The following is a 121,896-nucleotide window of genomic DNA, read 5'->3' as shown; positions in this document are numbered from 1 at the left end:
GTTTTTTCCCGTAAAAGGCATATTTCAAATGGTGAGAGACAGTCATAACTCCAGTTTTTGTAGTCCAGTTTCCCCCAGCAGGAAGTAGGAGCAGGAAGACTGGTGCATTAGAACACCTGAGAATTTTCTCCAGCAGATGCTAGAAGAGAAGCAGCTACTTTTGGTTGAGAAAAAAAAAAAAAAGGGTTCTCCAAGGGGGTACAAGGGGGTAGAGTGGGCCTGAATGAGTCCTGAGAAGTGCTAGAGAAAAACAGGGAATGCTGGAAGCAGAAGCAGCCCCACCAGGAGATGCTGGCACAGGGATGAGGGTTCCAGCAAAAGCTGTGCTAAACACAGAAGAGGCATTCCTGAAACTCCACAATCATATTAACCTGTTAATTTATACAGCATCTCTGTACAAAAATAGAAGGGTTCTAATAAGATTAACAATATTAAATAAATATTTAATAGAAAAAGTCTTTGGCCTAGTTCATAGCTCATCCTTTGGGTTGATGTTCATTTCACTGGGTCCTAGATGCTCCTGGTCCAACATTGCAATCACTTCATCTGCCTGGATTCGTTCCTGCAAGAGGGGAAGGGAAGAAATGGTAACAGCAGAGCTTCAGTGCCTGCTCCAGCTAATTCAGTGAGGCTCAGGCTGCTGGGAGGACACACAGCAAGGATTTTACCCCAGAACCAGCAGTGTAGTTGAGAGGATGGGGGAGAGCCTAGGGATTTGCTGGGCAAAATTAATCAAATCCCTTTCCACCTCAGTGCCTGATTCCCTCCTCCCTGCAGGGCTGCAGGGGTTGGGGCAGAGCTGATGTTCTGTAGCAGCGGGACTGTGAGAGCACTCTGAGCTGTGGATGGCTCTGCAGGAGTTCCCCATCCATCAGGCTGCTGCCACTAGGTGTCAGAAATGGCCAGGCCAGCCCTGCACGGAGCCCTTCCACGCCCCACTCAGCACCGCAGCCCAGCACTGCACCCCACGGGCCAAGGGCAATGCGTGCCCAGGACCAGGCAAGGCAGGAAAAAACCTGCCCTGGGGCCAGCTCCTAACATGGGAGTGCTGCGGTGGGGGCTTAATGGGAGAAAAACAGATCGACTGGGAATAGAGAAAATACGATGGTCCTGGCTCCTGTGGGATGCTGGGTATGCCCCAACTCCCCTCACACACGATGGAGGGACTCACCAGCTCTCTGTAGAGAGGGTCCAAGGTGAACCAGAGAGCCACAGCGCAGCGCTGGCCCTTGGTGACCGCCTTCACCCCGTGGGGGTTCTCACCGCCCGACGAGAAGCTGATCATCCTCCCACACTTGGGCTTGATGGAGGCCTGCAGGGAAACAGCACAACAGGCTGGCAAGGGGCTGCACACGCTGGCCTGGCTGGGCTCACCACGCTCCAGGGCTTGGGAACTCACTGGGCATCCCTCTGCATCACCCCAGGACCTGGTGAGCTGCTCAGGGGGACATGTAGAGCTCTGGGCATGGCTGGCAAAATGTGTGGGGTAAATAGGGGGGTGTGAAGCTTGCTCCTGCTGTGCAGACATTGTGCAGAAAGGACATGATGGCATGGAGTCTCTGCAAAGCCTACAGGTGACCACCTAGAGCACAATGGGGCCATGGCATAACTCCAGGGAGGTCCAGGATAAGCCTGGCATGGCTGTCAAATACCTTTCTTTCTTTCTTCTCTTGGCAGAGTCCCCAAGAGTCCTGCAGGACCTCGGGAGCAGAATTGCCAACCAAACCAACCCTCAGGCACTTAAGTAGACACAATCTACCCTCCAGCTTCTCCAGAGACCCCAGCATGGTGTCCAGACCTCTGTCCAACCACAGAGTGGGTGCCCAGATTCCTTAATGGCCCCAAACAGAGGTGAGGGCTCATGCCTGAGCCACATCCCTCCCAGGGTCTGATGTCCAGCACCGTGACCCACTCTGGAACAAGAGACCTGGATCAGGCACTGCATCTGTGTGGAAACACCAGCTCATGTTTGACCACGAGATGGGGTGGCAGCTCAGCAGTCCTCCAGGCCAGGGACAACTACCAGCCATCCCTCTGCCTGCACTGGGGGTGGGGAGAATCCCTAATCCACAGGTTTACTGCTTGGCACGGCCTCTAGGGAGGGAGCAGATGGTCTGTGCACCTTTGCAGCAGGATTTTGTATTGGCTCTTTGCAAGGTAGGAGCCACAGGATGCCCGGGGAAGCCCAGAGCCCTGAGCATGGAGTGCTGAGGAACAGCTTTTGGCCCACAGCACCAACTCACTGTCACAGTTTTGGCGTCCATCTCGGTGAAAATGAACTCGCCACCTTCAAAATCTGCGTTCATGTACAGAAGGGCACTGGGGAAGCAAGTGGGAAATCCCAGTTAGGGGAGCACTGGGGAGGTCAAGGCTGACCCCCCACCTCCTGGACAGATCCCACATTGCTCCATGAAGACATGGGTGGGGGACTGCCAGAGGGAGAGAGGTCCCTGGGGAGATTCCTTCCCTTCCTTCCTACCTGTAATCCCGAAAGGTGTAGGCAGGAGGTTCCTTCCAGCACTCGTTGGCTTCGGGGTCCAAGAGGCAATTGTCAGCATGGATGGGATGGCTCAGATCATTCCTGCGCTCCTGCTGGCCTAGGCAGGGCCATGTGGAGGAAGGGGGAAGGAGAAGGGATGGATGAGATGTGAATGCCATGCTCTATGGGGTCCCATCATGGGGTGGGAGCCTACCCTGGCCCCACTGCAGGTGGTGTTCACAGGTGAGAGGAGGAAAGGAATGGCTGGGGAGAAAAGGCAACATCTGAGAACTCAGATCTGCACAGCTCTGCCTGTTCCTGGCTGCAGGGAAGTGAAATGGAGAGCTGGGGCTGGGATGGAAAGGAGAAGGGACAGACAAGAGGAGGCAAGAGAAGAGGGAGGAGAAAATAGGAAGAGTTGCAGATATGAAAACCAAGAGAAATCCCAGAAATTACTTTTTTGGGGAACAGCAGTCCCACTTTTTACTGCTGTGGGATGCTGACTTTGCCCAGCCCTTGGCCACCAATTTAAGCATTAAGCACAACAGAGCTGCTCTGAGCTCATAAAGCCCCCCTGGAGGGCTGAAGCCCTCCCAAGCTCCCTGCTCCTCACCGGAGAGGGCGGTGCGGCACACCAGGTGCGTGTAGGAGAAGTAGAGCGTGGAGTTGAGCTGGAAGTAGGACTGGACAATCCTGCGAGCCTTCTCACTGATGTCATAGAACAGCCGGGCACTCTTCAGGGGGACACGGCCCTCGTAGCCATACTGGGCAAGGAGAGGGGCAAAGGGAGGTCAGTGTCATGTGCACACTGGGAGGGAGGGCACAGGAGAGGAGGAGAAGGAGGAGGGAGCTGTACCTTGAGGGCTTTGAGGACAGTGGCTCCTTCAAATCTCTCATTCGGAGTGTGGGGGGAGGTTTTGCCCCTGTAACCATCTCCAGCCAACATGATCCCCTGGAGAACAGGAATACAGATGAGGGGTGAACTGGTGTGTCAGGAGAGAGGGATCTGCAATGGAAGTACATGGCACCCTCTTCCCCAAATCCCCCAGGGCTGCATTCGCTGGGCCAGGTCAGTTGGGGTGGAAAGGGGCTGCAGCTCTCTGTGAGCACAGATGCAGGATATCAACCACCCACCTCCTAACTGGGGATGTTCAGCCACCCTCAGTGCCTTGCCAAGCTCAGTTAATGGTGAATGAGAAGGCTCACCCAGACTTGTGGATGAGCATCCTTTGGATTGTTATAACATGGGGAAAGAGCTCTTTCTGCACAGGCTCTGTCCTGCAGCCCAGGATGGAGCAGCAGCTCCCGTGCTGCAGTTATGGGTGTGCACTGGGGACAAGCATCCACCTGCTCTCCACAGGCATCCTGCCCTCAGCTGCAACACTCAGCAAGGCATGAGCCCATGGTCTCCAGGGGCTGATCACCCATCCAGGTGTCACACTCAGCCCAGGAACATTGCCCACTCACACTGGCCACCCTGTGCAGCTCCCGGCACTGCTCCTCTGAGATGACATTATCCAGCAGCACTCGCTGGGTGCCATTCAGCTGCTGAGAGTTGTAGACAAACTTCACATCGCTGTAGAGAAGAGGGCCCCCTGAGGAGAGACACAAAACCATCCTGCTGAACGTGCCCTGGCCTTGTTGACACCTTGTACAGAGGCTGGAGGCCAGCTGAAGCCACCCAGGTGTGCTGACAGGCAAAGAGCTCCACAGCAGAATGTGGCCTCCCTTCAGTCACAAAAGAAACAGAAGCAATGGGAACACAAGGAGATGAGATCAATTTGCTGCAGGAACATCAGCACTTTTCTACCTTCTCAACAGCTGCCTTGCAAATGCAGGGACCACAGCCTAGGAACACCAAACCCCAGTGGGACATAGGGAAAAATAGGGACAGTGGCTAACTTGGCTCTCCAGCCCAGCTGTCAACACCAGTGTAGGTTCCATTGCATTTGTGCTGTGTGGATGCTGCTGGCTTGGCATGCAAAGCCACCCCCTGCAACTGTCATCAGTGTTTTTTGTCTGCCATACACAGAGAAAGCCTCACATGGTGCTGAGCTTGCAGCAAGCACTGCTTTCCTCTAAGGAGGAGGGCAGGGAGTGGGTGAGCCAGAGAACTCTCGGGATAATCCTCCTCCACTGAGGCAAAGGAGCTTCCATGGCTGTCCCTGCCATCCCTCACATCCTGCCTCTGAACTGCCTCCCTCTGCCTGCAAGCTTTTTATGAGAGGTTTCAATCCATCCCCATCAAATCTGACTGATCCAAAAACCAGAGCAAGGCCCCTAAACCACCATCTTTTGAAGCCTCTTCCACGCATCTCCTCAAAGAAAGAACAGGAAAGAAATGGTAACAATAAAAGCCTAAACCAGATGTCTCTCCAGGAAAAAACTGAAATACATCTGAACTGTAAAGAAAATTATTTGTTGTCACAGACAAGCAATAAAATAGAGGAAACAGAGCTGCAGAGTTCCCCCCACCATGTGGCACAAGGAAACTTCTCTGTGACAATGCTTTTCTAACTTCTACTTTTCCTGTCTACTGAGTCAAAACTGTGTTCTTGGCAGGTCTCCTTGGCCTATGGAGGACACGTAAACCCCACAAGCCCCATCATTAGCTCACAGCTTTATTTCTGAAGAGTTAGGTTTCTTGGAAATGGAAAATATGGGATGTTTCTGGTGTTCACTGTGCTGATTTTGTTGCTTGATAACCACACTTATTGCAAATGCAGCTGGATCAGAATGAGAATTCTCAAATCCAAACTCCTGGCATGCTCCAATACAGGGCTGAGTTCTCCAGCTCAGCTGCTCTTCCCCAGCCATAAGCACATGAGGGATGAACACAGAAGGCATTGCTCAACACTTCCAACATTTCTCCTGGTTCCTCCCAGGGAACAAGTGGGGCAGCTCTGTGCCATGGACACTGAACCCTTGTCCCACACTGACAGTGTGCTCCCACCTTGCCTCTGCCTGCTCTGAGTACCAGCACAGACAGACCTGTTTCCTGTGTCTGTGCTCTGTGAAAAACACCCCAGAGAAACTGAGGAATTCTTTGGACTTTTGGGAGAGAAGGAATTGGCAGAAAGGAGGAAGGGGGGAAGGGTAGAAGTACAGGAGAGTACAAAATTAAAATTCCTTTTCTCTTTCGGCCTTTTCTTTTTCCAAGTAAAAAGAGAGAAAGAAAAAAAAAAGACAACAGAAAAAGGCAGAAGCTGGATGGACAAAAATCCCAGTTCCTTTTTGATGGATTCAGTTTTCTTTGTAAACAAGAACATTCTGCAAGAAAACCAGAATAAGAGCATAAAAAGAAATAAAAACAGAAAGAAGGACTCTGAAATTACTGGGTTATAAACAGCAAACAGGCCAACAAATATAATTCAACCAGCTCTTGGCTTAAGCAAGATCTTTGGTATCTTCCTGTGGTATTTGTCTATTTTATGTACAGCTAGAGAAGGGATAACAACACTCTGACAGAACACTGAGCAGCTGGACACAACTTGGGCTGGGGAAAGCTGTGAAATTCCCCAAAAAGCGCTACCACCCATTGCATTACAGGGAGGTTTAATTGCCTGCTGCTGTGGAGCTGGCTCACTAGAGACACAAGACACCTCCTGGCTTGAGACCCCGTTGTTTTGCAGCAAGGATTCTGCTTTGGTGCTTGGCTACAATATTGTTTTTCAAAATTGTTAAGGGGAAAAATCCTATCTTTAGTAGATGTTATGGTATTTTCTGTGGCTGCCGAAAATGTGCTGAAATCAGATGAAATGTCTGCTGACAGGCTTATAAACAAAGTGATTTCATGTGAGCTAAGACATGAAATCATAAGCTTAGTCTGCAAAGAGAAGTGGTTGCTAATATGGTGAGATCCAGCACATTTAGCAAAGCATCAGGACAGGCTGCTTCCAGCACCCATCCTTCTGCAGCCTGGACAACAGGGAACACACTGATCTTAAACCACCTGGACAGAAAACTACTGTTTGCAGGTTTGCTTTCCCCATGGTAAGGAAGACCCAGCTCCACATCTCAGGGCTCTGTACTGAGTAGCCCAGCAGGTGGAAAAACAAGTCCAAGAGCACAGCAGTGCCCTGGGATCCACAGAACCAGAAATTCTGTGGCAGCACTGAAGACTTGTCTGTCTCTTAAACAAAACTTGAACTCCCTTAAATAGGAGTGGCCCTCACTGCCCAGTGGCCAGCCTTTGCAGACTGTAATCTCTAGCAAAAGGAAAAAAGATCCCAGTTTTGTTGAGACATATTCATCAGCCTTACCCTCCTTCAGCTCTCGATCTGGCTTTGGCATGGGTTTCTTTGTCAGGGACAGCCGGGGCCCATCCTCGGGTTCACTGCTGATGCTTGATGGGATGCTGAGGAGCAAAAGAGAAGAGGAACATCATGACTTTGGCCACAAGTTCTTCAGCTTGCACTTTTGCTCCCTTTGGAAACTAACACACAAAAACCCCAAGCAAATCAGTACTTTGTACAATGTAACAGCCATACAAGCTGAAGCCTTCACCCCGTCCTGTAGCAAACATTGCTTTTCTGGTAATGAGAGCAACAGCTTCCACCAACAAATCTGACCAGCACCACTTGCCTCTGCTATCAAGATCCCTCTAGACCACTGCTGGTTTTGAGGCACTCAACTAAAATAAGGTTCTTGTGGGAATGTTTGCAATGGCAAGGGCAAAGGGCACTAATTCAACCAGGATGGTGTGCTAGGTGGGTGGACAGTACACCTGAGTGACAGGCTGGTAACCCACCATGATCCCACCATGGGGAATGGTGAAGCTGCAGCTCAGCTGTGGCTCACCTGTGCTCGTCCTGGCGGGCGCCGTACCTGTTCCAATAATTCTGTGGGAAAAGAGAGGACAAACTTCTTAATTTAATGCTCCAGCCAAAGCCAGGGCATTACCTGCTCTGCCTGACTCCCAGGGACATCAGCCAGCCTCTCTGGCTCCATCCCACCTAACTTTGGGGAATGGCCTGAGTTCACCACATTGAAAATGTCGATGGGGCTGTATGCGCCTCCCCTTCACCCCAGGAATGCCTCCTTTGCTTTGCCATCCCTGTTTTCCTACAGGGAACAAACCAGGCCAAGACCCAGCTCCCGAGTCAGCTACAGAGGGCTGGATTTACAGGAGAGGGGCAGGGGGAGCTGGTCCCAGAGCTGTGAGCTGCTGGCCCAGCACAGCAGGCGTTACCGGCTCCGTGTAGGCGAATCCCAGGCCGGCCGCAGCCACCCGCAGGAGGTGGGACTCCAGCTTGTGCCGCCGCAGCAGCGCTCTGGCTTCCTGCAAAGAGAAGGAGAACACCAGCAGTTGCACATGGCCAGCTTCTGCAAGACAGTGGCCATGCACCTCTGCTTCAGAGGCGCTTCATGCAATGCTGCTGGTTTCTTTAGGTTGAGGGATGCTTGGAGCAGCCCCAGGCACAAGGCTGAGACACTCAATACACAACAGAAGGTGTTCAGCAACTCATTTAGGAAGCCTGAATCCCCAAAACACGTGTCCAAAGCTGGCAGAAATTCCTGAACACCTTGATGAGCCTCGAAATATCTGGGCAAAAGCTGGCCAGAGAAACCCCAGCTGCAGAATGAGGGCAAGTTCAGGCTGGTGGGGCAGGGACCCTGGCTGGGCTGTGCCTCAGTTCCCCCCATGGAGCCCATGGCCTGGCCCTGGGATGCACTTAGAGTGCTTGGATGGGGGCCACAAAGCATAGCCAGCTGGAAATTGTCCATCGGGCGGCTTTATTTTGAATGAAAAATCTGCAAACACTGGTATTTCTCCTAGAAAACTATTGTGCAGAGTAAAGATAAATTCATTTTTTAACAGAAAACGTCAAAACACTGTAAACAATTAAATGTTTTTGTCAACTTCAGGTTTCTTTTCCTAAATTCATTGTGTGAGGGAAAACAACTGTTTTTCTTGTTTTCCTTTTTATAATTTTGCTTTTATTTTTTAGTACTTTACCAAGTTCACCTTGATTTGCCTGGAAGTCAAGGAATTCCCAAAGGAATGGAAAAACCAGTTCCTGCCAACACTTTATTTATGGTGCGAGGGGAATGACTGGGATGGGATGGGATGGGATGGGATGGGATGGGATGGGATGGGATGGGATGGGATGAACTTCTGTATGGTGAGGAAGGCAGCCCCAGGGCCAGAGATAAGGGCTGCCCAGACTGGAGAGAAAGCCAGTCCTGCTGGGTGATGGAACACACACAGTTTGACCCCAGCCTAACCCTGTCATAGCAGAGCTACTGCCTGCAGAACAGGCTGAGCTCTGAACTCCAAGCTAAGAGATTTGAGAGTAATGCTGAGATCTCAGCCTCCCCTGGGAAATATTTCTCAGCCCTGTCTGAAGAGATGCTGCCCTTTGCTTGGTGTTTCATTGCATTCTTCTTGCCGGAGCACTGGGCAAGAGGAGGCTTTACACTGTTGCTCACTGCCCTCCCTGTTCTTGCTCAGGCTTTACCAGGCTGAAGTCCCCATTAAAGCAAATTCTGTCCACCAGTGTCTCCCCCACACCAGTGACTCTGAACTTGCACCCTGAAAATCACCAGCTCAGCATCACCAGCGAGCCCAGCACTTCTGCTTCTTTTTTTAAAGTGGTCCCACTGGGGGAAAGCTGCCAGGCTGCTTTTATTTCCACCAGGTTTTTTTGTTAAAATGTGTCCCATCAAGAGCTCTGAGGTGTCACTCAGTCTCACCTTTCTGGGTTTGATGGTGGCTGGATCCACTGTGCCTTCCAAGAGACCCTCATAATAACCTGCATTCTCCAGGACATCTTCATCGTCCGGGTGGAACAGCAGGTAGGACTTGGCACACTCCAGGGCTTTCACATAGTCACCAACTGAGGGGACACAACAGTGGTCAGGGGGGCACAGGAGGGCACAGGGGGCTCACACAGAGCCCAGGAGGGGACTCTGCAGGGAGGGAAGCACAGCCTGAGCTCCCCATCAGCTGAAGCAGCAGCCCAAAACTTCACGGGGCTCTCTTGATGCCTCTTTGTCTTAACCACTCCACTTGCCCAGCAAGGAAACTGAGGCACAGAAACAAGACTTGTCTGCCATCATGCACAGATCAGATGGTATCCAAATTGCATCCAGATGGATGGGCAGGACTGCAAGACAGTGGATACTGTCTGGCATCAAACTGCTTCCCATCCATCTGTGCAGCATCTCTCACGGCCCAGGGGTTTTCACCCACCACAGCAAACCTCTAACTGGGCAGAGGAATAAAGAAGCCTGTACACCACACATGAACTGTCTCCTCCTGCTTTCTTCCCATTGTGATGATGAATCTTTATGTTTTAGTAGAAATTTTGACCCTTGCAGTCTGCCCTTTTCAGTAAAAAGTTATTAGCAAGCCTGAGAGAGCAGATGTCTATTTTCTTTTATGTAACAAAACATAATAAAATAGCACACAGAACCACACAACTGGCATGATTTTTTAGCACTGCCAGCCCCTGACATTTTGCCACACTGCCAACTCCTGCAACTTTGCTGCGAATCCTAAACTATTTGGTTAATTGTCAAAAATTGGCATCTTGGGATAAGCTTGACCCAAGTCATATGTCTGTTATTTATTAATTTAGAAGATGTATCAGTTCATTTCAGAAAATGTGAAACACAAGAATCCCAAGGATTTTACTATTAAAAGGCAAATGAAAGGACCCTAAAAAAGCATGATTTATTTAAAGAAAAGTAATCTTTAAGCTAAAGGTTGGGCTTTTAAAACCTGACTGATCATCTAAAACACCTTCATAAAACTACTTCATTGTATTTCAGTCAACCTGACTTTTGAAGACACCATTTCCAATGTCCTTTGCTTCTCTTTCAGACCGTGCCTCTGCATCACAGTAGTGTGGGCACTGGGGGAAATAGCCTCATTCCCATATGGAAGAACTTGCACAAAATGCATAGAACTCAGCAGTGCTGTGTGGACCAGGACTTTACCTCTGTAATAGGCAAACTGCAGGTAGTCATAGTGGAGGGGAAGGAAGTTCTCGATGGGCGAGATGCGGCCCGAGCGCGTGGCCAGCTCCCGGACACAGTCGTGCTTGCAGGCCAGGACCTGCATGTAGTGATCTGCCAGGAAAAGAGGGAGAGCTGCTCTGAGCTGAGGGGATGGCAATGGTGCCCAGACAAGGACAGACAGAGGTTCAAACTCCTCAGCTGAAAGATGTGCAACTCACACTGCTTTGGCCTGGCAGGTGAGTGTGCACCGAGGGAAAGAGCTCATATTGGAACTCAAAGGCAACTCCAACCTTGGTGAGGGAGAAAGAATGATGCATCTGACTCCATGGATATCAGAAGGCTAATTAATTACTTTATTATACTATATTATATACATTTCATCTAAATTGAATCTGCCAAGCACTCACTCTGCACACCACTGCTCACACTGCACAGAATCTCCTGACTGTCAGCCGACAGTCCCAACACACACACACACACACAGCTGGCCCTGATAGGCCAAGGACACAAAACATCCTCACTTTGGATAAACAATCTCCATATTGCATTCTACTTTAGCACAACACAGGCACAGAAAGTGATAAGAATTGTGTTTTCCCTTTCTCTGAGGTTCAGAGAATATGAATCTCAGAAATCCTTGGGAAGAATTGTGCCTTGCTCTTCTCTGTGAAGAGAAATGTGGCGGCAGCTCAGGCTCCTCCCCAGAGCCAATTTGACAGAGTTGTAGTTACATTTTTGCCCCCTTTAGGAAACGCCTTCCTCCTTCTCTCAACTGTAGAGGGAGCTTGAGCATCTCTTTGGTGTGTCAGGAGCTGCTGCGGCGTGCAGGGACTGCAGGTGGCAGGTAGCACTTCAGCCCCAAGAGACAAACCCACAAAGCAAGCAGAGGGGTGAAGACAAGGTGGCCACACGTGCTGCCACATGAAATCCAGCTCCAGACTCCCTTCCTTCAGCTCATTTTAATCCTCTCCTTCCCTGCAGCAAGAAAGCTCCGGAGGGCACGGGGAGGTTTAGCTAAGAGGGGCTGGTGCAGGTTCTCAGCACAGCCAAGCAAGGCCAGTCTGAAAGGTCTGAGGTGCAAATCTGGGCAGCATAAATCCCTGTTTTCTGCTTCTCAAAGATGAGGCACCCCCCAGAGAATCACAAGCACATGGTAAATATTTGCCATTTACAAAGTTTCTTAATTAGTGGGACTCCATAGTATAGGTGCTGTACCAGCTGTACAGTTTCAAAGCCAACACTGACATCTGATTCCATTTTGGAGCTTTTGCTGCAATGTACTTACGAATCTAATTTGCTTGCTCTGTCTCTGCACACCATTAAAAACCTTAAGAAACAAACACAGGCTTGAAAAATAATCATGTGCTCAGCTACCAAAGCATTTCTTAGAGCTGCCATAAAAACCACCTGAGGAATTTGCAATGAAACCAAGTGGAAACTCAGAACAGTGCCTATGTGCTCTTGGCTCTTGACAGGTAGTCTGAGTAGTTGTCTGACTTACCATGCATATCCAGGGTATTACTTTAGGAAAAGCAAGAAAGGAAAGGACATAAATCATATTGTTGTAATTTAAACCTGTTTTAAGCATCCTAGATCTGAAATAATCAATCCATCAATGAGAAGTACTGCTTTTTCTTGGTACTGTAATCAATTCACTGAAATGTATCTGTCCTTGGGGGGAAAAGGTGAGAGTGTTTCAACCCCAAGCAGCAGCAGAGCAAATCAGTTTGGGTTAAAAAGAAATGAGTTTGAAGAAACCTAAACTCTCTCTTCTTGGTATATTACATATTCCCACTCCCTACTGAAATGTCTGGGCCTTGAGTGCCTTGGACCAGGGGTGAACTTTGGATTATGCTGTCCTGGAAGGAGCCACCTAGTTTCCTACAGAAGAGCAGCTGCACCAAGGATCTTATTTCCCTCCCTCAGCTCCAGGTTCCTTTGGGTGCCTGGCTGGTCCTGGGGTTGGGGTAGTTATGGCCAGGCACACATGGCCAAGCCTCTGCACTTGCAGGGACCCTCTGGCTGTTGTCCCCCCCCAGGAGATGTCCTGCTCTGAGCAACACCATGAGCCTGCCTGTGCTCAGGAAGGGCCAGCACAGAAACACCTCCTCTGGGGCTGCACTGGACTTGCACAGCACAGGAACAGTTTGTCCTGTTTGAAGAGCAGCAGCTTCCAGTGAGAAGGATGCTGGGCTTGCTTTGCCACTGAAGGCTGCTCTCTTGATGGGTGTCCTGCTCAAGGCTCTAAAAGCAGGCCTGATCAGCTGACAGCCACACTGGTACCAAGTCAGCCTTTCCAACACTTCTATTTTTTGCATGGTAAACAAGCCCCACCAGGGCAGCTTCCCATCCGGTATGCTGGTGGTTTCTCCTCTTGGTTGTTTCAATTAGATTTCCTGTCTTGACACAAACAGAATTATGCAAACCCAAAAAACATTCTGCATCTGAGTGAAGTATTTTCCACATAAGAAGCAAGATTTCAGGGCTTGATGCAACTCCAAGACCATAAGCAGATAAATAAGATTTCTGTCACTAAACAAACCTTAATTTATTGCTCTTCCTTCCCTTACAACTAATTAAATGTAATCTCATTTCCACTGAGAATGAACTGTTTTAATCCTCTCTGGCTCAGAGCCACACATGCAAATCTGAAGATTACACAGCAGCGTTCCATTCTCTCCAGAGATTTCAGTCAAGATCATAATTAGGTGGACCTCCACTAATGACAAATCCATCCTTTTGGATGGGGAGAAAATCCATGTTACGAGCCTTTTTGGCAACTTTCCTGGCCACCTGGAGCACGGCCAAGAGAACTCTGCTGCTCTCTTCATATGCTCTCAGAAACAGAAAACATAAACAAAGGCCAGCAATGTCTGGATTCCAGCGAGGTGTGTGAGACTGTGTACAGGGGAAATGGAAGCAGTTCAGATAAAGCACCTCAACTTCCAGCTCTAACAGAAAGCTGCAAATGCTCCACACATCTGGAAATGCAATTCTTCTAGCCCAGCTTCTGTTCAGGACCAAAATGAGATGTTCTGGGCTTCCAGGTGCCTCCTGCAGCATTATCACCAGCAGCGGAGATGGGAGGGAAGACACTTCCACAAATCCAGCCAAAGGCCCAAACTCAGTAACTAAAAACACTTCAGGGCCAAGGGTGAGAACTCTAAAAATGCAAAAAGATCTCACCTGCAATAGCTTCATAGAGACCAGCCTTGTAATCCAGGTGCTCGTGCTCCTCAAACCTCTGCGGTCCCTCGCACATGAGCTGGCAATCCTCATCCTCAGAGTAGTATCCTTGCAGGGCTCGCTCCAGGAGCTCAATGGCCAGCTCATACTCCTCCCTGTCATAGTGCCTCACCCCAGCACTGTAGTCCTCCTGCAAAGCAGGCAGCCAGAACACAAACCATGAGCAGGCCACGCTGCCTGGAGCACAGCATCCTGCAGTGCTTCTCAAAGGAAGGGACAAGGGGACTGGGACAGGGACAGGGCAATCTCCCCAGACACCTATCAGATATAACCACTTGTACCAAACCATGTTTAAGCCACTGATGGACTTTGGACCAGTGGAACCTAATAAACCTGCCTAAATGCTCTTCTGAATCCTCCATACTTAGGGAATACTCAGTGCCACTCTTACATTATGCATTATATTTAAAAAAAAAATCTTTTTTGTTGTTTGTTTTTACCCTCCCACCAAACAACAAGACTGAATGCCAGGAGAAGAGATTGCTCATTTTTTAGAATGGCCCCTAATAAGCACCTCCATTAATTACATCCAACAGCCACTCCTGCTCCCCTGAGTCTTGTGAAATTGAAACTGGGAAGTTGGGGCTGGCCCTGGCATTGACTTGGGCTTTTGCTTTGTGGAGCTGGAAGCAGCTGACACTCTCCTGCCTGCCACTCTGCATCCTCACCACCACAGCCACCCATGTGCATGTACCCTGCCCAGGTGGGAGAACTCAGGTCAAAGGAAACACACAGGAGCTGAGATGTCATGGAGGCTTCCATCAAAGCTGTCTGCTGGTGTGTGTTCACAGCCATGTGAACCCCAGAGCTCTCTGAACAGAAGGATCAGGCTGGGGGTGTAGCAACCAAACAAAGAGCAGAGTGCCTGGAGAAGGCAGGAGCAGGCTTGCCTTAAGGGAAAATGCAGAAAGGGAGAGTTTGTTTTGCTGTATTGGTAAGAATTTCCCCATTCATAGATTAATTTCTTTTGGCCTCCTAGTCTCTCCTCTCCAGACTTCCTGATACTTAAGCTGGGCACCTCTTCAGCCTCAGACTCACCATGTGCTGCCTGGCCTCCTGGTCAATCAAGGTGGCCTTCCCTGACGTGCTCTTGTAGTTCTCCAGGTCCTGCTGTATCTCCATGTGCTCAGGGTTTGCCATGAAGAAGGTGTGAGCTGCATTTGCTGCCTCCTCCAGCTTGTTCAGCTGTAACAAGGTGAGAAACACCAAGTGAGACTGGTGATGTAGAAGGTGAACACAGCAGTTTATGCTGCATCCTCTGACATCCTTTTGACACCACTGGATTGGGAAATGATGGGATAACCAAGGAAAACCTGAATGCAGAGGCTAAAGAAAAAAGCTGAATTGAGAGGAAAGCCCCATATCCGTGAAATGGAAAGAGCTGGAGCTCCTGAGAGCCAGACAAGTCACTGCAACAGGGTCTGCTGATGATGGGATCCAGCCTGTGTTCCAGCAGCACATCCTCTCAACTCAGCTACTCCAACCCCCTGCACAGTCCCAGGTGGAAAGATGCTCTCATGAGATATGAGATGGAGAGAGGAGGGGAGCAGCTGCAAAGACTCCTCTCTCTACAAGCCTTGGAGGCTGAGCTTTGCCCAGGCTGAGGGATTCTGCTTGGAGACAGGGACTGAGGACCATTTATGAAGCTCAGCTGGGTATAGCTGCAAAAGACCAGACTCTGCTGATGGTGGCAGAGGTATAAAGAGAGGTTTATTTTGATATTCCAAATTATTTTGGCTTTAGAGATTCAGAACTGAGGACCAGACATCAGTTTCACCCTGGAGAAAGCCTCATAAACAAACAGAACTGCTAGTGCTAAACACATCCATGGCAGCTGCTGGGAGTATCAGGAGCAGAACAGATGTTCAGGTGAAACCTCTGCATGACCTAGCATGAGACAAGTGTCTAAAACACTTGCTTCTGAAAGAAAGCCAACACCGCTGGGTACCAGCAAGCTGCAGTCAGGTCCCTGGGATACATCAGCAGTTCAACCCAAACCTGTCAGCCAGGGCCAGGCTAATGCTAGCCCAGGCTAGGCTGAGTCCAAGTGTTCTCCTTGGCAGCAAAACCCACAGCAAGCCCTGGCACATCCATGGGACATGGAACAGCAGCTCACCTGCACAGGCAGCCAGCAGACAAACCCCACCAGCAGGGTGGGAACAGAGCCCTGCAGGGGAGCATGAGCTTCACATCTCTGCAGCAGGGCAGAGTGGCTCCAGGGCAGAGCCAGCCCAGGAAGCACACAGGAATGTCCCCAGAAGGAAGGTGAGAGCCACAGCATCTCAGCCCACCCCCCTGCACACCACAGCACAGCTGTGCTGCAGTGCCCACAGAAACGCAAAAAATTTGCCTTGTGTAAACTTCAGAAGTTTTTAAGGATTATCTCTGTACTGACAACATGTGCAGGGGAGCCAGATTTTACTGCAAAAACAACATCTATTCCAGTCTTTCATTTGGAGTTTTCCAAAGGACACCACTCTCCATAATAATCCCTTGGCTTTCCAGCAGGCATGAAAAATGACTATAAGAAATTTTTAACCGGGACAGCACATACAAAACGAAAACCCCTCCAGAATAGAAGTTTGGGTTGTTTTGGTTTTTTTTTTAAAGAGACATTCTTATTCAGAAACATAGGTTCCATTTTGAAATAGATTATTTCAACATAATCCCACTCTGGAAAAGGTCATTGCAGCTGGACACCATCGGATGTGGGATAAAGGACTCACCAGAGCATCTCACAAAGGGAATTCTCAGGTCCTGCTGAGTGTCTGTGGGAATGCCACTGCAGTTGGTAATTAGAGACAGTCAAGATGGAACAAAAGGTTTGTTGGAGTTGTGAGCTGCTGACCTGATCCAGAGGACTGCTAAGAAGCCACTATTTGAGCTGCCCGGGGGAATTTTATTCTTCCACACCACAGATTTCTATTCACAAACAGCACCCTGCCTGTGCAGATTTAAAAGGGACTAAAGACCTCTCAGAAGGGGAAGTGGTCCCTCGAGACACAACCTGCAATACTCTCCTGTGGGATGTTCTTTTTCCCCTTAGCTCTAGATCCTTTTCAGCAAACTGTCAAAAACTGTCAGAGATCCCAGGATGGGATTAGTTCTGGATAACATCCATCCCTGTGAAATAGGACGAGTCTGATTTCTAGACAACAGAAAATCCCTTTCAAACAAGACTCACTCTATGTCTAGTCCTGCTGGCTCTACACAGCAGAGATGACCTTTGGAGTTTGCTAAGTGGACTCGGAGCAGAACATTTTAACTCAATGCTTTTCAATTTATCACGTTCCATATTTGCCTTAGAAACATTCAAGTAACATGAAGAAGCCAACAGCTGCTAAGGTTAGGGAGAGTTTTTAAGTCAGTGAGTGTGTATAAAAGCAAAATTCCTAACTGGTAAGACACGTTCAGTGTCTAGCTCTGACATTAGTTATGAAACACTCTGGGGAAACTTTTGCCAAAACACTTTGAATTCAGAAGGAGCAGGATATTTTGGTGCTTAAAGGTCTGGTCTGGGACTCAGGACACCTGGACTCAGTTCCTGGCCCTGTCACAATCTCACTGTGCAGTCATTGGAAAAAAATAATTTTGTTTTCTTTGTGCCTGATTTTCCATGGTTTTTAACTAATAACAATAAAAAATAATAGCATTTCTCCCACAGAGTAGTAATTTTGTTTATTTGGATGGCAAGCAACTTGGGGGCCAGAAGCATGTGCAAGCACGTAACACAAGGAAATTTTGATGTTTGCACAACAACTGCTGAATGAAAACGAGCAAGGAAAAAATGACAAATGTGGACTCACAACCTCAGTATGTGCTCTAAGCCCTGCTTGCTCACCCCACTGGAATGAGATCGCTGGACTCTTGCTGCAGCTTTGCACCAAACCCTGTGTATTTCAGCCAGAGAACACACAAGAAATCAGAGCATCAGCACTGAGAGAGCCCTGGGAACACCCTGTCCTGTCCATTTGATCTTAACATACCAACACCTGGAGCTGAGAAGGGGAAAACACAACACGTAAGTGCTGCTGGGTTGTGATGCTGGAAGATGTTTATTTTCCTCAATGAGATTTAGGAGTGGTTCATAAAAAAAATATTTTAAGCAGCAGAACCTCAGATGAAAGAATTTCAGCAAACTGCAATGTGCAGTTTCACTCCCAGCTGGGACAGTGCTGGCCTGGGCTTCAGTGGGATTGTGGCTTCCAGCCTGCAGAGGTGGCTTGGACTAGGAAGGCTGCTGAAACTGGAGCATTGTGCAGGAACAAACACAGGCTGGAGAAAGGACCTGGAGTGAGCATCTTCATCATCACTAGACAACTGAACCCAATTCTCACTGATAACCATTGAGAAAATCCTTTATGGAGCCTCCATGGGCTGCATGGTGACACACAGCACAATTCTAACTGACCCTTACCATTCATTGCCATTCTGGTACCTGTCAAGGTATGTTTAAGACAGCAAACTCCATGCTGAGCAGCCTGATTTGTACCTGTGATGCCACAGTCACCAACCTGCTCGGCTTAAGAAACGAGCTGTCTCACTGGAACATGTCTAACTTGCTGCTTGATTTTACCCCCACTTCAGCTGCTGGGTGCCTAAAGAGAAACCCAGAGGATTCACCTCATCACTGAGAGCTGCCCCAAACACCTCAGACTGGCTCAGCTCCACGTGCAGGCACATGTTCTGAATTCACACTTGCCTTCACCCCTTGCAGACAAATGAATTCTGAGCAAAGCCCCTCTCGTGCCAGATGCTCAGCACGCTGGCACAAACTCCTGTCCCCTTCCTCAGGGAAAAAGCCTCACAGCAGCACCATGGCCTCAGCCACAGTGACCCAAAACTCACAGTCCTTTAGGTTTGCTCTCTGGAGCTTGGCAGTGGGGATAAGGAAGCGGAACAGGCAGGGTGCCAGGCCTGTGAGACAGGCACTGCACAGCTTTACAGTCAGCTCATGCAGCCAGGGCTGCTCTCCCACCACCACCTGCTTGTGCTGAACACTGACACTCTGCAGCTGCAACCACAGCAACTACAGGTATTCAGCTGCTCCCAGCTCATCCTGAGCTTTTCAGGGCAAAAAGCAAGGATGAAAGAGGGGCGGAAGTCAGAGGATTTTAGAGAGAAGGTAGCCAAAGCAATACAGATCCTGACTGCCTGAGAAAAGAGCTCACAGGTATGATATAACCAAGACCTCAGACTATTTTTCATAGAGTTCCCATTGCATTGAACTTAATATCAGATATTGGCAGCTGTCATGCATTCTGTGTCCAAGTGCCCTAACCCAATCTGCTTCTGTATCAATGTTTCTTCATCACGTAAAATATAGTTTCAATTAAAACTTTTTTTTAGGGGAACAGAAGTAAGGTTTATTTATTGGAAAACATGGCAGATCCCTCAGCATTTCTCACCACGCCAGGACTGGACCTACCTGCACATAACCTCAGTTAATTGCAGAGTGTATGAACCTGGCATGGAGCCTGTGATGAAAAATTTCAAACCATTCAGCTGACCTAGAAACCAAAGTTTCCAACCTTGTAGACAATCCCTGGTTTGCTGAACAGATAATGTTTTTCTAAACTCTTCCACAGCTCCACTGCTGCTGTGTTGTATTGAAGGCTTAGTGCACTGGGCTCTGCAGAGGAAGGAGGCTCTGGAGCCTGCAAGCACAACAAGGGAAATAAAAGGTTCAGTGCCATGAAGGATTAATCCTGCTGTGTCTGTGCAGAGCTTACTGCCCAGGAGAGAAGGAGCAGTGAGATGGTTATAAATAGCATCTGACCTTATCTCAACTATTTTATTATTGCAAATAAGAAGGATGAAATTCTTCAGAGAAATTAATCAGGAAATTTTCCTTCTGCTGATGGGTCACACATTTGCTGAAGTGTTTGCAGCCCACTATGGCACCAACTGGTCCCACAGAACCACCAAAATCAGAGAGCAAGGCAAGCACACAGCAGGAAAGGGCCTTAATCAAGTGCAGGAAGAGGTACCCGGAGCCAAAGGTGTGAGGCCATCTCTAAGTTCAGTACCACACCATCCCCTGCTCTCCACACCCTCTACCAGTTTCTTGTCTTCCAACTCAAGACAAACAGGGCTGCCTCCTACCCCTGCTACTGCTGTGATGGAGGCTCCCCATGTACATTTTGAGAGTTTTTTTCATTTTCAAAATGAAGACAACCTCCAGCCTGCTTTGGACACTTAGATCACCCCAGCCTGTGTGCTGCTGCCTACCAATCACTCTGGTAGCTCCAAATCCAAAACAGAACAAATTTGCAGAACTGGCACAGGGAAAATCTCTCATGAGAAAGGAAATTTAGAAATGGCTTGGGGGTTTTTTGGTATTCCAGAAAGCAATTTTCAGGACATGGATATATGTAGATTGGTAGCTGCATGGTCAAATGAGCTAACTAGGTGATGAATTCAGTCTTCAGAAAGTGGGAGATACTTGGAAATCTAAAAGCAAACACCACTTCATTATTCTTTATGGAAAAAAATTCTTTAAATTAATGAAGAGGGAAATTATATTTCTTAATGAATCTCTCCCTTGAACCACGCTGGCATTATTTTATATGTGCACGAGTCCATGCTGAGCAGAATGACTGGATAACCTTGTCTGAAAGGGCCATTTGGCATTAAAAAAAACCAAATTAGATTGACCCTCACATTCTCCCTTCCTTCCCTCTCTGACATGCTCTTCTTGAACTGTTCCCAGGCATGTAAGAATGAAGATTTCCACACGTTTCTGGCTGTGCATTATATGCTCCAGTGCACACTTGTGTAACAAATCCTGCACAAGGAGCAGGGCATTTACTCACAGCAAAACCACTTCCCAGTGGGAAGGACCCTTCCCATATAAATCTCCAACACACTGAAGCATTGCAGATTCATCTGCAGAGCAAGCAGTGGGAAATGTGTTTGTGTTTACTGAACCTTCGATCTGACTGACTGTGAAATACACTCTGAGCCACATTTTGTCCTGTGTTGACACTCAGCACTGCCCAACAAACCCTGAGAGCAGCTCCGTTGTGTGTGAAACAGTATTTTCCATGAGGAAAAGGTGGGGTGTATTCAGCCCTCAGGAATCTGTGCAGATGGTTACCCATGAAGTTCCTGCACCCCAGAGTTTCCCTTGGCCAGATAATTAACCAGTTCTTTAGAGATGAGTAGCATGGGAGAAGCAATACACTCACACACTAATGGCAACAAGCAGTGCTTGGTACTAAAAGGTGGACAGCATAAAACCAGCCAGGCTTTCCACAGCAGAATTTCTTCTTGCATGCCCTTCCTCCTGTTGTTATAACATCCCTGTGGCAGCCTGAGCTGTTGCTTACCTGGAAAAGTATCAAAGATTAACCCAGGCATTTTAATCTAATGAAATCAAGCAGCTGGGACAAGCAGGATGTGACTATCCCCTCCCAGCACTCCTGTAGGCCACTCCCTGATAGACAAATAATGAGCTTTCATCTGATATTATGAATGATAACTGAGAGGCAGGTGGTCCCCAGAGTCATGGAAATACCTGGAAGAAGGAAGGTGAATCTTACTGAACACATTGGGGAGGAGTGAGGGAAGCCTTTGCTATCAGAGGAGGGCCTCATGCTTTTAGGGGAAAATCAGAACAAAACAAACTTGGCAGGCAGTTAAAAGCAGCTTTGCAGTTTAGATGTGAATTTTCTCCAGCAGCCACACTGCAGCTAATCAGGCTGCACTGACTGATAACTGGGTCACACTCCTAACCCAGCTGTCTCCACACTGGTATCTCTATGGCAGTAATTACTAAAACACTTAAGAAAAACACAACAGAAAAATCTGACACAAGCAGAAAAATTCCTACAGCAGAAACTTTCCTCCCTTTCTACAGTTTAGCAATGGCTCAGCACCTCTTAGGAGAGTCAGACATGATGAGCTGTTGAATGCCCTTTGGGAGCCAAAGTTTCCTGTGCAGATGTATATGCTTGTCTGCTGCTACCTAACAACATCCAAACAGCTCCTGTGTCCCCAGAACACGCCCTTCTCAGAACACACACGGCTTTCCACCTCCATCCCAGAGCCAGGAAGCCACAGCGACCTGGTGATAAATGATACTTGTGTTTTGCAGCCCTTTCATGCTGTAAATGGAATTTTGTCAACAGGCTTAAGGCCTGTGCCAGCCTGAGGACTGCCTCCCTACCTTTCCCTTGAGCCACAGAAAGGTCTTCTCCTGGAGAAGGAGCTGACTGACTCATGGTCAGTTTATGGTATTAGCACCAGAGCTTTCATTGGAAAAGCAGAGTGCAGAGCCCTGAGGGTGGGCTGCAAACAGGACTGTGCTATCTGAGGAAGAGCTTATCTCTCCCTGCCCTGATCTGTGATGGGGCAGCAAAGAGAAAAGCAAACAAACAATAGATTTCAACAAGAATGCAGACTCACAGCATATCTGTGCATTGTTTCCTCACCCAAAACCCTTGAAAGTCTTCAAGGAAATGGTTTTAATTCGTATTTCTCCAGACACAATATTTCTTGGATACCTTTTCCAGGGCTCAAGTCTTAAATGAGCAAATAATGACTGACAGCTGCTGAATTCATGGAAGCCATCATGATGGTGATGGACATTAGGGCACTGCAGATCTGATTAAATAAACCCATCAAATTCCAATTTAACCATTTTGCAAAGCCTGTGAAAGATCTACAGACTGGGGGTGGTCTGTGCTCACCATGAGGGGAACTGACTGACACCAAGGGAAAGCAAACTCAGCTTATGCCTTAGGTGGGTTTGAAGAAAAGTGCCATATTTGAAAAGAGATTTCTGTGCTGATTCTCCACTACTGGGCCAGCACAAAGGCACTACACTGGAAACAAAGTCTGCAGACAAAGGGGATGAGAAAATATATCCATAGTTCTGCAATGTAATCTTGGTTGGTCTGAAAAGCAAAGGAGAGGTCCTGCCAGGAGCACTGCCTGCATGGGCTGCCAAGTTCAGTCCAAAGGTTTGATTATCCCAGGAATCTTCCCCCAGCAGTGGCCAGGGGTGGACACTTGTGGGTAAGCCATAAATACATGGTGGGTACACAGTGGCCCTCACACACAGGGCATTGTCAGCAATGTCCAGCAGCTTACAGGCTTCCTGAACCAGGATTTGCCTCTGGAGCACTGTGCTTAAAAGCCACTGATGGCCCTGTCCTCCTGGGAATTGTGTAATCCCTTCTGGAACTCATTTATACAGGCTGCAATAAATAAGGGATTTGGGAGATTTTAAGACATCAGTGTATTATTTTCACCAGAGTACACGTGGGGGAGAGAAAGACCTACCACTAGGCTATGGTAGAGTTTTCAGAAAACGTGGAGCTGCAAAGTACAGCTCTGTACTCATCTGCAAGGCAAGAGGAAATGCAGCAGTGCTGCAAAACTCCTCAGTTCCTCCAATGCTCAATGTTCATAAAACTCAAACCCATCTGAATACAACAGGGATAGGGCTTCCCACCAAAAGGCATCTTCTGAAATGAAGAAACACGAAACAGGGCAGGGGAAGGGGTCTACAAGGCACCTTCTCACCCAGAACACTGAGAGCACATCAGGTCTCAAGGGTTGTTGATAGAATAGGATGCTGGCATGTGATGGATTGTGTTGACTTCAAGCAGAGCAACCTCCAGACATGGTCCCTGCAAAATCTGACCCTGAAATTTCAGGGGAGAGGTTCCCTTTCATAAGGGCTGACGCACAGCGCGCTGAAGAACCCACATTTATGCATTGCCACATTCAGTTTACCCAGCACCACTGAAGAAATGTGTATTTCATTTGGAGAGGATGTAACTCTACCCTTGCAAACCTGCTTCTTACCCTCCTCCAGCTCCCCCAGCTTTGATGAGCACTGTTACTAATTTGAGAGAGGAATTGCTGGCTTTGAGAGCAGAGTGACACCAGTCTGGGTGAATGGCACCTCTGGCAGCCCAGGGACACTGTTTGGAGATGTGTGCTCTGCTGCTCAGGCTCTTGGTGTAGCTCCAGAGGGTCCTGTGGACTTACACCAGGACAGATTTGGCTCGTGCTCCAGCGAGTGAGGCCACATACCACTGGGACAATTGTCTCCATACATGACACACCACAATCTCAGCTGGATTTGCTGCTTCTGAAATGAGAACACTTTGCTTGCTTTCCCCAGCCTTGGCTTGGTAATCATTACTAAACACTTATCAGCTAGACAGCCTTCATTTCCTGAGAGCCTGGACCTAATTACACCAGGAAACGTGCTGCTTTTCCTTCAGACACTGAAAAATGCTGCTTTCTGAGCCCTTCTACTACAAAGTTTAACTTTGTTCTGATTAGTAGAGGGTAGGGGAGGGCAGAAACACAGCCAGATCTCAAGAGGCAAATGCAGTGATCCTTCACAGAAATGCCGTGGCTTCACTCTACATCATTAATAGTAACAACAAAATGCCACAGATATTTCATCTCCCCTCCCTCCCCTATTAATCTTAGCTGAACCCTGCGAGGCCCCTGCACAGAGGTATCATTTTCCCTCAATTGCAGGTAAGGAGTCTGATGTCTCACAGCAAATCAGAACCAGACCTCGGGGCTGCCTCCTAATGCTGTTCCTCGAAGGAGTGAAACAAGCCCTGCAGCTCCATCCCCTTATCAGGACATTCCATCCTGGTGGGATGAAGGAGCCTTTGCCAAAAGCAGCGCTTTCAAACCCCTCTTTTGTGCCGTGGGGCCCCACTGGGACCTTGAGTTACAATTGCCCACTTGTAATAGAGCCCAGAGTATCACCTCCAAATCAAACTGTTGGTTAATTAGTGTATAAAAAATCCCCCTACAAATGCACAGTAATGGACTTATAGAGCCATTAGCACCAAATCACAAGATCTGCTGCTGCAGCAGCGTCACTTTTACCCTGTGAGATGCCCAGGAGCTGCTGCCCAGCCTGGAGGGCTGCCAAACATCCACATCCAATGGGACAGACCTATGGCAAACCTGCTTGGAGAACAAAGGCAAGGAGACCTGAGCTAAGGGGTTGTGCTTCCCCTGACTCAGGCTTCCAGGCATCCTCATTGATTCTGTTCTCCCAGCTTGGTAAAGAACCTACAGAAATGCAGAGTGTGTCCTCCCAGTGGTGCAGTTCTCCCTTCACAAGAATTGGTAGAATGACATGGATGGGATGTGTCAGCTCCCAGTTTGACCAGTTCACAGGTGGCCAAAGGAGTGAGTGACCCAAGGGGAAGTGGGCGCATGTCTGTCCTTGAGGGCAGCCAAGAGATGTGTCCTCTGCCAAGGGCTGATCAGTGGCACATCCCACATGTCTGACTCTGGGTGCTCTCCTACAGGTGTGTACCTTCACCCTTCTTCCTCACAAGCTGCAAATAAGACAGAGAGCACTACCCTGGGCAAGAGCAGTGCACAGGCTGGGCACTTGGACTGCTCACATTCCTGTACTGGGGGCAGATGTGGATAGAGCCAGGCAGGATGCCAGCCACAGCCTGGATGAAGTTAATCACACATGAAGTTAATCACACACAGATGGATGTTAAGCTCCATCTTCTCACACCCTTGTGATCCTGCTTGCTGGAAACCCTGTACAGACACACCCCTCCACAACCTTCTTCACACCAAGGGCTGAAAAGCATCCATGGTGATGGATGACCTTCACTGGGCTCCTACCCAATCACCAGCTCAATTCTCAACTGGCACTGGGAAGCAACATCCTGAAGGATGCACGTGTCACTTGGGGCAGGACACAGGTGTTTATTCCATCACTGCTTGCACTGCTCTGCCTGCCTGAGATGGAGAAAGCAGCTGCTTGGTGCAGCTCCAGGGAAGGATGGCTCCCTCTGCACAGGGAGCCCTGCCAGCCGCTGCAGGATGATCCACAGCCCGTGGGGACTGCACAGGGATGCAGCAGGATACCCAGGGAGTGCTGTGCCCCCCGGGATGCTGTGGGACCCCCCTGAGCACAGGGGCTCACAGCACTGCAGCTCTGTGCCCCTGCTGCAGCCCCAGCACTGATGTCACCCTGAGAGACAGTACCTGCTGTCTGGGGCAGAGCTGTGCTCCACTGTGCAGAAAATGAGGAGCTGTCTGCCCTTGCTGAGGACACATGAAGTCATGCTCCTGTGAGAAGCCAGTGTTTTCCAAGCACTGGGGTTCTGCTTTCAGTTGCTGGCTCTGTTCTGATTTACTGGGAATTCCTCTGCAGGCACTAAGCATCCCCATGACTCAGTTTCCCTGTAAAACAGGAGCACAAACCTTCTGGCCCTGACTGCTGGGAGGCAGAATGACAGCATTCAAAAACCTCAGATGACACGTCAGGGCTTAAGACATTGCAAGATTTTTCTGTTGATCTGAAAATTATGCAGTGGACTCCTGTAAGAGCTCACTCAGTCCTTATAAGTGGCTCTTTGTCACTGTTCCCATCCACACCCTGGATCCTCTTTGAAGGGCAAATACCATAAAAAGCTGTTTATAGAGACTGAGATCTCGAAAAGAGAAGTCAAATAGGGTCAGGCTCTCCATGGCTTTGCTGCCCTGAGCTGTGGCCAGGGGCTGCTTCCTGCTCCCACCCGTGATTGCAGGGAACACTGACCCATTTGTCTGAGGAGCCTCCAACGTGGGTGGGTGGGTGGCTCCTGCCCCTCCACAAACATTTCATCTCCACTGGAAACAGCTAAGACGGAAAATGTGGGTGATGCCAAGATTAAGAAAGAGAATTAGGGAAACAGCAAGCGTCCCTAATCAATCATGCTTGGACACTGAGGGTTTTATGAGCACAAAGACTTCACTTGAATTCTTTTTTGCATTTATCTACAAGAAAGAACAAAAAATATAGTGGCTGAGGAAGTTGCCAGATGTTGATTCACCCTTTTGCTTTCTGCAAATGTTTCCATTTTGCTGAAAACCCAATCAGCAAACTCAGGAACCCTTAAAAATTATTTATTTAGAAAACAAAACCTTCAAGCACCTCCATGGCAGCACATGACATGGATGAAGGCAGAGGAACCAGTCTCTCACTGGCACCAAGTCTGGCTTTCCTTGGCACAGAAAAGATAAAGCTGAAAGAAACAGATATGTCAGTGCAGGGATTTTTAAAAGAAAATACAGGTAAGTATTTTAACAAAACTTCTGGTAAGGATGCTAATCATCATCTGGCTCACAAAGATCCTTTAACTTGGTCAAACACAATCCAGGGTGGCAACACAGGCAGGCAGAGACAGAAAGTCACAGAGGGCAGTGAGGCAGGCAGGAGGTAATGACATCCTATGGGACTCACCCCAAACCCCTGAGGGGAAACTACAAAAGCTGAGAAATCCCATCACAGCCAGTGAGAAGGATCTGCCACCACACACCTCTAACAACAGCTCAGAGCATCCCAGGGAGAGTGCAGGAGCTGCAGCACTTTCCAACATTTCTATTCTAAACAGAGATTTACAGCCAACTATTGATGGATTAAATAGGGTGAAGACTAAGTCACAAGTCTGTTGTTAAATTTACTCAGCCTCTGGCACGTGCACCTAACCATAATACCGCATCTAATTTTGGTCTTGTTTTTTAAGAGGATCACTTTGGACTTAGTTTCCACAAAACTCTTCTGTTTAACTTAGTGAGCAACAGCTGTTCATTTCAAGAAGCTCTTGGAGAAACATTCATCTGCTCCCAGATCAGACTACCAGTAAAAATGCAGAGCATCCTTCTAACACTACCAAAAAAAAAAAAAATTTGTACTTTAAAAAGTGCAAATATGAAGAACTTTTGAAAAATGTGTTTTGGTCATTTCTGAAGCTAATTCAAAACATAAATCGCTGCAGGTGTAACTTCACTGGAAACACATGGCTTTCCATCCAAAATAAATCTGGGGCACAGAATAAAATCTGCCTGACCTAAATGGTGACTTGGCAAACAGAGGCATGGGCAGACTTGCAGAGTCAGAGCTGCATGCAGCTCTCTGGGTTATTACTCACAGATGCTGTCCATGACAGCAGCATCCCTCTCCTCTGGCTCCCTGGGAGTGCTTCCCTGGAGCTCACGGGGCCGGGCTGTGGCAAAGCCCCATTCAATGCAGCAGAAACAATCCAGGAACAACATACATGTGAAAAGGAACACTGGTTCCCAGTGACAGCAGCAGAAAGGTCTCTGCCTGCCAGACCACAAACAAGCTGGAGGCGTTTTCCTCCCTCATCCTGCTTGACACGAGACCTGAGCCAAGCTCCTTCAGCAGCTCTGGGAAGGATTTGCCGTGAGACCGCCCGTCCGTCCGACTGCAGCTGCACAGAACTGCCCCTGCCCTGGTGAGGGGAAAGGTTCTGCTGTGCAGGACAGCAGCAGCAAAAGCTCTGTCTTGTGATGGGGCAGGAGAGACAACCACCTCCAATTTTCCATCAGTTCTGGGCTGGATTTTACACCAGACCAACAACAGTAGAAGCTTTTGACTGATGGAAAAGAAGCGTTGCTCTGAGTGAAGCACCAGGAGGACCAAAGCCTCAGGAGCTGCACCCCTTGGTTTGCCCAGGACAGGGTGGGCTTCCCACTGCAGCTAGAGATTCAAACTCACATTCAGGTATGGGATGAGGGCTTCCCAGCACGCCCAGATGCTCAAACCAGGGCTGCAAAGCAACTGCTGCTCACCAAGTACCATACTACACTTTTTTGTCTCATGCTCAATAGATCAGCTGGCCTGCTGGCATTTTTGATCCCAGGCTGTTCAGCAAAGAGGTCAGACTTAGGTACCCATGAGCTGCACAGAATAGTCCTCTTTGTCAGCAGATGAGAGCAGTCCAAAGAGATGGCTCAGAGCAGGGCCAGTGCAGCCCCAAACGTGGATGAAAGGTGGGTGACTCCTTCTCTCACCTCACCCCAGAGAGCTCATAAGCGACGTTCAGGAAAGGCACCAGAGGCCAAGTCTGGAGGAGGAGGACAATGAGAGCAAGAGAAATACAATAAAGTTTCTCTTTTAGAAAACAGATGGCACCAAACCATGCAAAAAGGCTTTATGATCCCTCAAGCAGGAAATAAGTGATGACATACTGTCATGTTGCTGTGTCAACAGCTGACACGTCGCAGCAGGGTAATTTCACAGACTCCCACGTTAGTTTAAAAGCTCTCTTTGAAACCACAGAGCTGGGGCAGAGGCACTTCAAGTCTTGCACAGACAGCAATGGCTCTGCAGCAGACCTGCTGCTGCAGATTCAGAGCCTCAAGAGCCAGCCCTGCACAGAGAAGCCACAGCCAGCCCTGCCATCCACTGAAACCATCTGCGGCTCACCACAGACGGCTGCTGATACAAGACCAAAGCACCAGCCTCCCTTCCCTTTCCCCCTCCAAGAAAACAGTACCCTGACCCAAAGTGTGTTCAAAGGGTTCATTGTTGTCTGGCCAACACACACGATGCTTGAAGCTGGCCTGCAAGTCCTCAAGGCTGTGGACAAAGTTCTGCACGTCTCAAGCAGGCTACAGCACTTCTGAGAGCCTCCTTTATCCCTAAGAGGGCTTTTGTTTGCTTTTAACATTATACACCAGAAACAAAATATTGCTCCCTCCCTCCCTGTCTTTCTTATTAGAAGCAGGCACTGGCATTTTCACCAACAAGATTGCCAGGCAGTTTTTCTGAGGGTCTGCATATTCACTTTCCCTACTTTTTTTAGCAGTGGGGTGCAAGAGATGAATCCTTGAGGACTGGCCCACATGATCCTGCCATTAAGGACACCAGGAGGGATAGCTCCAGGAAACTCTGTATTTCACTGTGCTGCCAACTGGAACTGCTTTTCCTCTTCCAGCAGCAGGTCCAGCACAAGTCACACAGTCAGATACCAGCAGAGAGAACAAAACCCATGTTCCCTACAATCCTTATGGAAAGGTTATCCCTATTTAACACAAATTCTGCAAAGCCCATTCAATCTCTAGGCAATATCTCCTTTTAGAATCCAGTTTCATTTCCCAGCCCATGATATTAGAGAGAGCCTGAGTGCAGATGCATCTCCCACTGACTTTTTCTTTTGAGAGTGATCCTGCCTTTAGGAAAGTTTGCTGAAGTTACCAAGTAAGTGTACACAACCCTCTCCTTGGAAAGCAACACATTAGAAAACAGTCTGGGCTCAGATCAGAGTAAGTGCTTTTGCTCATTAACCTATGAATTTACCCTCTCTCCTGCTCCAGGTGAGTGCCTCCCTGCTCTGCAGCAAGCAGGCACTGCAGCATCAGCAGCAGCTCTGCTCTGCCCCAGCTGCAGTGCTGCTGGCCAAAGCAGGAGGCAGGATCCTGGGCCATGGCTGTGACTCACACTCCTGACCTGCCAAATAAGTAGTTTGGAGCAAGGAAGTGACAGGCAGACTCAAACCAGAAAGTGGTGAAACAAAATGAAAGAAAATCCTCCTCAGCTCTCCTTGCTTGCATCCAGCAGGGAAACAAGGTGTGCAAAGCAGGACAGGTGTCAGGGCACAGTGGTGACACACTGACACACAGATGGGCTCTGTTCCTTCTTCTGCCAGAGGGAAATGCCCTTTCCAGCACTCCACCACCTGCTCTAGTGGAGTGATGGCCATGTCCAGGTGTTTGGCACACAGCAGGCAAGCCAGTGCCCTGCACAGGTGAGCATCACATTTCACAGAGTGCTGCCAACCACACTGGTGCTGGGTGGGTTTCCCTGCCTACCCTCTGCTGTAGAACATCAGAAGAAGTAACACATGCCCCAAGGCTTCCCCCAACTATTGCACATCATGCTGGGTGGTTCTGAGCTCACACACAGGTACAGGAAAACACCAAAACTTAGAGCCATGCCAGACAATGGTAAATCTCCTAAGTTGTATTTGCAAATCTCCTATGCAAATCTCCTGCTAAGGGGAGTCCAAAATACAACCCTAGGTAAAGTGGCCCAAAAAACAGATGCTCCAGGTTTGCCTGTTTCTGAACAACTTAATTCACAGCTTTCTTGGATGGTAACATCCAATCTGCAGATAGGGAGAGGGGCACTTGTGAAGTCTCCCAGGGAGAAATCCATATTTCTATGACTGTACTTTGACCACTGTAATGAATGACCCTAACAAGACTCAATTATGTGTTCAGCTGGCAAGAAGGGGTCAGGCACAGCAGATCAGCATGAACCACAGCCCACAAATACCAGTGAAAGAAATCTGAACCAGGATGACTGCCCTGCCCATAAATCACATTGTTGTGAAGAAATCTGGAGGCATGGTCATGATGACCCCTCTTGCTTATGTCCCTGACCCAGGTGACTTCCTACAGGAAAATCCACTATATCCTGTTCCACACACACACTTTGCCCCAAAATCTTCTTTGCCAAGTTTCAGCCCATGGCTGAGATTTGATAGTCAAGTTAATGACTTCAGTATGTGTCAGTTCAGAGGGAGAAGGATGACACAGTCAGCCTGACTCTTTCCCACAGCCTTCTGTGCCTGGTAAATAGGAAAAACACCAAGAAAGGGAGGAGGATGCTGTGCCACAGCCCTTGGGAAATCCTGCTGCATGACTGGCTGGGCAGGGTGGATCAGCTCACTGGCAGGCAGGGCAGATATTGTCAAGGAGAGAAAAGGGCTGATTAGGCTTTCTAGCACTAATAATATCAAAACAGAATATTGCTTTCATTGGCAGCGAAGCAGAAAATGAAATGGTGCAAAAAGGAGAAGCCTCAGGTGAAGTGGACTGGAATAATGTCAGGTCTGGAGCAACAACAGCCCTCAAGTGCCCTTTATAGCTGAGTTTTTCTCTTGCACATGGGGAGGTCTGTGAGGTACAAGCTATCAACTCCTACTCGCCACCCCTGGGAACCCTCCCACACTCCTGCCTTTGCACAGCTGCTAAATTGGCAAGTGTCTGCAGGCTAAAGCAAGCCCTGGGAGACATGAGCCAGATGGTCCCACTGCCCACTCTGAGCCTGGGGGAAGAACATCCTCACTTGCTGCCTCTGAGAACAACTGAAGTCCACTTCCTTCAGTGCAAAGGGGAGCAAAGATGCTTTTGCTGGCATCTCACTCTAATAATGAATTTTGGTTCACAGGTCTGACCCACAGGCTCTCAGCTCTTAAATCAAAGACTGCAGAGCAAATCTCCTTGCTGCTACACAGAATGACAGCTTAGACCTTGCCAGACTCTGGTGCTGTGGCTCTCCCGTGCTGGGTCCCTCACACTCCACCACCCCACAGCCCAGACAGAGTCTGGGCTCTCTGGGGCAGAGAGGGTTTGCTAACACACCTGTACACTGATTAACCAACTAAAGCACTGACTTTCTGTGACTACCTACTGCTGTAGCATCATAAACAAAGAAAGATAAAAAGCAGGAGTACCAAAGAGCAATTGAAGCAACTTACTGAAACTTTCTAGAGTGTTCCTAAAGATCTAATGAGCTTTTTTTTTTTTTTAATTTTGTTTTGTGCAGACCCTGTGCAAAATCCAGAGCACATAGCTACAGGTACACCCCAAGTGGAGCATAAAGGCACTGTGAGTCTTTAGGATGTTCCCAAGCTAAAGTCTCCTCAAGCATTACAGCTCTTATCATCTAAACACACAGGCATGCTCACACACAGCAGCAGCAGGTTGTGACAGCATGCCAACTGTCTGCACACCTGCATGCACTATTATTATATATTATATATTTATTATATTATATATTATATATTATATATTATATATAATATATTATATATAATATATTATATATTATATATTATATATTATATATTATATATTATATATTATATATTATATATTATATATTATATATTATATATTATATATTATATCGAGGGCAAACTGTATGTCTGAAATCAAAGCTAGGCGGAAAGGATCAGTTATCAGTTTACAAGTGGTGTGATGCACCTCAGCTCCAGAACTCAAGCAGCTGGACAGAGTTCAAAGGTATTTTTCCTTTTGTTTCTGTGTGCTGAGTGTCTTCTCCCCAGCCACCCTTCCTTCAGGAAAAGATGAATACAAATTGTCTGTTAATTGACAAAAATAACTGAACAAACCGGGCGGCAGCAGGGCCTAGCACACCTCCCAGCTCAGCTGTCCTTGGACCCAGAAGTGGCCCAGCAGAGCTCTGGAGAATGCAGGAAGGGCCACAAGGGTCCAAGGAAGGGACACTGGTGGCTCACTGGTGTGAGCAGGGCCATGGAGCTGGCAAACCCCTGTGCCCTCCCCTTCTCTGACCCTGTGGCTTTTGCTGCTTCCAGTATTCTGTGCAGAGAACAGATGCCTTTTCCATACACAAAATGAGTTATTTCCTTGCTCTCGAGGGGGAGACGCTTCCCTCCTACACATCCATCAGGTTAATGCACATTTACAGCTCCTCCAGGGGAGGGAAAGGCCAGGGGTCCCCACTGCACCTCACATGCTCAGCACTTTGCTTCCAATAAGCAAGAACCCCCTTTGCTGCTGGGAGGGCAGCCTGGCAGAGCAGGGTCCCTGAGAGTGGGAGGGCACTGATGGGGGCCAGGATTTGGGGCTATCTGGCTGCTGGAAACACTTCAGCTGGCTGTGCCAGAGAGAAAAAAATAAATTAAATCAGTAAAAAAAATAAAGTGACTGGGGAGTTAATGTCATTAGTTATCTGACAGCTGGAAAATGTGAGCAGCCATTGTCTGCAAGCCCCCACAACTCCTCCGGCCAAACCAGTTTGCTGAAAGCAGCAGCAATAAAGCATAGGAGCCAAGACTGGAAACACTGAGCTCCTCTCCCTGCCCTGCTGCCCTGACTGAGGGAACAGGACAGCTCAGAGGTCACCCTGCCCCAGCTCTTGGGCCCTTGGCTTCCCTGCAGCCCTCCCTGACCGTGTCCCCCCCGGCAGCTTTGGCGCAGCAGCTCTGGGGCCTGAGGAGGCCCTGGCAGGAGCTCTGTCCTCTGCCACCCACCCCCAGCAGCTGTGCTCCATCTCCACACACAGCCAGCACTGCTGCTGTGCTGTCACTGTCACCATGAGGGGAGCACAGCTCCTGTCCCCACTCAGCTGCCACGGGGAGGGAAGGAGCAGGCCAGCCACAGCCCACACCACCAAAACCCCAAAACCATCGCTCCTACTCCCAGTTCCACTGATGGGAGATGCTACACACCTCAGCACCTTGCAGCTGAAACAAAACTGGTCCTCTTCAGCCTGAGAGATCTTTGCACTGTTTCCTCAGTGTGCATGAATGTCTTAGCATTGCCTGCATGAAAACAGAAAGAAATCCAGAGCTTCAGGCACATGCAGCATCTTCCACCAGCCAGCAGTGGCCAACAGCTCTAGGGTACCAACAGTTTAACAATTCCTTAACCTTCAGGCTCCCTTCCCTTCCAGCAGCTGAGCCTGAGCCAATGCCACCTTCCCCAGGCACAGGCTGGCCACTGATCTGCTCCCAGCAGTGCCCTGAGCCCCCTCCAGTGTCAAACTGATCTGGTGCCAGCATGAGAGGGAGCATTCTGAGAGCACTACTGGGAGGAACCTTGTCCTGGGGAGAAGATTTGATGGCAAACTGTGGGTTTTTCCCTTAAATGCTTGCAGAGAAATTTAATCAAAAAATGTTCACAGTCTAGTTCTGAAAGTGCTGAATTCAGGCACTGAAACTACATCTCACTTCACCTCCCAGAATAATGGGCAAACAAACCAAAGATTCAGTTCCAGGAGGTCCTTTTAAGCAACTCCAACTCATGGACAAATTTGTGGGACTCCTTTTCCTCAGTCCAGGTAGCAAGCTTCAGGTTTTACCTGATCACAGGCACTCTGCTGTCCCACCAGTCAAAGGTAAATTCCACTGGTCCAGGTCAATTGACTCCACATTGAACAAGAAATGAAGAATTGCCTTCATGGCAGTGTGAGAATTAAATCTGACCTGTGCTCATACCCAGATGCTCCTCTTCACATAGACACACACTCTGAGGTCTCTCCCAAGCTACTCTGGTGCAGCAAACCCTGTGAAACACTGAAAGGCACCAATACCCCTTGGCCTGAAGAGCTCTTTGCTCAGCACCTCATCAGATGACACAGCTGCAACAGATCTACAGCAGCAGCACAGCATGTTCACACTCCTACAGAGCAATAACCGAGATCCCAAAGACATCATTTCCTCACCACTTCCCCTGACGAGTCCCACGCACTTGTGCAACAAACAGGAGGATTCTGATCAAGGCAATTCACATGGGTGTCAGCCACGTTTTCCCTGGCATCTCCCTCACTGGATGCTCATGAACTCCAAAAACCACATAAGAGCACCTCACAGCAGCTTGTTCCAAAGTCTTTGTGTTCCCTTCCAGGCCATCTGCCTTCCTCTACCTTGCCTTCATCCAACTGGGAAACACACATTTAATTACATTCATTTATGTTCAAATAGGCCTATTGAAAAGTAAGTGGATTTAAAACCGGTCTGGGGAAAAAATTAAACTCTACTGCAGCACAGGCTGTGTATTTGGGCTGCCATGTAATGCAGGCAGCAGGAACTCTCCTCTGCAAGAGGCACTGGGAATTTAATGTTGCAGCACAGCCAGTTGCAATGCACTTAGCAGATGTCTGAGACCTACAGCCTCATCCATCCACCTTTGATCTTATGTTCCACTCCCTCCTTCCAAGTCTGAACAGCCATTTAACCACGGCAGAGGCTCAGTGCACATCTGCAGATGGATCTAAAGCCCTCTCTGAACTCCAAGGGCAGGAGCTGCACATATTCATCTGCAGGCAGCAGCAGAACACCCACTCATTCATACCTTCACCCACGCCACAGACATCCAACACCCACAGAGGGATATTCTGCTGGAGCGTGGCCCTTCCACTGCAGCAGACAGTTAATGCTAAAAACAGCTGGGAGCTGGGGACTGAGTCTGAACATCAGCACCTTCCTGCTGGCACTTCCCACCGGGAAGGGCAGCCAGGACAATGCTGCTCAGCCTCCAGCTCACCAGGAGAGGACCCCTGCACAGGCAGGGAAGAGGAAGAGCTTATGCAAGCCTTTCCTAGCTCTGTAAGCCCACATCCAGTAGTGCAAGACAGTAAAATACTAAAAAAAGAAACAAAAAAAAAACCAAACATGTGACATGAGAGCTGAAGAGTGAGATGGGTGAAGCACCAGGCTTGGGTGCAGAGAGCCCTGAGTGCACAGCAGAAATACAAACCCTGTGCTCCCAGCCCCTTCTGGAAACTCTGCTGGGCTGCACTGCTCCACTCTGACTGCACTGCCCACCCCAGATGCTGGCAACCACGGGACACCCACGCTCCACACACTGAAAGCAAGCATGGGGGTAGCAGAAACAAACCTCCAGGACAGGCCATTCACATTAGAGTTGGACTCAATGATCCCTGTGGGCCCCTTCCAACTCAGAATATTCTGTGATTCTGGGAGTTGTTAAGCCTAACCCCTTCCCTTCCAACCTATACCATACCAAGCTGCTGCCTCTCAGACTTGGCTCCGTGTGGGAAGAAAGGACAAGAGAAAGAAAAATTTGAAACAGTTTTTTGCAGGCCAGAGAAAAAATTCAGCAGTGTTTGGCAGATCATTAAGACCTGCACAAACTTACTGGGCTCCAGGCTTCCTCTGAGCTTCCCCCTCCCAGTTCTGCTTGCCTCCCTTCCCTGGCACAGCCAAGACACAGAGCTGGCATGCTCCAACCGTTAATTAAGCAACAGCAATTAGGCAACACATTTTTAAGCGGTTCTCTCACAGCCCAGCTTGGGAAAGGGCTGGCTTCAGCATTAAACCGGCAGCTATGTACAAAGAGCCAAATCAGTGCATCACAACGAGGGAACCTGATATGTAAACAGCCTTGTCAGTAATCACCCCAATGCCTTCCAGTGAATTGCTTCACTCCATTAGAGCCCTGGCTTCCTCGGAGGCTGAGCCAGCACACAGGGTGCTGCACCAAGCAGGGGTTAATCTGATGCTTAAAGGGTTCAATCTGATGCTTAAACCAAAGCCCAGGACACTTGACAGGAACAACCTCGCTGAATATTCAATGTTGTACATGGTGACCTGGAGTGGTCCCTCTCAGCACAGTCCTGGAGGATTTATCCATCTGTCCCAGGGGCTCTGGGCTGATGTTTATTCCAGCAGACTGCATAGCAGAGAGGCTGGTTTTCCACAGCCCCTTGGAGCTGAATTCACACATTGCTGCTCCCTCCTCTCTCTGTAGCAGATAACAGGGATGGGCAGGTTTCCATCCCACGGACAGGGAACTGGACCTGGCTTCATGTGATCCACGTGGTGCTGCCAACATGTTCCAAGATCCCTGAGAAAAAAGCTGAGCAGCAGCAGAGTGAGCAGTGCTGGGGAGCCAGGACTAAGGCTGGGATGCACTGGGAAGCACCATGGGAACAGCACCACTCTGCTCTCTGCCTCCTCTCCATGTCTTTGGCATTCCCTGGGACTTAAGAGCACCAAATCTGTGTGCTCAGGCAAGCCTCAAGCAAAATTTAAAAAGATTTCCTGGGTTGGTTTTTTTTTTTTTGGTTAGCTTGTTGGTTTTTTAAATTAAAAAAAAAAGGCTACATTTTTTAGCCATTATTTTTAATAATGGCTATTTCTGCTCTGCTCCAATAAACAGGCGAAGGCTGCCAAGGACACCCAGTAAATCACACACATGCTCCGCTCCTCTCAGCTGAATATTTACAAATTTCCCAAGTGCTGAACCTCTTCAGGCCATTCAGCCTCTGCTTTCATCTGAAATATCTATCTCAGTGCATCTGAAATCTTGCTGCAGTTATCCTAAATTAACAAGGATCGGAAACCAGGCTTCATCTGTAACCCTTAAAGGTCAATCACATCATTTTGCTTCAACATGCCAAACAGACAAGACAAAAACAAACATATGAAGCTTCTCAAAGGAATATGAGTGAGAGAGTGAAGAGCCCTCTCCCAAAGGAAAGCAAAAGCCCTAAGTAAGAAGGATGACTAAAGTAGTTATTTCTATCTGTCTAGATAGTTGTACCACATGCAACGCCGGGGGTTGCACCCCAAGCTATGTGGGGTTTTCTTCTATTTCCAAGAGATGATAAAAACACTCCTTGCTACTTTACACCACAAGAATTCTGCTTTCAAATTTAAGTGCAGTTTCACATATCTGAGGGGAGTTTAGTAGCCCCAGGTCAGGCACAAGCAGTTTGTCCCTGCTCCAGCTCACAGCTCTGTGCTATGCTGCAAGTAGGCAGGAATCCCACCCCAGAGAACAGGGAGATCCTTACAGCCTGAACCCCCTGGGAACACCAAATTGCAAGTTCCAGATTCAAAGCCACCACACAGGCTAGCCCTGATTTCACCAGTATGGGCAGCAGGGTGCACTGCATGTCCTGGGCTCCATGGGTTGCCCCATCTGGTACCACTCCTTGGGTTCAGCTCCCAAGGAGGCAATGGGCACTGGGATTATGGGGGACCTGCCTTAGCTCTGAGAAGATGGCTTGCACACTCCCAGCTATCCAGGGATGGTGGGATGTGCCCCACAATCTGCATGCCAAGGATCCAGAACCAGAAAAGCAAAGGCAAAGCCACATCTCCAGCTAATGAGAGTGGCTGGTTCTGCCCCTGCTACTTGTGCTGCCCCACAGGCTCTCACAATTCAAGGGAGCTGTCAAAAGGTCAGGTGAAGAGAAAAATACTGTCATTAACAGTTTTGAGCTATAGGGCTGGAGGTCCAAGCATGTCAAAATGACTGACAGAGGTCTGAAGGCACTGCACACAGCTGGAAGTCTGAGTTTTCTCGCTCCTGCCAAGGCAGAGGAAAATCCAGCATCCCAAGGTAGCTTCCAAAATAGTTTCTTTCCCTAATGCCCCCATCTCCATCTACATGTGACTGGTGGGAAGAAGTGGCTGTGTCACCACTCATGGCCCACTCCTGAGCTCCAGGCCCTGTGCAGGGACTGGGACCACAACTCCCACCAGCACTGCTCTGGCTCTCAGTGCACGAGAGGAAATCATACTCCAGGTTAACATGACTATGGATTTAAACTCCATGTTTGCAGGCTTCCCCAGCAGTTAAAAATAACCAAATATAAAGAAGTATCATGAAAGCTTTTCCAGGGATCTCACTTTCTAGCCAGCATTCAACTCTCAAAGTAATATCCCTAATTTCTAATTAATGTACTGCTTCATTGCCTTTAATAGCACTTTACTCCAAATCTGCACTTTCTCTTCTGCCTAAAGCACTAATTTCCATTACCTCAAGAGGTATCAAATTCCAAATTTCTGTTGCAGCTTCAGGTTTTCACACTCAGGTTACAGACACCTCATTAGCCTCCCCACATCTGGTTCAGGCTACAAGGTGCTCGTTCTGTGACACGCCAGAATCAGTCAACACAACTGTCTGCTTACGTACAGGCTCCAAAATGTCTCATGTGTAAGAAAAAAATAAAAAAGAAAAAAAATAAATTAAGCAGATGGCCCACAGAGCACTGAGATTTGCAATTTTCTTCCTGGAAAACTTCTGGTAACCCCAGTTCCAAAAATAATACTAGGAATAAAACCTTTGATCTCTGTGTTCCAGAGAAGGGAACTGACAAATTAATCAGAATATATTGCTGAATGGGGTTACTCTCTCACACCACAGGGCAAAACCAAAGTGGGTATTTAAACACTGGTGTCCAGCTCCTGAAAGAAATTTACTGTGTTGTTTTTTTTTTTTTTCTCCCCAGGATATTTTTTCAATTAACAAAGCAGAAACATATCAGTTCAACTCTTCCATAATCCCCACTATCATCTCTCCCCTAAGTCACTGCTCATCTCCTACTAAAATTTCTTTCTAACAGTTCTCACCCAGAATTTAATGCAGGTTTGTATCTGGCCTTTTTTTATTATGTAAGTATGATGAAAATTTTCAAATAGAATGAATTTATCCATGGCTACAAGCCTCATTTCAGAGGTGTGCACGTGGTGAGAGCTTTGGTGGTTACACTGCAGCAACAAATCCAGGTAGCCAACACTCCAGAATAACCCTGGAGCATCCCAAAACTCTGCAGGATAAATGTCACTCACACACACCTCCCCTCCCACCTAGGTTTCACTGCAATCCAGAATTTACAGGAAAAACTCTTTCCAGATGGGACCCCCAGCACACACCCTTCTTTCCATAACTCATCACCACTCACAGGGGTCACCTAAGGGGGACACCCACATCCATCCATCTCCCCCTCCACCTGATCAGTGGGGAGGGCCCTTGTCACCTGATCCCTGCTTTCAAGGAGGCTTCCTCATTTAGGGAACAGCATCTTCCAGCTCCCCCTGGCCCCCCTCCCCACCCTGCAGCAGCAGCAGAGCTCCTGTCCTCCCTGGACACAGGAGCACAGTGCTGAGCTCGTGTCCCCTTCCCAAACTGCCTCTGGCTGCACAGGCCACAAGCTGAGAGCATTTGTTGGGATTCCATTCCTGGACAAGACCTTGCTTGAGGCGTTTGATTTTCTCCACTTCTTCCACTTCCTTTCTGTAACATGAAGCAATACTTTTTCCCCTATAAAAACTGAAATTTGGAGCGTGCAACCTAAATTTCAAGGTATTTATAATTTTTGGTCCGTGCACTCTCAGCATTACCCTGCCAAGCTGTACTTGCTGCTGGGAAGGCTGACAAAATGTGATCAGCCATAAACAAGTGAACTTTAACTTCACTATAGGATGGAAAATGGAAAAGGGAAAAAGGAAAAAACAAATGGTATCAAACACTTGTCACTTTTGCAGTGGTATGGGATGACAACCCTGCTCTGTGACAGCTCACCACAGACTGGTCTGCAATTGTCTGTCAGCAGTTTAAGGCAAGTAAAAAGCCAGGAGGAAGGGAAGACAGGTTATCAGCTCTCTTTGGAGATAACAGAGTGAGGAGGAGGGGTGGAAAACACATCTCCAGCTCTCCAAAGACAACTTCAGCCCAAGGAGCACGCATTCTGTGTGGCTTTATCCACTGACATGACTGGGACAGACACATGTCAAGCTGCTTACTGGTGCCTACATCACAGAGGATGTGAAGGGAAATAGGAAAGCAGAAAGTCTGCTACCCAGTTTGGATAGCTGGGATTTGGCACAGCTGTCTGACCTACATTAACTTTCCATCCACTGGAGTACTACTTGGAGGAGATTCTTAACCGCTGTTTTTGTATCCTGTGCTTCTAGTTTGTAAAACAAGTTAATTCACAAAGAATCTGAGTTACCTCAGAGGAAGAGAATTATGAGAGACTTCCTCTGTCTGGATCTGATAATTCATAATCCAGTGCAGGGCACTTTGCTTGTGAGTCAAACACCTCGGAACTGTTGTCTTCACCAGCAGTTGCAGCTTCAGGAGCTATGGAGCTGCTGTGGAGCTGGCTCTGACCCTCTGCTGTGGCCTTGCCCTGTTCACCAGCTCCCAGCAGGGCAGCAGGATCCCTGAATGCCAGCTGCTTCCAGAGCAGCACCCTGCAGTCCTGCCCCTGCCCTCCAGACCCTCCTCATGAACCTGGCAGTGTTTGCCAGCCTGACAGCACCCAGCATCTCCCACAGCTGCTGGTGTGGGGAGCACGTGTGGCCATTGCACTGCACACCACTACACAAGGGCTCAGCACCATGAACTCTCCTGCCCTGGGAGCTGCAGAATCCCACTGAACAACAGGAAGTATTAAATCAGCATCTCCTCTGGAAAAACACTGCAAGAAACCACCCACGGGACTCTTCTGCTCTTGCTCTTTTGGCCCTGGAACCACCTTCCTCAGCAAATGAGCCTTCTCTGACAGGAAACCACTGTTTTTGCTACCTTTGTCCATCCCATTGTCTCCAAAACAGCTGCACATGCTGTCAGTGCTCTGGGGTGGGCACATCCCCCTGGCCTGTGCCTGGGCCAAGCAAGAGCCTTTTCACAAGCACTCTTCCCTTTGACTCAGCCTTGGACCTACCAACACCAAGGCCACACCTGCCCTGCCAGTGATCTGATTTCTGCAGAAATGCAAGGGCTGGAATAACCTGAGGAATGTGGGCTGCCCTTGCAAAGAGCCTATCTCACAGGAACATCAGGACACCAGCAGCCAGAAATGCCAAGTCTGTGCTTTGGGGAAAGTGGAACCAAGTTAAACACACATCCAGCAGAGGTGGGGCAGGGGCAGGAGGCAAGAGAAAATCACTCTGGAAGGTCTGAAAGCAGTTGGCTTTCTCAAGCTAGAATCAAAAACACAGAGGGGAGCTGAAAACACACTTCAGATGCAGGCTGACATATAAAAAGAAAGGTGGTGAGGAACCAGAGTATAGGCACTGGTTTAGTTTGTACCATGTAAAAATGTTTATCTAGGTATCAGGAAAAAGAATATCCAACTTCAAGGTCATTTTCCTTTGGGAATTCAGGATTCTCCTCAGGAGGATTTTAAAAACACATATAATAACCTGGCATGTACCCATCTCAAGCAGATGGCTGGACTACAGAAGTTTTTTTAGTATCTCTCAATGCAGCATTCACATGAATCTGTGATCTCTGAGAATTAATTACAATTTCTGAAAGACCTTGAGCACTATTAATTCAGAAAATTTGCCAGGCCAGATCATTTGCCCCAGTTCTTAATGAACCACTGCAATTGCTAACTGCCTTGTATATTGAAAACAAGCATCCTGTTTGTGCTCTGAACATGTTTTTCTATCCTTCCTTGAGTGCCCAGTGCTGGCCACTCTTGGGGACCTTTATTGTAACTGGATACAGCTGCTCTCTCTGTCAGTTGCATAAAAACAAAAACCAAAATCAAACCTCCTCCTCCCCCAATACCATTAATCATGTATTTTCTAGTGCACACAAACGTTACTAAGAGTAACAACAGCAACAACAAAAAGCCTGGGACAAACAGGTTTTCTCACTAGAAAATCCAAATGTAGTTTCTGCACTGCATTCCATGTCCACAGTCTCTTATTGCAAGGAGCTTCAAAGGAGCAGAATGGCAGGCAATAGTTTGTGACACATCTGGTATTGGGCTCAAGTTTATCTGGGAGGGATCTCAATTGAAACTGAAAATTTGTAATTAAGATTGGAATCCCTAACAACTTTCCCAGCACCCAAACAGGAAATTCCAGGTAGGAAACTGTTTCTCATCCAACTCTGCCTCCTCCTGACACCAGAAGTCAAAGGAGCCCTGGTGCTGGCCAGGAACCTCTGATTTTGTGCTGCCCCTTGGCACCCAATTGAACCCAGTGGCATAGACATGGGAAAAGTGATGAAAAGGAGCTGGGGGACTGATATCATGGACATATTTGAAAACAGAGAAGAAAATCAATGTGTAGAGCAAGATGGGTGTGTAAGGGGCAGGCAGGCAGCCAGTGGTGCAGCACTGTCTCCATCAGCCTTCTCCTCAGCTGGTACCTCCAGCCTGATCCACTGCTCCCAGCCAGGGCACTGGGGAGCCTCAGATTGTGTCCTCCTGCTGGGAAACATGCCCCAGGTCAGCTGAGGCATCTACTGCTTGGGAAACATCAACAAGGCACTTGATGAAATGCACGTAAGCACTTGACACCTTTTAGGATAAAAACAGCCAAAGAAAACTGGGATTCATCCCAAAACACACTAGACAATCCACATTATTCAGATGGTGATATACCTGTCTCATTCCCAGTCCTTCATCCCCTCAAGCAAGATAAATGGCAAAGGAAACAAACCAACACCCTCTAGACTTTCCTCCCCCAAGGATCCAGTTTCCATGAGACTAGTCTGCCTTGGCTGTGAGCTGGAAAATAATAAACCAGAGCTCTGTTCTTTCTCAAGGGCCAAGATGAAGAAGCTGTGCACAACCAAGAATGAAAAAGCCCATGACTCTGTACATTTTCCAGGCTCTGCTCCAGGCTGGCTGCTTATCACTGAAGTTGTGAAAGAAGCACAGCAGCTCTCTTCCTGGAAGCAGAGTGGTCACATGTCACAACACAGGCATCTTCCAGCATCTTCCCCATCTGCCTTCCTGAATCAGCACCACAGCAAACTCCCAGCCCAGCAAGGTTTCCCATCTCTAAGTGCCACAGGAGCCAGCACCCAGCCTAAAACGTGACAGTCAGAAAGTGTCCCGAGTCCCCAGGAATGAAGCAGGCAGCAATCATCTCTCCAGGAGCCAACACCAATGTTTGCCTTTGGAACTGCAACTCCTGCATGAAAAAGACATGAAAATCCAGGTCATTCCCCTGCTCTTCCCCTGAAGGATGAACCAAGTCCCTCAATTCTATTTTTAGCTGAAACCACAATGGGAGGTCTGCAAGGGTGGGAAAGCCTGGGGAGTCTGAGATGCAGCCTACATCATGTCTGGGCTGCATCTGTGTGACTCAGCAAGCTGTGAGGGGGTAAGATCAGCATCTGTGCTAAACAAGAGCCTCCCTCTCTCCTTGCAAAAATTGTGGCACAGCCAGACTCTGAGCAAGCAGAGTATTTGGAGGTGAAATAAAAATACTTTCCTTATCTAGCAGATTACAGCAAGGTTTTCTCAGCAAGGAGGGTGAAATGTCAGCTGTCTCAGGGAAGCAGCTCTTGCACCACAGCTTTCATGGTAAAATGGTTTCCTGCATATCAGCCAGAGAGGGACCCAGGGGCAATGCCAGCATCCACCCAAAGACACGGCAAAGCTCTGTCTTGGACACATTAAGAAAAGACCAAGAGCTGTCTCTTGATCTCACCCATTCACAAGTGTGTAAGCACCAAGAGTTGTTTCCCCTCACACCCCACTTGTGGGTTTGGTTAGGTCTAACCAGAATTACAGGGTGGCCTAGAGTGGCTTTACTGATGAGCCTGACAGCATCTGGCATGGGAAGGACACGAATTGCAGGAGTCAATTCACAACAACAGTTTAGAGCAAACATTCACAGCTTGCTAATGAAGAGATAATTCTTGTCCTGCTGCCAACACACAGAGCTCAGCCCCCCTTGTGGTCTGGTGAAGCCTCTTTCCTTCTGCAGTTACTTGCAATGAAAATGTGCAGACCAAATCCTCCCACCTGCACAGGAGTTTCAACAGCTACACCTCTGAAATTAATTAAGAAATCAAGAAAAGGATGGATTTCTAGGGAGGCTCATGCTCTCCAGAGCAGGGCAGATTCTGTTGGACTGTTTCCCCCCTACCACCCTTCTGGCATTGGTTTTTTGGTTTCTTTTTCTAAACCTTTTCTATGCAAGGCAACTTACTGGGCACTTTTACTCTTCTAAATGGAATAATTCTAACAAGACATGCTGTGATCTGTGGCAAAGCACATGATCACACTTTAGTGCCTTCATACCTTTTGATCTTAGCAGGGTGGTGGGTGCCTGATGCCCAGCAGGTTCTGACCAGGGCACAAACCAAGAGCAGGAACTCCTCCTGCTTTCACCTTGCTGAACATGGACACTCTCAGGAATTTATTTACCCTACCAGTGCAAGCACTCCAGGCTCTATGAGATGAAAGAACTCCAAAAGTTTATACACCTGTTACAGGCTCTGAGCATCCCATCCTCCAGCAGAGAGCAGAATCACACAATGGCTCTGGACACATTGCACATCAAAAAATCATTAGTTAGAGGGGGAAAAAAAACCACCACGAAAGAGGAAAGCTGTTGGAGGGGTTTTTGTGCTTATTCACTCAGCTAAGGTAAACTTCTTGCCTTGGATCTCCCACAGCACAGCCAGAAGCAACAGCTTTTCTTGCTCAGGACGGAGAAGTCTTCCCATCTTCTTTCCTTGCTTCAACAAGTTTGGATTGCATATGAGCAAATAACATCAATCATTTCTGCCTGACTGCTACCTTGCTGCTTAAGGAACTAATAATGTGATTTATGAAATTCTGAGGTAGAAAACAAAGGCTTTACTAAACACAAAACATCAGCTAAGCACTGTGAACTTTTCTTAAATTCCCTAGAAATGAGAAGCAGCTGCCTGGCACCAATTCCCCCAGCAGCAGAAACTGCAGCATTTGGAGCAGCTCTGGGTGCTTCTGAAAATAGACAGGCTCTTGTGCCAAACAAAATAATCCCTTAATTTTATAGGTGTCTGAATATAAAAAAGGCTGAAAATTAGAGTGTCTGGGGAGGCACATATAATGCATTGCCTGGTGTCTAAAAAGGTCTTTCCTTTTCCTCTCCAAGCATCAGCAAGTGGAACTTGACTTGATTTAAACTGGTAAGTGTGGGGTTCAAATAAGAAACCTTTTCACTTGATGCTCAGTTTGCCATCAACTTCAGTTGTTTGGGCTTAGGCCACTCAAAAAAAAAAAAAAAAAAAAGGCAAAAATTAAAATCTCTCCCAAATCCTAGCAGTGCTCCACAGCAAGGAAAAGTCCTCAGCAGCTCCATGTAGTGGCTGCTGGCAGATGTTTGTCTCAATTTTTTAACAGGATATTTTAGCTTCTTTACATAGTAGTGGCATACACTGTGGTTGTCTCCTTGGGTGAAACCAGATGAGATGAAAAATTGGCAAAAAAATACATTTTTTTATTCCTGGGTAACTCTTCTGATCTATGTTACAAGTAGCAGGAGGAGTCAGGCTAGAAGCAACCTGGATGGGGCTCAGTAGTGAATGTGGGAAAGGGATATTTGTGCTGAGGAGGATTTGTACCATTCTGGGCAGGGCTGAAGTTCCTCTGCCAGGAATACTGCTCCTAAGAGAAGGAGCAATAGAGAAATCTTCTGACTGCTCACACCACAATGCCCTGCTAAACCAATGGGGAATCAATGACTCAATACACAAGGCTATGGAACAAATTTTAGAGACAAAGTAGGGAAAAGTCTCACCAGAGCACATCACAAAACTCTGGAGTTATTTAAAGCACAGAAAATACCAAGAATGGCCCATGAAACAGCAGCTGCTTGGGACTGGTCTGTTATAAGTTACTCTAAATAAAGTACTGAATATCCTAATTATGTTGAAAATTATACATATATTCCATATTTGGCACAGAGACAGCCAGGGGACAGGACACATTCTTACTTCTTTAGCAGGATGCCACCCAGATCCATATGCAGACTTGGCCTTCTCCCCTGTTATTTAAACTACAATAAGCTGTGCTCTGCATTCAAGGAAAAAGGGGGGTGAGGGAATGAATCCAGACCTTTGTGGGGAAGGTTTCAGTGAAAAGGCTGGCTGCTTTTCCGTGGTTACTGAGGTAATGAAACTTCAACAGGGGCTTACACAATGTCAGAGTGGAAGAAATTCATAGCATCTACGAGAAGGGTTTCAAGTTACTCAAAAGCTTTACTGATAGGATTTCAGAGCCAGCTACTCTGTTTGGACACCAACGTGCAAGTGAACACATCTTTCCAAACCACACGCAGCCAGGCTTGTCCCAGCCATTCATAAGCAGGAGTGTGAAGCAGCAGGGCAAATCAAATAAATGACTTCATTCCTCTGGAGATATGAGCAAATGAGAACAAAGAGAGCAGTTACAAATTCAGGGTGCCATATTTCTGGCAAGTTTTCTTCTACTGAGGAACTAGGAAAGATCCAAGGAATACAGCTGTTCCACTCCTTCCTAAGGCTCTGCACTTATGAGTGCACATGAGTGTGTATGCACAAGAGAGCTCCCAGATCTCCCAAATTTACAAACCTGCCTGCCCAGCTCTGTGGAAGACATCACACAGGTGTTTAACACACTAACACTTGTGCAATTGGATACAAAGATGTGTGTCTGGGGTAAAGCAGGGTTTGGGGTACTGCATCCCATGCCAGGGAAGGGTATCCTCTTTGCTAAGGCAAAGGCCAAAAGCTCTTGGAAAGCCTCACTTTATAGTAGAAAAGGTGTTTATGGACAGGCTATGACACTCCCAATTGCTAACCTGGGGCCCATCAAAACACCAATCATTGTGAATTTTCTTTTGCAGCAATCCACGTCTCTGTAGTTCAGAAATGTGTCTATGCTTGCTGCTGAAGACCAATGTCCTATTGTAAATATTAAATCTATTATGAACCAGGAGAAAAAGTAATAACAATTTTTGGACATGTTTCAGTGATGTGAAAACCCAATGCACACTACCTGAGAATAACCCTGGTTAAACCTCTCTGCCTACATGGCCTGGAGGATGAATCCCTTCCCAGGAAGGACCAAATCCCCTGTGAGACAGTGCTGGCTCTTCCCTACCCCTGGCACACAGGCTTTAGAGGTGAAAGCAGAGCTACATGGCCTGCAAAACCTTCCAAAGTGACAAGCTGAGAGACATGGGCAGCAGCTGTGTGCTTTGTGCAGGGTTGAGAGCCTGTGAGCTATGACCCCAGCTCCTCTCTCCAGCCACAGTGAGCCTGCCTGGCTGCTTCAGCCCCAGCAGGAACTCTTGCTCCAGGTTTCCACAGGAGGAAGTTCAAATCCAACCTTTTGGCAAGTTCCTCCTTTCAAAACAAACAAACCCATCACTGCTCATCCTCCTCAAACCCTGGTACAGGCAAGTGCCCCTCAATACAACAGCATCCCCATGACCTCCTCCTCCAGTTTGGCACAGGAGTCTGCCAAACACATTTGATGCTGTGACTCCTTTCTCTGATTCCTTTGCCACTTCTATTCCCTGCCCCTCTCTCTTGCTTACACTTCTCTTTCAGCTCTCCCATGGGTGGAAGACAAAGTGAAATATGCTCCAGAGCTGAAATTTCAGTTCACCTCGTGAATTTGAAATCAAGCAGAGTATCAGCTTTCCAAAACAAATCTCAGTGGATATTGAAATAATTATTTTTCCAGCAATTTTTTTTTGTTTGTATAAAGTAAAGCAATATGAAAAATAGATAAAGCCTTGCTGGAAAGGGAGAATCCCTCTCAGCAACTCTCCTCAAGCAGTGCAGCTGAGACAGGATGAGCTGTCAGCCCTGCTCAGCCCCATGGCTGATGGGTCTGACTCTCCTTGCAGCAGCTCATGCTGATTGTAGGGGTCTTGCTGGTGAGGTTCACCAGAGAGAAGCAGGGATGTGTGTAGAAAAGATTCACAGGGTAATTTATGGTGAGCTACAAAATGGGATTTATGGCATTGGGCCATAAAGTGGTGGGACAGAGGGATGGGATTGGGTTTAGGACATTGGGACATTTAGGACACTTCAGCCTTCATCCTCAGCCAGATGAGTCCCATGAAATGAAAGCTGCTGCCCCTGGACAAAGCAGCTGGCTTTCCACATTCAGTCCAGGTCCCAACCAGAAAATGTTTATAACTCAGGAACTACTCCAAAGAAAACCCTTGAGTCACATTTTTTACCATGATCCTATCAGGCTTTGAAGGCCTAAAACAAGGACAACCATTATTCTGCAGCCTGATGATGATTTTGGACTCCCACTCATCTGAAATGCTCAATTTCCCCATGTCCCAGGAATATTATCAGGTTTTGAGAGCCCTTTAAACAGCAGCAGCAGCAGCTCAAGGAGAAACATCTGGAATAAACATACCAAAGGTACTGAAGTCTCTGCAAAGGTAGTAAGGAACACCTGGCTGCAAATGTCTGCTGTATGGAACACAGACCCTGCTCTGCTGCCTGTGGAGCAGCTTTAACAGAGGCTGGAAGCTGCCCTGCCCTGGACCTGCATGGCTGACAGCCACGTCCCCTCTTTGACAGGCAGGACAGTTGTGACAGTGAATTGCCACAGCTGGATGACTGCTCTCCCCTGAGGGGACAGTTAGCTCACACCCTGCTAACAGGCCAGGCAGCACCACTGACTCTGAGCAAGCTGCTCCATAATTGGCCTTTTGCAGAGCAGGACATCTTTAATTAATCTGCTACTGTTTGTGTGTGCTGCTCCTGCTGGAACTCCCTCGCGGAGCACGGACACCACGCAGCGCATCTGACACTGCCCAAATACGCGATGTCAGCCCTGCCACACACACAGAGTGCCTGGTGTGCAATTACTGCACATCAAACTCATCCCACACATGGGCAAATCAGGGCTGGGAGTGCTGGGCTGGAGCAAACCCAGCCACTGCTGTCCTGCCTCCTGGACTGTGCTGGTGTCTGGCTCACAGGCTCCCAAATCAAGCACAGTTGGGACGTTCAGGGGCTGCTGTGCCTGAGCCCGAGCTCTGCCAGATCTCATCTGAGCTCTGTGCAGAACAAAAACCCAACAGGCTGCATCCAACACACACACTTCAATGCACAGCTGTGCTTTAGTAAGTCATCAGGCATCAACCTGAGTCATTAGAACAGATGTGAGCCCACAGCAAATACAGGCACCACTTCAGCTCTTTTTCTTTCTGAATAAGCTGTGTCACACTCCCTTCCATTTATCCTAACAACCTCCATCTCAGTGTTTTCAGATTAAAGGACACATACACCATTAGACATTTTACACAACTTTACTGCTAATATCAGCAAATCTCAAATCCAGACACCTGTGAGGACTCTGCTAAATCCATCACCAACTTACAGTGCAGTCCATCAGTCAGAGCAGTTGTCCTCAGCATGGACCAAGATCAAAGTGTGCAGCTCAGAAGGCTTCAAACCCGGCTATTTTCAGCAGCCTTTGGTACATATCTCTGTCTGAAATTCCCCAGCACTGACATCCTTCTGTTGTCACCCGTCACTGGTTGGACAAAGTCTCTGATTGCACTCAGCAGCACCCTGGCTCTGAAACAAGAGATAGCTGAGTGCTGCTTTTTGGCTTATAATGCTAAGCAAAAGCAGATCTAGTTTTCCATGCTCAGGACTGCTAAAGCACTAAGTGTAGATAAAAGCAGAGAGCCAAGCTTGCTGGCACATAAAAGGGACAATACAGCACAGCCAAAATTCTACTGCAGTTTTGCAACAGGGGAATCTACAAGGACAACCTCCAAAATGCCTGATGATCCTCCTGACACAGAGGAAACACTATGAAAAGAAAAGAAGATTCTCCCTTCCTTGTCTTCCTACAATTTTTACCTTTCCAGCCCTAGGACTCAAGAGCAAACAGTAAAATTAAAACAGTTGAACTCTCATCTGTCTGGGCTTTGCTCTCCTCCCTCAATAGCAGAAAATGGCAGCTTTGGAAGTTATTAGGTGGCTTAAATAAGATGGAGAGTAAAGTGATTGACATAAAGCACTATTGACCCAGCTGTGCCATTGACCAACTGGGACTTAAACAGCAGCATTCACTGGGCACAGCAATCCTGATCACTTCCCAAACACAGGCCTTTCTGGGCTTGAGTACATTCTTAGCCTGATAAAATAATCCCTGACTCAGGGGCTAAGCACTGCCAGCTCTTACACCTGAGCATTCCCTCCCATCTCAGGTAGGCAAACACCAGGAGGGTTTTGCTGTCCATCTCCCCAGCTTCATGCACATCTGTGCACACACCCAGAGCATGCAAGAGCTCAGCTGGCAATCCTCCTTAGCAGGACTTTGTTATTCAGCACAGGTTGGCTGCAATACCAAAGCAACCCCAAAGAGCAGCACAGAAGATCCCAAAGGACCTGGAACCCTTTCTGAGCAGGGCTCCACCACTGAGGAGCTGAGCTGTAACAGCCACCATGTAAAACAGCAGCAGAGGGACAGGAATGTAAACAATAAGCCTGAAACATGCAAACCTTCACTATCTAATACTTCTCAAAAGCATCATGAAGGACACTATGGCTTCTACACTGTGCTTTTCAGTATAGCTGAGTGTATTGATTGCTGGCAACTCAGTGACAACTTTAAGAGCTGTAACTTTCAAAGAGAAAGTCCAGATGAATGACTATTCAGGTCTCTACCTGGTTTGGTTTGATTCAAAAAGGATTAGAAGCTAAAAATGGTTTATTTACGAGTCTGTCATCTAGCCAGATTTCCCAGCAAGGATCCAAAAATATATTTGGAAAACAGAAGCACAGTGAATAAAGAAACAGTGATTTGGAGTTAAAAACGCCACCGTGGGAGCCTTGAGCTACAGTGCAAAAGTTATTTTCTAGGGACTGTTTTGCTGAACAACCCAAACAGTAATCAGGTTGGAATGAGTCTCCCAAGATGGGAAAATCTCTTTTGTTAAGCCCAGATCTGAGTTTGGCAACATTCAAAGAATCATAGCCTTCTCCAACTCCCAGAGCTTCAGCTATCACATGGAAGAGTCCAGCTGCCAAAACTGAAACTGTCCTGCACATCCCAGGCCATCAGGGAGCTACAAGCCTTGTCCTCTACAAAGCAGTGCCTTGCAGAGCTGCCTCCTCTCACAGTGCTTGCACAACCAGGCACTGATGTCCCAAGTTGTGCTTTTGTTACACCCACGTCACTGAGGCTACAGGAATGAGACCTGAATCCATCATTAAAGCACTGAGTGTGGGTAGGATCTGCCCCTTTAGAGGGTGGTGAGCCTGGGCAAGGAGTGCTCAGGGTACACTGAGAAGATTCTGCAGCTTGGGTGATGGAGAGCAAACTCCAGCAGCAGGAAGGGTGGCTGGAGAGCACACAAAGGTCATGCTGATGGCACACAGGGGTGCAACAGCTTCTGCTCCCCCACGCAGGCTAAAGTGCTGCATGAAGCCAGTCTGAGCCTGGCTGCAGCTGGAACTCAGCTGGATTCTACAGCCCAGACATGGACATTACCTGGGGAAACAGCTCTGGGGGAGCCTGAGGAGCTCTCTGCATCCTCCCACACACAGCACATGCCTGCAGCGAGCTGCCACAGTCCTGCAGCCCAGCCTGGGCTGCACAGAAGGGACATGTGGTTTTCAGCTGAGTGGACAAGCTGCTTCCTAAAGTGGCCCATCACTGTTTTATTTGGTACTTGCCTGCCTTGTAGCAGGATCCAAGCTGAACCCAAGTTTTACAGCAGCACCCCAGTGAGCCAAGGTAGCTGGCTGCAGGAGTCTGTGCCTGACCCTGCAGTGACAACTCCAGAGAAGCAGCAGAGCCACCAGAGTACCAGGGTGCAACACTTGTGCTAAAGAAAATGGAGTAGGGCTGCCAACCAAGGAACAACCATCTGCCAAAATACATTTAAAAGATATCTAAAAGATAGTTAAAGCAAAGGGAGCAGTGGTGACCAGCCTCCCCAGCAGCCCACAATGGGATCTGCAGTTAGAGCAGCACCCTGCAGTGCCTACACAGTGTGCTGAGTGCACCAGGGTAATTAAGAGCACAAGATGCACCAGCACCACTCACTCAGCAAACCCTGCCCCAAGCACCTGCCCTCAGCATCACCATGCAATAAAGCCTCTCCCAAAGCAGCCTAGGTCCCTCTACATAAACAGCCTTTCCTCAGCCACCTCTGGAGCTCAGTGCATGCATCTCACAACTCTTGGTTAACAGCCTGCAAACACATCCCCAGGATCAGTGCTGCCCACAGGTAAGAAAACTGCTGTCCATTCTCAGCCCCTGCAACAGAGACCAGCAGCTCCATAAACAGGAAAAATGCAGATAAGACACAGTATTTTCCTCTCTTTCACTAAAATATTTCACTGAAATCTTCCTTTCAGACTATTTCAATGAAACTTTGCAGTTTCTCATCTGCTTCCAAAGAGTAACTCAGGTCACAGATGCCCCAGAATATATATAAACCTTAGAACAAGCAGTGCCTTAGCAAAAACCACTTTAAAAGCAGCTTTCTAAGCAAGGGAACCAACAGACTGTGCTTCAGTCCCTGGGCAGTCACAGCAACACCTTCAGCAAATATTCTGAAGGACATTTTCCAAGCTCTTTCTACACCACTATTCTTTCCTGAGAAGGAATATGGCTGGCTCCATCTTCAAAAGAAGCTGCACTCATAGCCCTGGGCAATGAACTTCAGTACATCTCCCCACTGCACCCTCGGGAGCCCAGCCCTGAGCTCAAAGAGCTGTGGGTGGAGGCAGTGCCCTACTTGCAATACTCTGGGGCAGGATTCACCCTTTCTTTTCAGGCAGAAAGCTCTGTGGATTCATGTGCTCCCACCTCTGACTTTGACAGGACACAGCACAGTCTCAGGCTCATCCTTCTGCAGGAATATGGTGTGAGATCAAGGCCACCATTGCAGCTGCTTTGGGAAAATCCATGGTGAAAAGCAGCATGTTGGTGTCTAACAAGCATTTTTGTGATGTTTCTGATTTTTTTCATTCAGGTACACCAGGTACATTCTGGTGGTGCAGACAGTCAATTTCTGACAATGTCCCTTCGTTTTCCTCTCTTTCACAAATTCTCTGCACCCTCCCAGATGTTCCCATGACCCTTAATAAAACCTTTAGTGCTGCAAAGACAGAATTTTCTCCTGTCTGTGACTAACCCACATGTAAAACCTAGTGACTGTTCTGCACCCTTGGTGCTGGTGACATTCTCCTGAGCTGCCTGTTTGCAAACTGTGCCTGACATGAGAAACAGCATTAGGGCAGGGAGCAGGGGACAGTGGCCACTGCCACCAGGTCACCTCTCAGTGGCTGCGAGGGGACACGTTCCCTGTCACAACCGCATGGTCAGCCTGCTGTCCCACACCCTATCTGCTTCCCAGCCCAGCACCAGCACAGACTCAGCCTTTCATCCAATCCTGAAAGAACGTGTTTTTCCCTTTTTTTTTTTTTTTTTAAGTGAACAAGAAGCTACAAGTGAATATTTGGCCTTCACAACTTATGGGCTGCAGCCAAACCCTGCCATATGTTCCAGCTAATACATGTGGGCTTTGCTTCTCATCCAAGAAAGAAAAAAAAGGACATTTATGAGTTGGGATTCAGCAGGATCGTGTGGGAAGGAAGGGGTGGGGAAGTGATGCTATTTTGGTTGCTGTAATTATTTGGTGGCCAAATCCCTGACCCTTGACGTCAGCCCTGGAGGGTCTGTTTAAGTGACCAGTTGTCATGGAAAGGAGGAGGATGGTTGGGAGGTACAGGATGATGAGGAACAGCTCTTTGCTGCCTGAACCCACCCACAGGCAGACCCCCTGCCTTCATTAGTCACCACCAGCCCATGGCCAAGAAATAAAAATGTCAATACCTTCTTGCTGATACATTGGCTGGAAACAAAAGCGTGCAGGGAAGTTCATACCCTCCTTCCTGCCATCCCTTGCTGCAGAAACACACCGGCCAAGTCCTGATCTCAGCTTCCCCAGTAACTCCAGGGCCCTCAGCTGGGTCACTCCGGGTTCACATCCATTTATCCCAACTCAGTCTGGCCTCACTCCAGACTACACACATGGAAATGTGCCCTGTGCAGAGGGGTTCCTACTCCTTGGGAACAAACCCAATCACAATGACTAATTCATACCACCTCCAAAGGAAAAAACTAAGATAAATAACCCCTCAATTCCTTGCTCCAGACGTCCAGCAGTGCTTTGAGCCCAGAATCCTGCTAGCAAGGCTCCAGCAGTGCTCAGGAGGTTGGCAGTAAGGCAGCAGCTACTGACAGGATGGTTTCTCACCACTGCCGGTGCCATCCACAATGAAATCACCAGTTGTACAAGAAATTGGAATAATCCCTACTGGAACCTCAGCCACAACTCAAGAGCACTGGGCACAAGTTTGCTTAGCAGGCTAAGTTGCATTGCTCATTCACATGCAGTTCATCATCAGCTGCCGTTTGTTATTGCTGTGGCCAAGGACAACAAAAAGGCTCTGCAGAAGCCAGAGCAGAGCTCTCAGACGTATGGATGAGATTTAACAGGCAGCTCAAAAAGCCACTTAACAAATCCCAGCACACCACGACGCATTGACAGGGCAGCTGAGCAGCAGGGCTCTGCCAAGGAGCAGCCAGCAGGGGAAAATGCAATATCCACGAGAAACTAAGGAGATGCAAGAGCAGGGAAGGGGCAGGTCCCTGGGTCCCATCCCAGCAGCAGGAGCCTGGGCTCTCCTGCACTGTTGGTGCCCAGTTTTGTTCCACTTGGGATATTAACCTGCACTGGGAGGCCTTTAGATCAAGGTCTCAAAAAATCCACTCAAACCATGTGGGTCACACCTGTCTCATCCATCATCCAAGCCACATCACCAGAGATTGCCAAGAAATAAGGAGGAATTCAGGGTTACCTTGTTTTTTCCAAAAGACTGCAAAATATTGCAGGCTGGGACCCACTGCACTGGGTCTGTAATTAGTATGTTTTTCTATATTATTCTATTTAGTATTTAGTATAATTTGAAGCCCTGGCACAACTGCATAGCCATGAACTGGGAATGAGGAATTTGGCAAGACAAAAAGAGCAGCCCTGGCTATCAAATAGATGATTACTAGGCTGTATGAAATGAGCTTAGTGGGCCTAAGACCAGTAGGTGTTTACTGGTTGTGTCCTGATTTGCTGGGCAGTGCTTGCTAATTTACTACTAGTTGAAATGATGTGGCAAACTGCTAACACCTTAGATTTGCTTTTGGATTTAGTCTATTAAAAAAAAAAAAGAAAACAACCAAACCCAAACACTCGAAAAACAAAAGAAACCAGCAGAAAATCACTGCAACCAACTAGTCTAATTTTTAGTACATCACAAGCCCATACTCAAGACCAGAAAGTCAAGACTGACTCCTGTGAGGACATTGAGACAGCTTCGTGACAAAGATGTAACTAGTCTGCGTTTGCTGGCAGCAGAATTGAACCACTGGCTCACCTCTTTCCCTCTTTGACAACACTTTCAACTCTAAACATTTTAGAAGCATTTCATTTGAAATGGTCAGCGAGAACAGGAGCAGGGGCAGTTGGGTCAGTGTCCCGGACTTAAGGCAGGACTAAATATCCTGCTCTAAACCCAGGACACTGACCCAACCATCAAGACTCAAAGTTTTCCATCCCCATAAACTGAGTTTATTTTTGTCCTAAATAATTTTAACTTTCTGAGCACTAACATTTACCCTCTGCTGAGGAGTAGGAATGCTTTCTCAGAAAATCTAAATAAAGAGACGTTCCAAGAGATTAAGTCTCAGATCTGTTTATTTATCCAGTATCTGAGTAATACCAATTCTCAAGATTGAAGATAAATAAACACCACTAATAGTAAAAATCCAAATAATAATGATTATCTGACAGTTTTACTATAGGTCTTCAACTGAGATGTCACATAAATCCTGCAAAAACAAGACCAACTGCACAGGCAGACTTTGCAGGACAGGTGGTGCCTGTGGTGGAAAACAGCTGCTCCCCCAAAGACTTTAAAGTAAGAAGTTTTACACATTATTCTGTGTCAGTGCCCATGAGATGCTGCATGTGAAACCACATTTTCCCAAAGGCTGTGGCTCATCCCAGGACAGGACCCCATTACCTGCTTAGGTCCATGCAGCATTGTGGCATGAAGGAAAACTGAGCAAAACCTTCATGGAAAACAGCAGTCCTTGAGTGAAACAAACCAGATTCCCTAAGCAATTGCATTGGTGTGAATCCAGAATTACTCCACGGCCCCTAGGTAGGTGATCCACATACCTGTCATAGAGACAGAAATCCCTGGCCCTGTGAAACACACAGAGGTGGGCAGCGAGCAGTTACTGGAGGTGGAAAGGATTTGAAGTGTCTCAACAACCACTACCCTGAGGGTTGGTACACTCAGACACCCAAAAGTGGCTGGTGGAGAGATCACACAAGCACTGGCAGAGGACAGAACAACCAGACTGGAGAGCTTAAAGGCCAAGGTTTACATACACAACTCTCCTCCCTTGGGTCTGGATTGTCATAAATACAGAGTTTTCAAAGGCAGAACTGGAGTCAGGCAATAATCTGTATCACAAGTGTTTCTGAAGTTTGGCCTCACACTTGTCTCTTCTGTTTCTCTCCTGTGCTCTTTTATCAAGTGATTATTGTGCCTGCTGCCTTTCAGACATCTTGGTGGTGTGGCTGGGCAGGACAGCCCAGTGTGACCCAAGGACACATTCCCAGTGGTGCCTCCAGCACTGCCCCATCTGCTGCACTGTGGAAAACCCAGCATTGAAGATAAAAGTGGAAGCTCTCCCCAAACAAGACCTTGTTTAAAAAAAAAAAGAAACAGCTTTAAAGAACAAATAAACAGTCTCTCCTACACACAGAAAACCTAAACATTATTGTTTTATGCTTGCAAACATGAAGTCATGATGGTAACAGAACTGAAAAACATCACAGACATGCAAGGGGGAGCTCAAGCCAAAGACAGGATAAGCCAGACATAGTGAGGCTTTTGCCCCTTTTGTTCCACCTACAATCTGGCATTACTAAGAGAGAAGCAATGTCCAACATGCTGGGGACTTGTTTTATTTATTGTTTTAAACCCAAGCAGCACAGGCTAAAAGGCTTTTTCATCATCTAGATCCAAGGCTGGTGGTTACAGACTACATACACACAATTCCTGCCATGCTTCACTGATGTGCAACGAGGCATCCAGCAAAGTGGGGAGACAAGACCACTGCAACTCACATTTACTAAGTGGGAGGAAGTGCTCAGCAACAGCACACCAATATCCACAGAAAACTAAAATAGGCTATAGCATCAACCCAGCAAGCAGGCCAGGAAATGCTGTGGCTGGCAACAGGATGAGACAAAGGAAAGAGACCTCAAGGGGAGGGTCAGTAAGGTAGAAGAAAAACAAGATTTGGTTTTGCAATTGACACACTGATCAACTTTTCCAGGTTACTCGTTGTTTTTGGACCAAGCTGACTTGTAGAAGTTAGACTGGGGACTGGAAGTAGGGCTCTGTCACAGGGTTCATGGCAGATCACCCAGGGCAAGCTCCAACACGGCTCCTGAGTCAGCAGCTCGCAGCAGCAAACTCTGCCACAATATACATTGTGTACATTTCCTCCTCCACTCACCCTCAGAGCTAGAAAAGCTCCAAAAAGCAGGATTAGGAACATCATGGCCTGCAGGCTAGGTTTTTACAGAAACAAGATGACTACAGCAGCAAAGCAAGGAGGACATGACTAATAAAATATCTGAGAGGGCAAAGTGATCCTGCCACACCCAGGTGTGCCAGAGTCACCAGAAACACTCAGATCATGTCTCTGAAATAGAAAAGTGGTCTTCAGAAGAATACTTGTTTCTGTTTCAGAAAAATGGATAAATGAGGAAATAATTGATAGGATGATGGGGATGATCACATCAAAGGCTGATAGAACATGTTTCTGTCGAGGGATAGCACTGGTATTTCACCTACACACATCATCACCTCCCTGCCCCTTTACAGTGCTCTGTGCACGAATATCTTCAGCATCTGCTCAGAAGCAGGAGCAATGCAGCCCAGTGCAGCTGCTGCTACAATCCAGATTAAAAAGTCCCAAAAAAGAAAAAGAAAAAGGAGCAAAAAAAGCTCAAAACTTCTAAATCTAGCACCAGTTTTCCAGCAATTTACTGCAGAGTCTCATTGACAACACCATGACTGGGCCAGGCTGTGCTGGTGCTTGCTCTGCAGTGAGACCAGAGACAGTGGGAGACCCCAACCTGTTCCCGGGGCACCAAAAGCAGTGGGGAGCCTTGCCTGCTCCCAGGGCATCTGGGCAGCTCTGCTGCTCCCAAAACAGCAGAGGCACACACAGTGCTGGCCAGCATTAGGCTGTGCATCTGTCCAGCAGGACTGAAAGCCTTTGCTTTTCCTACCCCACAGGAGTGTTGCAAGGATTAGTTCATGTATATTCAGCACCGTTTTTCAAAGCTCTGCACAAGAGCCAAACCCTTCCTTTTTTTTCATCTGTTCCTTGCTCTGTCACTCCCTCCTGACGGGATGTGTTTCTCCCCTCCTGAGAAACAAACAAGCACGAGGTCAGCAAGAGTGGGAGGTGGGAAGCACATTCCAGGCTGCTCCTCTTCTCTCAAACCACAAATGGCACCAAACCCTGCCATCCTCCCAGTGCTCAGCATCCTGGCCTGGTGCTGCAGCCCAGGGAGGAGCTGGACAGGGTACACGCCAGGGTGTTGCACCTCATCTCATTTCTCTTTGGTTTCAAGAAGCAAAACACCAGGGTGAAGTGGCCACCCCCAGAGCTGTGCAGCTTGCCACAGCAAGGCAGGGGGGCTCTGCACAAGCCCCACTTTGAAGCTCCCTTTTTTAGACGAAATGCTGAGCAGCTGCTGCAGCCAAAGTCAACGCAGAGGATGTGGAGCTGATGCATCCCAACCCCCAGGGAACATGCCAAAGCCTTGGCACTCAGCCTTGGCATGAGGGCATGGTTCACCTCCAAGTGCACGACAGCAGAGCTCGTGTTTGGTGCAAGTGCAGGCAAATCCCATGTGGGGCATTCTCTCCTGTGCACAGACTTGCTGAGCCAGAGCAAAAGGGCAATCCTGGGAGCAGAGCTCAGGTACAGGCAGCAGCCAGCTGAGGACGTGGACAAATCACTGCAGGGCGCTGTGAGGGACATGGCTGGTCAGAGTGCTGCTTACAAAACCCAAGAGAATCGGAAAGAGTTAAAGAAAGTGGTATTAAAAACACAAACAAGTCTAATCAGAGAGTAGCTTCCCTGGGCTCCAGTGCCTGACACCTGGATGGCCATGCAGATAACAAGAACATCCACTACTCCATTTGAGAGCAGTGAAATCAGTGTTAGCATGAACATAAAATCCCCAGATGTTGCAAAAGCAAATTAAGATGAGTCACACATAAAATAAATTTTAAAAGGGCTGTTTTCAACACATTGCTTTGATAAGCTCAGAATGCCATTTTAAATGAGGAAAATAACCCCAGTCTCAGTAGAAGCATACATGCAAGAACAGCCCACAACCCAGGATTTTCTGGGGTTTTATATATCAATTTTACTGAAGTGAGAGATTAAAACCCTATTATTTAATTTAGAGCAAAGTTCTTCAGTGAGATTGACATCAGTGAGTCTGAAAAAGGCTTTGAAATCAGAGTAGGAAATCACCTAGTTTTTTAGCATGACAAATTTTGTGTCACTTCCCACAGATGCTGACACTACATAGAGTATCTTTTATAGGAAGGACCATCAGCTGCACTGGCACTGCACACAAGCCAAATTACAGCTCCAGTTCACCCCCAGGATTTCTTTCAGGAACTCTGTGCATCACATGGCCACTAGAGTTTAAGCCAATGCAGTTCTAGTCCCTGACTTGTAAAACTGACATTAAGGCAATGACAGAAAAGGAAGCATGGGAAAAGCAATGTAGCCATGATTTTCCACTAGGTTTGAGTGCTGACTGTTTGCCTCCTTGATGTTGCTGCATAAGAGCTGCACCACCAGCACTGCCTAGGAAAGATGTTTGTTTCTCCACCTAGAAATGGGCTTCAGCAGAACCACCCTCCCTGTGCACCACTAGGCAGGTCTTCACATATTAAGTTGCCTATAGCAACTAAAAGGTTATGAATGTGCTCAAATAAAGCAGAAATCCACAGGGAGATGTTCCAGAAATGCTTTAAACATTCTGCTTGGCATGAAACAAAATTCCCAGAGTTTTTGTCCTTACTAGTCATGAACAGGAAGACTTACTACAGGTAGCTGGCTTGACAGAGCAGAAGTCTTGAATGAATAAGAAAAATACCATTATCATGGTGTGGGTTGGTGGAAGGGGGTTGGTTTTTTTTCCTCTGGGTTTTTTTTTCTTCTTTTTGGCAAGGAAGTTCAAAGAGTAACACCATTTTTCTCAGGGAAGGCACCAGTTATAAGGCAGAAGTTAGTGGGATAAGAGGATGGTACTCAGGATGTCAGCAGCTGCTAAATACTGACTGCACACTGTTACTTTGCAGAAATACTGATAAGTATTTCACATCACATCAGGACAACGACCATCAGGTTCCTGGAACACAGGTTATGTACATTCCAGATTTCCAGCTTCACCCACAGCCCCAGCTCCAGAAACATGGAATCAGTTCAGGTTGTCTGAAAGGGAAACACCTCTGGCAGAGGGCGTTGGGGGGTTACTGAGGGGTTTCTGGGGTTTTTTTCTCTGCAAACTGAAGGCAGTCAATTTTCAGAATTATACTGTGTTACATTAAAACAAAAACATCCTTTCCCAAAAGCAAATAGGAAAACCACCCAAAACAAGACAGAAAAAACACAGGTGAACCAAAGCTGGAGGGAATCTACGTTGCCATCCAGGATTCCCTGTCTCGGGAACTGGCCACGACCACTGTCCGCACACACCACAGAGAAAGTCGTGCGGACCACACCCGCACGGCTGGGAGAGCTGGCAGAGGGGCACACCTGGGATGCTCGGGAGTGTGGAAGCGCGGGTAACCCTTCGGAGAGGGCGGTTCGGAGGGCCGGGCGGTGCCTACCTGGATGTAAGCGCGCTGCAGGTAGCTGTAGGGCACCCTGCGCTGGAAGTCGGCGCGCACCTCCTCGGCGGCGCGGTGCCGGGACACGGCGCCCAGCCGCGGCTCCTCGCAGCGCCGCACGCACTCTGCGCGCCGCAGCACCGAGCCGAAGAAGCGCAGGTCCCCTGCGGTGCCCGGGCCCGGCTCCTCCAGCCGCACCTGCGCTCGGCACAGCCGCCGGCACCGCAGCCGCGCCGCCCGCAGCTCCCGCCGGCTGCGCAGCGCCCGCTCCAGGCATCGCGCCGCGCCCGCGAAGTCCCCGCCGTAGTACGCCTCCACCCCGCTGGCGTAGAGCGCATCGAAGGGCTCCAGCGGGCCGCCCTCCGCCGCGCACCCGCCGCCCGCCGCCGGCAGCAGCAGCAGCGGCAGCAGCAGCGGCAGCAGCCGGGCCCCCCCGCGCCGGCTGCCGGGGGCCATGCCCGCCGCGCCGGGGGCAGCGCGCTCGGGGCGATGGGGCTCGGGATGCGGAGGGTGCGGGGCTCCGCGCCGCGCAGGGCAGCTCCGTGCGGTGCGGTCCGTGCAGCGGATCCCGGCGCGGTGAGATGCAGGCTCCGCGGCGTGCAGTCCGCCCGGCGGGCTCCGGGGATCCGTGCGATGGATGTCGCTATAATGGGACGCGGGGCTCGGTGCGGCGGGCTCCGGGGGCCGCGCGCGGGGCTCGGCTGCGGTGGCGGCGGGGCCGCGGCTCCTTGCACGCCCGGCCTGTGCCGCCTCCCGCGCCGCCGGCACCTCTTAAAGGGCCCCGCGCCGCCGGCCCGGCCCGCCCCGCCCGGCCCCGGCCCGGCCCCGCTCCCTCCGCAGCGAGCCCAGGGCGCGCAGGGGGCGCGGCGGCAGCCGGGGCTGCTCCGAGCATCCCCGTCCACCGCGGCCGCCGGGGCTCGTGAGTGACGTCGGGAAATGTAAATCGTCCCGCGGTGATGTCAGAGGCAGCAGCGGCAGCGGACTTGGCTCCCGCTTCTCCCTGCCGCGCTCCGCACCTCCTCCTGCCGCCCCGCATCCCCGCGCCGGCGGCATTATTCAAAGGATGCTTGGTGTTGTCTCCCTGCGACGCTGCTGCTTGGAGCCGTTTTTCGCTGGGTTCTCCACCCCACTCGCCTTTTCTTACCCCGGCACCCTCCTGACTTCGGGAATTCTGCAAATAAATAATCTGGGATGGGCACAGTGAGTGGCTGGCGAAGCTTTTTCAGCTCCCAGCTGTGTGTTTGTCTCGATTCCTCCAAGATTTCTCTCTTCCAATGCTGCAATGCTGTGCCCTGCCAAAAATGTTACTTTTTTTTCTTTTTTTTTGCAAGAATTTTAATGCTTTCTTGTGACGAGACGCTTGGCAATGCAAACTGGTGACACATGAAAAAAATATCATAGCTGGCATTTTAAATAATCTCAGTGTTGAACACCTGTCACCAAGAAGTTTTTCATATTAACACAGTTAATTTGGCTGAAATCAGCTGTTCCTGAGTGAGGGGGAGTGACCAAACCCTGGATTTGGCTAGGTGCTGTACAGTAAGATGTTCTGGGCTCTGCTGCTCCAAAGGCTGTGCATACAGCACAGTTCTCAGTAAGGTTTTTCACAAGGCATTGTGGCCTTATTTCTTTCAGACATTTCAGGAATATCTCTACAGATATTGCCTATCTTCTCATAGAATAAAACAGCTGGAAATGGGAGATGCTTGAAATCCACTTGGTGCAGACTCTGTTACTGCAATAAGCCAGATGTCCTTCACGGTCATGCTGTGCATCCCCCTCTGCTGCTCCAGTGACTTTGATCAAATCATGCCTTGTTTATACTGCTGTGTCCCAGATCAAAAACAGGGCTAAACAGCCTCTCATCGGGCAAGTGGTCAGATTATGGAGTCAGTTTACCACAGTTTCTCATAAAGGAAGTTTTTTCCCACATGACTAGACATCACTAGAGCTCTTGGTGAAGATCTTTCCCATCTGGCAAAGATTTCATAACAATTGTCCTTGTTGCTTTCTTGCAAATCAGCACAACATGTTTTAAAGATTTGGGTGTCCCTCCACCCTTCTTCCTGCCAGGCTGGCATGCTGGGGAGGGTATCACAACAGGAGAACCCAACCCTGAAAGGGTATCTGCAGTGGGAGGGGTATGTGCTGTGACCATTTGCCTGTGCAAAACAAAGGTCTCAGGTCCAGATAAAGCCTTTTGCAAAGAAAAGTTTATCAGCACTCCTCTGGGAGCAGAGTTGACATTATAAGAGAGCTACTTAAACCTTCTCAAGGCCTCCAGAGGTGCCACTGGTGACTGCAGAAGTTCAGAGCTGGGGAGAGCTCTGCTACAAATCACAGGGATAAAATGCTTGGGAATGTTCTGGGTGAATGTTCTGAAGGGTACATCTCAGATTATCTGTTTGCAGAAGTGCTGTACCAAATTCCACGTTGCTTCCAAGTCAGCAACATCTCTGCACTTGCAGTGATAACTGAGGCCCTGCATAGGAAGGAATGCAGAAAGTACATGAGTGACTGGAGGGAGAAAGAAGTCAAACAAAATGTTTTATTTCACACTGCTGCATGTTCTAGTCCATATCTTTATTTTCATTAAAAGTCATTTTTAAAACAGTGAAGAAAAAGTTATTTGTTCTGACCATTCTGCTGCCCTTCTTGCAGGGTTTTCTCTGAAGGCAGCCACTCACTTTAGGACCACTGCCACCACCCCACTTGGCAGTCTCCCTGCCTGGAGTCACACTGCCTTTGTTCACAGACATTTGGCTTTCCCTCACTTTGGTGGTCTGTTGTTAGCTAATTGCAGCAAAGAACTCAACAAGAGTTGGCACATACAAGGCTCTTAATCCAGTGTATCTCCCTGACACTCAGTGCAGTTGCTTGAACAACCACTTTCAGTTTTATGAGCCTGCTCACTGCCAGAGCAGCAAGCAGATGGAAAGAAGTTTGCTGGTCCCTTTATTGTCTTGTTCTTGCAGAAGATCTGCACCATAACATCCAGCAGTGCTGCTGCAGCCACCAGCATCACAGGCAAGGTACGCTCTCCTCCATGGAGCTGGAAAGGAACTGGCTTTGGAAGCTTTGCTTCCAAAACAAATACAAAGAGAGAGTTTCACCCAGCACAGCAATTACTGGTTTAGGATGTTACAACTCTGAATTATGCCCCAAGATGCATGAGATATCCCTCATGCCTTTAATGAAAGAAATAATTCTAAAAATGTAACAACTCTGCCCGTGTTCAGATGTTGATCCTGGCCCCTGTGCAGATGTTTTGAAAAATCTTTTCCTGCGTAAATAGGTTGATCTGAAGCTTTTTTTTTTTTTTGCTTGAAAACTCTGATATGTGAGTCAAACCACTGATGATTTGGCAAGAAGATAAGAGCAAAATTTAAAATGCCTTTCGAAATGGTTTTCCAACGTGCACTGTACAAGCAGACCTAGGTTTCAAGCCCTCTCTGTTTCATTTGTAGACTTGCTTTCATATTTAATCATGGACAAACTTTATAATTCCAAATCAAACACAGGTGACCCCTTCAGCCATGTACCTAAGTGAGATAGAGAGCTTTGAATCAGATGGAAAAGTACAACATACCTTTATTAAAGAGCATTGGGTTTTGCCTCATGTACAAAAGTGCAAGTTAATTGAATATATCACATCCCTTAGTTAAGTACTTCATGATTTAGACCCAAATCCATACTGGAATTCCATAGAATGCCTCCATCTACCCAACACCTTTTTTATTCAAGAAGGTGTGAGAGTGGTTGTGAATGTCAGTAAATGTCAGGAAATTTATACTAAATGAAAAGATGTCCTTCAATATTAATCATGCACCGTATTTTGAGACTCTCCTTCCAGGAAAAATCCATCATCAGAGTTGTATAAAACTAGTCTGGGTTTGGGCAGAGTGAAAGGATGAGTGACCAAGGAGGAATTTTCTCTGTAAATTTTTAATCTTGGTATAGCAAGATGTAGCACAATGCAGCAGTGTAGAACATGGGTGAGAGAACACAAGGTGCCTGCTAGGGATGCCTCTGCATCTGCTCCAGGTTCTTCCTGTTGTTTCTTTGCTGGTGGCTTACAAATCTGCTTCCCCACAGCTGTCCCCCTGTATGTTTGGGCCTGTCTCTGATGCATTGCTCTGCATGGGTTGCTGATAACTTGAGGTCAGCACAGGTGAACAGGTCTTTAATTTTTATTCCAAAGCATTTTAACTCTTACTTCCTTCTAGCAATATTTCTGTTGGCTCAGGACCTGGGAGCAGCTATCACTTTCTCCCGGACATCTGACCTGTGATCAAATGCCAGCTGTTGTTATTTCATGAGCTACTTCCTCAAGAACCTGGAATGTCCTCTGTCTTAGCAGCCCTCTGTCCTGACATTTCTCCAATGCATGTCCACCTCATATCTTGCTGATGACAGCCTCGTTTTCCTTAATGACTTCCTCTTGACATTACCTCTGCAGAAGCACAAAATGATTGCCAGCAAAGCTTTGCTTGCAGTGTTGCTCTAAGTGCCTGACCTGCTCTTGTATCCTCACACAGACTGTCAAGGTCATCTCGTAACTTCCTTTGCAGCATCCAGCAAAGTTGCCTTGGCACAGACTTGTCCACTTCTCTCTCTGCTGCACATCATTATTAATACCAGCCTTGACAGCTCGTTCTTTTCTTTGTCCTTATCTGTCCCATCTCTCTGCTTCATTTTCTGGGATTTACTGTACCCCTGCCTGTTTTGGACAGGGTTTTGTGTTCTAGAATTTGCCATGGCTTCTCCACTGCAGCACAAACCAAAGCTAACTCCCCAAAGCCATCTCTGCAATCACCCCTCCATTGTGCCTCCTGAAGCTTTGGACATGTGTGCTTTAGTTTGCAAGTGCTATGTGATACACAGAAACCCCTGTGCTGCATCTGTTATAAAAACCTTAATACAAGAGCACAGACAGATACAACATAGGGCTTGCTGTTGGCACTCGGCAGAGAAATACAATCCTATAAATCACATAAGCAGAAGATCCTTGTGTCTTCCCATGTGTAGGCAGTGGTATGAGCCTTATTGAATTCCAAGTGCCTTCACACTTTTCTTACTTGGAAACTTGAACTTTACTGCTGTTGTAAATTAAAAAAGGATAAAAACAAGTTCAAGAAGTTTAAAATACAGAACCAAAGGCACACTGGTGTCTTGAAGGAGTTGGCTCCATGCCTGTCACATTTGAGCTTGGATTTAAAATACTTCTATGGCCTATGTTATTTGGGATGACAACAATTAATAACACTAAAGAATTATTCTATTGTGCTCTACATACCATTTTCCTCCACTGACAGACAAGAAGTTTTACATAACTGGAGTTGCTGTTATGGACAGGAAGGTACCTATAAATGATATAAACTGGGAGAATTGAATCGGAGACTCATATGACACAGTTATTTTCAATGCATAGTCCGGAGTTAATGAGACGTGTGAATGGCTCCATTGTGTGACTGTCTGAACTTTAGCTGGGAGCTGTGGCAGTTTCAGAGCGTGAACAGGGTCCAATTCATGGCTGCTGTAATGGCACCGAAGTGGGTGACACTGCCAAAAGGATGGGTCAAGTGCAGAGCGTGCGCTCGCACAGCTGGAGCCTGGCTGAGCCCCGGGAGCTCACATGCATCAGTGCCTGGGGGTGACACAGCCTGCCTGAGGTGGGTTTGAGGGACACAGGACTCATGTAGGGCCACAGGTGACACTTCTGGCTGCTCAACTGCAGCCCTCTGTGGTGGTGTGTGAGTGGAGAAGAAAGCTGGGATGGCAGAGAGGCCGCAGAGAGCAAACCTCCTCTTGCGCCCCAGATGAGGTGGATGGAGATGAGTGTGTGCAGATGGAGAGGCCCAGGCTCACCTGCAGCTGGTGGGGGCATTTGCAGACTCACCACCAGCTTCCCATGAAAATCCTGCCCTTGAAAGCCTTTGGGGTAACATGAGGTGGATTTGATCCCCAGGTTTCCTTGTGCTGGCTGCAATGGGGCTGGCCTGAGCTGCCTCACCTCAGCTGAGTGAGGACTTGAGTGACATGGAGGAATCAGAGTTTGTGAAAGTCAGATGTGGGCATTGAAGTGGAACAACAGGGAAATATGCAAGGGCCTCTCAAAAGCTATCTGAAGCAGTCTGTGTTTTTTTAGTGGAAATGGTAAATAAACCATATTAAAATCAATATAACTACCCTTAATCCAGTATGGACATATATTTCTTCTGTATGACCTCATGCTTATTTTTTGTATGTAATAATTTATAATCTGAGCACCTTGATGCTTGTCTTTTTCGTTGTTGTTGTTTTTTGAGGCTTTTTTGTTTGTTTGTGGGGGTTTTTTTGGTTGGTTTTTGTTTTGTTTGTTTGTTTGTTTGTTTTATTTTCTTGGTTTTTGGTTTTTGTTTTTCGGTTTGGTTTGGTTTGGTTTTGTCATTCCTCTTATCAGCTCTTTTCTGGTTTCAAAATATCATTCAGGACTCAGAAGACATTTTAAAACAAGATTTTGCAGAAGCCATGGGGCAGCTGAGCCAGCTCAGGTAGATGCTGCATCCCATTAAAAATAAAATTTGGAAACAGCAAGGTTTTATCCAGAGACCTTTCTCCCTGCATTGCCCAGCAGTGAGAGACTGTGACTCCAAGAGTAAATATTTGTCTTCCCCACAGAGCCCTCCACATGAGCCAGACCCCAACTTAGGGAAGGAAGAAGGAAATGTCAGGCAGGGGGAAGAGGCCCACAAGGAGGGCAGCCCAAGAGGAGAGAATGGAGAGCTTGGGGGGGAACCCAACGTCCTGCCTGTGAAACCTGAGCGGGGAAGAGAGCAGCAGGGGAAGCCCAAAAGGCAAAGTCCACTGAGGAAATGAACAAACAACCTGGCAATGGCAGGACACAGTCAGCAGGGAGGAGCTCCCTGGTTATCACCAGCAGGGATAACTGTGATCCATCCCCCACCAGGACCACAGCAAACACCAGAGGCTCTCACCAGCAGTGGCATGGCAGAGATCTAGAGGGGACTTCTGCCTTGTCAGCCTTTCCCAATTTTAATTGTATGATTCAGTGTAAAAGTGGGGGGCTGAGAGACCATGAAAGACATTAAACTGACTTCTTTCACAAGCACTGGGTTCCCTGTGGCTCACTTTCCACAGTCCATCTTTCCTGTACATTAATGCAGTTCTGACTGAGCTGACCAAGAGGTACAAATAACACCTACAGCCCTGTCAGCTGCAGCACAAGGGGAAACAGAAGAAACTATGTACATTTAAGTATAAATTTGAATAGCTTTTGATCTCCTTAAAGACCTGCCCTGGTTAAAAATCAAAGACCTTCATGAGGGTGAAGTGCTGTTGTGGCAGATCACAGGCACACTGCATGCAGAGAGAGAGGCCCAGAGGTGATTATACTCCAGAGCACATTTGGCTGAATCGTTTTTAATGCAAGGTGTTAGGTTTATATGGCCATAGTTTTCATCCTAGAGAATCCCAAAACGTTCTGCTAATGCTATACACATAAAACTCACTTCACTACAGCTGCTAGACAGACAGATTGCTGGCACACTGCTTCCCACCCAGATGTGGGAAGGGAACAACCAACCCAGGACATCTCAGCAAAATCCTGTCTTAAGGGAAATTACTCCTGGGAAAGGAAGCAGAACTGGAATTCTTAACATTTTGTGTAATGCAGAGTCCTCTGGGGGGTCTTGGTCAGTCTTTACAAATGTATTACTGGAGTCAGAGTGCTGGAGCCAACGTGTGGCCCTGGGGCAAATGAGAGCAAACACAAAGGTTTCAGATCCTGCAATGGACCATGCCCAGATCCCCCTGGCAGTGGGTCCATAACACCTGCACTGCCATGCTTGGCACCAGCCTGGGAGCACAGAGCAGCAGAGGTGCCTCCTGCCCCCCTCCAGTCCATGAGAAACCTCCTAACAGTGAGCTGCAGCTGAAAGGAATGAGGCAGCTGAGGCTCTGTGGCCAGCTAAGGTGTGCAGGAGATTGCAGCACCATTCTTCCTCTCATCCCATCCCCTGTACCTGTGTCAGTAACTGGGGAGAGCTGGATGCTGCACAGATGCTCTGTAGGGCCATTGCTGCTGGGGAAAGGGCTGGAAGGGGTGAATGGAGGAAGGAGACTTGGAAGGAGTGGATTAATGTCATTATTTGTTGAACTACTGCAGGCCAGTGGAAAACATTCATTTTGGAAAAGATTCTGCCAATCCAAGCGATGACAGTTCCCTCATTCTCTCTCTTTCCTTCTCTTCCCCCATGGATAACATTTAGGCTTCATTAAAGCGGGACAAACTCCCCTGCAGCAGCAAACTCACTCTGGTTTCACAGTGCAGAAAGACTGGGTATGGAAACCATGGGATGTGGTGGAGCAGCAATGTAAGGATATGGAGTGACTCCAGTTTGCTCCAGAGCAACACTGTGAGATCAGATGTGCCCCAGGCTCCCCTGTGCCACCCTCTCCTGCCCTTGCAAGGGATGCCAGGCTCCAGGGCAAACCACTGCCCCACAGGCAGCAGTGAGGCACAGAGGGTGACTGCAACATCAGCTGTGGGACACATGGCAGGAGCAGCAGGTCCAGATGGTGATAATGGAGAGGAGCAAACACCCTGTCTCACTGGAGTGTTCCCTGTAATTATAGGAGTTGCAGAGCAGAAGCACTCTTGGAGAACGGGAAGGGAAATGGCCTCTGTGCTGCCTGTGGTGTAGCACTGTGTGAAAGCTGATGTTTCTCTGGTTAGAGGCTGCTTCTCTGAGGGGAGCAGCAGGAGGCTGTGGAGGGAGCAGATTCCCAGCACACCACATGCTGGGCACCCAGGCAGGGAGCAAGCAGCCTGAAACCACCCAGGACAGAGGAACCAGCTCTGCTGCTCCTTGCAGGGGACACCCATTGCTGGCTCAGGCAGGGAAGGTGAGCACCCCAGCAAAGAGCACAGCCTGTTCAGTACAGCCTCAGCAGTTTCTCTGGGGCCTTTTTTTTTGGCTGAGGATGGACTGGGCGGAGGGAACAGATTTCAGCCTTACTGTAATCACTAAAAATAGACCCTAGTGTGCATTTGCTCCCTCTCTCCTACATTGCATTACCTCTGGGACTTGTCCAAAAAAAGATTCTGGAGGGTAGCCAAGAGGAGATGATGTCTAAACACAGTAGCAAGGACTGAGTTTTCCTTAATTTTCTGGTTTCTGTTCCAGCTTTTAATGGAAAAGAAGTAAGGCACAGACAGTGCTGCTTTTGTATCAGCTCCTTGCATCGAAGGTCTCAGCTGTTAGAAATTAGACTGTGGTTACTTCTTTGACCCCTGTCATTTCTGCAGAGAGCAGTGATCTGGTCTCACAAGCATCCCCTGGCCAAGCCTTCAGGACTAGGAGTGAAATTTGCTCTGCATGCCAGGTCAAGAGTGGTTTTTGAAGTATATGTCCAGAGGAGGATAGCTAAAAGCCTCAGCAACCTTGGCTGCATTAATCCATCATACTTTGACAAGCTGATGGCTCAAATGAGCTGCATCCTTTAGGGAAGGAGAAAAGATGTTTCTCATGAGAAGTGGGATTTTAATGGCAGAAGAGATATGGGAAAGCTTTCATCTTAGTACCAGGGTGTGTTTCTATTTAAGGAGATTCTGACCTTTTCTTGTCAGGAGAGCTTGCTGTGAACCTGGCTTTGCAATGGGCCAGATTGAGTATTTATTCCTTTAAACAGCCTCCATTGTTGTAAGCCAGGAAGGTCACTCGGAGCAGCAGCTGCTGCAGGGGCTGGCGGGCACCCCAAAGCAAAGGTCACCTTGCAGAGGATTAGCACCCGGCTGGGTGGAGATGCAGGCCTAGAAATCATCTCAGAAGGTCCCTGGCCACAGCTGAGGGGCACTCTGGGGGAGACAGCAGGGATAATGCTGTTGTGATTGACTCCCAGCTTTTTAACCAGCACATGCTTGGATTTGCTGGGCCGATGGCTTTAGAGCAGGGGACGCACTGGGGAGTGTGGGGAGGGTGTTCCTTGCTGGCTCCAGCTGCAATCCAGGGCAGTATTCCTGCCCCAGAGTGAGTGTCCACCATCCTTTTTGCCATCCTGTGCTTCAGGGCCTCAGTTTAGTTGGCATCTCCAAAGGCAAAATTGAGCCTTTATTTATAGGTGGTGCCCCTGCTGCACTACCAACAGCAACACTCACAGCACAAAGCGCTCCATAGAGCAAAACCCAAAGCTCAGTTTTGCTGTGGCATTTCCCACTGGAAGAGCCAGCAGAAATCCTTTTCTGCTGAAGAGAAAAGTGCTGTGTGAGAACAAGAGGGGGGTTCTACTCCACTTTGGGCTCAGATCTCTTCTTGCCACTTTAGTCACAGTAGTGGTTGAAATCTCTCCTCTGTGTCAGTCCCTGAACAGGGAGGCCAGAGCATCCTTGTGGCCAGGAGGTCTTTGAAGCTCAAGACTCAAACTGAGGTAAGACACATGGCAAGACACTTCTGAGGGAACAGGGCTCTCCCCTGCTTCAGTCTCCATGGGACTCCTAAAGTCTCCTTTGCCACCACAGAAGAAGCAGGCAAGCAACAAGAGCCCACCCTGAGGGCTCAAGGATGCTCTCAGCCCTTGAACAGAGATGCCAGAGCTGTTCAGAGGGCAAAAGGTCAGCACAGCCTTCAGAATTCTCTGAATGCCAGTGTGGAAAATGCCCTCAAATGCCTGAGCCCTGCAGCAGAGTGTGTAAAGGGGCAATTCCTTACATCATCAAGAGGGGGTTCTTCAGCATTCTACACAACCAGGCTGGGCTCAAAGAGTGACAGAGCCCAGAGAGAAAAGAAATAAGGGATTGGTGGGGTATGTGATCAAACCTATGCCCCTTTGGAAGCCTCAATGAGTAATCAGTCTGTTGTTTCACAGACAGCAACCTGGACAAATTCTGCTGCTACATTACAGGATTTTCAAACACATCTTGTGCTGATTTTCCAAACTTCTGGGAAAAGGAGAGTGTGTGGGGGATTCTGTACCCAGTTTATTTTATGGAGTGCATTAAGTAAGGGTGGATTTATTCTCTGAGCTAGACGTGGTTTCAAACCTGGCTTTGTGTTTCTTCATTGAGGAGGCAGGGTACTGTTTTATTGCCTTGTGTAAATTGCTTGTTGTTTTATTGAAGCATAAAAACACTTGGCAAGGCCACAGCGTCCCATTATCTTTCAATTGGGTGGGCAATAATTCCTTAAACAAACACAAGACCTTATTAAATCCTCAAATACCTGGAAATCTAAACAACATAAGAACAGGGACACCCAATATGCTGCAGGTAACAAAGAAATGAATGTGCTTTTTAACTACTGAACACAATTAGATCTGGAAAACCACCTTGAAAGCTGAAATAAAAGCATGTCTCATGTTAGCACTGCCTGCACTGTTTCCTTGTGTTTCTTTCTGCTTCTGTGTCTGCCTCTAAGCCTGCTACACTGCTGGTTATAAGCACTGAGCAAATCCCAAGGAACTGCTGATATTCTGCTTCCAGATGAGTTTGGAGATATTAATTCAGCAGGGAGAGGTGGCAAAGGGGAGGCTGGCAGAGATCCTTGTATTTGCTCAGCAGCTGGAGAGGGATGTGTGCCAGAACTGGACTCTGCACCAGGGCTGTTGTGGTGTCTCTTTGAACACACACAGGATGGAGACCAAGCCATCAGCTCACCCCCTTCTGCAGCAGTCCTGCTTCTGTGAGAGCTGACCTCATCTCAGAAAAACCTCAGCACATTCAGGAATTTGTGAGTCATCCCTGGGAAACCTTTCTCCCTCTGCACCGAGCAGAATAATTCACTCTCTGCACTGGCCAGAGCTTCCCTACCTGCTAGGACTTCAGGGGATTTTCCCCAGCTCCATGAAAGCAGCTTGCCATCAGGATCCTGTGCTATCTCAGTGGCACCTGGAGTGGCTCTGCCCACAGCTTTTTCCTTCAACTCCTCCCTCCCCAAAGAGCAGCATCCTGGTGGAGATGGAGGGGACAGCCCTAGGCCAGGGGATGGCTCATGGGCAACACAGCCAGAGACAGACCCTGAGGAGAGGAGACAGCAAAATCCAGGGGTGATGGCAGTGCTGTGGGTTAATATTGACATCAGGGTCAGCACCAGGGAGCAGCAACCCAGGGCACCCCCAGGGCTGTGGTTTTGGTGCCCCAGCCTCAAGCCCCAGCTGCTTTAACACTGTCATTCCTTTTGGCTCCTATCCTCAGCATGGCACAGCTCAGCCAGAGGTCACCTGGGAGCAAAGGAGCAGCTTTGAGCATTGCTCCCCAGGCATGAGGGATCAGCAGGACCTGTTAGGAGCACTGTGCCCCAGTGGAAGTGAGATTTTTCAAGCTCATGGTGGTCAGGTTGACAGGAACACCAAAAGCCTGTGGCCTTCCTCCTCCCTCAGCAGCCATGGCAGGTCCCTGCAGGACATTAAACATCCCAGAGGCCCCAGAGGACCCTGCCCTAACACCTGAAGATGTAGGTGAAGACTGGAGAAGGACCCATGTAAAAGCATTCTCCAGCTCTGGGACAAACTTGACAGGAAGAAATAACAAGCAAGTAGACAACCAAAGTAAAACAACTGGGGAGGTACCAAACTGATGGATACAGCATCAATTAGGGAACACCTCAGCTGGTGCTGGGTGTTCCCTAACTGATGCTGTATCCATCCCACACCAACTTTCCACAGGGGAAACAATGCCTGAAAGGAGCCAAGGGAGGTGTTTGGTTTTCCGGGGATCTGGAGCCCAAGGCAGGTGTTTGGTTTTCCAGGGAGGTGTTTGGTTTTCCAGGGATCTGGAGCCCAAGGGAGGTGTTTGGGTTTTCCAGGGGAGCCCAAGGGAGGTGTTTGGGTTTTCCAGGGATCTGGAGCCCAAGGGAGGTGTTTGGTTTTCCAGGGGAGCCCAAGGGAGGTGTTTGGTTTTCCAGGGAGGTGTTTGGTTTTCCAGGGAGCTGGAGCCAGCATGTTTATGTTAAGGGAAACCCCTGAATACCTGAAGCCATTCCCATGTGCACAGAGGGCCTGCTCAGTCAGATGTCTTCCCCAAATGTAGCATTTAGGAAAAAGGAGGTTAATTCCTGCTCTCCAATGGGAGAATGGTGTGGAAGGAGCTCGGACAGCTGGAGGAAATGGCAGTAAAGGCAGGAGGAATTCTCATAAATCATCTGTGACCATTTGGATGCTTCATTTTATGCTTATGCCAACATGCTCAATCTCTGGGCCAAACATCACTGATTTTGTTGGAGTTTCCCCAATGAGGCTTGGCTGGGATAAAATGGGACCTTTTTTCTTTAACTGTGTGTCCACTTTTTCATCACAAAACATCACAGGAACTCATTCTTTCCCATGCTGCACCCCCAGCTTTGCAAGCACACAAACATTCCTGTGTGAATAGAATGAGCTTCTGTGCTCAAAAAAGCAATACTTGAGGTTTTCCTGTGTCCAGCCCAAAAGCTATGTCAAGGCTGGGTTTCTTCTGCCCTGAGCAATGAGCAGGGTCAACACAGAAGTGGCCAGAGTTAGCCCCAAACACAAGAGAAAGCAGCTGCCAGCTGATGCCAGCAGTGCTTCATCTCTGCAGTGGCTTGGCCATGGAGATTTCTTCTGCACCTAGCACAGAAAACCTGAAGTCTGAGGCATTTCAGGGACATTCAGCAATGGGACACCCAGACAATAAACTCTTGCATTTGTGAACTCCTCTCAGCATGTCAGGGGGAAAGGGCCAGGCAGGCACCCATGAATGCAGCCCAGCCTCTTCTCCCCCAGGCCTCCAACCATCCTGGTTGTATTATTTTTGTCTTAGCTATATTTTCACTCCTTTATCCAAACAGCTTGGACAGAAAAGACCAAGCTATCCCTCCCTTAAACATATCCTGAGCTGTATTTTTGTCATGCATCAGTGCTACCCATTTATTTCAAAAAGGTTCTGCTGATTTCCAGCACAGCCTGTAAGGTCAGCAAAACACAGGTCCAGGATCAGCCCCCTGGGGCAACTAATTACCTCTGAAGGGCTGAGGTAACTAACAGTGCCCTGCACCAAAATGATCCTCACAGTGACACGTGCATGTCAGAAAATCACACAGAAGTCCCTCCACACATGGAGTAGTTCAGTGGCTGTCAGGTCAAGCTCTGCTACCTCAGGGCAAGAAACAGGGAACTGTGTTGGTTTGCACCAGTTATGGAGCTGGTCCAAGCACAAGATGCAAGGTTAATTAGGGAGCTGCTCATGAGGCCAGGAAACAACATAACCTATTATATAGACAGGAATTTTTACATCATTTATCTGTTATGACAGCACTCAGGATTTGGGCAAAGTGCTGTAAAAATCCAGAATAATAAAACTTCAGTCCCCCTCTCTCAGGATCTCACAATATAAAGCCAGAAAGCAGGTAGACACCGAGAAAAATCAATAAATAGAAATTTATGAGGCCTAAGTTCATGACTACCCTAGGGAAGCTCCCCCTTCCCTCATCCATCCAGCCCTCAGTTCTGGTCCTGCTGCCTTCCCTGCCCTCAGCCCCAGCCTGGCACCTTGCAGAAAGCAGAAGAAATGCACCCCCACTGTGAGTTACAGGATTAGGTGGGTTTGACATTCATCCAGTAATCCAGGAAGATGAAAAGACACCCACATTGAGCCTGGCCAGGTTTCTGAAAGAGGCAGAGGACCCCAGAGATGCACAGGAGTGATGCAAGCCCAGGAGAGGCTGAGGAGCCAGGGACACTGAAGGCAAACCACAAATAAATGCCTTTATCAGGTCATGCAAGGAAGTTCTCAGTTCCTAAACTGGCCAAGGAAAATGAAGGATAATGAGAAGCTCTCTGAAATCAGAGGGTGTCAGAGCTAAGGGTGCTTTATTTTGCTTCCTGCTCTTCCTGTGAGCTGAGTTCTCTTCAGGAGATCTCCAGGGCATATTGTCCATTATTCCCTCTTCCTTCCTCCTTCCTCCTCAGCATTGGGGTTTGCTCACACCACAGAGTAGATGTTCATGTCATATGAAACAATTTCATCCTTTGTTTTCTCCTCTTCAGCTTGTAGCTTCAGTGCAAGTGTTTAAATACTGCTCTGAGGACATCACTTTCAGCTTTTCTCTGAGTGTTTTGTGCTGTCTCTAAACAGAGCTGCATATCTGTCCCAAATCTTGGCCACAGAGAACAGAACTATTACAGCTGAGACATTCCAAACCCAGGGAAATGCCTGGGGTGGACAGAGCACAGGGACACCTTTAGCTCAGGGTGCTGTGTGAGCACAGGGACACCTTTAGCTCAGGGTGCTCTGTGAGCACAGGGACACCTTTAGCTCAGAGTGCTCATAGAGCACAGGGACACCTTTAGCTCAGGGTGCTCACAGGGCACAGGGACACCTTTAGCTCAGGGTGCTCATAGAGCACAGGGACACCTTTAGCTCAGGGTGCTCTGTGAGCACAGGGACACCTTTAGCTCAGGGTGCTCTGTGAGCACAGGGACACCTTTAGCTCAGGGTGCTGTGTGAGCACAGGGACACCTTTAGCTCAGGGTGATGTGTGAGCACAGGGACACCTTTAGCTCAGGGTGCTCACAGGGCACAGGGACACCTTTAGCTCAGGGTGCTCTGTGAGCACAGGGACACCTTTAGCTCAGGGTGCTCTGTGAGCACAGGGACACCTTTAGCTCAGGGTGCTCTGTGAGCACAGGGACACCTTTAGCTCAGGGTGCTCTGTGAGCACAGGGACACCTTTAGCTCAGGGTGCTCTGTGAGCACAGGGACACCTTTAGCTCAGGGTGCTCACAGAGCACAGGAGAAGGTCTGGGAGCCAGAAGTGCAGGTGGGGCCCCAGCCCATGCTCAGTGCCTGCAGGGACAGCTCTGCAGCAGCCACCAGGGCTGACCCTGCTGATGGACAGGGTCCTGCATCATGGCCAAGCCCTGGCACATCTCCCAAGCCAGATGTGCCTGTGCTGCTGGGACAGAGCCCTGAGGAGCCTGGCTAAGGCTCATTAAAAGCAGCATGAGCAGGAGATGGCAGTGGAGGCTGGGTGCAGCTTCTGCATTCTCCTCCTCTGAGGCTGAACAGAAGCCCAGATAGATTGTTTTAAATATCAACAACTGTTTACTGGTCTGGGAGGGATTCTGCAGGGTTGTGGCACAAGCTTTGTTGTCCCAGCATCCAGCCCCTGCTCCGGTGAGTAATTAGAGAGTAACTGCTGGAAACAGGGAGAAAACCATGCAGAGTGGCAGAAGGTGCTGTGCAGCACACTGAGCTGGGCCAAGCTCCTGGCAGGGGCTGTGTGAGGGTGGCTCTGTGCCCAGACAGGACTCGATGGGAGATGCACAAACAACTGCGCTGCTCCGAGGCCTTGGCACGGACCTAGAGGGACTGTAGGACTCGACAAGCTGTTTTCCCTGAACTGCAAAACCACTGCTGGCCACTCTCACTCATTTGAAATAGCAAGTGTTTGAGTGCTGGGCAAATTCCAGCCTGGAGAGCTTCATTATGCCTAGTTAAATGGTCATGGTGGGTTTTAATTAAGCTCATAATTCTTTTTGATTGCCTGCTCCTGGCATTTGTGCAACATCACCAGACACCAATAGACAAGTGTGAGATGGAATGTGGGGAGCTCTGTGCTCCCTATTGCCATGCTGTAATTGTCATTGTTGGGGCACCTTGCACAGCCAGGTAAGCTGTCACTAAATCACCTGCACAGCAGATGTTTGCTACTCTGGCTGCAAGCAGGTGCATCTGTCAGGATGGTTAACCTTCTCCAAGGAAATCTGAAGGGTGATGGCCCCAGAGCAAGCTGATAGGAATCCTGCTTGGACTGTCCTGCTCTGCCTAGAAATAGGGAGAAAAGACAGCAAAAATCAAAGTATTGGGCAGGCCTGTGTTTGAGTCTCAGGTCCTTTGGTGGCACCTGAGTGCAGCAAGGCAGAGTTCATCACTTTCCTGCAGTCTGTCCCCTCCTTGCCCAGTGTCAGGGCTGGGCTCTCAGTGCTGATCTCCTGAGTCCCTGGTTGGTTTTTCTGCTGGGACTGCCTGAAGCAGCCAGGCTGGGCACTCCCTGGGCAGGGGCAGCTGCTGTGTGGCCCCAGACCAAAGGCACCAGGCTCTCTTTGCAGAGCAAGCACAGCTCCTTCCTGATGCTCTTGGTTCCCATGGAGATCCTAAGGACATCACCACAACAAGGGCTTGAGATAACCCTTCCTCCTAGATAACAATACAAGCAATGCCCAGCCACTGTGGGGTTCACAGCCCCACTTTCCAAGAGTAGCCTGTTTGTTGCGTGGTACATTTGGGGCTGTGGAAAAATTTATGGAGTGTGCTTGTACTTGACAGCTTTTTCCAGGAGGGCTTTGAGTTGTTTTCCTTCCAAGAGTCTGCATTCAGTTACAGCCTGGAATATGTGATCTCACAGTGTTTGTATTTATGCCTCTCACAAAAGCATTTTTACAGCACCAGGATCTATAGGTTACTGTGAGGCACCCAGTGAAGTCATTGCAGGGTCACCTCAGGGTCTCCTACGTGCAGCACATCACTTTGGCTGCAGCACAGCCACAGCTGAAGCTGCTTTCTGTAGCTGGGAACTGAAGAAATACAAGCAGGGGATATTAAACTGATGAAATAACACAATGTGAAAGGAAAATACACCATAGGGAAAACACTCTCCTGGCTGGAGTCAGTCATGAGCATTTGACAATGGAAGGGGGCTTTTCCATCACCTGTTCCCACATTAGGAAAATGTGCAGTTCTCTGAGCAACAAGCTCAGAGGGCTGTGGCTTTCATGATTTCTTTAAACAGCCTCTGACGCCTCATGATGTAAAATTTCCATAGTGAGATTCTTTTGTGTCTAGTCCAAGATTCCTCAGCTCTCCTGGGAATATTCTCCCCACTACACAGGTGATACTCTTGTTACCTATCAGTGTAACAGAGGCTGTGAATTGTCATTGCACCATGCAGGAGATTTGGCTCTTGCATGGAGAGCCCTTTTTGCCTCTGCTGGACCTCTTTTCAGAGAGAAAAGAGTAACCTCCTTGCTGGAGGAAGGGAAATCAGGGCATAATAGACCAGGAGAGGTGCACCAAAGGTTTGAATCTCAGCCTTTCACTCCAACCTTGCAGCCTTCCCTGGATGGTTGAGGAGACACAGCCTTTGTGAGCTGAGTGCATGGAACACCCATGATGTGGGAAAAAAGCAGCCCATGGACACTGTGGAACTCCTGGGATTCTCCATCTCAAAGGGACTCCTGAAATGAGCTCTGCTGCACACACAGCTGTGTGAGTCTGGGGAGTGGGCCTTGGGCCTTGTTGTGCCATGGAAATGGGATACACACAGGCCTTTTGGGTAATTTGGCTCATTTGCCAGATAAAATCTTTGCTCAGAACAGAAATACCAGGCTGCATATTCCCACAACGAGCTGGGGTTAGGAAACATCTTCATTTTCAAACTGATCCCTTCACTGAGATGGTTCCCAGTGCTCCAAATTCCCAGAGCTTTTCAGAAAAAAAATGTTTCCTTTTTCCCTCATCCAGGATTTTGCTGCTGTTGTTGGGTTTGATCTGTTTTTATGAGAGACCTGAGTGATAACACAGCCATTTCCAGAGCTCACTGCTGCTGAATATTTTATCCTGTGGAAAACCTAAGCCCTCCTTTACTCATTAAGGCAATCGAATTTATTCTGCCAAATAGCTCAGAGGCATTCCAGCACCCACTGCAAGTGGTGGTAGCTTTCCCACTGACTTCAGTGTGCACAAAGTATTCCCAAGACTGGAAATCCCAAATTACCTGCATCTGTTCTGCACATTTCTGAAGCCTTCCAGCTACTAACAAGACCATCGTGTTGGAAGAAAAAGTACAGCTCTCTGAAACATTAGTGAGAATGTGTGTCTCAGTCTAAGGCCTGGTCTACTCCAGTTGATGGGAAAACTGCCATAAATAAATCAGGATTTGGCCTCACAAGTGTGCTGGAAATCAAGGCCAGCTCCAGCATGCTGCATGTGCAAGGAGCAGCCCTTGGCTTGGGCTTCATGGCAGGGCTTTATCCAATGTTATGGTTTCTATGGCTGCCCCAGGAGTTTGGGTGTTTGTCCACAGCCCCTTGTCCTCATCTGCTTGGCCAGGATGAGTGCAGTGCCCTGTAAACAGTGAGAGTGGCTTCCCTTTCTCCTTGGAATGGGAGGCAGGGCAAAAAGGAGAGTATGGGAGTGCTCAAGTACAGGACTGTACAGGCTGTGTTTTGGGAGCTGGGGGTAGCAAGCAAGCAAGGGGTTTGTATTGCAGAAGATGTTTGGGATGCAGTGAGATTGCAGTGAGATTGTGGGGGGCATGTGAGGAGAATGAACCACTGGAAAGAAGTTATGGCCACCCTGGTCTTTAACTTCTCTCCCAGCTCCTTGTCGTGTTCTGCTGCCCTCTCCCAGCTCTTCCTTTGTGAATGCAGGGAGGATGGCTGAAAACTGAAGCAAGAGCAGAGGAGGGACAAAGATGGCCAAGAGGAAGGTCTGAGGGCCATGCTGGGCGCAGACAAGCCTGAGGAGCCAGAGAACCTGCAGGAGATGACCACGAGGGAGTCCTCCCTGCTCCTCAGTGTGGAGATGCTTGCCCAGGCTCCCATCCTGGGAGAATTTATGCTCTAAAATATAAGATGGGAAAATATCAGCCCATGGTGGAAGGTCCCTCTGTCTCCCTTCCCATGCACTGCCCTGTCCCTCCAGAGGGCTGATAACCTGTCCAGGTGAGATGCTGCTCCATGGTGTCCCAACCACTCCCACCAAAACACAGCAGTGCCTCAGCCCTCAGTTCATCCCCTCTTGGAGGAGTGAGTCCTTGCCACCTGAAAAGGAACTCAGGGAAAGGTAAACAGGAAATTTCATGTGGCAGAAGTATAAGGATTGAGTTCTTGCTAAGAGAGTGAAGATGTGCAAGGCAAAGAAAAGAGAAGTGATAGCACAGGTGAGGCACAGAGCAGTTCTGCCATCCCATTTGGATGTCTGAATTTATAGCTGGCAGCCTCTTGAAAGGGACACTCAGCATTTCAGGGACAGAGTCACCTGGCTGTACTGGGAAGGCAAAATGCATGCTTTGGGAACCAAGTCACACATTTTAGTGACAAGTGTGGGCTCGAGGGCACAAAGCCTTCCTTCTGATCCACCCCTCGGCCCTTCCTTCCCTGCGAGGCGGGCGAGCAGCCACCCCTGCATTCCAGCGGGGAAGCAAGGGGCAATGGAAGGAAGGTGAGAACCAGGCGGCTCCTGGGCAAATTCCTGCCTCCATCCTGAGCAAATTCCTGCCTCCATCCTGGGCGAATTCCTGCCCCCATCCTGAGTGCACTCCTGCCTCCATCCTGGGAGAACTCCTGCCTCCATCCTGGGAGAACTCCTGCCTCCATCCTTGGCGAGCTCCTGCCTCCATCCTTGGTGAGTTCCTGCCTCTATCCTTGGCGAATTCCTGCCTCCATCCTTGGTGAGTTCCTGCCTCCATCCTTGGCGAATTCCTGCCTCCATCCTTGGTGAGTTCCTGACTCCATCCTTGGCGAGCGAGCTCCTCCATCCTCCGCGCGGTCCCTCGGCCGAGCCCGGCTGCCAAACGCCGCCATCCAGCCGCATAAATGAGCAGCACAGGGGGGGCTGGGTGCGATGCGGAGCTGTTTCGGGGTGCTGCGCTCCCTGTAGCCGCAGGCACGGTGCCCTGCAGGGCGGGATTTGGGGGGAAATCCCGGGATCTCGTGATGGGATCCCGGCACCGGCTCCGCTCCCGCCGCCCGCAGCGCGCCGGGCCCGCAGCGCCGCCTGCCGGCCGCTCCCCGCCACTGCCGCCCGGCTCCGCGGGACCCCGGAGTGCGGGGCAGATCCGCAGGGATCGGATCCCCCTCGCTTCGCCGCCTTTCCCGGCTCTCTGCCAGAGCTGCCTCCTCACTGCCCTCTCCTGAGGCCTTAGGTTTTAGCTTTCATGTTTTGCAGATCCTGTATTGCATTATTATTGGATTCTGTATACTATTGATACCCTTGTATGTCAACAAATTTGCTTGTTAACTGACACTTGCTTTTATCTATTATTTTTAAACAAAGTGCTTGAATTTTATGTATCCATCTACCCTCAAAATTTACCACAATCCCTCGGGTGAATTTCTGCTGCTTTTCTTTTGGGACTTGCACAGCCCACTGGGTAGGACGGCTCTGACAGGAGTGGGAAGAGAAATTTCTTTCTTCTGCTGGCAGCCAGTCATTCAGCCAGCTGAGCAATGTGTGAGCTACTGCCAGATCAGTTTCTCATAAAACCTTTCCATGAAAGGGGTATTACATGGAGCCTATGTTCCTCAGGAAGGAGTCTAAAACTCAGAGATGCTCTTCCAAATGCTACTTATGATCATCAGATTCAAATACAGCAGCTCAAGTGACAGAACAGCCACAGCAGGTCAAGGAAGCCTACAGAAGGAATATAGGTCGGTGCCTCAAATTCAGAGATGCTTCAGAAGACCAAGGAGTTGTACTGCAGACAGCAGCACTTACAGTTGGGCATCCATATGGTCACAGAAAAGAAAGGGTAGAAGAATAAAGGTACAGGCGTTCTATACTGCATTCTATATGCAGTATATATGTGTTTATGTGTTCTATACTGCATTAATATATGACTTTGAACTTCATATAAAGTGTTAGCACTTTATATGCTAAAAAATCAGGGAGACACATAAATGTTTTTATACATATAAAGCATATATGTGTCACCCTGATTTTTTAAGATTTTCTAAGCCTTCAGATGCTTACATTATTGTAGCAAACTTTCTCACACACTTTCTGTAAATAAATTATTGTTTTGCATTCTTTTATGGAGGAGGAGAAATTTGATGGACTGTTGGTTTGTCCAGTGTCATTGCAGAGGTGGCACTTTCACCCTCCAATCCACTGGCATTTTTGGAAAACTATAAATGTTGGAGTCAGAAAATAAACTTCCTTTTTCTTCACCTTGAGAGCAGCGGTGTGTGCGCTTGTGTTGTTTCATGTCCTGTAGTGACATATATGTATAAATATACATATATGTGTATATGTAAAAACACATGTATGTACATATACGTATCTCCTCACAGTTTAGTTACACAAAACAATCCTTTTCCAGCCTGAGAACCGAGGACACCATTGCAGCTTCAGGCTCAAAAAGTACAAACAATAGCAAGCTGAGGAGAGCAAACTGGGAGGATGGGCCTTCATAACCTGAAGCTGTAGTTGGGCAATTAACCCCAATATGTAAATGGACCAAAACTTATAAAAGAGCAAAAACTCATGACTTGGAGTTCATCTTGGGTGGAGCCATAGCCAGGCTCTGGTACTGCCCAAGGTGTATTCTTTGCAGGCCTTTTCATAAATACCTATTTTATTCCTTTAACTCTGCCTAGCCTCTGTTCTAGGCAGCTTCACAAGGCATCCCTCCTAGCTCTGAAATGCTCGAGGCAGGCTCTGCTCCAGACAGGGCTGCCAGGATTTACCATGTGGGAATGTGTGAGTGATGCTCTTTATGTGCTTCCTGCCAGCTTACTCAGGATGGAGAGCCTGCAAACCTGCAGGTGAAGCCAGTCCAGCACCAGCCCAACTGTGCCAAAAAAGGGCACCAGGTCCAGGCACTGCAATCCCAGGCATTGATCTCTGCGTCAGACAAGTGAGCTGATGAAAGAACTGCTCTTGCCTGCTAGAAAAATGAATGGGATCACAACAGCTTATTTCACACAGACTGGGCATGTCAGTCCTGACAAGGTCACATACACCAGAGGTTGCAAAAACTCTTCTGGGAGTCTTAATGAGAGCAGTCTGCTTTAAGTTCTCAGGTGAAGTGAACACTGTTTGCCTGTGTGAAAGGCACTAATATAACCATCACACTTCAGATACCTACAGCATTTTGCAGGATTAACTAGTTAACCCCCACAGCCACTCTAAGCAACTTTTGCTGAGGCATCATTACCCCCCCATTTTATTTATCACAAGTAGCAGAATTTCTCCAAGCCCAAAATTCAGAGGCAGCCGTTGCCAGACTCTAGGCCAGTGGTCAGCCTAAGTGCCCTTGCTGCCATCTTCTCCAGACAGGTGGATGAGCAAGGCCCATGCATGTAGGCACAAGAGACAGGGTGCAAACTACTCATCTGGCTGACAGAAGGGACTGTGTTCATGATTTCTGAGATGAAAGGAACAACACACATCCCATGAGCAGCCCAGGCTGAACACTTTGCCTCAAACACAGTTGTAAATCTGAGGGACTGACCGCCTCCAGCTGATTTTGTTTTCATGTATCAAGGAAAATTGTCAAGTTAAAAGCCTTGTAGGCTGGTGTTCCTCTTTATTTTATAATCTTGTACAACAGCCTCCTGAAATCCTTGACAGTGAGTCAGCCTGGGCAGAGGATCCTTTTTCTTCCTGGAAAGTAAACCCAGAATCTGCTCCAATATCTCAACATTCCCACTTATGCAGAGTTTGCCAAACTCTGCCCACAGATATCTCAGAGCAGGTCTTTCACAAAGCACAGCCAACAGGACATGAATTTCCTGTGTAAACCCCACACTAGCTTTTGTAGGATTTATGTTATTAGTAATGTGAGACCAAAGGCCCCTCCTCAGTCTGGACTGCTCCTGAGGTATCAGTTTGATCTGGAGATGATTTTTGTGTTTAAGGCTTTCTCAGCCCTCATATCTTCTCCTTGTAGATCCTAACCTGACTGTCCACCACCTGGATTGATGCAGAACCCTGTGACTGTGGTTTCAAAGCTGTGCCAGAGCCCCCATCACAACTGCTGCAGCCCAAGGAGCAACAAGAGGCTGCCCAAAGCTGGGACAGGCTGCCACTGTCCCCTGTGTGCCCTGGGGAGCCCTGAGTGAAGAGGGACACTGGGATGATGAAATGGTGTCACAGGCTCTGCTTTAACTGCTGCTGGACTTTGCACTGAGGCCAAGCACCCCTTCCTGCCTTGCCCAGGGACAGCTGCCTGTGACACAGGGGACGTGGGCAGATGGGAACAGGAGCCTTGCACACTGCCTGGACCATCTTCCCAGGACCTGCTGCCTGTGGTTTTGTGATCCTGCTCTCCAGAGACTGCTCTCACCCAGCAGCGAGCAGAACAACTGCTGGACAGTTGGAAAATGTGGTTTTCAGCAAATGGGTCCCATCACATGGGGAGCCAATGTCCCAGCAGTGATGGGAGATAAAGATTCCTCCCCACACCCTTCCTCTCCTCATAGCTAGACAATGAATTTCCCATCATTGTCCTGGAGAAATCATCTCAGGGAAGATCTGGAGGAGGATAAGAAGGATCTTACAGACTGGTTCAAAGAGTTTGGAGGCAAGGCATGAGAACACAGCACGTGGAGAGGCAGACAGTGGGGCGGCCAGCAGGAGCGGCACCCCGGTGTCGCAACCAAGGGCAGGAACCCGACGGAAAGGGACGGACAGCAACAGACTGTGCAGGGCCAGCGTGAGCAAAGCAGTCTGGCTGGAAATCCAGGCTCTGGGGAGCGGCTCGGTGCAGGCACAGCCTGGGTGAGCACCTGCAGATGGAGCTGCAAGAGCAGGTCCCGAGCAGCAGCAGCAGCAGCAGCAGCATCCCCTGCCTGCAAAGCCCTGCATGGTGGGTGAGGCAGGCGGCCAGGCAGGGCTGGAGAGGGACACAGAGACTCTCACCTGGCCACAGATGTTGTCTCAGGAAGGTGGAGGCTCACCAGGCTGAGAAATAGTCCTGTTGAGAGGAATCTCTGGTGCTCTGCAACTGGTTTCCTAACTAGGGTGAGAAATCTCAGAGACGGGGATTGGACAAAAGTGCCCTGCCAACAGCAGGAGCACCTAAACCTTGTCAGGGCATTTGCTGGGAGAATAAGTTGAAAATGGTGTTCAGCAGAGTTTAAGACAAGGAGTGGGGCTACCATACCATGAATCTGCAGAGCCAGCCTTCACCTTGCCAGGCTTTTCAATTAGCATAAATATTCAATATTCACTGACCCAGCAAGACTGACCCTGTCCCCAGGGCCTGTCTACAGGAAATCCTGCTAGACCTTACTCAGATTTCTGCCTTTTCCTGCAAGAACTCCTCTCAGAGGAAAAGCCTCCATGTCACCTATTGTCACTCAAACCACTCTGTGACTTCATCCAGTTTTGTGGAAAACTGTTCCTATGAGCCCTCCTGGCACACAGCCTGCCCTGGGGCAGTGACCAGAACATTGTTCCCCGGCCGTCTCTTGCCCAGGGGGGACACGGGGCTCCCTGCCCATCTCCCTTCGGTGCCCCAGGGCCGTTCCCTGGGCAGGGCAGCCGCTCGGGTGCCTCCCCGGCCGCTGCAGTTCTCCGGCAGCTCGGCTGGCTGCACTCTCTGCCCTGCTTGGGAAGCGGCACTGCTGGAAGGGAAACTCAGCTCGGAGCCATCCAGGAGCAGCAGGTTCCTGCATTCTTGGTAACAGAGGAAAAAAACCCCAACAACGCAGCAAGTGAGCGGTGGGGGAGTTCAGCTGTAGTTTGTTTGTGTTAGTCCATGCTGGGGAGGGAGCATTGGGGTGCTACAGCCCCTGTGGAACGCTCTGCTGGCTGGTAAAGCAGTCTCTCTAAGCCATTGCACTTGGAAAAGAAAGTCCATCCCTATGCACCCCTCCTTGGTCAGGCACTGACCCCATTTTACCCCGGAAATATCTATTTTTTGCTGTAATTTGGTGTCAGGGCAGCCCGGAGGGTGGGGGTGTACAAAGACATGGTCAGCCAGCAAAAGGGGGAGAAAAATGCTCAGCAACACAGAACAATGTCTGCAGCCCAGTTCATGTCTCTGCCGAGCTCCCCAGGGTCCTCAGAGCCATCTCCTGGTGCCAGCAGCAGGATGCTGCTCCTGGTGGGATGCAGCCCTACCCACGGCTCCATTTCCCAGGCTCAGCTGCTCCCAAGGGACTCCGGGAAGGGGCTGCTCGATCCAACTCTCTGGGAGGCCAAGCAAGGAAAGTCTTTCTTGGCAAGGGAGGACCTGGGAGGCCCCCTCGGCTCAGGTGACCCCCCCGACCCCCATGGCAAACTCTGTAAATCCTCCCACTTCCCCACACAGCATTCCCAGGCACTCCCCCTCTCACTGGAGCTGGGCCTGGCTCTGCAAAGCATGTCAGTGCTGGCCAGCCTTGGAAGGTAAATATGCAGCTGGCTGCCTTACTACTGATCAGAGGGGTTTTCTGGCTGAGAACGGAGCTGACTTTAACCAGTGCATGGCAGAGCTGGGCACAAGATGTCAGGTGGGCTTTGCCAGGCTCCCTGCAGGACCAGTTCTCCCAGATCCTTTATCCAGCTTCATCAAAGGCTCAGTGTGGCCCTGTCGGAGAGCTGGGGCTGTGAGGGTGGCACAGGGCACCCCCAGCCCCCAGCTGGGACCCACTCAGGCTCTGCAAACGCTGCATTAGTGGTGAGCAGTGCATTTCCATGGGCACAGGGGGATAAGGATCAGGACTGGCACCAGTATCCCCCACGGATGCACTGCCTGCTCAGCAAGTCTTGAAAGAATGGTTAATTTGATAGAGATTAGCTGAATCTCCCTATCTGTCCTCAGAGCCTCCCCCACCTCTGTTCATTTGCAACAGAAAGCTGGAAACCAATCTGCCTCATTGCCCTTCCTCCACTGGTTTTCTCCCAGCTCCATCCCATCACTCCAGCAAGGCTGCTCTGAGTCCCCACATTCCACTCTCACCTCCTCACCCCACACCTCCACCAGCCTCTCCTTCCCAGCCAAGCCTCCAAGCACTTCCCCCTCTCCAAACCAGCCCTCCCTTCCAGGATCACCCCGCTCTACCTCCTCCCCAGCCCAGCCTGTCTCTTGCTGGCTTTTTCTCCCTCCATCTAAGCCTGTCAGGGAGCTTTGGGTATCTGTTCCCCACGCTGGGGAAAGCCCTCTGGCAGGGCTGTTGCCTTGGCTCCCTGCCACGCAGCATCACAATTTTGGCTAGCCCGGGGCAGGGGAGAGCCCACGGGTGCCCCTGCCAAAGCCCAGAAAGGTCCAGAAGCTTCCCGAGCCTCTGCCTACGATTTAACATCGTTCACAGGTGCTCGGTACCCTGGAAACGCAGTTTATATAAGTGATTGTTAATCGCCACCACGGGGCTTACCCATGGTAATGGCACATGAATCACACCTGGAGCAGGTTTCAGCACACAGAGAAATGAAATGCACAGCTGAGATCTCGCAGATAAGGGCGACACAAACTTGCTCCTGTTCCCGAGTGCCAGCAAGGGATCACCCGTGCAGGAGGCAGGGTGCTGCTTTTTGGGGTGCTGCTCTGTGGTATTCACATGCCCTCTGAACAGAGAGAAGCTGTGAGACAAGCAGAGAAGAAGGAAAACACAATTCTTATCTCGCTTGCTGTGTTGTGCTAAAGTAGAACGCAATATGGAGACTGTTTACCCCAAGTGAGGATGTTTTGTTCCCTTGGCCTATCAGGGCCAAGAAGTGTCTGTGTGTCTGTGTGTATGTGTGTGTGTTGGACTGTCACGGGACAGTCACGGGAGAATCAGAGATGAGTGCAGTGTGAGCAGTTGGGAGCAAGAGTGAGTGCAGGGCAGATTCCGTTTAGATACAATGTACACAGTGTAGTATAATAAAGTAATTAATTAGCCTTCTGATGATGGAGTCAGACCCATCATTCTCTCTCCCCTCGTCGGAGTCGCCTTTGATTTACAGCGCTGCTCGGCACCGCGGCTCTGGGCACAAGCTGCCGGCAGGGCGGGCGGTGGCAGCGCTGTGCCCGGGCAGCAGCAGGGGACAAGTGGCAGGGAGGGTAGTGCCAGCACAGGGGGACACAGCACACCCCGGGCAGCAGCAGGGCACAGTGGCAGTGCGGTGGCAGGGAGGGCAGTGCTGTGCCCGGGCAGCAGCAGGGGACAAGTGGCAGGGAGGGCAGTGCCAGCACAGGGGGACACAGCACACCCCGGGCAGCAGAAGGGCACAGGTGGTGGCAGTGCGGTGGCAGGGAGGGCAGTGCCAGCACAGGGGGACACAGCACACCCCGGGCTGCAGCAGGCACAGGTGGCAGTGCGGTGGCAGGGAGGGCAGTGCCAGCGCAGCCGGACACAGCACACCCCGGGCAGCAGCAGGGTTCAGGTGGTGGCAGTGCGGTGGCAGGGAGGGCAGTGCCAGCGCAGCCGGACACAGCACACCCCGGGCAGGAGGGCTGCGGGCGGGCGGAGCGCCGGCAGGTGCGGTGAATCACGCCTTCCTCCCAGTTTCTCCCCATCGATTATGGAAGGAGCCGAGATGGCTGCTACAGATACCGGCGTGTGGGTCCTGTCCCCCTGTCCCTCGGCTGCACTGAGACCCAGGCCACTGAGGATTTGTAGCCCCTGACACAGAGACCAGGATTTCTGAGATGTTTTTAAGATGTTTCTGGTACTTCGGTTATGCAGCGTCACTGCCTGCTCAGCATAGTTTGCAATGCAAACACCACACAGGGACCACTTCCTCTGGGGCTGCTCAGAGGAGCCAGGACCTGCTAAAACTCACCATCACTTTTTTTTCCCCCTAGCTCAAGTCCTTAAGGCTTGACCGCCCATGCCTGGTTCCCAACCAGCCTTCTGAGATTCAACAATATTATCCCTGGGAGTTTGAAACTCAAATAAAAAATTAAATTAAAAAGTCACATGTCACAACCTAAATAACAAGCTCAGGGTTTCCAAGAGACAGCCTTTCACCAGCCCAGCCCAGCTGCCCAAGGTGTGTGTGCCTCTGGGTGATCACACCGGGTAGCATCTGGGTATTCGCCATCAGCACCAAACCTTTCTATTAAACCATTTTCTGGAGCTGCAATGGTTCATCATGGTCCTTTGTTTTAAATGGATGGAAGGAGTCATGGCAAGGGGGAGTGTTCCATCCCTCACCTCTTTACCCTTGTGCAGTGCCTGCACTGGAGAGGAGCATCCCTCTGTTCAGACATCCCGTCTCTCTGATTTTTTTTCCTGCTTCAAAAACCATCAGTTTCCAGTGGCAGAATATCCCCCTGCTTTTAGGCAAGACCTGTGCTGAGAGCTATTTCTTAGAGGGTGCCAGCTTTCAATTGCTCCACACTTCAGTCAGGAATGCCCTTCTTTCTTTCTTCTATGGTTTTTTTTGCCTTTTTTTTTCCAGGAATGTTGTAAGTATAATCACAGCTGAACAACAGTGGGAATAGAAGCCCTCAGATCTGAGGGCTGCCTACGTTACAGGTATGGTAATTCCAAACTGATCCTCCTTTGTGCTGATAACAGGGCTGGCTATTGTTTTCCTGAAGTCCACATGTCTGAAAACACCGCAGGCGTAGATAATTGCAATGAGCATGTGCTTTTGAATCTGTTTCTAAAACACGCCTGGGATTTCAGCTTTTTAAAAATCATGACCCTGATTCTGCTTTTTTCAAACTCAAAAGCAAAAATTCCCTTGGCTCGAAATGAAGAAGGGTCTAGCTCTTAAATACAACTTACAAAGGGGAAAACGTGCCCCTCTTTTTCTTTTTTGTGATGAAAGAACAAAGACTGAAAGCTTTCAGCACTTCCCCAGCTTCTTTCTCGCCCCCACTCCCTTTAATTTTACTTCCATTTTTACGTGTAGAAAGTCAGATCTTATCTGAAGTGACAGGACAATTTGAAACTCTCCTGCTTTCATATTTTTCTCTGTTGATGATGCTCATTAGGTTAAGCTTTGTCTTTGGCTGTAACTGGTTTCTTTCAGCTTCTGGTTGGGCACTTGGCTCCCAAGGGCCACCCTTTCACCCTTTCATGTTGTGCCATTGGACAACTGAGACTAGAAACCTCATACAGCTAAAGAAAGAAAACAAGTTAGGGATAGCTGAATGAGCAGGATGTTCCCACAGGCTATTTTCTGGTGATAACCAAGGTACCTTTTGGTTTCTTTATTATCTAACAGGGTAACAGAGGTTTGGAGAGCATTTGCTTGGGCTATGAAGTTTCATTTTACTGTTGTTGGATGTGAGCTATTGCTCTGCAGTTCCTCCGTCATTGACACACCAGCAAAACACATGACACACAATAGAAAACATGGGGAAAATCCTGAATAAATTGTTCTTCAATTAAATATTTTTAGGATAGGACACATGAAAGGAAAAAAGAAAATTTGACCTAAGTACCTGTGTGCCTCTTCCCTATCTGCTCTTACACCCCAAATAATTTTGGCCAGGCCAAGGTATGAGGTGCTCAGAGTTACATTGGTGTGGGGCTGGCTGAGCCAGGACGAATAAGAAGTTGTAAACAAGCTGTTACTCAGGCCCAGTTCCCCCTGGTGCAGCAGGGCTGCATGGCTGATGTTTGTGTCCCGGGTGCTTCGGCTCCTCCTGTGTCCCAGCTCAGAGGGATTATAATTACATCTCACCTTACCGATCTTTTTGGCTTGCCTGAATTGCTTCCACAGACCTGCTCGACTTGTTTGGCTGCTGCTTATTATTCAGCACAAGCCCCCACCCACTGCCCTTTCATGTATGTTCATGTTTGTGTCTAAAAGTCACAGAGGGACATTTTTTGAGAGGGAAGGTGATGAGTGTTTGCTGCTGCCTGGACCCCCGACTCCCCAGAATCCTGGGGCCAGTCATGGGGCAGGGGTGAGTCCTGTGCTTCTCTCAGTGCCCAAAGCAAGGACAAAACAGTGGCTGGTTTGGTGAGAGTGACTCACTCCATTTCAAAATAGGGAAAATCTAATGAGGCGCTTCCTGAAACCTGAGTTTTGCTCCCACAAGGCACAGGACAAAACGCAAACCAGGATGCAGCAAGAAGCTAAGGTGAGGGTGTAAATACAGACTCCATTAGGGACAGATGGGTCCCTTCCTGCTCCCCCACTTACAGCTTCAGGGTGGGTATCACACAGGCAGATGCAGGTGGAAACAGCCTCTCCAGATAAAACTTTGCTCTCTCCAATGATTCCAGGTCCCAACTTCACACTGGCTTGGACACTACCAGTGAGAATCCCTCACTGAACATGGGCTGCTTTTTCACTCTAGCCTTGATCCTACCTGTTGCAATTATGTGTAGAGGAACCTGATAATGGTTAAGAATGACACAGGAGATGTCAGACTGCTCTGATTCTGTGTGAAGAAATGGCTGCACAGCTCCATGAGCAGCAAGGAATGGAGGGGGATTCTTGCAGCAGGCATCTCACTGACTGCATTTTGCCCTTTAGAAAATGACCTCGGCATATGGCCACAGTTAAGCTTGCACTCAAATCCATAAATCCTAGAGTGACTCTTGATCAAGTGTCTGATTCACCTGACTCTGAAGTTACACCATGATTTAGAAGCTGCTCCTCAGTAAGGTCGAATGGGAGAGCTGGGCTGAGTCAGGCACCAAGACTGCTGATCTACTGGTCTCAGCTGGAATGGGATGGGCTCCTTGCCTGTAGTTCCTCACTCAGGAGTGTGCTTGTACCCATCAGGATCCCAAGCTCTCACCAAGCTGTGCCAAGGTGTCCAAGAGCTGAGCTCCTTAAAGGGAGCAGCTCAGGCTGGACTCCCTGAAGAGCTGATGTGCATTTCCCCATCCTCTGCCCTAGACAGGCTCAAAGCCAAAACCAGGGCCACCTTGAACAAAGGCAGCCTTGCTGGTGCTGACCTTTTGCACATCCATGTAAAAGAGGGAAGATTTAATTCACGTTCCTGCTCTGTTGAGTTTGGAGGCTGCACCTGTCCCCCCAAGGCAGTGCCCTAACCTTGAGGTGGTGGCTTCTCTGGGTGGCTCCTGTCCTCCGCTCCAGCTGAGGAGTGTCTGGGTGTGAAAACACTCATCAGGGATTCAGGGCAACCTCACATGCTCCTGGTGAGTCAACCACCACTCTGGACATCTGAGTGACTCAGTATCTGAACCCAAAGGCTGGGCTCCAGCAGGTGCCACCCCTCCATTCCTGCTCTTCATGCACTGCTGTTGGGCCAACACTGCTGCAGGGAATGGCTTCCTGGCTTCTATTTGTATGGCTGGACACAGGCAGAGAGGGGGAGAAGGGATCATTCAGGTTTCATTCTGAGACACTGCTGGCATTGGAGCAAGCCTGAGCATGACTGGAGTGAGGCAGTTGGGACAGCAAATTCCAAGGGAGGAGAAACTGCACCAGAACAAAGCAAGTTTGTTTGGGGACAGAAACACAAAGAAAAGTCCTCATTGTTGCAGCTCTAAGAGAGAGATTAAACTGTTTCTAAAGTTAGGTGACTGCTCCCTTCCCCTAAGCCATTCCTCATTTGTCACCCAAATTATGTTTAGACCTGGGGCAGCACCTACCTGTATTAAACAGAATTATTTGCATCCGAAAAGAGTTGTTAAAAAAGAAGTCTCGGGCAATGCAACTTATCTTGCTTATCTGACCTCCTCTGACATTATGGTGCTGTATCTGTGGCAGAGGCAGATGCAGGAAATCCTTCTCTACCTGGACACTGCTGCTGGTGCCTAGTCCTATGCCTGGAGCTATGACCAGGCACCTACTCCCTGCTAAAGCTTCTGCTGACCTTAATGGAAAAGGGGAGAGCCTTTTTTGGTGACTCACAGCATAGAATATCATGTTGGGAAAAGAGCGGTTGAGATCAGTAAATTAGCTCGCTTTCATTTACAAGAGTGAGTGTTCTGTTGGATGGGAACAGGGAGGCAAAGGGTGGATTGTTTATCCAAAAGAAGAAAGGACTCAGTTTAAGTTTCGGTGGCTGCTGGAAGTCCAGAGTCAATAGCCGAGGATTGCCTCAGGGCACTTCCAGGTCGGAAAATCTGATGGCATTTTCAAACGGTACAGGTCTGCAGAGATTGTGATCATTTCTGGATTAGAACTGATGTGAGCACCCAGTTGAAGCAGGGGTTCACCACTGGTTTTGTCAGAGGCTTTAGGATGTTTTATTGTAACTCAAGGTTTTCCTATTCAATCAGCTGCAGTCACAAGCTTCTGTGATGAGAATCAAGGGAGGCCCTTTCCCAGTGGGATCCAATCCATCCCTTCCTGCTCCAGCAAAAGGAAAGGTGAACATGTTACATCTTCAATCTGCTGCCTGCTTAATTCAATCTAGATAAAAGCTGGCTGTAGCTCGTTACTGTTTACTGAATGGTAGCTATGGACAAGCTCTGTTGGTTTGAATATGGATCTCAACCAGATGAGAAAAGGGATATGATGCCAAAGGTAGCTGTTCTAGCAGGATAAAAGGAAAACCTCTTCCCTTCCTGTGTTGTTACAACAAACAAATGGACTTAACCTTTTCCCAGTGGGATCCCCACACAAAAATAACAGAAATTGCCCCACAAATGGCAGCAGTTCCAAGCTTTCATTACTTTTATGATACTGCTAGAAGTCTTTTCCAAGCAGATGCTGGAATCATGTCTAAGGTTCTGGCACTGGCCTTTGCAAACAGTTCAGTGTGTGTGTGTGTGTGCCACCTACACACATGCATGCTTGCATAAACACACTTTTTCTCCTGCTGGTCCTAGTCAGAACAGATCCCCATTCTCCACTCTACTGAGCAGTTAAACTTGGCCCTGCTGGAAGGCTCCCTGTGCTGGGCTGGGCTATGTTACACTGACACACACACACAAAACTTTTCCAAAAGACAGAATTACCCTGGGAGCCTAACTTCACCAGTCAGCTTAAAATTTGACTGCTCATCTGTAACAGAATCTCACTAGTTGGTTTTCACAAATGAACAAGAACAGCTACTGCTGCTTTTTTTAATTGCTTCCATCAAGCCTAATGGGATGTTGGAGCTGAATGAGGGTAAATGTACAGAGGCGGGTGTGGGAATGTGTCCCAGGTTGCACCCACCACATTCTTCTGGTCTTCTCTGCAAGAAGATATCATCACTACAGTAACAATCCTGAGCCATCCCACAGGTTTTGGGACGGATGGAGCCCACATCCTCCCTTCCCCACCTGCCCCAGTCAACCAGAGATAAGTTGTGGGAAGCTGACTCTGCGCCCAGCCCGTTCCTCTGATCTGTGCATGCAGCTGCCTCCACAAACAGAATTAAAGCCACATGAGAAACATCCAGCAGGAAAAAATAAATCTCTGACATGGAAGAGATTTCACTGCCAACGGGAGCCCCAAGGATCACGGGGATGTAGAGTTACTGGTGTTAGGAGCAGACCCATGCTTGTGGGGAGGGGCATCTTCTGCCATCCTAGGCTGGGTGTTATGGCACATCCAGCAGCAAGTGCACTGGTGGTCTCCAGAAATATGTGCAGCCACCTCCCCTGGGAAGAAAAACACTGCTACTGGCACTGGGCAGAAACAGGCTTTCATAGGAAATCGCCTCAATTGCTCTTGAGAGGAAAGCTATGACTCTGAGGAAATTTTCCATTTTTATTAGCTACACTGTAAGTTGTTTTGCAGTTGAATTCCATGGAAAGAAGGAAGAGTGAGTGTTTAGGTTTTATCAGCATTTTTTTTCCTGAACTTCTATTAGTTCTGCAAAAAGATAAAAACTCAAATGTCCTGAAAGAATCTCTTGTGGGAAGTCATGGATGTTGTAATCACTCTTTTAGCTCCCATTTGTCCAAGAGATGTGAATCAAAATTACCCATGTCACAGGGGAGTCCCAAACAAGCCTTTATCTAAATCTCATCATGGAAGAGATTAGCAGATCCACTGCTTTACTTGCACATCTCTGCTGTAGCAGGAAGGGAGCAGAGCTTGCCCTGCATTTAATGTGCCATCTGTTCTGTAAGAAATGCTTAAGTGAACTAAACAGGTACAAGACTATGGTGAGTTCTGGGACCCTCTGTGCTGTACTTGTCCTATCATTTCCATAGGTATGCCCTCTCTAAAATTAGTAGAAACAGCCAAATTATGGCTCAGAAGGGAGTCCAGGTGCTGCAGGCTCAGGGACACTGAGCTCAACCCTGGCTGCTTCACTGGAGCTGTTACTGCACTCCAGTCATGCATGAACAAGTTGATTTAAGTGTATATATTTGGTTCTGTCCCACCCTTAATATATTATGTATTTTTCCTAGCTCTGAGCTGTTTGTATGGCACCTGGCACAGCTTAGCTGACACCACTGCTCAGAGGGGCTGAGGGCTGACACCATTTATGTAACACTGAAATAATTTGGGTAGAAGTGCACCAATGGAAACCTCTGCAAGTTCATGTGCCCCTTTTGCACAGCACAGATTTCATTACCCAGGTGAATAATAGGAGGAAAGGGAGGGCTAAGTTCTGAACACCAGGACATAGATAAGCAAGTTTGTCCATATTAGAAGGGGGTAAGCTGGCTTAGAATAGGTACTTTACAAAACTTTGAATCTCCTCCAAAGCTCTTGTATTTTTGGATCCAAGCAGATAAAGCAATGCAATCCTTCAAGTGTCTTGGTGTTGACACACACTGCTGAGCTCTGTGTATGCCAAGATAAAGAGGCAGCCTCCAGTAGTCCATTATTCAGTGCTAGACAACTTGATTATGATGGAAACAAACTACTCTTTTGCAATATTGACATTGTGATCTATGGCAACAAGTTCTAAAAGGCCTGTCACATTTTGAACTACTGCTATGGCTGTAATTAATGTTTTTACCTTATTTCAAAACACCTGATATGTCTTCTTTGGGAAAAGGTTCATGCTGAGTGCAATTCTGTAAGAGCAATTTTCATCTGCTCTGAACTTTGGTCTTGACATCATCATCTTTCAAAGCTGGCCTGAGCCTGGCTTTGGGAACAAATTGTAAGGAAATTCCTATTAAAACATTGTCTTGCAGTGATAAGAGCTGCTCTGAATCAGGACTAATTCTTGCTTTCAGTAGAAATAGGTGTGTGCAAGGAAAATTTCATCATTCCTCTGCAACACAGGACTCCAGGCAGACTCTTACTTAATGTTCCAGTTTCTGAGGAATTCCATGGAAAGCCTGGGAGGTTTTCTGACCTGTCTTGCCCAAGGAGTCACTGGTGCCAGAAGTGTGGTCCTACCCCAGCACTCTGCTTTTCTCCCTTGCCTCTGAGCTGCAGGGTCTCAGCCCAGTCCCTGCCTTCTGCTGGCCAGAGCACCACTGGCAAACCCAGCAGAGAGCTCTGCACTCAGCTCAGTGTGAGTGAAGAGAGTCCAGAGATGGCAAAAAGAAGGACTCAAGAACACATGGCTGGCAAGGATGGAGCAAGAGAGACTTCTCCCTTTCCAGGGCAGCTTGAGGACTGAGTAGTCCAGTTTCAACCCAAGTCCAAAGCCTCCTGGATCTGTAGGCACTTCACTTGGTTCCAAGCATTTAGGGTTCAGGGCTATGGTTTGCCTGCTGCCCATCTGTAAGCAGAGTGAAGACACTGCCCTAAGTCACTTGGGTGCTCTGAGGATGATGAAGAATTTAGGTGTAAAGAGCCATGTAAGCCTTGTGGAGAGAAATACTTGCTCTGGAGTTAGCTTGAATTTCAAACAAGTGTTTCCTATATCTGCAGGGCTCAGTCCTGCAGTGTTACCCTGAAAGATGCAGCAGACAGCCTGGAGCAGTCCCATGAGCTCAAGCACTGCACAGGTGTAAGCAATTACTGCTAACAAATCTACCAGGCGAAGAGAGAGGCGTGTTTGAGCCATGACAATGTTGTATCCCAAAGCAGGACCTGATCAGAGCAGTAATTATTTGCTGTCTGTCTGTCTAGTATCACCCTGGCACCCCAGTCTGTGTGTTGAGATAACTTTTATTATTTCTGCTATCACTGTTGGTACTGGCAAGGATATTCTCACCTTCATTTCCTGGACTCAAAAAAAGCACCAGCTAGAGGAAAAGTCATAGATAGGGGGATAGAGCTATGTTTTCTGACTCTGCAGCCAGTGATTTGGGGCCAGTTCAAAAGCATTAGAGAGATCCTGCGTGGTCCTGTGCTGACACCTGAAGTGTAATTAACCTTGGCAGTAGTTCTTAAGGAAGAGTGAGTGTCACTGCAGCAGGTGCTGGGCTGTCACATCCTGGGTGACAGGAGGGTTCAGGGGGCTGCTCCCACCCAGGAAAGCCCCAACAGCTCCGCCCCAGCTGAGCTACTGCCCGTTATTTTCATGGGGATGGCCCAGCCCCAGCCTTGTGTGGAATTGTTTTCCATGTGGATGGAACACACCACAGCTCCAGTGTGAGTGAACACGGTAACATCAACACAGCCTTCTCCCCAAGCTAAACATATTACAGCATCAGCAAATTACAGGGCACTGTAAATTAGACTCCCTCTTGTGCAGGCTCTGCTCGCTGGGCCAAGGCCACATCCCTCCCTGAAGGAAGGCAGCAGCCAAGGGTTTCATTACTCCTCATGTCCCCTGCTCTGTGCACAGGGCTGCCTGGGCATGGTCACATGGCTGCTCATGCTCCCAGAGCATCCATCCCACGCATACTTGCCAAAGGATGCTCTTGTCATGCTACAATATGACAGTGACCAGTAAATCTCAACAAAAGTGACTACCCGCAGGTCTGGGTCAGTTCTGAGGCATTTTTCATTTTTACTCATTGTGGGGGGAAAAGCACATGGGAAGGGATTGGCTTCCCCTTTCTGCCCCGAGTTTCTCAGAACCTGAAGTCAGGAAAGGTTCAGAGAAGAATTCAGAGCACCTCTGTTGAAATCCTGGAGTCAGGTAAACAAGCAGACCTGGCTCTCTGACAGATGTGTTTTGGCCAATGTGTTTTTACCAGACCTTTTCTAGAGAACACAGTGTGGAGAAATGTTATTGTGGGTCTGGGAAAACAATAATTAAAAGGAACCGTTGAGCTCTTTTCCCTGAAAAAACAACAAATGCAGCCCACACTCTCCCATCCCCCTTAGTGCAGCTGGCAGCCTTGCTCGCAGCGCTGGCCCGGGGCTCCCAGCTCGGGCTGGTGGGACACAGCTCTGCCAGCCCCGGGCTCAGGCTGTGCCATGCACACCTCAGGGCAGCCACCCCTCCACAGGGAGCTGCACTGAACGACAAAAGCCGCGAAAGAGGAGCAGACACAGGTAAATGATTATTTACAGCTGCTGCTGGGGAGCGTTGCACAAGGGGAGGGTGGAGCGCGTTCCACCGCCCTTCCCCGGCTGTGGGCAGAAAAGCCGATCACCGCCGTGATGTTCCTACTCCCCCAAGACGGAGTTAATACTGTTTACCTTGTAATAAGAATGCTATTTCTTGCCTTTTTTTTTTCCCTTGGCTGAGCTTGTTTTCAGTCTCCCCGGCTGCTGTCCTGCTGGGGCAGCTGGCTCCGAGGGCAGCCAGGAGTGCTGGGCTGGGAGCAGCAGCATCCCGTGCCTCCCACCTGCTGAACCTTGCTGGGTGGTTTGAAACTGAAAGTCAAAGCCCTTGGCTGCAGTGGGAGGTGAATCCCTGGCAGGGGAGAAAACTGGTGCAGCACTGAGCAGCTTTCACATAGCTGGGACTTTTCTAGGAGCTTAGGAAGTAAGAAAGCTTGGCACTAGCTAGTTCATGTTGTACTTCCCTCACTTTCTTCTTTTACTTTTCCATTAAAACCCACCTGCAAGCTATAGGACATTGGCAAAAGCTGTCTTTGTACCCCTCAGTCCTGAGGATCCTCTGCCCTGATGTGAAAATGAAGTTTTTTATGTCAGTCACGTCCTTTACCTTCCTGGACAAAAGGCAGGTGTGGAATTTTATGATGGGGTAGGTGAAGTACAAAAACACGATGGTAAGAATGCAGGCTTGTGCAATGTCCCAGAATGTGCCACCCAGCCTGGCTGTACCAGCCAGGAACAGCCTAGGATGGTCAGATGGACCTGCCTGGTGATGAAAACACTTTTCCAAACAGTCCTTCTCCTAGCAGGAGGGACCTCTACAACTACAGTGAATCAGGACACAATGGAAGCGGAGCCATTCTAGAGCAAGGCAAAAATATGGGAAACTTGACATCAAAATTCATGTTTCTGACATGAAACCTGCTCCTGGGACTGGGTGATGAACCAGATTAGACTGGAGGGCAGCTTCTGTGCCTCAAGGCAAACCCAGGAGATGTGTTTTCCAGGTGGATAACACATGTGTTGCCCAGGGCTTGGCCCCCAGCCCAGGCAGGACCCACCAGCTGAAGGCTCCTTTTGGCCCCTGTGGTAGCAGTGCAGGAGCACCCACAGGCTCTATAGCTCAAGGGGCTCCTGGTATCCACAGCAGGTCCCTGCAGGAAATGTAGACCCTAGGAACACCAAGTCCCTGATGCAGTATGCTAGGAATCCAGGCAGGGCTTTTCTGGAAAAGCTGTAGGAGTTGGGATGTTTTCCAATCAAGCACATGAGGCTCAACAAAGGAGTGTTTTTCCCTTTCTGCTCAGTGATGCAGATGCCTGAGCACAGGACTTCAGGAGCTGCAGAAAGGGTCAAAAGCAATATGCTATAGAAGAACAAGCTCCTTGTCACAGGCTGGACTTCTAGAAGCAGGGAAACAGCTACAAGGCAAATTGAAGAAGCAGTGGGAGTGGAGGAATGAAGAGCGTAATGAAGGGGGACGGGGAGGACACCCTTGCAATACTGTTTGTGTTGCAATCCAAGGGCCAGTTTGGAAAGCTCAGCTCAGCTGGATGCAAAGCCCTGGCTGAAACACGTGGCTGATGTGAGCCTGTGGCTCCTCTGCTCTGTGTGACACCAGCCATCTCCTTTGCCAGCTGGTGGCTGCTAAGGTGATGGGCAAACAACATTGTGGGCGAGTAATCCTGATGGGATACACACTAGCTGCCAGGCTTTGGCCACTTGTGAGGTGTGACATTGCAGGATTTATTGAAATGTCCCCACCCATTGCAGGGGCATGGACAAGGTGACAAGGAAAGGTCCCTTCCATTCCCTGTTCTGGGATTTGACTGCAGCGCTGACACTGTGCAAAGAGCTGAGCTCAAAGTAACTTTGCAAGTAGACTTAGGTGTAAGACCCTGGAAGATGCTGCTACCATTGGCAGCCTTTAGCTGTCCTTTGTGAAAAGGCTGAGACAATTTCACATCACTGTCACTTCACTAGCTGCCCCAAAGTTACTCCAAATGTCTCCATGCTCAGGACAAAGGCTCAGGCTCTGTCAGTCTGGTTACTCATCTAGATTGTAAATCTGCTTTTGAGCAGCTTCAGAAGGTTAGTGACATTTCTGGGCTTTTCTTTCGAGAAGAAGTCCTTCATTAACTTCTTTCCCTCAGTAATGCCATAATTTCTGCTTATGCCTTACATTAAAAAGATTCTGAGCTTGTATAAGTGTTTCACAAACAGCTGTCAACAGCTGTCACTAGGTCGCATTGCTATTTCTGTGATCTTAATTGTCAGTTTTCAGTGCTTTAATACTCTTCAGCTATGTGTTCAGAGCAATACAGAAAACAAAGCCAAATTTATTACAAGAAGCTCATGTGCAAATCAGAAACTGAATCTGAAAAAGGCATTGGGCATGGATGATTTCTTAAAATTATTCAGTTGGAGAAGCCAAGAAATCCAACAGGCTGATGCTATTCCAAAAACATCTTGAGGTCTCTTACTCCTTCAAAATATCTAAGCAATATAAATGAGCATGTAATTCCTACTGACAGTGAAGTTCTCTGCATAGTGTACAGAGCTCTGGCACAATGTGAATAATAAATATGATATGGAAGAAGGTGCCAAAAAGCAGTCAAAGTTCCCATTGTCTGCAGACACAAATGCCATCATTTCATTGCAAGATGGCTTTAGCAGCAGGAATGTCAGTCATGTGCAAAGACTGAAATCCAGTGAGAAACTCCCCCAACTTTCAACCCATGCAACTCCTTTCCTATGCAAACTACAGCAGAGATGGCCAAAGGGTTGTAGGAAACATGGCCAAGTAGAATTGCATGATCATGGCAAAAAGGGAGAGGAAATGAAAGTTTGACTTTGAATTTTGTCCAGTTAAAATATAGCAAACAAACAAACAAGGTAGCCTCTGGCTCCTGCCTCTGTGCCAGCCTCACACACAGAGCTGCATCTCCTGCAGTGCTGCTGAGAAGTCCTAGTGACCATTTTAGAGGTGGATTTGCTTTCCTCTTTTCTTCTGCCCAGGAAACCTCAGAGTAGAAGTTGCAAGAGTCCTTGGAGAGGGAGAGAACATGAAAACATGGGAAAAAATTAATCTCAATGGAAATCCTTGACTAATTGACAGGTTGGAATAAGAATGACCATAGACCCCAAACTATGCCAGGCAACCAGCCTGCTCCAGGCACTGCAAGCTCACTCAGCCAGCCACATGCCTGGCTGTTTTGCTCTGCCAGCTTTACAAGGCCTAATTAGCTTTGTTCCTATTGTTTGTAATCACAAAAGCAAACAGCCCTTGGAGAGTGAGGGACTAGAGGCAGCTCCTTGAGGGAGCTTAAGAAAATGTTTTAAATACAGTTTGCCCCTCATCACAAGTACTTAAAAATATGAAAGGGATGAACTCAAAATCCCGATGAAGAGAAAAAGGTTTCAAGGGCAGGTGGAAGCAGAGGGATAGAGCCTTGTTATCTTGGGGAGGTATCAGTGCAGGTTGTAAGACCCATGCCCAACAGGAACCACTCTCTACCTGGCCTGCAAGAAAGGTTGTGCTGTCACAATAGAAGCACAGTACACTCCCTGAAGGGCCTTAAAGTGAGATGAAGGAGTCACACATGGATCAGCAGAACTCTCCCTGCTCTGAAGGCAGAGCACCTCTCCTGGGAACACCCTGGCTCTGTGTCCCATCCCTTCCCCATTCCTGCAGCTCCCACTCCCCTGCCAGGGACTGTCTGCCTTCCCCCTGCCCCTTCCTGCTCCACCCAGGGTGCAGCCTGCCTTGCCGAGGAGCAGAGCAGACCTTCTGGTTCCTGGGCTGCAATCGGAGCAATTACTGGGTGAGTTTCTGCCAGAGGCCACAACTGCCTGACTCACTGCAGAAGATCTGTCCCCACCTAAGTCTGCTGTAGATACACACAGCTAAACAAGCTCCATCCTGGCAGGCAGGCTCCCAAAAGCCCAAGTCCCCACTTTTCACTTCCACGTGCACTGTTCCAAGTTCTGCTCAAAAACAAGAAATGAAGTAATAGTCTGATTTTCCTTAAAAAAGTCCATTTATTGAAATTGTTTAAACACTTTGTACAAGTTCCCAGTACAAGCATCTGCTCCCTGGCTCAGGGTTAATGCAAATACAAAAGCACAGACTTCAGCAGCTCTTTAATGTGACCTGAGCTGCCACCTCCCAAGACAAGAGGTCTCCCGAGGCAGCTGCTGTGCACAGGCAATTCCCCATGGAGAAGGGGAAGCCACATGGCCCAGCTCCAAGTACAGGCCAACAGCAACTCAAGCCTGAAGCAAATGCTCTGGTTGGTTTCTTTTAGTAACTTTATGCTGCAGGAGTCAGGTACAGAGGTACAAGGCTTGTACAGACCACCAACGTGGTACACAGCTCAGCCAGAGGCTCTCCCTGTCTACGGAAGGAAATCAGGAGATCTGATGCCTCTGAACATATACACAATTATAAAGCCTGGTCAGAAGCACCAGTTTCCTTCTGGAGCTTTGGAGAAGTGGCACCATCCCTCTAGGAATCACAAGACTTAACTCCTAGCATCAGCCAACACCAAGTGACTGAGTGGGTGTTTCAGGGGAAGGGGTGGGAACCTTTGATGAACAGCATTATTATTTTTTTAGACATGATTTAATATGCAAGAATGGCTATATCTTTAAAATGGTTGTTTCTTCCTCTTTGGTGAACCTGGATTACAAGCAAATGCCATAACCTTTGGGTCAGTTTTCTTGGAATTTGCCTTCATATCATCACTGGAAGTGTTTACAAGAAATAGACAGGATGGAATGGCAGTGTGTGAGGTATCCTTGGGGAAACATCAGGGAGTGGCAGTGCATTCAGTTTGGTTTAACACAGCTAGCTGCATCAGGCAAACAGAGATTGGGAAACTAAGCCCAAATGAGAAAGCTTTGAGGAAAAGGAGAGTGTGAAAGGTGACCTGTAACACACACAGGGATAAAGCTTCAAGCTCAGCTGCCAGGGCGGGAACATGGAGAAACAATCACTGGCAGCACTCGGTGTCTAAGGAACAGCCACAGCCTCACCACAGACACACAGTGAAAACAGAAGGCAATCCTTTTCCTTGAGCTCTTCCCTGGCACCAGGGAAACCTGCAGATGCTTTGGGAGTCTGGTAACTTCTGTGGTCTCTACCTTACACTGCATCTTCCATTAGCCAACAGCATGTGCATGGACAGTGTGGATTTCCACTTAAGCCACAGCAATTTGTTTCTGACCCTTTGTCTGCATGGAAAGGAGGGTGCTGAAGATGATGCCAATAAGACAGTACAAGAGCATTTTACATCTCCAAACATTCTTACATGTAAAGCCTTTTCCCCAAAATTATGTTTCCCCTTAAGCTATTGGTTTCATCATTCTGTATATAATATATATTCCTTTAATTTCTACACACACCACACTGGGCTCTAACTTAATGGGATATGGGACTGAATTGTTACCATCTATTTAAAAAAAATAAAAACAACCAACTAAAAAAAGCACCAACATCCGTCTATAAAAACAGTATCATTTTCCCTTTTACTCCCAAATACTAAACTTAACCCAAGCTTGGAGGTTTCATCTTTCCAGTGGCAATACCTATGAATCTAGGCTAGCCTTCCTCCACGGGCTGGGAGAGAAAGGAGAAGTTACGTCCAGTAGCAAAGAGGATTACAAAAATATACACATTTTTGGGAGAAGAGGAAGGCAGAACCTAGAGCCTGGACTCTGCTCAAGACAGTGGCATTGTAGTGTCCTCTCCAAAATGCTTTCACTACCAGTGCTGGTGGCTCCTCTTCTTTGTTTCATTATACATAATCCTTCCCTGTGGAGGAGGCATTTTTTGGGTAGCCTCGGGTGGGGGGATATGAAGTTTCTCTCCGTGGACAGGAGCAGCAGAGGAAGGATCCCCCCAGTATGGCCAGAGATGAAGCTGCCCAGCCAATAAAGAGAGCTGACCCAAACTCAAATCTGGAGAAGAAAGAAGGGAGAAAGTGAGAATCACTGTAATCCCAAGGTATTACTTGCAGTTATACATTCACACATAGCAGGAGGAAGCAGAAGCTGGGATGGATGTGTTTCCTATAAGGCAGCAGCTTGGAGCAGTCAGGCTTTGTTGACCCTCAAAGCTAAGTGCGGGGTTTCTCCAGTATTTTGGGTCACCCCCAACAGCTGCAGGCCAAGCACTGTGCAAACCAGCCCTTTAGCACATAGTGGGGCAAAAATCACAGAAGTCCCAGCTGTGAGGTCTCTGGCAGTGATGTTACCTTAAAGCCAAGACCTAAGAGCCACATGGAGAATGAGATCTGGTCCCAGCTCTTTCTGTACAGCCTGAAGGCAGCCCAGCTAGTTCAGAAAATTCCTTTCTTTGTTTTGAGTGACTGCTACCCAAACCTAAGCCCTGTGAGTACTTGTCATGCTAAACTATAGTGTGTTACACCAAATGGGTCAGTACCTGGTGTTGACAGGGGTGAAAGGGTCATAGAAGGCCCGAGCCACTCTGTTGCCGTACCACGAGGTGGCCACCAGCGCTGCCAGACCTGCACACAAACAGAACATCATGTCATGGCTTAAGAAAAAACAATCAGCAAAATCACTGCAAAAATAAGGATGCAGCAGAATCAGCATCTGGAGTAAAGCTGAGCTGCTGCTACCCTGGAAGTTCTGAGCTGTTCCATTTAGTGCTGGTTGGGAGAGAAGTTAAGAACAGATTTGAGGCTTCCCACAGTTACACTGCAGCAAAGGCAGGACTGCTCTGCTGACAGCCTTTTCTCACCGAAGCAGGGTCAAACTCAGCTCTGCCAACAGATATGGACAGCATGAAGTCCATATGGAGATTGTAATGCCAGTACCAAAGTGCCTCAGGTAGCCTGAACCAAAGTCCTCTAAGGAGTTCCCAGACCAAAATACTCTTGGAGCAACACATCAAGCCCTCCCACATCCTGCACAGGATATATGGCACCTAGGAAACAGCACATTCAACACTCAACACATCTGTATGTTACCAACCTGAAATGATGAAGATCACCCCACCGAAGACAGCCATCCTCATCTTCTTCACCTGGTCATCTTCCATGCACTTCATGCATTTCATGCCTGTCACAGCAACAAACATTCCAACGAGCCCCAGGAGTATTGAAGCCACCATCAAAGCCCTTGTGGCCTGCAGACTGCCTGGAAGACAATAGGATTTGAGTTACCCACAAAGTAAACTCAAGATACAAATCAAAATTCAAATTACTGGACTCAACAATCTTCTATCTAAATATTCCTGCTCCCTAATACACAGGATACAGCCAAGCAAGACATGCCTTCTCAGCTTTAGTCTCAAGGTTGCCATGCATCAGGATCAGAGGGCTCTCTGCCTCTTCTAAAATGCAAGGCAAACAAGGGCATGCAGCGGCCTTTTGCAGGAAATGACCTGGGAATTGCCCTCAGACATCTTTTGTTCCTTGATCATTTGAATCCCAATTGGAAGGGCATATCTGTTTATCAAAAGAAGTATTCAGATTTAGGCTCTACCTTGACAAAGTACTTAACACATGTTTTAATATGAATAGTGACATACATATGAATAGTGCCACAGCAGACAGCAAGGCCCATTTACTGCTCCACACTTCCAAAACCTGTCTTTTATACAAATAACTCAGTGCTGATTCAGATGTTTTTTGTGCTACATTCTCAGTTTGAGTCCCAGAGGGTACAAAAATACAATGGCAAAAGAAATAGGACTTTCCCAGACAATTGAAAAATACCTTGTTTTCTTTTCTACATAAAATATTTAACCTAATTGACTCAAAGATGCTTAAATCTTTAAGAGCTTCTTGTGCTTTTGAAGAGTTGGAACATGGGGTGATGCCTCTCATAGTGAGTTCTCAGCAGACAGACTTGATGTACCTCGGGATTTGGTTTTTAAATGGAGTCATCTGAAGGCATGAAGACACACTAATCCTGTGAATGGGAGCTACTGAACTTAGATTTTCTTGATACCAAAGAAAAGTAGTAATGTAAATCAAGTCATTACTAAAAAAACCCCTCAGGTGACAAAACACCTGACTAGCAGTGAAATAAGAGCCTGAGCTTCATTGTCTGGCAAATCAGGTTTGTTTGAACAGAATGAATTTTCATACACAGGCCTGTAAAGCCCTGAGAACAAACAGGGCTAGTTAATAAAATGAATAAGCTCCAAGGAGCATGCTGTTACCAAGGCACAGGTGTCCCCTGACACAGAATCTCAGGTCTGAAGCTCACCCCTCAAAACACCCTGACTGCATCCTGGTAGAGCTCTGCACAACATTTCAGGCTTGAACTGCAAGATTTAAGTCTTCAAAAGAGCACCTGCACACTCAGTCAGGGCTGGCATGGTGAGCCCATCTGAGTCCCTGCCCCAACAATGGGCTCTGTGGCCCAGTCTGAAACTCAGAGCTCAGACCTGGCCAGGAGGAGAGCAAAGCCCCACAGCCATCCTCTGCAGCTTCTTTACTACACTTGGTCCCACAGAGCTGCTGGTGCAGGAAAACTCCTGTGACCCATACCAACACCAGACTCTAACTCTGCTCTAAAACAGATCTGGATCTGCCCCTTTACACACAACCTAATTGTTCTGTAAACACATTATGAAACCAGTTACAAACAACACAACAAAAAGACCATCGGAGGAACAGGAAGGAACACACTTTCATGAGTGTTGGCTTTCTTGGGAAAAATTCCTCAATCAGCTTGGCTAATATCATCTCTCACTTCCTTCAAAGGGGAAGGTGACACACCTCTGCACCACCCATGTGTTAATCTAAGCCCATCTGCTGCGTGTACAGAAACCCATTAACAAAGCCAGTTGTCACTTTAGCATAAATCACCACTGCACTATCCAAACTCGTTTTTAATTGATTTATCTCCAGTGTCAGAGATTACACTCCAAAAGTAATTTCTACCTTACAAAAGTGATGCCAGCGTTCAGAAAGGCTTCAGCTGACAGGCAACCAATTCAGCTGCCATACATTTAAGGCTAAATTGTGCCCCACAGCAGAAGCTCTGGAGAGGCCTATGGCTGAGTACCAGTTTGTACGAGGCATGGGAAACCCTGTGTTCTGCAGAGGTACCAAACCTGTTTTATCAAGACTACAAGAAGTTTGGCTCAGTCTTGCTGCAGAAGAAATTACTCTATAGGAGAGGGTTTTGGAAGAGTTCTTTTGTGAAGCTCAAAATAGGCAATGCTATCTCTAAAAACTAGAAAAACAGTCATAAGGGTGGAAAAAAACATTTCACCTTCACACACAGTGCCAAGGGACCAACAGAAGAAAATGCTGGAAAAAGTTTCTATGACCTCTAAAAATCCAACTATGAAACACACCAAAATCTCAATATGTATAAGTATTAACTGGATGCATGCCACAACAGCTTTGCAGAAGCAGCTAACAAAATACAGCATTGTGAGCATTCCCCAGGGCTGCCCACTCTCAGCAGATGCTGCTGGGACAACTCCTGGTGCCCTCACCCCCTCCTCATGCATGGCTCACAAAGGGACAGAAACACGGAGGAAACTTGCAGTGGGACAGCAGAACAGGTTCTGCCCTTGCAGAACATTCTGTTCCTTTGTCCCAAGAAGCTGAAATGTGACATGGCTGTGTTAGCCAACCATCCTCCACCTGCCCTGTGCTCCCAGCACAGCCTGGGAGGCAGGGCTTTTGTCCTCCGATCACTTTTGCAATGTGTGCAGTGCACTGGCCACAGTTAATCATCATACAAGCTACCAGTTGGTAACTACACATTAACAGACACGCTGTCAATGGAAGCTGCACATCCAGGGGCTGAGAAAGCTACTTTAATAATAGTTCTGTTGTTCACACGGGCTTTTCCAGATGCTTTAAAAATCCAAAATTATACAAGTACAATATTGTCTCAACCTGCTAAACAGGACAGGCTGCTGACAGCAAGTAGAAGTAATCCACTGCAATTTAACTTTACAACTTCTACCATATTAGAGGGAAAACAGGATTTCCCCCACACTCCTTGCTGCTGCAACTGTCTCACCAACAGGAACAGGAAAACCCAGGCAGTCTTGGGAGCCCTTGGGGAAAAAACAGTCCTACACAAGGTGAGACAAAGTGGCCTGGCACCAAACAAGAGCTGTCAGATGGCAACAGTATTTTGTCAATACAAACCAGTATTCACTCTGAAGCCAAGCCTTTTGATTGCTGGTTAGCAATGAGAGACATGGTCTGAAAACCCTGTAGCAACAAAGCAGCAAGAACTGAAAAACAGAGGCTTAAAATGCCTCATGACAATTAATAACAAATGTGCATTCTACAGGGCATAAATAAACCCCAAAGTCCACAAACATGCAGCTGCAGCTCACACCTGTTTCACAGAATAAACCCTACATCTTTTAAAAAAATACTAACAAACCATTCAGAATTATTGTTAGTGGTTTTGGACACAAACAACCTTATTCAGTTTATCTGAGGCCTAAGTAATATGCTTTCCTTCCCACAACTATCATTAACTGAGAGAAGTAATTGCTGGTAACTGCTTAGTTATATAAAAATACTTCAGCACTTCACCTGCAGATGTTTGAAGGCTTTCTCTATCATCTCATTTCCTTATTCAATCTGTTTATGTCACTTATATTACAGAAAAGCTGTTGGGAAAGTGCCATGGGATTTTTGTAATGCCTGTTTGTAAGGCAAAATTGCTGTAATGGCTTTGTGTGCAGATTATTCTCTGATATGGATGCTCATCAACTGCCTTAATTTAAAATAAGGACTTTTCCTTCCCTTCCCATGGGCCTTCATCCAACTAACTGATGACAAAATACAGGTGAAACAGATGCTTTGCAGTTTCCTCTAGTCCTTATGAGGGAAGTTCCCCAGGAGTTACAAGCAGCCCTGCAATACAGGAAGCATGTTCCACTGCCCACCTCTGAGAGAAGCCAGCAGCCTTCAAAGCCTTCCCACCGGGATTCCATGAAAGCTGGATTCCCTGGAAGGAGCAAGAGCTGAGATCCTGCAGGTCTGCCCTGCCAGCATGTGAAAGTTACTTTTGGTTAGTAGACAGGGGACTGAAGATCTGAGCAAGCTTCAGAGGTGGCCAGCAAACATCCCTCTCACAATTTGAAGTTGTTCTCAAAAGCTGCTAATAGCTTGGAGGCTTTCAACCCCCTTACCAGACCCTGCAAAGGCCCACCTTGCATACCCAGCAGCAGAATCCAGTCTGGACACTTTCAAAGCACCTCCCCTACAAGTCTAAATGACCATACTGAGGTATCCAGGCAGGACAGGGACTCTGGGTCCTGTTTTTTTTAACAAAATGGGAAGGTTAGGAACTCCCCACTGCATGTCCAGTGCACAAGAGGCAAGTTCAGTAGGTAACAGTGGCCTTGTACTCTGCATATTTGAAAGCAAGTAAGGTTCGATGCCCTCCTACCCTCACTGACAAATAAAGATTGGTAAGACAAGCACGATACCACCACTTCCAGATTCCTGGTCAGAGGAGACCTGGGCAGCCTGTTTTCCCACAAAGCCTGGAAGTTCCCTCACCAAGAGATTTAGTAACACATAGTAACACCAGCTACTAAAAGCTGCTTAGAAGCTGCCTGTAGAGCAATAAAGCCAGTCTATTGCGACAGACTCCATCCATCCCCTCCTGCAGACACACCAGGGCCCTGCACAGGAACAGCCTCGGTGGCATTCCAAGTAACCCTCTACCTTCTCAAAGCCGGCACAAATGAGACTGTTTTATCACTCAATCACAATTTTTCATCGGGAAGGAACAAGGATTGAGAAACACAGTAGCAAATTAACCCTTAACCCACAGGAAAGCACAGATACCAGCAGGTTCTACCTGCTTAATCAAGCTCTAAAGATGGAGAATTGGACACATGTCCCTCATGCTTTGTCTGTCCCTGGGCCACCATCCCAACTCCCCTACCACCAGAACTGAGCAGCAGTAACCTGAGCATGAACCGTTCCTTCCCCCCACCCATTCTCTTCCCCAGCTCCTGGAACAGGCTCAGCCAGGGTGGTAAAGGTGTAGGAGGGAAGATTTCACATTTCAGCCATGTTGCTTGACCCAGAGGGCATTCAAAACCTTGTTTATTTTCTGGGCTAGGGCACAAAGGCTCATTGTGGATGTACTAGGTTTGGTGATGAAGTGATAGATGAGTCTCAGCTTGTCTCAAACACAGAACCTCTCCCAGCAAAATCAAACAGGTCGATGAGTATCTACAACTAAAACAGCCTAGACAGGATCCAGAACAACATCTGTCCTGAACAGGAGAATGTGGTTAGGTGGGGCTGGAAACTTTCAGAGACAGGTACCAGGAGCCCTACTCCCTCGTGTCTGGGACCATCCCCCTGAGACCCCGAGGAGCACAAAGCTGGGCTAAACTCCATGGACCATGCTGGAGGGCCACAAGAACAATGCTGAGGCTGTGCAACAAAGCCTTGTTGCAAGGGTGGCATTTGTTGCCTCTATGTCTGCGTGTGGCCACGCACTGCTTTTCACGTAAGCCAGCAAAACGCAGCCTTTCTGTCGCCTGAATAGGAGCAGTGACATAAGCCCTCAGCTGAACACAGCTGCGGGAGAAGTGCCAGCACGGGTGCACTCCAGCAGCGTGCCCACACGGGAGGCTGGAGGCCCCTCGGCTGGCTAATGGTGCTCATCAGCTTGTGCCAACCCCATCTCTGCCCTGCAGCCGAACACCGACACGTCCAGAGGAACAGCAACAGCTACCGGATGTTCCAAAACTTGCTGGCAAAGCCTTCCAGCATTCCCACAAACACGAGTTACTGCAGGTGCAAGAAGGTTCAGTCCTTTCTACAGGGACAAAGTAATTACAGATCTGAGCCTCTCCCATCAGTGCATGCGGCTCTGACATGTGGCTCAGAGCACCTGGGGCAGATGAAGCCCCGGCAGGAAAGCACGGCCAGGCAGAAGTTCTGCCCACACTGCTGTGCCACCTTCACCAGGACACAGATGAATGCAGTAAGGGAGCTCTCCACGGCACCTGTCCCGGGGTGTGGCTGTTGAGTGGGTATAAATGGTTTGGGGGGGGTTGGTTTTTGGTTTGTTTTTTTTTTTTTTTTTTGGTTGGCACCTCCACTCAAACCAGAGCTGCTGGTCCCAACCCAGGCCTATGTGACTGCAAGACCTTGAAGGGACACCAGGAGGGAAAACGAAAGATAAGGTGTATGTCCCCAGGCATGATCTGCCTAAAAGCGGGAAAGGCACAGCCTAAGCAAGCTGAGGGAGCACAAGAACGAGGAGCCCTTTTGCCAGCCCTCACTGATTTTCCCCGTGAAGATAAATAACAGGGAGATCATAGGGTGTGTTGAGAATTCTCAGGCACACCGTCCTGCAGAGCTCGGCGAGAACATACAAGGTCGCCACAAGCTCAGCCTCGGTCCCTGTCACTCCCTCCCCTGGAAGAGAAGGGCCCGCATTGTTGGCCGGACAAAGGTGAGGGGAGCAGCTGGTTTCGGTGCTCGGCCATGAATGGCCAGGTCAGGAGGGCCTGGGGCAGGTTTTGGGGAGCCTGTTCAAGGCGGGCTCCATTTACAGCACAATGGGCTGCACACAGCCCCCGAGGCAAGGTTACCTTTCGCAAGCCATCCAGGGGGGTGGATGGAGATTCCTCAGCCACTGCTGGCATCTTCGCCCCCCACCCCCAGTGAGAGATAAGAGGATTGAGGCTGAGCTGACACATAATTAGCACCCGGAGCAGTCCGGACTGCGCGCCCAGCCCTGCCCCGATCAGCACAGCCCCGCACCCTGCGAGTGCCGAGTGGGTGCGAAGCGCTCCCGATGGGCGCGACCCGCACCTCCTGCGGGGCTTTGGGGCAGGGAACAGCCGGGAGAGACAGACGTGGGCTGGCCGCGAAGGTGGCTCCGGCTTCACCGCGTGACACACGGGAAGGGCTGGTGGCAATCGGACTCGGGGACACTCCCCGCCGACATCGGTTTACGTGAAACTGCCTGCTCATTCTTTTGGGAAAGAGAAGGTGACCAAAGTGGCAATTATTATTTTATTAATTAGGGAGGGATGAGGGTGTTCCAGGACTCGCGATGAGACAAGGGATATTGAGAAAGTATATTTAACCCCTTTCGGTCTCAGCCTAAGTTATCTGCCCCAGCGCTCTAGAAACAGCCCTCTCTGAGGCTCCAGCTCGGCTTGAGCACCCGAATGACCCCCAGCCGGCCAGGCTGATACCCCTGTGCCCCCCCAGCCGGCCAGGCTGATACCCCCGTGCCCCCCGAGCCGGCCAGGCTGCAGCTCCTGCCTGTACACCATGGCTTCACCATCCCAGGACAAGATAAGAGATCCAAATATTATCTTGGCATACTGGCCTGCCTAAAAGCTCCAGGCAGTGCTACCTGGGCAGGAGGCCAGCTCACCTGCCAGCCCTCAGCTTAAAAGCTCCGCGGGAGCAGCAGCGACTTTCTCAGAGAACAAAAGACCAAAACAGCCAAAGGCAAACGGGACCCGTGCTCCAAGAGCCCACTCCGGCCACGCTGCGGAGCGCTGCTGCCCAGCGACGGCAGCCCAGTCTCTGGGCTGGACCTCCACAGCCAAAAGCTCTTGTTCGCAAACACGGCGCTTTCCGGAACGCACGTACAGAATCTCACCCTTCCTCCCCCCGGGGCATTTTTGGGGGGACGGGCAGCGGGCAGGGGGATGCGGGGCAGCTCCCGCTCCTGCCCAAACACTGCCCCTGGAGCGCCCCCGCTCCTCTCCCGGGGAGCCCCAAGAGGCACACATCCGACCTCCGACAGGATGAGGAGTCATGAAAGAGATGGGGGACCTGCACCTTCAACCCTGAAGGGACAGGCTGAGTAAATTCAACAGGACAGAGACCGTGAGACCCGACAGCAGTGGCATCCCGTACGCGACAGGCACCCGGGCGGGGGCGAGGGATGACGACGGAGATGGGACATTGGACGTGCAATAGTTCTGGCAAACCCAGTCCAAATAGTTCAGCCTGAACTTCGACGCGACCGACACCGGGTAATGACCCTGCGGGACTGGCCCCCTCCGCCCCGACCGAAGCCAGAGGCGCTGAGGCGGAGGGGACAGCCCCGACGGGACGGACACTTCGACACTTTCAGCACCTTCCCAGCCCCAGCTTACCTTCCAGCTTGAGCAGCGAGTCGTACACCTTGCACTGGATCTGCCCCGTGCTCTGCATGGCGCACGACATCCACAGCCCCTCGTAGAGCGCCTGGGCCGTGACGATGTTGTCCCCCGCGTAGGATGCCATCTTCCACTGGGGCATGGCGGTGCTGATGATGATGCCGATCCAGCCGAGGAAGGCCATGACGAAGCCCAGGAGCTGCAGCCCTCCGCTGGCCATGTCTGCGGGCTGAGGGGACGGACAGACGGAGGGCGCGCGCCGCTCTGCCCCGCGCGCTGCGCTGCTGCTCTGCCGCCCGCGCGCCGCCCCGCGCGCCTCTTGAACCCGCGCCCAGCGCGCCCCCTGCCGGCCGCGCCCCGGCCCCGCCCCGCCCCGCGGGGGCCGCGCAGCCCCGGGCGCGGCCGGGAGCGACCCTCCCTCAGGGGAGTGACCCTCCCTCAGGGCCTGTGACCCTCCCTCAGGGGAGTGACCCTCCCTCAGGGCTGCTGAGCCCCCGCACCGCACCGCACCGCACCGCACCGGGCGCGGCCGGGAGCGACCCTCCCTCAGGGGAGTGACCCTCCCTCAGGGCCCGTGACCCTCCCTCAGCGCTGCCGAGCCCCCGCACCGCACCGGGCGCGGCCGGGAGTGACCCTCCCTCAGGGGAGTGACCCTCCCTCAGCGCAGACTGACTCCCCGCACCGCACCGCACCGGGGGCGGCCGGGAGCGACCCTCCCTCAGGGGAGTGACCCTCCCTCAGGGCCCGTGACCCCCCGCATCGCCCCGCACCGCACCGCGCTGCCCCTCCCTACGGAGGAATGATCCCTTCTGTGCCCCACAGGGCGGCTGCGTTGGCACCCCTGGATGTTTAGGCACCTCGAAAGGGTGCCCTAGTTGTGCCCTGGTCTGCCCCCTCCTCGAGCTGGGGGTGCTTTCCTTGCGGCTGGCAGCCCGCCGCTGTCCTTCAGCCGCTGGAGCTGTAAACTTGGCTCTCCGGGTCTCCCTCCGTCCCTCCCGGAGCCAGCACAGCGGGCAGGGGAGTGGGGGACAGGGCTGTGCCAGTTCCACCTGTCCTGTGTGTGTGACCCCGTCCCAGCCCCGCTCAGTGCCGCCAGGCAAGGCAGGGGGCATTTCCCCCGGCAGATTCGCTGCCTGGCTCCTGGACACGCAGCACGCGTGGGATAACCAGGCACAGAGGAGGCAGTAGAGCTGCCATGGGAATCATGAGCACTCTGAGTTTGAAGGGCTTTCAGAGAGGCAGCTGTGCAAACACTCATCATCCACGAACAAATCCAAACTTTTGAACCTACCATTTTAATAAGGACGGTGCGCCTCTGCATTACTGGGAGAAATTTCTCTTCAGTGAATTGCTAAGGTTTATTGAACCAGGAGATTACAGACCAGGAAGGAGTGTCCTGTGTCTTGGATGTGTGTTTGTCCAGTTTCTCTAGTTTCCCTTTCTCCTGCGCGAATATTTGAATATTGACGCATCATAGCAGGCAAAGTGAGGAAATGATGTCTCCTTCAGAGGGCACAGCATGGGCTGGGTGGTGCTGCCCGCCCTCACCGCAGGCTGGACAGAGGGGTCCTTCAGCCTGGACCTGCTATAATCCCAAACTCTGAGATAAGCAGGTGATAATTCCTGATAAAGGTCCTGCTGGAGGTAGGGATGGGGTTGCATTGTTTTGACACCGTGTTTTGCTGCATTCTGATGACTTAGGAGATTTTGCTGGAGCTGCTTCCTGAGATTTGCAAACAGACAAACAAACAGACTCGTGATTACCTGACCAGTCCTGTGCAATGCCAGGGGGGTCAAAGGGGAGAAAAGCCACTGCAATCTTGCTCCACCGGCCAGAGACAAAGCAGAGCTGGTTTGCTCTCAAAACACTTGTGGCTGCGGGTCTCCAGTGTCCAGGCAGCAGTGCTGGTGTGATGAAATCCACCCCAGTTGCCTGGTAGCAAACTTTTCCAGTTATGCCTTATTTCACTTTTGAAGGATTAGGGAACTGTGATTCTGCATGTGAATAAATGGTGTTTTCCTGTGTCTCTGTGCACCACAGTTTTATACTTCTGGGAGTGGAGAAGAGGAAAGCAGCAAAGTTTTCTTTGGCAATGCAGAAATAACAAAGTAGCTGCATTTATCTGTGTATTCATGAAGAACTCTGATACAGGGAGCAGGAGAACCAGCATGGTGCTGGCTGTTGGAGCTGATTCCTGTGAGGAACAACTCCTTGCCTGGTAAAGAGGTAGGGTAGAAACTCATGTGGACCTGAGGAGAGCAGAGTTAGGAGTGTCTGGATTTGATTGTTAACATCTGCAGAGTCATTTCAGTCTAACAGTGTCCATCTGCACAGGAATGTGCAGGGTTCCTGGTGCTTCAGAGCACTGAACTGATTCACCCCTTACCTGACCCTCCTGCCAGCCCCTACCCCGACAGATTGGGCAGCTCCTCACTGACTCCTGCAGTGCAAGGTCAGCTCTGGACAGGGTTAAAAGTTACCAAGACACTTTTAGAAGGTTTAGATCCTTTGTCTACAGGCTCTCAGCAGCCAGGAGGGGGAACAGAAGGAGGAATGGGAAGGTCTTGGACTTTATACTGAGCCTTCTAGGAAAGTACAGGGAGGAGTCCTGGGTACCAATGATCTGATTGCATGGTACTGGGAGGCACATCAAGACTGATCTTGGGGAAATGCATGCACCAGCATGTGATGCATGTTGTACCACCCTGACCATGCTGCTAGCTCTTGGATGGACTGAAATTTACGGCCACTGTGTCCTTGGGAATTTTTGGCTTAGGGTTGATCTTAGAATTCATCCTCATGGCACTCTGGGGACAGTTTGTGCCAAAACTGTCTGTAGTGTGAGTCTGACTGCTTGCTCATACTGTAGGAGAGCATTTGTGCTCAGTGTCTTCCCCTTCCAGAAGGACATGGAACTTAGACTGGAAACAGCAATATTCTGAGAGGACTACTGTGGGATTGCAGCCTGGAGATGGATGCTGTGCTCCTAAGGGGCTGTGCAGCCATCCCATTGCTGCTCTGTCCCTCATGGTGCTGCACTGGGCAGGGCTACTGGCTGACAGAGTGGCCTTGGGTCAAACAAAGCCAATGAAAGGCAAAAAGGACACACATCCATGTGCTCTCACACCTCCTGCAGCCCTCACAGGCTGCAGCACAAGTTGCCAGTGCTTCTTTGACCACTGAACATCCCTGACAATCTGTACACAGAGTTTATACAGTCCCCTCATGCACAGTGCCAGCCTCATGAACACCAAAATTGTATTTTGCTTTCTAGGGACAATTTGAGGTTGATTCTTTTTATTCATGTTTCATGAAAGATTTCAAAACCCAGAAACTATTTCTGTGGAATCATCACAAGGAATTTACATAGCAAGATAAACACTGAAACTCCACTTTTCCCCTTCATCATTCATCAATGTTCTCAGTGCTCTGGAATTTGCAGTGGATTTTACAGTACCCCTAAGAGCACCTAGTCTCCTCTTCTGAACTTCCTTCCTTTCTTTGAGTCATGATATATCTGATTTCTTTTCTTGGATGATTTTCTGCTCTGCCTCAATGGGCAAAACAAAACCTCTTTTTACTCCTAATCACTGTCTTTCCTCCTCTGCCTGAGGTTCTTTTGTTTTTTCTTTTTTTTTTTTTTTTTTTTTTTCCCATTGGGACTCCCAAAGAGTTTTCACTCTATTTTCACCTAGTTTTTATACCTGACTTTTGGGAAATACCATTCCTTCAGATCATTAATCTCAGCTGAAAGACCTGGGTTTATCCAAGATGTTGCAATCTCCTCTGTATTCTTTAGGCTAAAGGTACTCCCCTAGTGACAGTCCTCAGTGATTGCCCTGCTCTTAAGTAAACATGCAAGTTGAATTTTTGTCCTTAACAATAGCATGACCAATGAGAAGAGGTGTGTGTACAGACAGTCCCTGAAATCAAACTGGGATGTTTCTGTCTGCAGGTAGAGAGACTCCTCTAATTGTTCCGAGAGATTGCCCTCGTGTGCCACAGCCCTGGCCAAATGCTCAGCACCTTGGTCATGTCACTCCCTTGGGGGGTGTGAGTCAGAGAGCAGCCTCAGCGCTGTACTCAGCACAGATCTCAGCTCTGTGGGTAGTAAACGATACCTGTTTCCTTTTCTGGCAAAAACAAGCTTCAACACTTGCCAAGACTTGCAGGTGAGCAGCCTGGCTTCCTCTTCTCTCAGACATTTCTCGGGGAAGGTCTCACTGTGCGTGCCTGTGTTTGGGAAGCACGGGCTCACGTGTGGTTCTCTGTCCTTGCATACACTAAAGTTTGCCCCCAGACACCCCTGAATTCATCCTTGAGCTAAAATTCATGTATAAGTGTAAATATCTGATTGTAAGTTGTTTTAAGTATGGGCAGGTGCACAGAGCAGCAGGTGTGCAGAGCAGGCACAGCTGCATTACTCTGGTTTCAGGTTGAAGGCACAAGCTTCACAACTGGACCAGAAAATGAGAATGGCCAGACAGCAGCACTCCAGCCCATGTTTCTGGTGGCAGCTGGTTGTAGAGCCAGAAAACAATGCAAGAACAGTGACCCTTCTCCAAAATGTGTTATAGCCTGCCCTGATCCATGTCTGAATAAATCTTGAGCCGGTGCCAGTACTTTTAACTTTAATTTTGTTCACTCGATTTTCCCTCCATAAATTCAGCTGTTTGTGTTTTTGAAGTTCTGGCACTCGCAGCATTCTACAGGAAGGAGTTTTGCAGATTTACTCAGTATTTCACAGAAAAGAGCAACACCTTGTTTCTTTTGAACTCTGTGACTTGCTCTTTCATTTGAAGTCCCCAAGGTTCTGGAGGAAAAGGGCAGACTGGGAGGACCACATGTGTTTAGCTCAGGTTTACATTGTCTAGAAAAACCTTTGAAAGACTGTTGTTTTCTGCAGGCTGCTTTTTCTTCTCTCTCTCCCACTTACTCCTCCATCCATCCAGGAGAAACACCCCTGCTGAACCTTAGCTCAGAGCTCTTTTTTCAGGCAGCACCCAGATGTCTTTGCCCAGATGTCAGGAGGATCTAAGACCTCTGCAAATCTTCCCTGGGATTAGTCAGGATTGTGTCCAGCCTGGTCTGCAGTGAGAGGCAGACTGTGTTTGACCATGGTAGCAGCTGTAGCAGCCAAAGATCATGGCTTGAAGGGCTGGAGAGGGCAACAGCACAAGGAAAGCTTAACCCTTCATCTGCTGCTCACTCCTGTAGGGCTGCCGTTCAGTACAAACTTTTACAAAAAAGTTGTTGGAAAAGACTTCCTTCAAATGACTCCCATTGCCCATAAACCACAGGTCAGTGAACAGCACCAAAACTAGAGCTTTTACTATACAGATGAATTGAAACCATAATTTCCAGGAGCAAATCTCAGATTTCCTCCTTGGTATTGAAATTTGTGGTTGATAGGGGCAGCACCCATTGGAGGGACTGATGGGATTTATTTGATACTGATTACACAGAGGGAGTATATTCTGAAAATACAATTTAAAGTAGGCTGTCATAATTATTCATTCTCAAATGTTGGAGACAGAAAAAGCATAAACCAATCTATGTTTGGTCAGCAGACATGACCTGGAATTCCTAATCATCTGGAGATAAACCAAGCTAATAATCAACCCTCTTCTTGCAGTCATTCAAACATTCATATTTTCCCACCAGTTTTAATAAGGTTACAGTTTTGGGAGTAGTATAATTCCACTCCTCACATGATGGATTTCATCTGGCTGTAGCTAAAATGTGTTTACATGTAACACTGAAATTGTGTGAGGCTGGCTGAACTCCTGACTTCTCCTCCAAACCTCTCTCTAGTGAGGGCTCTGAAAGGAATCGTGTCTCCTCCCCAGCTTCTCAGTTTTCACCTGTTACCTTTGTTTTTTCTTCTCTTCTGAATCAGCAACCAACAAATGACTACAGGGCCTGAGACCGTGCCTCAGAATGCCCCCAAAACACTGGAATCTTTCTCGTCTGTAAGTAAGTGGTTTTGGCATGTGTAAAGCTGTACTTTGTGTGTCATTACCCACAGCTCCCAGATCTCAGGGCTTGCCTGTGCAAGGCAGTGTGTTGCCAAGGAATAAAGGTGGTCCTGCACTTGGCTGCTTGTGTGTTGTTTCCCAAAGCAATACTGGAAGCTCTGATAGAGATTCCAGGGCACGAAAACCAACCCCTGGAGGCCAAGAGATTTGACCCGTATGGTAGGATTTATTTTGTTTTCAGTTTTTCTATTTTAGTATTGTTCTTTCACTGGACATTCTGTACCAGAGGCCAGATAGAAAACAAAAGTCAGACACAATCAAATTCCTGGAAACAATGAGTTTCATAGTACTAGAGAGGTAATGGTAGGAAAAGCAGGGAGTTAAATGTTGTAGAGAGGGGGTAGCTTTACATCATATCAACAAGAAATGTAATTTTCAAAATGTATGAAACTAATGAGAATGTCACGTTGGGACAGGTGTGGTGAGGCATCTGGGGAGGAGGTTCAGCAGTGATGTGGCAGATGGAAGGTGTGCCCTGTCAGAAGGGTCAGCCACAAAGTGTGGCCACTTTCCCCACGTGTGCCACATGGAGAACAGCAGTTCCTGGTGTCACAGTCCCAGGGCAGGAGAGGGGAAACAAGGAGAGTGAGACCCAGGCTGACTGAGAGTAAGGCAGATCCATGTGTGTGTGAGTGTCATGCTCAGTGCATGAGCCATGACACCAAGGTCCTGACATGATAAAAATCATCCCTGGTATCATCCATGGAAGAGTTTTCTAAGCGCATTCCCAGGACATGGGCTCTGTAAAGACCTAGTCCTTGCCATCTACCCATCCTGTTTTCTCTCATCATCTGTTCCTGATGCTTCCAAGGTCTTGGTCATAATTCTCTATGAAGTTATGAAGTTATAGCAAGAATCACTTTTCTACCCAAATCTTACCAAGTGTCCACCAGGAACTCAGTGATGGATGGTGCCCATGCTCATTTATGAACCTAATACCCTAGTTACAAAATTAACTTCCTGAGACTGGCAAGAATCTGATCACCTTCAGAATCACCACTGAAAAATTTTCCTCTTTGGAATAACCTCAGGTTGTTCTTGCTGAAATCAGATCAAGGGAGGAAGGAGGCATTGGAATGATATTACAAAGAGATGGGGAGGAGAAAAGATACCTAATGACTACATCTGAAGTGCTCCACAGGAACTGCTGTTCAGGCAGTCCTGAAGACAGAGTTACCTCTGTGAAGTCAGAGTTACCACCTTTTACATTGCCCAACCACTGACCAAGTGAGCCATCAAGATGAAGTACTTGTGAGTCTGGTTTTGGGGGCAACCTTCACACCAAGGAAAAGCCCAAGCTGGACTCAGCACTTTAGAAATTACTCAAAGATTCTCATCTCAGGGTACAGCTATGTCTCACCTTTTTGTGAGCCT

The 121,896-nt window shown here is 48.7% G+C and overlaps 2 protein-coding genes across 3 annotated transcripts; both read right to left on the bottom strand.

The window, feature by feature from the left end:
* Window positions 1–361: 361 nt before the first annotated feature.
* P3H2 (prolyl 3-hydroxylase 2) lies at window positions 362–62,629 on the bottom strand. Of its 2 annotated transcripts, XM_054639419.2 has the most exons (15): window positions 61,535–62,628; window positions 14,729–14,875; window positions 13,631–13,820; window positions 10,424–10,555; window positions 9,176–9,318; window positions 7,671–7,760; window positions 7,280–7,320; window positions 6,742–6,836; window positions 3,947–4,074; window positions 3,336–3,431; window positions 3,093–3,243; window positions 2,480–2,597; window positions 2,244–2,319; window positions 1,172–1,312; window positions 362–562 (listed from the first exon to the last, which is right to left on the bottom strand). In XM_054639419.2, exons 1-15 carry the CDS (start codon window positions 61,988–61,990, stop codon window positions 470–472), a joined length of 2,097 nt encoding a protein of 698 aa, XP_054495394.2. In that variant the 5' UTR covers window positions 61,991–62,628; the 3' UTR covers window positions 362–469. The 2 variants fall into 2 exon arrangements, with proteins under 2 accessions (XP_054495394.2, XP_077040115.1); XM_077184000.1 differs by lacking the exons at window positions 362–562; window positions 1,172–1,312; window positions 2,244–2,319; window positions 2,480–2,597 and adding an exon at window positions 2,631–2,830 and having other exon boundaries at window positions 61,535–62,629.
* A 40,757-nt stretch (window positions 62,630–103,386) lies between these two features.
* CLDN1 (claudin 1) lies at window positions 103,387–114,799 on the bottom strand. The gene is made up of 4 exons (XM_054639201.2): window positions 114,481–114,799; window positions 106,365–106,529; window positions 105,811–105,895; window positions 103,387–105,326 (listed from the first exon to the last, which is right to left on the bottom strand). The coding sequence occupies exons 1-4, from the start codon at window positions 114,701–114,703 to the stop codon at window positions 105,164–105,166; spliced, it is 636 nt and encodes a 211-aa protein (XP_054495176.1). The 5' UTR covers window positions 114,704–114,799; the 3' UTR covers window positions 103,387–105,163.
* Between the last annotated feature and the right edge of the window lie 7,097 nt (window positions 114,800–121,896).

This window comes from Agelaius phoeniceus, chromosome 10, assembly GCF_051311805.1.
Source record: "Agelaius phoeniceus isolate bAgePho1 chromosome 10, bAgePho1.hap1, whole genome shotgun sequence".
In the NCBI taxonomy this organism is placed as follows: domain Eukaryota; kingdom Metazoa; phylum Chordata; class Aves; order Passeriformes; family Icteridae; genus Agelaius; species Agelaius phoeniceus.
Note: the sequence above shows the minus strand (reverse complement) of the source record. Positions and strands in the feature narration are given on the sequence as shown.

Bases quoted from the DNA above. Each gene is read 5' to 3' on its own strand.
- CLDN1 (XM_054639201.2), bottom strand. From the start codon at position 114,703: ATGGCCAGCGGAGGGCTGCAGCTCCTGGGCTTCGTCATGGCCTTCCTC. The intron at 106,530-114,480 runs GTAAGCTGGGGC...ATTGTCTTCCAG, and splicing joins CTCGCTGCTCAAGCTGGAAG to GCAGTCTGCAGGCCACAAGG. The intron at 105,896-106,364 runs GTTGGTAACATA...GTTTGTGTGCAG, and splicing joins GGTGATCTTCATCATTTCAG to GTCTGGCAGCGCTGGTGGCC.
- P3H2 (XM_054639419.2), bottom strand. From the start codon at position 61,990: ATGGCCCCCGGCAGCCGGCGCGGGGGGGCCCGGCTGCTGCCGCTGCTG. The intron at 2,320-2,479 runs GTAGGAAGGAAG...TTGCTTCCCCAG, and splicing joins TACACCTTTCGGGATTACAG to TGCCCTTCTGTACATGAACG. The intron at 1,313-2,243 runs GTGAGTTGGTGC...GTTTCCCTGCAG, and splicing joins TGGACGCCAAAACTGTGACA to GCCTCCATCAAGCCCAAGTG.